Source organism: Hypomesus transpacificus, chromosome 19, assembly GCF_021917145.1.
Source record: "Hypomesus transpacificus isolate Combined female chromosome 19, fHypTra1, whole genome shotgun sequence".
Lineage (NCBI taxonomy): Eukaryota > Metazoa > Chordata > Actinopteri > Osmeriformes > Osmeridae > Hypomesus > Hypomesus transpacificus.
The window spans coordinates 8,840,476-8,963,218 of record NC_061078.1 but is presented as its reverse complement, the minus strand read 5'-3'; the positions used below and the strand labels follow the sequence as shown (position 1 = coordinate 8,963,218).

Sequence of the window (122,743 nt, the reverse complement as noted above, 5' to 3'; positions counted from 1 at the left end):
AGCAAATGTGAGGTGACATGGAAGAATCATGCCATATGCTATAAGAGTTTTGAGATGCGGTGTGTAGGCAACATGCAAGATGTATTTGCACGCTCGTTATTTCAACAATCATCTAGAAACGACCATGTTTATGCAGAAGAGCAATTAGGTTTGGAAATGTTCTGAGATAATCCCTGTACATTTGAAGGGCTAAATTGTGTATTGATACTATGTATGGCAAAATCAATGCATTGTTACATTAAATTTACAAGATGGGCTTTTTTTCTATATGCCTTATACTTACATATCTTGAGTCATATCAGAGCCATGCATGTTCTCTGGGGAATCTTATGAGTCACTACTACAGTACCACTACCACTTTTTTTCAAGTTGTTGTGCTCATACAAGATATGCACAGCCTCTGGAAGAACATCAGGTCTCTTACAGACATAATAATGATGTAAAGATACTGTGTGGCTTATACCATGGATCCATAAACCAAGCCAATGCATAGTTTATATTAATTGATCTTGACACACACTCTCCAGTATTTTACATGGATATTAGAATGGATTAAATAATTTTAATGTAATGTGGTATTGACTTCCCCATTGTGTTCACAAAGGTTGGGAGAGAGAAAAGCATCTTGCCAGCTCAGTATGAATGTGTACCAAGCATGTAAAAGGGTTATTATTCAATGTTTCACCAGTAGTTAGTGACACAGTTAAGTAATGGGAGAATCATTTCATGCTATAAAGTCACATTCTCTCTACAATGTATTTTATGGAACTCTACAAACTATCTTCAGAGTTTGAACTTATCAGTTCTCACGTTTTGCTAAATTGCAGTTGCTTGGGTGCACAACTTTCCTAGGCCAGGCATGCATGAGCAACTAACTGTATCCTCCAATTAACCAATTTTCTCAAATAATCTTCAGAGTAGGAGACTGCATTGCTTGTAACATAAATCCAAGTTACTCTTATTTGCTTTAACCACATTTTATTTCCAAATAAGTAGTTTAGTAGTTTAGTATAAGGTGAATTCCGACAGGGGATCGGCAAGTAGCGGGGGGAGGGGGAATGGACATGCATAAGAATATCGGCAACCTCGAAGCCAGCCACAGTAAACACTGGAATTAAACATGGCACACATACGTGTTATCCTGAATGAAAGTCCACAACTAGTCTGTGTTTTAGCCACATTTATGGTGAGGGTGGCAAAAACTGCCTGTTTTGCTTGAGAGAGAGCTGCAGACAAACACCCTTTGGTAGAGAGATCACACATCGAAACTAAAAGCAAATTAACAGTAATGTCTACTACAGGGTGAATTGAAAGCACATCTTCTGTGGAAAATACCTGTGTGGCCAGTCTCTCGGGGATTAGAACTGAGTGCAGAGGAAGTTGTTGAATACACAAAGCAGAGGAGGCAGATGGCAAGAATCCTACTTGTATAGACCTTACCAAACCAAATTTTCCCTGTGGTAGGCAGTTTCAATTGACAAACACTACTGTTTGTTTATTAATTTGTTTGTTTTGTTTTTGACTGGGTGGGTAACCTTGATCTGTATAGAACTACACATATAACCTCACTCACCACCTAGTCAGAAACAGCATGAACACATGCTAGTGCATTGTAAACCACATACAATGATCCTAAGCATAAACATGTATTTTTTGTTCTTACAACCCTCTGAAAAGCACAAAGCTATTATTGAGGTACCCATGGGTGTTGTGGTGTCGCACACCACAATCGAAGCTCCGACTTCAGTGACACGTTCCAGTGTCAGTAATTGATGTCCTGCATTATTAGCTCTGTTCCTGTGCCATTAAGAGATCTTCAGTGTTAGTAACTGGCTGCTCCCAGATCCCTGAGCCTCAATGGTGTGTGTCGTGCCACGGCCAAGGAAGGGAGCTGATTAAAATCTGCCACAACTGAGTGCACAGAGGACACTCAGAGCTGTTTGGAGCCCGCAATGCAGAGGATGATACTCTTTTCAGATGGCACCCTGTCATCTTACCAATTTTACCAGCCGTTGTGCTATTTTATACATTCATGCCCCACAATGGTATACAAAAGCTGAGTTTTCCAGTGACAAACAAAATGTAATATCTGGCAGTATTATACACTCGCCCTTTTTGTACGGCCTCTTTTATACCCATTGAGTCAATAGACCTTGCTTATGCACATACCATACAGTAAAAAGTAATTTTACATTAATAGTTAATAGTTAATTAATAGTTATGGGTTTTCTTTCAATTTAAATTAAGCTTATTGATTGTATTTCTACTTTCAACAAGTCTGCTTCTTGTGGTGTGCACTTGCTTCATCCATGTACGATAGTATACGTATACAACCCTGAAAGAAACTGAATTACATTTCATGTACTGTAATTTGAATTGATGCGGAATAACCTCGTAGAGAAACTTGGTATTTAGGAAAATAATATATTAGAGAGTGATAAAGAGATGTTTTCCCATTCAAAGTCTATCCAAATAACTGGTTTTACATTTTGGTGGATGTACTGTAACAGCAGAGGACCTAGGCAGTGTTCAGGTTTGATCAAATATGATAAATGCTTTTTTAAATATGCCAATGTTATTAGTTCATCCCATAGAGGGCAATTTGATAAATGCATCTGTTGATGCTTTAGAACACATCATATGGGATTTGAGCTCAATAAGATGGTGTTTCAACATTGTACAGTCTCAACCAGGCAACCCAGTCAGAAGTTAACCGTAGCTTGTGTCCCAGTGGCACTGAGCTAGTTGCCATGGATCTCCTGTACTCCAGCCACCTGACTTATTTAAAGATAAACTATACTATGTTCATCTTTTTGTAAGATAAACTTCAAAGATAAGATGTATTTGAGGAGGATAATTGAGGACAAATCTAATGCATATAATGATCCAACATTTCATGACCCACTTCCTAATATGAGATGATAAAAAAAAAATGTGGGGATGATTAATTCAAAAATTGTATGAAAGTTTAAAAAGTAATGATCTTTTCCACAGCTCAACATTAAACCCTTTACCTCAGATGGCTCTACCCCACCCTATAATTACTGCTTACACACATACCTTTTTTTATTTCCCATTTGTCTGCACATAACATAAATGTTCTTCCTATAGGAATCAATTTGGATGATGAAATCGAGCCTTATCTGCTTCTCAGTAAACCGTGTTTGTACCTCTGTGAATAAAAACTGCAACCCTGAAGACGTTTCTTGAGAAGAGGATGGATTTTTGAAAAGTATCCGGGTTCAATATTCTAATCATCTCACATACGTGCTGCCATGCCAAGCCAAGCCTGAAGTTAACGAAAAGCAGAATACGCTGAAACCTTCTGTGGGATTAAAAGCGAGATTTGCATAGCTAAACAATGAGATCCCTTGAAGCTGACAGCCGTTAGTGTGCCAGCTTTATAAATCAATAGGAACATCAAATGTGACAACTATAGATTTAACAACTTCTTCACAAACTCAAAGACAAAAAGTTCTCTTCACTAGTTGCCTCACTTTTTCTCTAGTATGAAGCCGCAATAAGGTGCTATTGACTGTGACGAGGCACTGCGATCTGGCATTTCAATTCTCCTCTAATCCCCCCTCTGCTGCTTTTTGAAATCATCAGCATTTCTGGCAACTGCAGCTTCTTTTCTGGGAATACATGTCTCTTAGTTAATATTATAAACACGTAATCTACTGGAAATCTCTCCACGCTCTCTCTCCAAGCCTGAATAATCCTGTAATAAACATGGTGCAAGAAAACAGAGTCCAATGGGAGGAGTAGAGGAGATCACAGGAGCTGCAGTAGAATTTTAAAGATCCATTATCTCAAACTGGCCAAATTTAATAAGCACTAGGGGACACAGTAGTATTAAATCTATCCTTTATCTAATGAGAACTCCACCAAAACGATGACGTTTTTAACAGAAAACCTTCTTCTTCCGGTTGAGAATTGATCTGCAGAAGGTAAATCTGGCTAAGGGATGCAAAGTCAGATGTCAGAAGAATTGCAGAGGAATTTAGCTGATAATGTATATTTTCTGCAGGAGTTGTCTCATAATTATATATTTTTCTATATATATGTCAATGAGAATGGATGGAATAAAGAAAGTATTTGATGCTTCAAGTCTTGCATGAGGTACCTCTAATTGATTACATTAGTGATGAATTGCATGTCATTGCCTACTTGAGCATATGTGTAAATCAGATGGTTTATAAGCATCTCCTTAAGGTTTTGTAGGGGGTTTACATTGACCAAACAACCAAAACAATGTCCCTTGATGTAATGGAAGAGGGGGGAACAGGACATTGTATATTAATATTAGCCAAATATGCTGGAACTGCAGTTACTGTATTTGACTATGTGTTCAATTAGAGTAAAGAATGGTATAAGTAAAGTTAAATGAAAATGATATTAAATAACATTACATATGAATTGCATCAATTACAAGTCAAATGTAACAAAAACAAGTTTTTACATCTAATCTAAATTAGTTCTTCTGTATGTAGATACCACAGCAACTTCTGGAGAACCCCATACATCCCACAAATATATATATTTCTGGCAATTACTGTGTTCAATTCTTCTAATTCTTAAACTTAAGCCCCACTGTGATGCATTGCAAGCCCTAATGTGATCTGTGAGCTGTACTTTGATTACTGGTTTACTTAAATCTCGTATTGTGTTTTGTGTGTATTATTGTATGTTGTGGGTGTGTGTCCTGTGTTGTGTGTTTTGATGTGTTCTTGTAATGTTTTAATTTACACTCTCGGAACCTGGTGAAGCCGAAGAAGAAACAAATAAATAATGGATTATAAAGTTGATCTTTCTATACATGTATCTTACCTACTCTGCCATGATCATTATACATTTGATACAGAGAAAGAGAAAGAAGAGAGCAAGGAAAAGAAGGATTTAAAGAGGGAGATGAATATACAGTTTGACTACCAATACAAAAAAAACGTTACACAATGAGGTGTGAGAACCAAAGCAAAGATTTCATCCAGCAACTCAAGTGTTTAGCATATAACCCCCAATCCACAGTTTCAAAATCAAAGATCTATAATTGAAGAGAAGCCTCACTGGTGAAGCACTTTAAACCTGAGTTGAAGGGTATAATTTCAAGAACAGCGGTAGCCGTTACTAAAGTGTAGCTATTCAACAAAATGTTTCAGAGAATGCTTTTAGTGTCCCACTAACTTTCCTCTGTCCTTCATCCACTGACTGAAATACAAATGACCCAAGAACAAGCATATTTCCAGTCTTTAATGGTCACATTTCTCACGGCAAAATTTCCTCTAATCCATCCAGTAAATGACTAATCAATCACAGCACAAATGGCATTCCTCTGAAATCTGGAGGGTCGTCATAAACGCAATCAGTTGAATTGCTTGGAGTGCAAAACTTGGACTCATATTAAATCTGAGAATATTATTGCCTTTACAAAACAAAAACCAGATACTCCACACAAGTCTCATTACACTACTGCACATCATGTCAAGTTTGATACAACAGTTTAGATTTTTTTTAAAACATAATAAACAATCTCATAGGATGGAAGTGAAGAATTTGTCATCATAAATGTCAATCATAAACACAAATGTCATTTGATTTTACAAATTACACTGTGGTTGGAATTTGTCTTCTTTTCTTATCCTTTATGTAGCATAAATAATATGTTTTTTTACATGTGCAATCATCTATTATCTCCTGTGTCTTTACCATCCTCTCCTTAAATTTTCCAACTCATCTGTTTGCAGTCTTTGCAAAGCGGCCAGTTAAGCGGCCTCACAGATTGCTGAAGACCCATTTGTCTCTAATAATTGGGTTGGAAGACTTCCTGACAGAAGAGCTGGAATGAGGGGCTAACTGTTTGCAGGAGGGTGAAACACCTGTGACATTTAATATAAAACATTCAAGAACTACGGACATCTTTAACCCCACATTCTTGGCAGGGTGAATTGTGCCACAAGAGTTACTCACACTACAAGTCCATCTTCTGATTTCAAAATGTGATAACATCTCCCAAGTAATCGCCACAACATTCTCCAAGGAGACATCGTTCAATGATTAACCTAAGAGTCATACCTACTGCCATTTCCCAACTAACCCCCTCCCAAATAGCTAGCATGCAGGCCACGGATTCTCCCTGCCAGCAGAATACTGATACTTTGCACCTGAAATAGGGCTTTTGGAAAGTGGCACGTCAAGGTACTTCACTATAGCTTATTACTTTAATTTTTATCACGTTCCAGAACTCCTGTTTCTAAATTATGTATAATAATTTACCTTGAAAGTACTCAATTGACAATAAGTTGTAACAGTTGTGGCGATAACATATGCAAAGCACTCTAGTGCAGCTCGTCAAGAGATATATACATCTAAATTTATTGAGGTAATTTGTCTTTAGCTATTTCTTGCTGTTTTTGTAGCAGCTGTTAAGCTTGCAAATTAATGTTACATGCAGGCAAGTGAGGTAAACACCCTCACACTTTTGAACTGAGGTTATTAGGAGCATGTTAGTCTTTGGCATTCTCCATGGTTAGTCGATTTTAATATAGTTTCCAGATGTCCTGCACGCTTTATTAACAATCAAGAACCTACCTGTCTTAGCATACACAATTTAGCATAGCAGTGCTATTATGACTAGATAACCTTTTTTGCTTCAAAGATGTCTTCACCAGCCTGAAGCTACAGCATAATAAATCCACACTAGCATTATGACCCACACAGCTGCCTGGAGGAAGGAATAACACCTAATGTGCTGCAGGCCGTGATTTGTAATTCTTTACTGTTCTATACCAGTGAATTCTGAATGCACTTTATAAAAAAAAGAAAATAAGAACCACATTTCTTATAAGAAATTATTTGCTCATGTGGTGAAGCCTTGGTGACCCTTAACAAGTAGTAACCCTACACTTCTTGTCTCAATACCTCTCCTGCGACTTTAAGAGAATTGCAGTTTAGGGATTCCCGAAAATAAAAACATACCATTTTACCTAAAGTATAATTCTTTTTTACTTATGGCCATTTTCAAGAAGGCCTTTACAAAATATATTCTATCTGTGACTCTTGTTAATTAACATGCACCATAAAGAAGATTTAGTTGACTGGGGTGGGGGTTTTCGTCTCATTGCAAGTAATCCTTGCATCTCCATAAACTGTACATCTATCAAATGAATTTGGAGCCTCTATTCTTCTGATCAAAGCCTTTGATCCCCTATTAAGCTTCCTCTGTGAAATGGTTGTGGTGCTGGCCAAAGGACGGAACTAATAAATATAGGGATCTATACCTGAGCCACTGGGCCATTGTCCTTCCAAAGAAAAGTTTGGCAGATGATGTCAAACTTATTTATGATAAGTTGGTCTGTGCTGTGTGAAAGCATCTATTTGGAGGGTAAGGACTCTTTGAAACAGTATTTCTAGATGTATATAAAATGCCATAGTTATGGCATTTTACTAGAGCAATGCCATAACTATTACAAGTTCAATTCAAAGCGTTTTTCAATAAGAAATCTTTATAAATCTTTACAAAGGTTCACTTCAGTGTAAATACATTGATCGGGTAACCATTGTATGCACCTTTCATTTATTCCTACAAGAAAGAGTTCTGCTGTTCTACCCCACCTTCAAGTCCATTTGTGATGTAAATTCATACTTGCAATATACATAGATGCATTGAGGCAAGGACCATTCATTCACTTACCTGACCAATAAATGATGACTTCGAACAAAGGCAGACTTAGTCTAATCAAAAATGCATTCCAAACCAATGTGTGGGCATGCCCCTTGGGAATGCAGTCCTCGCAGTCAAGGTTTTGTGAGCAATCAATAAGTTCCCTATTTCGCACCACCTCTTTGACTGTTGGATCAATTTATGACTGATGTGTTTTCAACAGCCTTGTGCCATCAATTAATTAATGGTCACATACCATCTGCAATCGAATTTTTGTGTCTTAACCGATTATGCTAACAAAAGGGCTTTTGAACTACAAGTAAAGTAGACAAAATGAAGTCACACATATACCCACCCTACAGCAATCTTATACAGTATATATTGGCATTGATGTGAACTAGTGCACAGTGCCCATGATGCAGTTGGTGATTAAGATGTCAGTGAAACACACAATTCCTGGATTCCTAGTGCACAGTGCCCGTAATGAAGTAGGCAACACACACACACACACAGATCCTGTTATCCATTAAACTGTCTTACCCCAACAAACCTCTAGACATTTACTCCATTACATAAGTCATTTGATGCATAACAGTTGAGCCAGTTGTCCTAACTGTAGGCCTGATTCACCATACAGTGCTGCATGTCCAGTTCTGCCAAAGGGGTGTTTGCTATGTTCACATTAACATTTGTATTTTTTTCCATCGTGCTATGTAAATAGTCTTGTATTTTCTGTACATAAGACACTGTCAATCAATCTAGGAGGCTACATTTGTAAGAAGTGTTCCTGCCCTATGTGGCTCACTATATCCATGCCTCAAAAAACCGAACAATGAGGCTAAAGTGGTAGGGAAAGTAGTTGTTGGCTCGTTTCGACACCAACGACTGACCGAGGTGCAGGCTTAAATCATCAAGTTACAGACCCTATGTAGTGCCCATGATGCGACGGCAGATTAAGATGTCGCTTAGTTGATTGGTGGCCCAGACACACACAGTTTCCTGGAATTATCAATAGTGCATGCCCATGATGCAGCTGGTGATTATAATGTCCTGGTTGATTTGACGTTAGTTTAATTGGAGTTTGTGCATATTTGCAATGTGTAGGTAGAGTTTTTGCATCAGTAAACACATGAATTCATGTAACAAATGAATCCACTTGATCCACTTGATATTGTTGTTCTGTTAGCTAGCTAACCCTAACACTTTTGAGAGTTTTGGAGATATACTCCTTTAGATTTGGGCATGCCTTTTCGGGGGCAGGACTTAAGAAAAAGGCCTAGGGATGAAGAGGTTAAGACCAAGCTGCTTTGCCAGTTGGAATTGGTCTGCAACATTTTTTGAACACTGGCTTTCATTTATCGGCAATATCATGTTGCCTCTGCAAGGGCTGTCATCAATCATGTCCTCAAATGTTTTAGATAAGATCAACAAGAAACACAATTTTTATGGTTGATTGTTGGTGGATGAACCTAAATAATGAACATGACTTCTCAATGAGCTTGTAATGACCATCAGACTGAGCAGAATGCATCTTTTGTGTTGATAGGCACACATGATGTCACAATGAGCCCCCCCTGCCTTCTTCTTTGCTTCTCCCTCCTATTCTTCCTCCTACCCCTCTGACCGTCATCAAACATACTCTTTCTCAGCCATCTTTTCTTCTTTGTGTTCACTGTCAAGCTGGCATCACACTGTCTTGCACAATGCATTTTAAATATGTATAGCGTCTGCATCAAAGGGGGTTCAAAGACCTTCTGTGGCTAAAAGTGATGACAGTGAATAGAGTGCTTGAAAGGGGTCCTATATCTGTGTGAGCAACTAAAAGCTGCCCCACACCCAATGCTTTTCCCTGGAAAGTCACTGCAGAAGAAATTGGCTGTACGTCTCTGTCTCTGCTTCCCAAAGGACCTTGGGTTCAATTTATACTGCCTTTTGGAGATCAACTAGTCAACGGGTCTCCTTTTTTGGACTGCAGATAGTGACCTTAGTATTTCTCATCAGTGGCTGGTTTTTAAGATATCTCAGTGTGATCCACAGCACTTCACTAGTTTTGAATAGTAATGGTACAGGTCTGGATGACATGTTTGACGCCACATTGACTCAGCTTGCCTCGGAAATCTATTCAGCCCTTTGTGTTTGACATGTAATAAGCCTGGACTTATTGTAAAAGCCTTTTAATGCCACTTAATCAGCCTTCCCTTTGCTCTGATCAGCCCCACATCCCCACATATTCACCTAAAATCTATTTTATTAATGTCAAGCAATTAAACTTGTCTTTGACCATATCATCATTCTCCAGCACTTTTGCACATCTTGGTGGAAGTTGTTTGTCTTTGACGTGGTATTTTTCAGTCTTGTTTCATAAAGCTTTGAGAGTAACTAATAAAAATGAAAAAGTCAAATTTCAGGCAACACTTTGCAACTTCAACAAATGTACCTTGTAGTACATTGCATGTTCACAACATGGCTTCATCTGTATGTCCAACCATAGGTAGAGTTCCAGCAACTATTTGGATTCTACTAATCACAACCCTGTGAGTTGCATGCCACACTATATCCTGAATTCATGAACCTGATCGATAATTGGAACCAGGGGTAAAATCTATGAAGGCATAGCCTGACGTTGTCATACTCATAATTCTAGTCAGAATATGAGTCTGAAACCGCACTGTTGGGCTGTGAGTATGGAGCGTGTTTCAAACAAACTCGTGAAAAAAATGCCTCTTTGCTCAATTGGATATACCTAAAACCAATCAGAGCAACGCAGTATGTTGTTTGTTGAAAACAAATTCAACCCAAGCGCTCTTTGGTGACGTGGTTGATTATGTTACTGTTGATCATCTGTCCATCATCGTATAAAGCCCGCCTTGACAATTTGATTGGTCCGAACAGCTCCTGTTCTGTTCAGACATACTTTTTCCCCAACCGAGCGATCCCAGACCCAATTTCCCAACCAATTTCTTTCGTGGGCGGGGCTAAGTTGGGCTGGCAGCAAGGCTAATGAAGGCATGCATATGCATACAAATGTGAAGGCCTGCTATTTACGCAGTTTCTGCTTTGATAAGTCATAATTCAAGACAGCCCCCACCACCAATTTATTAATTCTAATCCAACCCTTTTACAACAGCCCCACCATTGCACCCAATTACCTCCACCTCCACGTCCTGGTGAAGATAACAAATACTGCATACTGTGTATTAATAGAATTATTGCAAAAAACTGGTTTGTTGAACTGTATAATGTACTTATTTATAAACGTATTTATAAACACAATTTAACTGCTTATAACAGAAACTTGCTAGTCTATCAGTTGGAGATGACCTGCCTAGTGTGAACTGTTCGAAGCACAGAGTGAATGAACTAAAGTTTCACATGGGTTGTGGATTGCAATAAACCTAAAACCCCTGTCTGTGCTTTTGCGGAACTATTTTAAACCCCATGGTGCTTCACTCTAAGCATAGTTTACTGCATGGAAAGAGCTTTATAAGCTTAATTACACTCTTTCAAGGTCTCAACTGCCACCCTCCACACTCATGAATTAATGATGTGCATCTTGAGTTATTTGGTTAGTCACATCAGGGGACGTGCTGGTCTAAGTCAATTTGAAATTCCACTCTTAAAATGCTGGGATGTGTTACTATCTAAAAATCACATAGCCTTGCATGAGGAAATAACTTAATTCTTGATAAACAATTTTTTACAAGGTATGCTGGCAATGAATTTGACATAATTAACGAGGAAACTTCATCTTAACTTCATCTGTCTTTCAAAACCTTATTGTATTAACAGAGTAATTTATGATGTGTAAAATCAAACGAGAGTTTATCAATTAACTTGACCTTTTTCCAATATAATCTTTCAGGTATGTGCACTGTTACTGAGGACAAAATTATCATCCATGTGAAGTGTAGGCAAAATTAAATTAAAACCAAATGTCAGTGCTAATATCCTCAATGCATATTTTAAGGCGTTCAATTGCTTTTTGTCAAAATAAATTCCATCCAAGTTGATTCCCCTCAGTTTAACATCTAAGTGAAAATGCTATTGAATGCAAGAGTTGGGGGATTCTCCCAAGCACTTTCACAGCACATTTCACAGCATCAGCACTGCCTCAGGGCATGATATTGAAAATGGCAGCCTGGTAAAGCTCTCATGGAGCTGAGAGGGGAACCTGAGTCTGGTGAAGTGCATATAATGACTTTGCTTTTGACACACTGTGAATACCAGAGTGCATCAGAGCTCAGCAACCACTTCCTGACCGCTTTGATCCCTTGTCATATACTATTGATCAGATGTTAGAGACCCCATGTTTTTTTGCAGTTCAGCTATATGTGGTCTAAGGTGTGACAGAATGTTAGCATTGCAGCTGTCTTGCAACATTGTATAGAAGGATGGTTAAAGACCCATTAATGACTAGGGATCTCATCAATCAATAAATGTAACAAGCATTTATTGAACATTTACAAACCTGTCAAGATTAACGAGAGACTGCAATGCCTCTGAGTTTGGCATTTACTGTCAAATGACCCGCCCACTGTTAGACAACAAATATGTCATAATATGAAATTCACATCTTCAAAAAAGCTGACTGTCAAGCTTGGATGGGTTCTTTGCAATCATTATTACACCTCAAAATCATGTCGTACAGTTCTTTTGTTTCAAACTTAAAAGTAGCCTTTCTGTATTTGTGCAATAATATATTATTGTGGAATACACACATCGCCTATTATTTAAATGACTACAATTAAAATGTATTAATATTGAGAAACCTAACTATTTGCAATGCAAAAACTCAAAAACTGTTAGATCTTCATTATTTGCTGATGTAGGAAGGACATTTACATTTAGTCATTTGGCAGACACTCTTATCCAGAGCGACTTACAGTAGGTAAAGGGACATTCCCCCGGGGCGAGTAGGGTGAAGTGCCTTGCCCAAGGACACAACGTCATTTTGCATGGCCGGGAATCTAACTGTAAACCTTCAGATTACTAGCCCGATTCCCTAACCGCTCAGCCATTTGACTCCATTGTTTAACAATACAATATAGTTTACAATATATAGACCATAGCAACAACAAAAAATCCAAAAAGCACAACTTTTGAGTGATCTTTCAAAAGTTTGGTAGGTTACTGCGTTAAATGTTTGAGAATCACTTTTACTGTTTGCATCCACAGAAGCCTGATTGTGTGACACAACTTTCCTTGAGTCAACTCTGCTGATGCCTTAAGTTTTCTATGGTATCACAAATAAATGGGGCCTGTAATAACTTTAAGGAAGAAAACATTCTCATATCAGAAGATGCCAAACATTAATGAATGAACACTGCAAAAGACAATTATCACCCAATAAAAAGCCCATATATTCACCCTTGTACCTGCACAAACAAAATGTGAGGCTTTTGGAGTTCAAGTGTGAAAACACACTGTAATACAATAACATGTTGTAGGGTTTGAAAGTTAATATTAATTTTAAAATCAATTAAGGGGAATTGGGTTGGAACATTTGAATTCAAAGTAGTTCTACAGAGTAAAACCACCGATCTGTGGCATTTGTCTTCTTGAAATACTTTAATGGACCATGTTCTACATGAAGGTAGAAGAAGGGCCAGCGCTTTGAGATAAAACAAAATAAAAATATTCAGAAAGTTTTATTTAAATGACTTCCGAAATACAGAAATGCAACTGGTTGACTGGGGAGCTAAACATTTTAAGGTTATATACATGGTCATGCAAGCATACTAGAAGTCTGTGTTTGTTCTGGAGTCAGGTTACAGATGTTGAATACAGTACAACACTTCTCATATTCAACATAGACACTTACAAATATACAATGTAGCCTAGTACTCAATTGTTTACTTGGCACAGTAGTCAATAGATTTCAGACTAGCCTCATTGGCAAACCAGAAAATTAGCACAATGGATTCACAATCAAACATACCATTTGGATCACAGTAACTATGTTTTTTTCTGCCTGCCATACAGTAACTGGATTTGTGCAGTTATGGTTTTTGGCTTGTCTACCAAATATGACCTCATCTAATGGCAGAAGAGTAGTTTTTTGAAAAGGGGGAAATTCACTCGATTTAAGACGAAATGCATGCAAATAAGTGGTCTTCAGGCTAGAGCACTGACAGGTTACTGGTCTTTACTGTATGCCAGAGAAAGATCAGTTACTTCATTTTCCATCTGAATTCCCCCTAATAGATTTTTTAATACTTCTATTACGGAGGAGCATTTCCCACAAGGTTAATTTCATTTCACAATTAAAGCATCAATCATCATTAACAGACTGCATTGAAAAGATGAACCTGCACATCTCTCACTCAATATCGTCTCTTACATTGTGTTTCAGCCATGCCCTGCCCCCACCCATTGGCCAACACACAATGCCAGAGGGGGGGGGGGGGGGGCTTGATTATATCATTTTATCTGTGTCTGCCTGTTTACAAAACATTTATAGAATGTAGAGCTTGAAAGAATACTACATGGCAAGATGAGGAGCTTCCTCATTTGATTTAAAAGTCTGTGCTGTAGATAACATCAGTTTCTGCAAAGCTACAGTATGTCAGTCAATCTTGGCATCCAAAACACTAACATAACTATGCACTTTAAAACCAAATGTTTGTGGACATGCGCAGAATAGGGACATCTGCTTGTCAAACCTCTCATGCAAAAATCATGCAGCACTCACAAAGCATTATTATGGAATTTGTGTCATTTTTGGGGGGGTTGGGCACTGATGTCGGTTGATCTGGTTTTTGCTAGCGGGTGGTGTTGTAAACCATCCTGTGTTGTGCATGTGGCATTATCACACTGAAACTGAAAAAGACCACTATACTGTTCCTACAAAGTCTGAAGCACAGCAGATATAAAATGTAATCATTTAAGCATCAAGATGTCAGTGTAACGTTTTGGGCCTAGCCCGAACCATGATAGGGGGCATATTATTTCATGTTAGACAACACCTCTCAGTATGCCCCCTATTTCATAAACAACACCCTTTTATCCATAGTTATATTGCCACACCTCAATACAATAATTAAGGACACACATCCAAAGACAATGACTATACTTTGGATTATGGTTTGGAAGTTTAGATGAACCACTCATTTCCATATAAGAGGGTCACACACTCAATGTAATTTAGCCTTCTATCTATAATTTTAGTATAGTATTTAACTATCTCGTTCCCCAAATGTCTCCCCAAAGCACACTTACCATCCAGCTGAATGGCATTACCCTGTGTCTGAGTTCATGCACTGCCACTAGTGGACACGTGGATGAATGTTATGTTCTACCTTCTTTTCTGCATCCTGGCCCTGTGTCTCCATTAAGGGATGTTGAGGGGATAGTCATCTGTGCCTGTTAAAGATGGCACTCTGCTCAACAACTCTTGATGCTGACAAAGAAAGGCGGAGGAGAGGGCAGATCACATTCCTTCAAGTCAACTGGTGGCAGTGTGCTGAATGAAGGCAGAGTGCAATGCATTTTAAGTGACTATGTGACAGAGTGAGTATGAGAGAAAGTGTGAGAATGTGAGGGAGGAAGACAGAGAGGTCCTCAAAAGGTTGCAGTTCCTGATACGACTTTATATTTCACAATCTTATAGTTTGTTAGACCAACCTGCCTTATGAAAGTGTCACATTTTGTTGCTTTCCATGACCAGGAACCTTCAGTATCACTATTACACTACAAGATAAATGCCTTACTCAAGTCTCCAAGACACACAGTCGTGGACTGTGCTACAGAGACTAAGGCATTTGCAAACAAATACTAAAATAAAAAGAATGTGAAACATTTGCATCTTAATGCAAACATTTTAGATGTACACTACCTGCCCTTTTGATATCCATGAGGTTACATCATCTTAGAGATTCAAATATGTTTGTTATCTGCAGTTATCGTCTTGAACAAGGCCTAGTTGAATAGGCTATACTGTACATAACACACGTGGAAGTCATCACACTCTCAACTCGACTGTGTTAAGTTGTCATTTGGATTGTACACTCTAGTTTACTAACTAAGTCAGTTCTGACAGCCAAATAAACCTCTGGTTCATACATTATTATTTTTAGCCACAAAGACACACGACACAAGAAACACATGAAATATTTACATTCATTCACTATCTCACAAGAAACAGCTTGTCTGTAATCAATTCTTCATAACATGCCCATACTCAACTCTGCTGTTCATCATCATAAGTTGGGGATTCTATAGCTTTATTTCCACTAGGTACTAGATCATGGCAAATCTATCTGGGTCACATACCACCCAGGATCAGCAAGGGATGTATTCAATGATACACAATATAGTGAGGCGGATCCATTTGTTAGGACATCCATTAGAACTGGCGTTATCTTACACAGAAGCTCCAATCCATTCTCCAAAAATTGTCAAATGATCACACCCTGCCAAATTTCTCTCATGTAGCATATTCCGCCAGGCATTCCTTAATTTGTCACTTGGCTTTTCAAATAATTGTTCGTGGGGACAACAAAGAGAGCAAATCATTTGATTAGAGCAAGGCATTGCAGAGGGTGAGGGAATCAATCTGACAGGAAAATATCCCAGATGTTACATTCTGGACCATGTATATGCAGAGGGATCTTTCAGAGCTCTGGCACTTGGCAAAGGTCTGATCCATGTTTAGATAGCTTCATTCACTGCAGGACTAAGTTAAAAGTAGCTCCTTGCAAATGTCTAGCTATTTGTCAACTAAAAATAATGCCACCAAGATGTTGGGCTGGGATTTTTTCTTCACATTAGGTTCACAAAAAGTCAGATTAGCAGGTTCATTGGCATGCCCCCCCCCCCACCCCCCCCCCCCAAACACATTTCAGGATTACAAGCTTTTCTAGCATTGAAACAATTTATCAAGAGTCATGTGAAGGATTGGCTAGGAAAAGGTTTGCCCATCACAGCATTTGCACAGCTGTAAAGAAGATCAAATACATATTTATGGAGATAAACAAACAAATGGCCTGGGGTACAATAGGCAATGTTGTGCCAATATTATGATTAATATGAATTTGGTATGTATTGTAGTAACCAGGGACTGGTTAAGCCCAGGTAGAGACTTTGTTAAACAGAAAAAACACAACAGTAATCAAATCAAGGTTCTTCCTCAGTGGAAGGAAAGGTCCACAGCCAGCTCATGTGGTACCAGTGGCCCTCTAAGTTAACAAAAAATAAACCAAGGTGCGCACGTTCCCATGTGGCTCTTACACCAGTTGCTCTCCCCTGATCGCCTACACTGGCCAGCTTTTATGCTGTGCCTCACCCTAATGGGCTGGGGAGGCGCAGCTGTGGTCCTTGTTAGCCAGCCAGGGAGTGGGAATCTGTGGTACCTCCCCTGGATCACTTGAACACAAGCTCCAGGTTTGCCACAGCATGTACACATGGCAAAAAGTTCACCAATATTCCGTTTTTTCATGAATTTGATCCTTTTTCATCTAATGTGTTGCAAGAGTTTCACCATCAGGCTTAGTGATCTACATACAGTGTGGGCTTCATTCCAAAACTCTTACATTATTGAACATGCCCTTGACTCTTCTCGCTTATGATGACCACCATATAGGGCAGTGTCAGTGTGGAGACCTAACCTGATACTCTCTGTACAGAACAATATATTTTATTCGAATTATTCAAAACTTAAGATCTTACATAGCTACAATACAGGTTTATTGTTGTATGCTGCACTCTTAACAGCATATAGTACCACACATTTATCAACATGCATCAAAAAAGAAAAACTGAAGCTTTTTCAAACTTACAAGCAACTATTGAGATAATATTAATCATACATTATCTGCTGATAAGCAACAACTAGAGGTAGGATGAGAGTCAAACTGATATCTGTTGATAGTTATTCAAGCTTCTCATCTAATGTGGATCGATATACTGTAATTCATTAATTAAACTAAACATTCTAGAGATGGACATCCAAATGAGGTATTAACTGAATATCAATTCAGTTGGGCTGAAATGTCAGGCTGAGTCTGTTCCTCACACCTTATGTCTCCATCAATGAAAGAAATAAAAGAAATAAAAGAAGAGATTGACTCTGTATTAGGTATTTCATCATATGAATACAGCTGCCATTTAGTATTCATCCTGAATACTGTAGAGCAGTACAGCAGTCTTATAATAAAACTCATACTCAAGTATTTTATGGCCTGTACTTTACTGTAAGACTGTTTAAGAAGAAGATGAAAAGAACCAAGATCATATGGCTTCCTCAGACACACACACAAACATACAAACCCCACTGACAAACACATCAGGGTTATATCCTGCATCCAACCACTCCTGTCATCCAATGCTCCTATCAACACACACTTCTTGCAAGAAACCGGGAAAAAAACATAAACATGGGAAATGATGCAATGTTACTGACACATCCTTCGATAGATGTTTAAGATTGGAGGAGACAAGCACTCCCCTTTTCTGCTTAACTGCACCTTGCCTCCTCTCCTTTTTCCTGGTTGACGTTGGTGTTGCAAGCATTAAAGGGAGTTCGTTGATTAAAAAAAGAAATAAATATGAAAAAGAATTGTATATGAGAAGCTGTGAAAAAATCCCAGAATCGGAGAGCACCCCCTGAAGGTGTCATATCATTAGATAAAGGTATGTTGCACAGCAAGTCTAACCCACTGAGAATTATCTGTGACCTGAAGGTTAGCCTGAAGACATAACAGTGGGGGGGGATATTTCTACCGTTATGTCTAGGTGACATCACCTTAATTTAAAACTATTGCCTAAAAAAAACAACTCTAAAATCTCACAGAGTAGGCTAATTGTCTCCTAAATCACAATGAAATATGTTGTACACAGTATCTATACAGTGCAATATTGTTAAAACACACCTTTCCACATGCTGACTCTCAACTAATGTCCCAATGGCAGTCATTCCTGTTAGCTTAAAACCATGTTGAGAATACCAGGGTATATGTTAACTATCATGGCTAGGGAAACACACTCTTTCATCTGGTGCTTTTATGAATACATTTAGAATGTAGAGCATACGAGCAACACTTGAAGCTAATGACATGAATTATGAATTATGTCTGACTGTTCATCCTGGTAGATTTGTGGTCTAACATCTGGTTCGTTGACAGAGTATTAGGACTGAGTTAGAATTCAAATGATTTGACATGCATTTCAAATATCACAGGCAATTTGTTTCTTATGCATGGATCATAATCAGCAATGATTTTGAAATGGCATTGCTTTAAGTAACATCAAAGCTAACCTACATACATCAAGAGTAAAGAAAGTGCACAGGAATTTTATATTATGTTGGTAAATACAGTACATATTGTATTTGACCTTCAACAGCATGCAATCTCAGACACACACCTGCACACCAGAAAGAACAGATTGATTTGTTCAAGGATTATATTTTCTGTATATAATACCTTTGTATCATTCCTGACTCATCTCAGGTACACAAAGAAATAATAATAGTATTTTTAATGGATTGCGCCAGCTGTTCATATGGCAGACTATAAATCTGATATATTGTTTTTGCTCATAATGTATGCAATATGATTGCAGTAACTGTTTCAACTTAAATTGACTTGTCAGAAGTACTTTAAGACACTTCAAAGAACAATACACAATAGGTATCACATGGTACCAAATGCTACTGGAAATAATTACATAATCGACATTTTAACATGTTTTAATACATGAGTAATATTTTGCCTATAGGTTTAAAATGGATATTCAGTTTTTGATGTTGCAGTCGTATCGCATTAGACAATGCAGTATTCTGGAACCTTGTTACAAGGACAGGTTTTGTCTACAAAGGGGTGGCAGAACTTTGTGGGAAAAGCTAGCACTCAAGGTCCTTGTTTCCATGGTAACTGTGTGAGTGAGAACAAGTGAGAGACTGCCGTTGAGAGGATGCCGGAGGTGAGTTCAGGATGCAGAACGATTTGAGCCATGCAATATTTTCCATTAAATAATCCCCTCTGTTTAGGGCCATCTTAGATGTACTGTGCCAAATCGCAATGGTGTCTTAACCAGAGGATCTATGCTTCCTATATGACTCTGAACTGTAAGTTAAATTCTCTCAATTTTGTTAAGGCTACGAGTGGCAAGAGACTGACTTTACTTAGATGGATACACTGGATATTTACTTTTGAATGCTTCTTTATATTGGTTACCATAACACCTTTTAATGTAACTGGCCAGTAAAACAATAATATAATAATATTAATAGTAAGCTAGATCAAATTCTTACATGTAATAGTAAGCTAGATGATAAACTTACAAAAACCAACTATAAGGAAAATTTCCTGGACATAGTGTAATGTATTCATGGTATAGTACAACTTCTCTAATGAAACACCCCAAAAAATCTATGGGTCGACCAGTACAGAAATGTCACACATAAACGTTCCACCTCTTTTAAATCCCATACCCAGAAATACCTTAAATTACACAACAATTCTCTTATTTGCAAAGGCTAAGCTAAAGGTTATCACTCAATCAAATGATTTCAAGATGTGAGAATTACATGCTTGTTTTCTTGATTCTTTAGTGAGCATGGTTTACTGGATGTAAGATGGTAACACAACACATGGGAACTTTCACACTCCAGTAACAGTGAATGTGACTTAAAAAATGTATGAAGGATTGATTGCCTGAGAAACTGTAGTTGTCCAACTGTAGTCCAACACCTTCCACCTGTAACTTGTTCAACACAATGAGCCTTCAGATAGAAACAACTCAACCTTGTCTTGTTAATGTGTTACTGAATAACCCAAATGATTCTGGTGCTGTGATTTCACCTCTGTACAAAGCTTTATTGAAAACATTAATGGTACTTTCAACCATTAGTGGTTGAATAACCTAAATTCTAAAACGGGTTGTTCCCATCCTTGATTGTGATTGGCTATATCGCATTCCATGCCTTTGAAAAATCCAGCATAACCTCACAGGTTGTCCTCATGACATTCTTTAACATTCCACATTACTGCTTATCGAATATTTCAAATTGAAATAGACGGCAAAGATGTCCATCTGGCTGTTGCGTGGCAACGATTTATGTAGGAACTATACTTTGTAGTAGCGGAAGAATGACGGTTTATTATTAAACTATTTTGTTTTTTATTGTTTTTATTGATGAAACCATATCAAATATTTGTAGTAACAGTTTTAGAAAAGCAATAAGCCCCGCGAGTCCGTGGTTTACGCTGATTTTAGAACAGGTAAGGGGGTTTTCGGCAGTCCGCTTCGTGTCGTGCCTAACAACTCCCCTTACCTGTTTTAAAATCAGCGTAAACCACGGCCTCATGGGGTTTATTGCTTAAATGTGCTTGTATGGTTCTGTATTGGCGTACATCGTTTTCATAATGCATACAGCAAACAAACTACGTTGCACAACTCCATCATGAAGAGGCAAGGAGGGCACACATTGTCTCAAACTTGAGGGAAAAGGTGAACATGGTCACCACACTTGGCTTAACCTCTTCTATTATTGAGACAAATATATGCTGCAAAAACTTCATCCGAAATGAACTAGCTTAAGCCAGCATAGTCCTTTCGAACGAGTTTCACTTCTCTAGTGGTCATAATAACCCACAATATACTTTGGATTGGTGCTGAAAACAAATAATTTCTATAGTACTCCTTCTAGGCCTCATTATGAACCAACCTCCATCTTTCTGGAACCATAATGACCCATGTCAGACAATACCTTATGTTGAGGAGATGCCGAAGACATACAGTGTTACATATACAGTGTTACATCCAGTGAATTAATTCTCACAATTATCTGCTTTACTAATACAAAATGGACTGTACCATCGCTCCAATCTTTACAGTTTTCACCCATTTTTGTCCTTGCTGAATTTCTGAGAGACCTATATTCACTAGATTCCTATCTGATTGGCCTGCCAGTCTGCATCTGACAGCATCTTTAAGGAGTAGGCTGAGAACTTGGCTTATACTGTTGAAATGGATTGTCACTCACACCGCTCAGTGTACGACTCTTTCGAGTCATCCCAAATCAGTATGCAGAGGACTGGCTTTCTGTGAAGCAAGTTCAGTAAAGGACTTTCTTTTCACCAGGCCTATTGGGGAGGTAGAGTGTTTGACATTCATTTTTGCCTGGAGCCTCGACAGAGAGTGACTTGCAATTACTGAACGAAATTGAGAGTTCAAGGAACACATGTGCTCAGTTAATAGTTTTCATCAGGATTTTTGCTAGCTACAACCCAAAATGCCATGTGAAATGTATACAAGTCTGCCTAATGCAATTGTGAAACCTTAGTCAGTATTCAGATGTCGAAAATATTTTGCCAAAATCAACAATAATGTCCCTTTACCAAATAGGGTAAGCAGCAATGGTGAAATTGACTGTTGTTAACAGGTTGAATGTTGATTTTGTTACCTATACAAAGTAAACATTGTCAAGAGAACATGGACAAAAACAACAACATTATTGTATCTTAAATTAATGTTTACATCAAACTCTTACCATCTTGACTCTCTAACCATGCCATGATACACAAAATATTTAGACATATGCATAATATTTCTAATTTAAAGGTAAGTTGGGACCGGTAACCATTTGAGATGGTCATCTCCTGACTTATTATCCTGACTTGGATGGAGACAGAAGACACTTGCAGCTTTGGTGTTTTATTACCTGGGAAGACTGAAGTTTTGGGACAGTTGATCTAGATGTAATTATTGTTGATTAGGCTGATTGTATTGAAGGATTGTATTCTTTTGATTTAATGAGCCGATGACGTAAGGGCCATGGAACAGCTACATTTCTGTATTGTGATTGTGGATGGACCAATGACTCTTGAGAATTGTGTACTATAAAATTATGTGTTGAATGATGTTCTTGGGAGCTCAGGGTCATCAGCTGTTAAATGTTGGTGTCTACTGGATTCTCTGATTCCTCTAGGAAACTAGATGGAGCTGTTTGGAAATTGTCTTTGTGATACAGTGTTAAACTCTCAATACTTAAACTCCAAATGATTGATAAACTGTCAATTTTCAATAAATAATCATGATTTGAAAAATGGGTGTTAACATTGATCTTGTTTTTGTTTTAAATGCTGTGCCTTTTTACACTTTAATAACCAACACATTTAACAGATAAACTACAGTTAATTGTACACTACTGTTTATATAGTGTGACAATTGTAATATGTATTATATCTTAAGGTTGCCATGTATTCAGATCGCCGGCGTTACAACTGTACATGCTGAACCACAAATGACCTAGACTAAAATATCTCCCCTAACTGAATGATCTCTCTTCTCTAGTATGAAGCATTGGTGAAAATGATTTTCACTCACTCATCTGTGGCAGGAAGTATAGGCAATATAGCAGGTGGTAAACTGCTGAGGTTTTCACAAAAGTGAGGAAGAAATCACTGAAAGTATCTGTTGCCTCTGAGGCATATTCCCAACAAATGTGTTCAGTCTGTTTGCAAAGAAACTTTGACCTTGAAATTGTAGGATATTTGGACTATGTAAAAAAAACGAATCTGAGAATATATTGGTTTACTTGAGCTGGTACATTCTATCAAAGCTAAGCAGAAGCAAACTGTTGCTAAGCAGCACACAGTACACAAGAGGATTTCTCTGGTGCTATCCATGCCATTCAGCTCAACATTTTGTTCCTTCTTTAAACTACTTGATTTGGTTGCCTATTTATTGTAGTGCTATGAAATTCACAGTATCAGCATGGAATTTTAACAAGCTTGAGGGTGACCTGGTGTTAGTGTATGTTTAGCCTTACATTGAACCATATGGCCTTTCAGTGTATTAAGCAGGGCAGTGGAAAAGGACTGGATGAAGTGGGCAATCTCGACACACTCGTTCGCACACTCAGTCTAAAGATTCTGCAATCGTTCGGTGCGCCTCATTTGAGTATCCCCCTAAAACAGCTCAGGTACTAAATAAATAAATAAACTAAGAAGCCAGTGTCTGTGTAATTAGTGTAAGTGTTTAATTAGGTTTAGTAGGTTTATGTGCTCAGTGTAGTGGGCTATTCACTCAGATAAAGCTGACCTTCACTATCTTGGAACTTAGCTCAACAACCATTCCCCTATTCTCTTTTGTGTAAGTGAACGTTTTACTAGCTGTATTCACTTTCCCAGTGGGCTTGTTTGAGGATGCTAGTGAGAACTGTTACAGACAATTTATGTGGTTGAAACAGTAGAAGACATGTAACCTTGTGAAACCATACTGATCTCACAAGCTGACATTCTGTTTAGCTAGAACTTTCTGTCCATGAACATTCAAGCTTCATATGAAGTGAGGTACCATTTATAAAGCCCTTCATGTACTGCTTTGCAAAATACCCTTTATTCACAGAACTCATACATGAAGTATTTTACATGTTTTAATGCCTTCATTTACATCCTACTTCCTATGGCCTAATATGAAATTGTGTTGAAACGTAGTCTGTGTAAATTAAATGCATGGCTACTATTTGAGAAGATTGAGTGACATTCATCATAATTATAATATTATTACTATTATTATCTACATCATTATATGCTGAGGTGTCCTCATTTGGTCGACCGTGAATCCTGAACATATCTATCATGGGCTCTTTGACCCCAATCTCTGATCAGCTGCTCCCATATTGGTAGCTTTGTAGACATTCACATCCTTTCTTCAACCCTCACATGAAGTCTGTTCATGTTTCTTAGAAGTATACACTGCTAAGATCAATAAATCTGTATTTGTAATTGATTGATTTACTTGACACAGACACGATTACATACTACTAGGCTACATGTTAGTGATAGTTACAAAACCAGGCCAATGCTAAGAAGACAACACCTCTTGGGCCGGTGTTTGAGAGGAAATCAATTACCATTTTTCATCACATGGGCCATGAACAATACGCTTCAAGATGTAAAAATCTAACCTAAAAATAAGTTTCATTTCATTCAATATACTTTGCTTGCCACTTGTTACTGGATGCTTGGCAAACCTTTACATTAGGGTAAAATCAACGACCATGTAACTTCAATTCAAAAATAGTTATGATTACACCAACCTGCTTAAAACAACATTTGGAGCAAGTTGAAATCTTATATTTGGTGCTTATCCATGATATAACCACAATATATCACCTTTATATGGAAGCAAGTTCATTGCAGTATGATGTTCTTAAGGTATTTTTCATCAGGACTGAGACTTCTATGTGCACAAACGAAACCATTGATGCAGCAAGAATGTGTAAGGAAAACCTTCCACCCTTTTCATGAAAACTCCTGTATAGCATTCCCAAGTATTCGGTTACCCTTATGCTTTAAAGTGTCAGACCTAATTGCTACAGCAGACTATTATTTTTCAATGGTACCTTTTGCTCTGAAAACTAGAACCAATAACTCATTTATTCTCCACAAATATCCATTTATTTGTCACATTTACTGAAAATCACAGTTTATTGAAAGGACACAGAAAGGTCAAATAACAGATAAATGTAGCTAGGAGTAACTACTCAGTGCATGGCACATTCTCAGGGAGACGACCCATTGTGAGTCTTTGGCTCTTCACCTCTGGCATGTTAAAGGCAGAAAGAGCTCTGAAATATTAAATGTTGAAAAGTTGGCCAGCCAACTTGAGCCTCTATGGTTCAAAATATGGAGAGTAAATTAACCTTGCTACAATGAGTGGCAAAACATTATTGTAAGTTTGGTGTTACAGCATTTCTTTTTATCGATTTGAGTACTTTTTACAATATCTGATTTCACCAGTGCAAAGGGATTTATTTAGAAAGTTCCCACATTTAGAAAGAAGTGTTCTCACTGAAAAAATCTAGGAAGTAAACAACAAAATGATTGATCAGATAACAAGTTACCAGTGCCATTGCTACCTTTAAAATAAGTCTAGAAGTCTAGAATGCATGCCATTTCACTATGCAGGATTTCAATTGAGAAACGTTTGAAATTTGAGATTATTTTCATTTGAAAATGCCACTGTCTATCTTCTGCAAATGTTTCTTTGTGTGTGTGTGTGCATGTTTGTGAATGAGTGTGTGTTGTGTTTGTGAGACCACATGTGGGCACGCAAGTGTGTGTTCTGAGAAATATCCTCCAGGCTATACAGGTCTTCTGCATCTCAGTAGATATCCCATTCATTCAGTTGTGTCGTTTTGATGTTTTGCTGCCTTCCTCTGCCACCCTGCTGTCATCTGAGGACTTTTCCATGTATTTTTCAATCTGTGCTTGGCTCCTTTGCTGTTAGATTCCAAAAACAAGAATTCATTATGAGCAAGAGTGACAGGATACCAGTGAAATAGAGTTCTGCATACAGAAAGACTTCTTACTGACTGACAGCGGTTTTACATAAAAATACATAGAAACAAAGCTTTTCATAACTTTCATATCATACAATATGATTTTGACAAAAAAATGATATTTACAATAACTGTCTATAGTCGGTTAATTAGGCTACACAACTGCTTTTCAACTCAGCATCTTGAGAAAAGAAACACGCTGAAGAAAAAACATACATTAGGCAATTATCCCATATTTTCAGACAACAATTTCAGAGGGGAATAAAAAACAAATCCTGCCTTAATTGGATTGGTAAATTGATTTGTGATGTTATAAGGTATTTTATTTATTTTTGACAGTACATTTGAAAGATGGGCACCAGTTCAGCAAACCAATGTTTTCAGCTGCAAGCCAAGTCAGCAAGCATCTGTTAAATGTTTCCCAGTGTCATTCTGGTAAAGGCCTATGGGCTGGCTGCAAAAAAACTGAGCTTCATCTTCACACTGCCTAGCAGTGGTCGACAATTTTTGCCTGGAGAGAAGCAACACAAATACAGTTGTGCAGATGGATTTATACTGTCACCTTCAGTCATACATGAAATAAAATCTTTGTTTCGCAATCATAGCAACATGCTCCTTTGAGATACTACAGTATAAGGCCTGTGTCTAGACATATTAAAATAATATTTCAGGGTTCTGAGAGCTTACAACTCAATTAGCCAAATAGTAAGTGCGTCCACTTCAAACGCATAGTCATACTGGAAGTACAGCACCCTACCAATGCTCATGCATTTATCTGATTCCAAGTTCAGTAGCTAATATATAGTAGTTATAGAAGGTATAGAAGTTAACTTAATTCTGAAATCCCCTAAGCTTAACCAGCAGTAGAAAAGCTCATTAACCTCTCAAACAGGTTGAGTAAGTGCTGAGGGGTTTGTTCAGCAGTAATATGAAATGTATGATTTGTATTCAAATACTTACTACCGCCTCTTACTACACACTATTGCAAATTACAGAATCTTGTCAAAGTGCAGTGCAATCTGTGGATTCCATTTAATTGGAAGAGAAAGTATGTTTGTCATTCAGCCAACATAATTATACATGGCTAAATGGGTAAATGCACCCTATAGAGTCCATGAATGTTGAGTTCACGAACAGTGCTTTCCTGGATAGACACCACTCAAGTTGAGGGCTTTCTCCAGTACCCATAACCTACGTGACAGAGGCTTGACTTTTCCCATTTCTTTTAACTACATTGTGCAAAACCACAAATACAACAAATACAAAGGCACTGCAAATTCTAAGAGAATTATTGACCAAATCCCACATTTTCTAGCAGTATTTTAGCATTCACTGGATAAGTTAAAAAAGATAAGAAGAAAAAAACCCACCTAGCAATAACTGTATTGGATACTTGTGTTCCAAGTTAAAATCACTGAATCCTTTTTGCAATTAGAAGAAGAAAATAAGACAAGAAAATAAAGCCGTGCCACCCCCCACCCACCAGACCTCTGCATAACTAAACTTAAGCTCTACTAGCAAGGTGTCTTAGTATGTAAAATATGGTACTAGTAGCTGGTGAAAACCTGGTCCTACCAGCAAGCGATCGACACCTTTGCAAATTCTCTCTCTCATAATCTGTCAATTTGACAGTGACCACAGGAGGGAGAAAGCACTAGGTTTTTGGTTCTAAAAAGATGCCTAACATATAATATTCAAAAGACTACTGAGAGCCGGAAGCATAGAAGACAAAAACAGTGAATGTTACTTGCTCATTTAAATGCCATGCATCCACATGCTCCATTGCCTAAATTAACTTTGACAGGGCACTTTTTGAATGTATAATTTCTGATGTACTGTAATCTATGGAAGTATACTGTTAAAATGGAGTAAAGATTCAGCACCATCACTATGAGTGCGGCAGCTGCATCGTTACACAATGTTGTGCCGAATTGATATGGAAGGCATTGTGTCGCTGCACCATCTGGCACTTCCAAACAGGTGTGACTCTATTCCACATGATTGAGGTAGCCAATATGCATTGTTTTGGCAGAGCGTAATACGAGGAATATCACAGTTAAGTAGATTGTGGTGGCATTTTCTCAAGTGTTATTCATATGTATTAATCATATTCCACACACAACCACATAGTTTGAAAAATAAGAACATTTGCATGAGAGCCACGATGTTATTTTCCACAGAGACCAGGTCCATATGTAATTAAATATTACTTGGGAAGGAATATAATGTAAGAATAAATGGTAAGCCAACTTTTTTTTTAAGGTTCTTCTAAATGGTTCCCCCCCACACACACATTATTTTTGCACTAAGAAAACAATACACAACAATGTACAATCTGTTACATAACATATTCTACAACACAATTTCATTATACATGTACATGTTTTGTACCCACCTGGTGTTCTGTATGCTTTTTACTTTCAGGAGGTGACTCCTCAGTCTGATTTTGGAAGCAATCGACACCAATCTGAAGGAAGACAGGAACATAAACATATCTAGCAACAACATTTGTTTCTGGAAATGCTTTTCTTGAAAGGATTCAATGAATTAATTGTTATTCTCAGTTAAAGGAGACATTTTTGAACGTCTTGCTTCTACGTGGCATTTTGTACCGAGCAAAGCTGAACTGCTTGAGCTTCCTGTTCACACCCTAAGTTGAACCACCTTTTGTTACCTGTACTGTGTAAACGGATGGGGAAATAACAGTATGGCCCAGTTTCCCAGACATGGATTAAGCCTAGTCGTAGAGTAGGAGAACATTTCAATGAAGGTCTCCATTGAAAACGTTTTTAATCTAGGACTAGGTTAAATCCATGTCTGGGAAACTGGGCCTAAAAGTACAGCAGACAAGTAGAATATACCTACAGTATAGGACTGTAAAACAACAAGTTTTGAGATAGGGTTGTGAGGTGGTCATTAGACGTCTTTCATTTGAGGCTTTTCACAAGTGTTGTTGCTAAAGCCTATAACCTAATTTTTGCTCTTCGTCAAGGCATGCCATCTACCACTGCAATTTCGAAAATGAAACCGCATTAGTGGAAGGTAATAGGGTACAGCCTTTCTCCAACACTACCAGCCAGCTTCATGAAACATTTACAGAGAAGTAGTTAGGTTGATAAGAGGAGTAGTTATCTGGGGACCTTTGTGCCTTCTCTAAGCAAAAACACATTAAATACTACTTACGACACCCATTCACTTTGATGGGGTAATTGTAGCACCTTGCATGGTAACAATGCACAGATTCACAAAGGCAGAGCATTGTATTTGTTTGAACCGTGTTTAAGATTGACTACTTTTGTATTTTTTTACTTAATCGACAACAGTTTGTTCTCCTATGTTCTTGGACTTTGTAGGTGAATCATTAAAGAAATTGAATTAATCAAGTCAGGGCTTTCTTATAATTCTCAGTCTTTTTGCTCATTCATTGTGAATGAAGAACTATTGCACAGTTTCAAAATACTGCAGAAAAACTATCATAGACTATAAAATACTTTTTGAAAGAGCGTAGAAATAATTGCTCTCCTCATTGCCTGTGGGGGATGAACAACACAGAACAGAGTCTTCACGTGTATGTATCCCTTCTCATTGGTATTCGTAACCAGTATTCTTGATACAGGATTCCCCTCTTACAACCCCTGCCAAAATGATATCATCAATAATGCGAAAAGAACGAACATTGTTTTTGGCACAATTTCATTACAGGACATTGTCTTTGACATGTTTCCATGGTGGGTAATTTTCTTGGTAGATCCTATCCCCCCTAACCGTGCTCTTTCTCTCTCTCCAGTGGCCTATTGCCTCATTTAGCTTATAGTTATTGATAACCACATGTCAAAAACACCCATTCCCTATGGGATTGCACCCTCTCGCCCCTGCCCTCATAGTATTTTTCTGGTTTTGACACATCATTAAAATGGGGTTGTCATGCCTGGATTTCTTGTCAAGAGAACACCGTCATAAAAAAGGCATGGTCATGAGACAACATGCAGTATACCTGTACATTTGATAAAGAGTTAGGGATGTTTCATATGTCACAGAGTTTTGAGCAGGACTGTAGTCCTTCATTTTCAAACTATTGATATTCAAAGTCAGGTAATGCAAGTGCAAACATGCGTTACTATTGCTAATCCTTGACCCAAAGTTTAAGTGCAAATTGTAGGAGTTCATCAATACCTATCGGTTTATACGGTGACATGTTTTTTTTTACAAATGATAACTTGAGTAAAAGTGGATCAGGTAACTAATGAACAGCAATTCAATGAACAGATGAACCTGTTGAATTTGGGCCCGAGGGTCACAAATAGCCTATTACAGTTTAATTACTCCAAAGGCTCACCTTTTCCATCTGGCAGTCCTTGAGTACACCGCTCTCTCTCCTCATTACCCCGATGTTCACAGGCGATTTGCTGGCTGTGATGATTCTCTGAACTTTTGGGATATCCTGAGCGAAGAAAGAAGGATTTACAGTTCAGAACCCCATTTAAAGTGATATGCGGCATTGTAGAACAGCTGTTATGTGGGATTTGTGCATTCATTTTAGGCACTAGATCTCTTTATATAGTGAATGGCACTCTTTGTCCTTTTGTTGTAGTTTACTTGTAAGAAAGCAGAAATACCATCTGCTTCTATCTTTAAGTTAAACAGTTGTAATTATGTTCAGTAGCAGGTACATTTAATAGGTGTGTTGTAGATCACTTTTTGATCACATCAACACCAACCAATGCCTGTATTTACTGTGATATGCACAAAACTGTGCCATGCCAAATGTTGGTGTAAGAAAATGCAGTGAGTATCATGAAATAAGAACATTATCTGGGAGTGGGAAAGGGTGCAAGTCCTGAGGTTAAACCAAGTTCCTGTAGTTTTGTGTCGCTTGTGATCTTTCTAAACTTAACCCTAAACTGGAATGCCTAAACCCAACATTGACTCTAATCTAACCATTGCAAGGACATGCAAAGCTTAAAATATATCAACATCATGCTTTCTTCATGCTTGGCAATGCATTTATTAGTGCTTAATCGTTAATGGATAAAGGATAAAAGGTGCAGTCCTTTATACAATGTGCAGATTTTATTCAATAAATGTTATGCATCACATGCAGATACAAACAACCACGGTCCCATCTAAGTGCCAGTCTGATGTGTTTTTTAGTAAGTAACTGTAAATGTAAACTAAAAATGATTCAAAATGTTACATAGAAACACTTTTAGCTTCACAGTGTCATCATCTATTCATTTTTAGTCATATAATGCTATACCCTTCTGCACAAGGTTAGCTTTTAGCTTGGCATATACATCAGTATATCATGGATTATTTTTTAGTTGTAAATGTGCTGTTTTGTCTTTTGAAATTCATACTTAGTAGTAAAAGACTCAATCATATCGTAGTTTTGGAACAGATCACAAAGCCTCCAAAATGTGTGAAAAGCCACAATGTTTCTTCTTTGTAACATGCAGGACAAAAATCTATAGTGCAGATCCAGATAATTAAATCCTAATTGAAGTTGAATTCAACATCGATTTGTACAGTATGTGTGATGGATTTATAACAACAAAACAATTCATTTTAAATGTTACAATGTTTTCAATAATATTTCTTTAGATTGCTGTGACCTCAACTACAACACAAAGGTTTTCTTTCTGTATTTATTTAAACCTGGAAACTGTAGAAAAGCCTACAGTAACAGCTGAGAGGAGGCCAAAGAAATATGTGTAATTTCCTCAGGCGCAGTGCCCCAAGCATTTGAGACATCATCTCCCATTACTTGGATAAAAATTGCATGGTATCAGACTACAAAACTTGGCTTCTTCCCTCTGCCTGTTAAATATGAAGCAACTTCCACTCCAATTTTGCTGATCCCTGCAACCTCGTACTAATGAATCTTTCACCAGCCGGGATGTGGTGTGTGTCTTTATGCCAGGCTGGAAGCCTTATCTATGGTGTCTACTGAAGCTTAAGGCCCATTATGTTAACTCAGACTGTGTGCATGAAGCTAAGAGGACTTGCTGCACATACTTGAACAAACATTTCAGCACTGATCCACTTTGGAATCCAAAGACACAAAGCGGATTTCAACAAGAGTGTGCCAACAAAATACTCTATATTTTATCATCCAGCCAGAGGATAATGGCCCCTGCAAGTTATGTTTTGCGAAAGCCGTTTGTAGGAATTGTAAAAACCTTGTAACCTTTTATTTCATTGCTTTTCCATTATTACTTGCATTGTGCCCAATAATTGCCTTTTGATCAATTACAATAATAGGCCTCATATTAGTCATGCAGGCTGACAAATAGAAGCTTGTCCAACAGAATGCATTCAGCAGCTTTAATTTTCTATTTAATCAATAATAGATACAAAAATCCACAGCCGAAAGCAGATCATGGATAGGCATATGGAATAATTTGAGTGCGGTATTGAGGGTCCTGGTTCATAGAAATGTTTTGGAGGAAGAGTAGGTGTATACAGAATCACCAATCAAAAACAGCTGACATACTCCTTTCTCTCTGAAAAAATGTAGGTCCATCTGCAGACATAAAGGAGAGGGGGGGGGGGTCTGTATTTTGACCATCCTTGACAGATCAAAATGAGACATGGCCCATTCCTTGTAAATGTGTGTACTTCAACAGATGGAGCGGCACATTAATCTGTACAGTGAAAACTCTGATTCGTCCAACAGACAGTAGAGACAGTAGAGACAGGAGAGGATAGCGGCAATCAAAGGGCAACGGATTGGAACTATTTGTATGCTAATCTAAAAGTGTAAAAACTTGATTAGCATAAGGAGATTTTAGCTCAACCCTAGTTTATTTTAGTTGACTTGTCTGTGTCAGGCAGCCTCTCTACCCTCATTCACTGCCACACACTAATGAAAAGGAACACCAGCAAATTCTCATCTGCTATAATGGAGTCATCTTCCGCAGCTGTGAACACTGAGTATAGTTTATATATTTGGATGTAAAGTGGCTTTTACAATACATTGCTTTACATGACAGCACCACTGCATGGTGGAGGGGTATTAAGTGTGATCAAGAAAAGCTGTGAAAAAAATAGAAAGGAGAGAAAAAAGTCCTTTGGGTGGCACATAGCTGGAGCGTCAAAGCTCTTAGACATCCAAGACATAGAAGCAGAATGAATTCCGACTGCATTGGGGAGGAAAGCCTCTTAAGAGACAAAATTGCTCACCAGGATCATGGCAGATAAAATGCCCCAGCAGCAGCATTGTGCCCGGCTTGATGATTTCAGTGTGACTGCAGCTATGGCAGTTGTAGTGCAGAAATCAGAACTAACACAATCTGTGATTAAGTCTGACATGGCGCCCCATGCTGAGGAGAGAAGGTGTGCTCCATTCTCACAGAGACAAGTGTATTGAAAGCATTCAGCACCGTTTCAGTTCCAAACAAAGATCCATAGAGTCTCCGAATAGAGGGAGGTAAAGTCTATTTAAATCAATGTCTTGAAACAATGGATTCTGGTCACTGTAAATAAGTAAAAATCACAGTTTTATGTGTCACGAGGTAGGCTAGTTCATGAGACTGTCAAATTCTGAAAATGATTAATTACTAAATCCATCACTAATTACTTTTTACTTTCTGAAAGTACTGGAGTCGGAGTGCGGGAGAGTTCCTGGTCTTAAAAAGAGCGCCCTGGCTGTAAAGTAGGAGTGTCAAGACTTCATGACGGTGGTGCTGACTGACAGCGATAAATTCTCGGAGAGCCACATGAACCAGCTTTGCCAGATTTTTTGCTGTTACCCTCTAAATATTGTATTATTAACAATATATGGGATTCATAAGATCAAATGTAGTAAAACCAGAAAGTGAGAGATTTAAATGATATAAGACTGACCCTGTCCAAAAAGAATATTTAACTGTCAATCCTTTCTCATATCCATTAATTGCCCGTATTAAACTCTTACGCTACTGTGTAGAAATCCTTTTGGAATGTATTAATATTGTGGCTGGTGCAGAAATGAAGGTCCGACAATGATGAAAAAAAAACAGTTTCCATACTTGAGGTATAGGCGAATCCTGTTCTACATTTACATTTATTCATTTAGCAGACGCCTTTATCCAAAGCGACTTCCAAGAGAGAGCTTTACAAAAGTGCATAGGTCTTTAGTGCATAGATCATAAACAACGAGATAACAAAACATTGTGGGTAGCCAAAACATGAAGCATACATTGTGAAAAGCAAATAAGAAAGAAACATAAGAGTTTTCAGACCCCATAAATGTCTGCAACTGTCATCCTTGGTTTGCTTTCAAGTGATGCAGTAAAACCGATTTTGTGCTCACTGACAAGACTCTGAAGAGTCTCTTTTGAAGACCCAGAATAAAGAGTCTGTCATTTTACATTTTATTTTAATTAAGAGTATATGTTTAAATAGAAGAGCCTGCATAAGTTGCTGGGCCGTGTTTCCAACACTATCTGATCTAAATTATTTTTGAACAGTGCTTCAGGAGTCATATTTTTCAGTCAGTGGTCTTACTGTAATTGTAAATGTGTTCCTAGACACTTCTCAGAAAAGTGTCATTTACTGAATAACATAAATACACACTTCACAGCCTAGAGCTGTGGCAATTAAAAGAGGTACCTTACCTTGGCATGTGGCTGTTGGAAAGTGAGTCTGGAGTTGTTCACCACAAGTGAAGAGTATCTAAACAAGTGGGTAGAAGTGGCAGGGAATCTGTGGCCGCCAGTGGGCTGGTTCTGCAGGACAGCTGAAAAGCAGATGTGCACTGTGTCTTTCAATGCCTTCAGCTGAGATTCCTGTCCCAAAACAATAAGGTAAACATGAGAGTTGACACTCAATCAAATATTTGGTGGCTTCCTTGCCTATCCCGCACACAACACAAACTGATTAAACAGATGGCATGTCACAACAACAGTCTAAATATACTAGTGTGCTTTAATCCATTAATCTTACTGTACTGTAATAGTGCAACAAACCCATCGAAGCATCTTTTTATAAAAAAGTCGAATATGTATTGTACACAGTACTTTACCAGATCGCTAACTTGCACATTGCAGTTGAGAAATATCGCATGGCATGATTGGCGTGATAAAGAACATCGTAGCCAGCCAATATAATAATATATCATTTGAACAAACATTTGCTAACATTTACCTTGTCGAGGGCAGCCTTCTCCAGCTCATCCTTGGCCACTGTTAACTTGTGCTCTAAATCCATTAGTTGTTGCCCCTGTTGAAAGACAGGACTATTAAAACATTTGAATGCTTGAATTCTGAAAATTCTGCATTTACATTTCACACCTTGTCTTGCTTAGCCATGTCTGCCTCCTGATTACTCTGCTAACTTTGTCATCACTTTTACCTGATGGTTCATTTTTTTCTTAAGCCCAGGCTTGTAAAAGAAAGAAAGAAATATATTGAGAAATTACATAAAGTTAATGGGTAACACTTTAGATGAGCTCACCAAATTCATAATTTAATAATAATTTCTTACCTATTAGTTAACGGTTTGTACAGCATTAGTTATTTATTGTTCATACAAAATGTATCATTGGTAAAGCATTAGTAAAGCATAACCCTAAACCTTAACCCTAAACGTTAACCAAAACTTAAACCCTAACCCTAACCCTAACCCTAACCCTAACCCTAAACCCTAAACCCAAACCCAAACCCAAACCCAAACCCAAACCCAAACCCTAACCCTAACTGTGTGAACAAATGCTTTACTAATGATACATTTTATATAAACAATTAATAACTAATGGTGAACAAACTGTTAACTAATAGGTAACAAATTGGTTAATACATTATGAATTTGGTGAGCTCATCTAAAGTGTTACCAGTTAATGATTTAATTATTTTATAAATGATCATGCTTATTTGGTGAAGTTTGATATTTTCAATACAAAAAAGTGGTTGCTAAAATCACAAGATTCCTTGGAGAGCATTGTTGGGGTCAACTCCATTTGCACTCTAGAATTCCATCCATAAATTGTCAATAAGGCTTTTTCAATCATTCCACAAATTAAATTCCCATTCGCAAATCGACATAAGAAATTAATTGACCCACCAACTCTACTCATTCCAATATTGAGAAATTCATCAGGTAAGGCAGAAGACTCTTAATAGGAGAAGAGGATTTACAGATGGCTTCAATAAAAGGGATCTGGTTGATGGACTTCGCGTTGTGAAAGTTTATGGTGCGCCTTTCACTGGGCTCCCGGAATGATATACTATACAGGCGTGCATTCAGAAATACTTTACAGGTGTGCATTCAGAAATACCAAGGTCAATCTCTTTGGCATGAGAAATATCAATAACTTGCGGAAAAAGGTATTTATGTTCTGTAGTGGAAAATATGTATCCATTTGGTGTTAACAGCTAAGGCTAAGGGTAGTAGTTTTCTAAATGATGAAGTTCATGAAAGGTCTTATCTCACATTTATCTTCCTGAGTTTTCGGCACCAAGCTGTCTGGTCTTTATTGCATGTTGCCTTGAATTCTACTTCTTATCTTTTAGAGAAGCCTACCTTCAGATGCTGTTTTATTATTAACTGCTTTCTCGTTAGTCTTCCTTCTTAATCACTTTCATCAGGCTCTCTCTTGACTAACTACAGTATTTCATTTGAAGGTAATATAGACCCACATATTTTTTTGAAAGAACAACAAAAAACAATTTGTTTACACAGTTTGTCTTATTTTGAGGACCATGAACAGGGGGGTATTCCAGAAAGCAGGTTATGCAACATACCCAGGTAAGTTAACTCCTTATATGACAGCCAGCGTTGTAGCAACATTGCCAGTAAGTTGCTGCAGCAGAGTTACCACGTTATGTCGCATAACCAGCTTTCTGGAATACCCCCCCAGATTCCAGAGCAGACAGACTTTGTAAACACATGTAGTTTCCAGGGAAGGTTGCTCGCTCACTCAAGTTGTTGTCGGATTTCATTGAGTGAGTAAAGACATTAACAGCTATGCCATTGATCGAAGATTGGAGCTTAACATTTACAAGTAAGCATCACATAGATTTAGTTTTATTGTTAGACAGCCACAGCATTTACATCCAGAATAAAGGCCAGAATTAGATTTAATACAGTTTTCAAAGAACAAGTCAGATCTTTCTTCCCCTCAAGGCCTTTTTTAACTGGAAGCTAAAGTAATAAACTTAGAGAAGTCGTTCTTTAATCATGAGCTAAAAGGAGAGTATATAATCTCTCCATAGCAAATGCCGATTGAAAGGCAGAGGTACTCATTGCTCTGTGGACTGAATTACAGTAATAAGATAGGGGGCAGAGAATGTCTACTGAAGAGTGAACAAAAAAGCAGGATTTTTAGATATAATTTGAAAAGAAAAAATTATAGTAAGGAATTTCAAAAAGTCTTAATTCCAACCGTCACATTAATAGGAATTGGCACTTAATAATCAACAAATCTGAACACATTGGTTCAAATAATTACATTCGAAGAACTACAAATAGGATTCAGTTTTTAACCAAAAAGAGCTTTGATCATTCTTTTGCTTTTATGAGAAAACTGCAACTCAGGAACTTTAATTGTAAGGGTCAACAAAGGTTTGGCCTAAGTGATAACTAGTCTTTATAATTTATAAATACAACTTTAAAATCCACAGACCTTTATTCCACTGGACAGAAAATCATGTCTATAGGCATTGTATAACAAATAATGCTATATAACAGATATATTATAAGGAACTCTATTACAATGGTAAGATTTAGCATACCTGTGGTACATAGTTCCTACTTGGTACAGTAACTTGCTGTGGTCAAGAGGTCATGCAGTGAGCCTCTGACAATACACAGATTGGAGAATGTGCTATTTTCACCTTTGGAAAGAGCAACATGCAGAAAATAGTACAAACAATGAGTGATGAACGAACCACCTGTGTGTTGTTTTCCCTGAGCATTAAGTCGTCGAATGAGTACCGTTTAAGGACATGTTTTGGTGGTTACTATATTTGTACAGTCCGATGTATATAATGTCCATCTGAGAGACATGTTTCTCACTCATGCTAGCCACTCTGTTGTGGATTGGTGGCATGATCCGATGTCGTTGCTAATAAAACCTGAGTCAATCCTTTTCTAATCGTCGTGCCTCTGTCCGGTCTACCTGTTAAGAGATTTCATCCTTACAATAACCTAACACATAACTATTATATATTAAACAGTGTATGATTGTGTATGAGTATCCACAAACATACATGGCCAAGGGCCATTTCCAGTAGTATGTCCATTGTCCACCCTTCAATTTTTCCAAATTAATTCCATCTCCAGGTTCCATCTCCTGGAGATGAATTCCATCTCCAGGTTGCTGCAATGAACATTGAACTTTTCCATTTTCATATTGTCTACAGTTTGTAAATAAAAGAAGTGTATTAAATAGTGTACTGTTTAAATGGGGTTTAAGAACATTAAAGAATAAGGCTGTTTTGGGGATAGTGGCCATCTGTGATTTGTGGTTTGGTGACAATGATTTACCATCTGTGACACTGACAGAAATACTTTCCTATCATTCATCCTTGGGCCAGAATAGAACCACAAGAGCAGACACAGTGGACAATATATTCAGGGTGTGTAGAACCATAAAGCTCAGCAGAGAAGAATGAGGCCTTTCTCTATCCTCTTCTGTCATTATTCCATCTGACAGAGCTTAAAATGATGGGTCAGAGGGATCATATCTTACATTTATGAAATGGTATTACAGGGCACTGTGGCAGAAATGTCAACTGACATTTCCCGACTTAGCACTGCAAACAAGAACCGAAAGGTCAGGCAATGTGCCCAGTAAATGCCAATGATTATTATACAAATCCTAAAATACAAAAGTCCTGAAAAAGGTCAATTTTTGCAATTAGAATAGGCCTGTACTGTGTGTGTCAGTGTGTGGCCAAAGCGTTTGAACTATTTCCAATTATGTAGCTTAAGATACATTTGGCAATTATTCATGGTATGTTTACAAATGGAGACTAAATAGCAAGTTATTAAACCAGTAGCAATCAGTAATCCTAATAACCACCCAGTGTAGCCCCAATGCTGTAAAAACATCCCATAAAAAATATGATCAATCATATAATTGTTTTATTCCCGACTGAATTAAACACGGTAAGGAACAAAGATAATATATAAGGACAATGTTGAAAAAAAGAACGACACTGGATTTAGGTCATTTAGTAGTCATTGGATAAACCTCTAAATCTTGAGAAGATTGGTTTTGATCACACTGTTAGTGTTGAGACTAGAATAAAAAAAGAAAACTTTAATGTGTCATTACCTAGAGGGTTTGACAACATGGTACTGGTGCTTCAGTCTTTTACGATTAACAGTCTATAGTTGTGTGAATCTGAGTGCTGAGGCTCTCTGTAGACAGGTCACCACTATAAGAGAATCTTGTCAACTGCGGTCTAAATCAAGAAAAATTGCCCCTCCCCCCATCCCAATGGGATTATCCATCCCAGGTGGACTCAAGCACCTGTTTACCTATGGTCTGGAACAGCAATAAAGCTGCCCCTTCAGTTTGCGCTTACCTTGAAAATTAAATCCTTTTTCCCGTACCGCAGCTCTTTCAGTTGAGCCTGGATTTTTTTGGACTGCAAGTAGAAGATAAGAAAATAAGTGTTAGCTTATTCAAATAGGGAAATTGGTTTTAGATCACGTAGCAGGATTTTACCGGCTGCAGCGGAACACTCCTTTGTGAGTGTTCCCTGGGCAAAGCTCTGACTCAAAGGAGGGACCTACAGAGAGCAAGAAAATATCAAATCTCCTCTTCAGTGAACTGCAAAGCCCACACAATGATGCAGTCACACACTGGCTTCTTGCCCACTGTCTAAAGCTGTATTCCTGCTCCCACTCCACTAGGTACACAACCACCACCACACATGCAGGCCCCTAGTTACTTCTCCTCCTATTTCATATTCTAAGCCACAAACAAGAAACACACAAGTGGTTGTACAAATACGTACACACAAGCTCTCACTCATTCAGCACAATCACACTTGACAGAATACTAAATGCATGACTTTGCCCAGCCTTCCACCTCACCTGTAACATAGTAGTAAACAAACACACGTTATCATACAGATTAACATTACTTTAGCTCCTTATCAGTAATAGATGAAGGATTGGGAGGGTAGCTGTATAAACCACTAGTTTACTGAGGTCGCTCACACAAAGACAAGTTTTAAGAGAGAAGGAAAAGGTTATCTGAGGAGGAATTACAAAAAACAAAAGATGCATAAATCAAAGAGGAAATAAAGTTAAAAAGGATACTTAAAAATCTGTGAAATGGAGATATGCTTTAGACTTGTTTGAACTGTTTCAATAAATCAGGAATTGTGTTTTAGAAATGGGCCTTGAAATTAAATAATAAAATTCCCTTTAAAAGGGAAAGAGTGTCACGTCTGTGTGTGCGTGAGCCGTGACAAAGAGGTTCCCTTCAACATGATTGTACACAACAAATGTAATTTTTATGTTATACAGTGAAAAAGTTATGTTTTAATTACATTACTGTGTGGCTCTTTCAAAAGGTCAGTCATTCAGAACAAGATCACTATTATGATAACTTAATGTACTTTGTGAAATAATAATGGCAATGGCAATACAAGCTACCACTGTTTCCTTTACGAGAACCATTAACTTCTTTATCTTGTTCTCTTTATTCACAAAGTACTTTTCCCTCCCAGGACAGCCATCCTGACCCCAGGTACTATAACTAAATAGAATGCTTGTATTCTTGGGCTAGTCATAAAATGTCAGAGGCTAAATAAATATATGAGAAATGTCAAATCCACAGAAGCAAGCCAGCCAGTGTTAGATCAGGGGTCATTAAGTTTGTTTTGGTGGGAGCTGGTCATAAAGTTAAATGTGTCAGAAAGGAAGGGATATGCATTTTGGAGTTTAATACAGGCCAACAACACTGAGTTGTAATAGTTGTAATGATCATGCAATAAAACAGAATGATGACATGCAGTCATACAGAAATATGGGGCTTTACTCAAATAAATGGAACAAAATACTTTAATCCACTGCTTATTCAAGATGAGATTCACATGGATTAACTCACTTATAGAACAATTATACTGTCAATGCCTTTTCACCTTGCCACAAAAATTGGTTGGAGAGAAAGTTTTAAGCTTTTTTGTGGGTCATGCCTCTATGGATGGTCCTAACCACTATCATGACAGGTCACACATGAGAACAATCTAAACTGGTTATTGACCCGTAGAATCAAAATTGGGAAGTGTACTGGACAGGATTTGGAGAGTTGTTGTGTCTGTTGCGTGAACATGTCAATTTGCAAGAGAGAAAACGAGAATATTTGCTTCAAAAATCATCTGGAAGCATATAGTCTATTGCAGCATTGTCGAAGACCAGCTTTCCAAATAGTATGTATACAGGATGAAAATGCAGAAGCACAAATAAGTATCTTTGTAGTTAATGAAAAACAGAGTTTTGTGTTTACAAAATGTAGTATTTCTAGTTCTTCAAAGAGAGTTGTCATCCCAATTGAGGATCATTTTTGTTCTTAGAACTAGCTTCAGTCTTCATTTCATCCCAGTGGTTCAATGATACAGAGAAAATGGAAACCAAAACGGTTATTTTGCAGCAAAAGTTTAAAAAAAACGTACAGAACGAATTACATTTAATGGGCCAAGAATGGTTGTCACTAACTTTAATCAAACATAATTAGAATAGCAAAGCACACTACACTAAAAGTTAAACATCAGTTGAAATTCCCATAATTTGTTCTGTTTACGTACGTACATGAACGGACGCTCTAATGAATGCCACTCTTTAACAGAAATACCATTCCACAGCAGTATTTTAGTACGACAGCGTTGTAATTCCACGGAATGCTGATCGGAACTGATTTACAAACTAAAATAACCACACGCAAATTACAGTTCACTTACAGTAAAGGTGAGATCTGTGGTTTCATTAACAGTGTTAGACTGAGTTGAACATAGGGCAAGTATAGTGAAAAATAGTGTGCATGGAACATACTATTTCTTTGGAGAAAATAAAATATTTAGCTTTTGAATTTTAATTACCTTACCTAACCCATGTTCACTACAGTATGACTTTAGCAAAGACACACGGTACATAAAGAATCCCATTGTATTAAATGACTGACCTCTTCAGCATGAACATCACAAAGTTTGTTGCCAGATAGAAGTTTGCTTTTCAAGCTCTTGTTCTGTAAGAAATCAGACAGAAATTAAATGAGATATTTTTGATGATTTGAGAAGATATTTGGTAGTGTGGGTATAATGAAGATATTGTGTTTACATCTGGACGGACAAATCAATTTTGATTAATCAGATCTACCTACTCAGCAGCACAATTGTAAATGAGTTAATCTATGCCATAATTACCTTTGATCAAGTGCATTGTCTAACACGCTCAATTTTACACTTAAAACAAAGCAGAAGAAAATAGCCAATTACCACTCATCTGTTGAATCAATCAATGGAATATGATCATGGAAATCTGATCACATATGTGCTGTTTATTCAGTAATTGCTGGAACTATTGTTACAACTATTGTTAAAACTCAACTGCTGTACTGTATGTTGACACAACACAAGCAGAGAACAGAAAGCCACAATAATAAGGCAGCAAACAAAATTAGGTTAAAAAGGGATTCTCACACCCATAGTGGTTTCCAGTGGTAGTCACTTGCAACTTTAAGTGGTTCCCAAAAGACACACATGGCGCCCACTAAATATTCAAAAACAGCAACAGCAGATACCAAGAGCAACAAAGGACAAGAAGTAACAAACGTTTAGGGCATGCGGGAACCACTCAAACTAAGCCTTTTGACTGTCTGAATAGTATATTTAACAATATTAATTTGTTGGTTTTTCATGGCATAAATGTTTAAATAGCCAAAATCATTTAGGATATTCAAAATCTCATATATTAGTACTATAAAATGTGAAAAATATAAGGAGCAGATCAGGTGCAACTTGGCAGGGAGCATTAGTTATAAGTATTAGTACAATTATCTGCTGGTATTTTTTTCTATTGTGTAAAGGAAATGAGCTTTCCACAGTCTTTCTCTCACAAACAGACACACGCTCACTTTTTCTATCTTTCATTCCTCTTTTCTACAAACTCCCTCCCTCCCTCCCTCCCTCCCTCCCAACCTCCCTCCCTCACACACACACACACACACACACACATACACACACACACACACACACACACACACACACACACACACACACACACACACACACACACACACACACACAGACACACACTCAACCCACAAGAGTTAATGAGGTGGAATGGCAGTGCTATGTGATTCAATGGGGCAGAATTGGCCGGGCATCAAGACCAAACACTTGCACCTCCTCTCCTCTCTAAAGAAAGGCCACCCTCTGAGACTCAGAGAAATGGCAGCTGTCATAAAATGTGACATGTGGTTGCCCCAGAACAGACCTAAAGTGAAAACGGATCCAGTGCAGCTCATATGTCATGTAACATTATGCAAAATGAGTTCCAGAGTCACATACTGTATGTCAAAGTGTGTCATTTGCCAAGTGTTGCCATATTGTTGGCAATATGTGGGGCTCAAAATACCGATTTTTTATCATGGTCATTATCTTTTGTTTATATTTAGGAAGCAGCTAATGTAGAGCATGGGAATATGCAATGTGATAGTTATACACAATACTTCTTCCATCTGTGAGGGAGACATTTGACCAGTGTTCTTCTTTCACTGACCCAGACAGTCCTTTTTATATTTCTACACAATGTTTATACACTCATAACTGTGATACCTGCTGGCACCTACTGTGCAGTCATACTTCACTCTAAGTTGAGAAAAATGATTGGCTGAGACACAGATCACCCTCATCTCAATGGTGACTCATGACACGTTTGGCTGAGTTACATTAACATTATGTTTAACCTCTGAATCTGTCACATCTGTCTCCACATATCACAATGATGCCCTCCAATCTCAAAAGCTAAGCAACTGTAATGGCAGAGCTGTCTACTGTGCTGCTGCACTACAAAGCTGGCACATTGCAGCAAGAATCAAGTCTAACTCGAAATCATTCTATAGCCTTGTCTCACAATGCACACATCAAGTCCCCAGAGCCAATCATAGATTATGAGTTTACAGTGAATGGCACTCATAAAGTTTCTTCCGTGACATGGATCAGCACTATTTTCTCACAGAAGTAACATAAACTATAGCTTCAAGTCAATAAATCAAAGAATAAACACAGATGCAGGTTTTTAATTATTAGAACTGGGACATCTTTAATGTACATTAATTACCATGTAAATACGTAATAATACCTTTAGTAACAACACTGTAGTCACAGGTACCCTGTCACTACATTATCTACATTATGATAGTATCAGTATTGTATCAGGTGTGATTAAATGTAAAAAATATTGTGAATGGCATCAAATATACAGACGCGTCTGATACCTGACAACCATTCATGTGAAAATTGGTTATCAACAATGTACCAATAATGTACCATTTAAATGCAAAAATGTATATTTAAATGTGACAAGCTTTTAGGCACTCCTTTTAGAAAACATTGATCAGTCAATGCAACTGTACTTTTGCTTTCATCAGTCAATCTGTGTCAGCCTTTCATCATATTGTACTCCCCTGCTTCCAGGTGTCCCCTACTTCCCTGATACTGAAGGAACATATGGATCACCATTTGAACACTTTCAGGTTTCCTGGTCAGTTTTTGTCAAAAATATTAATGTGGACACTAATAACTGGTGGAGAGCACATAACGCAATTGTGCTTTATCTAGTGATTGTTCGAAAATACTATTTTAAAGCCATGATAATGACTCCTAAAGAAAATATTATACAAAATGTTTTCTAAAAAGGCTCTTATAACTGTATATCACTGGACAACACAGAAAGTAGATAATTTATTGCTCATTGTCACTAGGCTGTGCGGTGACTTGACTGTCAAATGGACTCTCAAGTTATCAATCGTTCAAGTCCTAGAGCTGTTTACAAATGAGTCCTGCTACCTTCCTGTAGTTTGGACAGTGGTGTAAGGCAGGGTGGGCTGCTATCTCCACTATTATTTGCATATTTATCTTGAACTCCTTGCTGAGTCAATTAGTAAGGATGATAGTAAGAGAATAAAAAATAGGCGCCACCGTCCCCTTATCTATGCAGATGACATTTCATTAATTATGCCAGGACTGCATTTTACTCTATTTTACATTTTTCCTAGTTTTCCAGAGTTTGAGTATATTGTAATACACAGTAATGTATTGTCTCTGATATTAAACTTTTATGTGTACAGTACATGCCAATGCCACTTTGTCTGAGCAAACCACTTCAGTCTAACCTTAGCCCTTTTGGGAGGAGAGTAAAAGTGATGAGATAACTTTTCCCCAGACCTCAGTAACTATGATAGATAAACTTTATTTATCTTGCAGGGAAGAAACTCAACATTCTTTGACTGGTTTTCATGATCTGGTACAGGATACAGCCATAACTTAAAATGTCAAAGCTGCACAGCTTTCAAAGTATGAGCCAACGTCCTCTGTTGAATGGAGTTGACCCCATTGAGTAAAGCAACAAAGACACTCAGATCTTGAGAGGCCTTTTCAAGATGGACCTTGCACAGGATTTCTTTTAAACTTTAAGGTCAATGCTACAATGACCAAATGATTAAGGAACACTAGCCCAATATAATGTACCTTCAATGTGGTTTGGGGCCTTTTCGAGTACTTCTGCATTTTAACTGTTTAAATCTTTTCAGATGGCAATTCCAATAAAGAATGAAGTATATTTTAACCAGTTTACGTTGCCACTAAAGACAGTCACAGTATTGGAGGAATGTGTGCTTCCTTATATACAGTATCTATCTCTTACTTTCCTTACAATTTAATGTACACAAGATTAAAAGAACGTAAGAAAAAAAAAATCCCCCTCAGTTTATATCTCAAACAAGAATTCTGTGTACATCCACATCAAATTTTCTAGCGTGCTCTGATCTTAATAAGGTTGATGTTAGATGGTGGAAAACTCTTTAATTGGTTATTACAAAGTCAAATTATGGCCTTGTTAATAGGTCATTTAGTGATTTAGGATAACCTTCTGTATAATACTGTCAACACATGCAACATTACCTCCCCTACTGTGGAAACAACCGGCTTGATTTGAGTCACTGGTAGTATTGCCTCTCCCGCTGCTGTTTGTCCCTAATAGAGTTTGCTGTGTCCGAACAAGGCCCACTGGCTATATTCTCCACATAGTTTTTTTGTCCCTTGTTGGCTGAGTTAATAATGTCACAGAATGTTTTCTGACCTCCCTCCGGCAGTGTGAATTCCCTAGCACTCACCTGGCTTTTGCTTTGAATGTTTCTGTAGACTTCCCTTACATGGAATTCATGTTCCACCTGTGAAGTTATCCAAAGCTATAATATGTGCATCTACCAAGCACTGCAGTTCAGCTTCTGATTGATTACGTTATTCTCTGATAACCTGGGGTATTTGGCTGTTGACTATCACTTTAAACAAGACCTCTGCAGCCACTAACCACAAGTCACACTGGGTTATCCAATTAGAAGGTCACTTAAGGCCCAGAGGCTCAAAATAATGCTATTTAGTTGCTAATAGTTCTCAACCAATCTTCAACTCCCTCCCTCAGCACTGTCAATAAATTAACCCCCCTGACAATGACTGGAAAACCTGGTCCGTATACAGTGTATGGCATTTGTATAACATACACAAACTGTTCATGAATGATCAACCTATCAAATTATCAACAAGAGACATTGACTAGTACTCGCACATTAATTTTACTTTGATCTTATATGTATGTTTAATTTGAGTTTCAGACTCACCTCTTGCTGTAGGTCCTTGATGATCTTGTTTTTTTTCTCCATCTCCATTTTAAGAAACTTGATCTGTTGACAAAAAACTGTAACTTTTACCTCTTCAGTTATTTAATTCATACTGATAATGTTCAAACTAGTTACTAAACACACAATCCAAGGTCAAACAAAATAAACTGTTTTATAGGGCTCCAAGTACCCCATATGGTTCTATTTCACATCTTATGCTGGTGTTTTAGTCAGTCTTAAAAGATTTACTACACATAAATCAATCCTCTAATTACTCTCGCTCTGCTGTCTCACACATTTGCTTTAGACAATATGACTTTTCAGCATCTCGCTCAACTGACTTTCAAAGAGGGCAGGGTGTCAGTCTGAGAGGAGTTTATGGCCTCAAATGGTGGCTGACAACTTTCCACTGTGTGCTTAATTTTATAGCCCATATGTTCATTGTCTGAGTGAGATCTTTGCAAAACTTTTATCACAAGCTAGGCTTGTCTCAGTCGTGCAGCCCTCCCTTGTGTTGTGTATTTAACAGGCAGTAAGGTCTGGATTACTCTTTGCAGATGGCAACCCACTGAGCAGGACTACATCTTAAAGAATGGATTCCGAAGGAAAATTGGTTTTCAGATTTTTTTGTCACACCTATTTAGGAACGGGTCTGAGGGAGTGTACGTCCTTGTGTAAGGTCATCTAGATTGTCCTCGGGATGAAGAGGCAGGATTCATGGTCCAGGTGACCTCATCTTGGGAGGGAACCGGGGGACTGTAAACTTGGTCTCTGTGGTTGACACACAGCCCCTGAGCAGGGCCAGATAGCATCACAGTTCATGTTTGAGCCTTTCAGTTTGTGTCTGCCCATGGGGATGTCAAGAAAACATTGTAGTCCCATTCTGCCTCATTGGAGTCGAGGCACAGGAGGGTAAAACAATGGCAGTTTTGTGCACTAGTCCTGAAATGTAATTACAATTGGTTCTGTCTGTTAACTGTACTATGCTAGTTTTTTCTGTTTCTGAATTAATATGAATATTACATTTAATTAATATTTTACTGTAATACTGTAATAACAGTATGATCAATTGCAAAACAAAAAACTCTTTAGGTGATCACACATAAGAAGTCACATAATTGGAACAATAACATCGTAATACTACTACTATTTCAACTTCTAACCATACTAGTTATTAAATATATATATATATATATATATATATATTTATATATATATATATGTGTGTATTTATCATGGAACTTTTAAACATATTTGTTGAGTGCAGAGTAATTATGAATGTATGTGTATGCTTGTGAACAGTATGGTGGTCTTTTTATTTTCAGTTGAGACCCAGATATAGCTGGAGGCAGAGAAATGTAAGTTGGGCTTGTTTGACATCTCAGTGGCGAGGTGAGATTTGATGTATGAGGCAATGGGTAAAAAATATTTTTTTTACAAACCCAAGTTTGTTCATTTTCACTGAGCACCAAAGGGAGTTGTTCAACCAAAGTCCAACATATTTAGCTGCAACTAAAATACTGAAACCTTTGTATCAGGTTGCCAATATTTTTTTATTCAAGGCAAATTATTAGCTGTTTTAATTTAAAACGTTTCATCGTCCCAAAGGAACAGGTAAGCCTCATCTGAAATCCATGAAATTAGTTTTCCATATTTAACATGGTGTAAAATTAATTATGGGAATAAATTATGAACATCATCTGTACCGTACTTCTCTCTGTAGGCTAACGTGTTGGTTAGCATACATGCTACCGCTCAAGTTATCATTTTTTGTTTTCCAAATTATTCATAAACATACATTAATCACATTTTTAAGGAGTTTATAAACTCGGATGCACAAAAAAGCTTCAAAAGATATTTAGGAAATTGCTTACTTATTACTTATTTAGATTATGTAAAAGTATTTGTCAACCCCTACCTTATTACTACTGACCTTTTTTAACCTCTTACAGAATTACGGGGCACTTTTAGCACCATAAAATATCTTAAGGCTAGCATGGGCAAGGCCCAATTAATTGGTTGAGTATAGTGATGTGCATGTTCACTCATTTTCACCAAAAGAGCTTTCTCTCAATTGTTTTATGTATTGTACTTCATACAATTCCAAAGCTGAAACTGAAATCTCATCAACAATTTTTACACACACACAGGGTTGTCAAAAAGTCACAAAAATATAAATGTTTCAATACGAAAGATTCAATAGTGGCATGATGAAAACCTGTCTTAATTTGCTTTTCTGAAATCACCTGCTAAATCTGCAGTAGATCATTCATATTTGTCATCCAGTAGTCTGCCCCATTCTCGCAATAGCTAGTTCTTCCATTGTATACATTTCCCAGACTGCCAGCACATTGGTAAATCAGAAGTTTATGAATTGTCTGGCCTTTGCAATGCAAGTGCAATGCATTTCATGCATTTTGTATTTCAATACAGTTTAGAATATTACAAAACTTTCCAAACGACTATCAAAATCCAGGAAATAGTTTTCATAATTATAAGTACCGTTGTCTGGGATTAGTCCTCTTATTATTATAAAAATAACAAAGATACACACATATGTCATTCTTATTCTAAACATGATTTGCACAGATGTCACAGTCAACATCAAGCCTTGAGAGTTCCAGAATGTTGAAAAAATAACATATTTAAGCAATAAGCCCCAAGAGGCCGTGGTTTACGCTGATTTTAGAACAGGTAAGGGGAGTTGTTAGGCACGACGCGAAGCGGAGTAGACTGTAGACTGGATCTAATACATCCTGAACTGATTTTAACATTGGCTGTCAAGAATGTCCAGCTATGACAGATGATGGAAAAGTCAAGGCAATGAGTGACAATTAAATGATTGTTGCGATTGTTGAGTTAAAATTGCTAAGTCAAATTGAGGAAAAAAAACAACATAAAAACAAAAAATTTGAAATTCAGCTGAAGAACTGAGAAGGCATTAAAAGATGGAAACATAATAACAATAATAATACTTGTGCATGCACCCCTAACAAAAACTTTCAATCATTAAGAGAACAAACCTTAATCTCTTTGTTCCTTTCTCACTATTTTCAGGGGTGTAACAAAGGTGGATATTAACTTGTGGAATATAGTGAACCAGAAGAGTTGTCTCATGGGTAATGAGCAGATAAGGCCTGCATGTTTGGGCGCCAGGTGACTGGGGTGGTTATAAGAGGAAGGTGTTGACAAGTCCACTTTCTCACCGTGGCCTGCTGCTTCTCCGCTCTCTCAGTTGCCTCCTCCAGCTGCTTCTGCAAGGCTGCCTGAAGGGACTTCATCTCCTCCCTGCAATGGAGAGGAGGTGAGAAATACTCTTTTAGCACATACCGCACTGCTTCACTTAGTCTCCTGCAGTGCCAAGGTACCAAGGCACCAATCTCCTGGACTGTCTGGATTTTGACAAAACAAAATAATTGTCAAAGTTTTTTTTTTTTTTTTTTTACAGAATTGTGTTCTAAACCTACCACATTGTGGTCTTAATTGTTTTCTTTTGTCAGACAAAGAACTTGACATTCAGGCCAATTTGTTGAATTCTGTCTTTTCAAGTCAAATAATATTTGTCCTCACGCTCACCAATTCCTATAACAGCTATTTAACAAACTCTGTCTTTGTCTGGCAATAGGGGCTGTCTATGCCCTTAACTCATAAGTTCCATTTTACCATAAAGGCCTGAGGGATGGAGAACTGCAGAGGAGGCTGACCTTCTGGCAGGTTCCGTTATCTCTGCATAAAAACACTGAAGCTCTGGCCTTTATAAGATGCTTATTTCTAGTCACTTAGACAACCAACTATAGGGAGTGTCTTGGTGGTTTCCTACTGTAGACAAGTTTGTGAATCTCTCAGCTATGTACTTATCACAAGGATTATAAAAGGAAACACGATGTAGCTAACCTCAATTTTGAATATCATAGAAAAGGCTCTGAGTAGTGATGTATTCATTCAACAGTTGCCTTCATCCAAAGCAAAATATAGGTGTATATTTGAACTGTTAACCTCTTGATTTGCAGGCAAATGCTTTACCACCGAGACATATCTGTAAACAGTACTTTCAGATTCATGGCAAAACTTAAATGTAATCTATAGAGCAAGAGTGAATAAGTTTCCCAATATCTGCACTAGTGCCTAAATTGAATAGTGTTCCCAACACCCAATTAACCTTTTGTAGTGTATTTAATTACAACTACTGTGGTACAAAAGCTGTGTAAAGACTTCAGATGCATCTGCAAGTCTCAAACAGATGGTACGGTATGTTACAAAATACGCTACATTATAAACATTCCTAATAGCCAAAGGCTCTTTATGGTCAATTGAGAGTGCTTTATAAATGCAAGCATTTGAAACTGTAATGTACAATATATGTAATCCTAAAATAACAGGTGGCTTGTTGAAAGGGCAACCTTGGTAAACCAAATCATTTGTGACAGAGTGCTTAACAAAACAACAAGGCTTAAATCCCATAACATACTAAGCTAAAAGATTACAGCAACAAGGAATTATTCATTTTTGTTGGGCAAACTGAGTTAGAAATGTAACAGCATGTGACATAGTCATGGTCTATCAATTGTGCAGTCAGGGAACAATATCTTGGAGTCAATATAGCAACACTTTCTGTGGGAAATGTTGTGAATTTGGAAGAGCATTTTTCTGCACTACAGTGATGCGCTGCATTATTTCACATGCCAGTGGTCGTGTCTGTTTCCATCAGCTCAGCCAACCAAACATTTTATTTCCTTACCACTGTGGTTGGCATAACATTTGCTTGTGATTTTACCATAAGAATTGCAACAGGGCAGTAACAAAAGCCAGGATGTCATGTGAACTAAATTTGGAACACATTTCAGGGCCACATTTCAACCTTTTTACTAAGAGCACTGTATCCCCTAACTGAACATTTTAGGGGAACAGGCTGAAAATGTGCACACCTTAAATCGACATGCAACACAATTTTTCACATTTCCCAAATTTTTACTGTATCACTGATAAATGCTTTGGTAATTAAGAAACCGCAATGTAGTTGTTTTATTTTAGTTCACCTGTAGTTGTTTGAAGGAAGTTTTCTTCAAAGTATAATTTAGCTGCATAAATAATAATAATAGCTGGTTAGATTTTCTATTGTCCATGGGTTACTTTTGCCACTAGCTGATAATTCATGTGCAAGTTCTTTAGTCAATGTGTTCATTAAGCATGGAAGAGAAAGAGAGGGGAATTAAGAGGCTTTGATTTACCTCTGCTTGTGGCTGAGCTCCAGGATTCTCTGGACATCCTTCTTGGCCACCGAGTCATCATTTTTCAGGGACTAGAAGAAAAGAGAGATTTTTATTCTTGGAAAAGGAACTGGTTATAACATGACTATTCACAGTCTCACTCTGTTCTGAAGGAATCATTTCAAAGCACTCACATGGGGATAGAATGGCAAATAAAAATACAAATTCAATGCCCTCAGGTATTTACTGTATAGAGAAAAGTCTGAGAAGTCAGGCATATTGCAAAAGTGGGTGGCTTTTATCACAACTATGTGTATACTGTGCAAGGAATACAACATTGTTATAGAAAAATATACAGTATATCAAATTAAATGTTTTTCATATGTCACAATAAACAGTAAATGACAAGGGTTGATTCCAAGTGCTTAGTGCTGGGACATGTTTTATAATACAAAGAGTCTGTCTAATGACTTTATTTTGAAAATGTGTAAGTTCACATTCTTATAAATTATTTTGTAATTCAAATTGTAATTAAAAAAAGCTTTGGGAAACCATTTTCAGATACATACTTTTGTTAGATGATCAATTCAAGTGGCATTCCAAGGATACTCTGTATTCATAATTCATAAAAACTGGTCAACTAATGTTTGCTTTCCATACATACACTATTTGGAGTTCCATAATTGCTTTCTTACCAGAACATAGACCAGATTAAAACATCAAGATAGAGTTTGAGCATTTAACAAATCCATTGAATAAAGTCTACATCACAAAAAAGTGTCATGTAATTCTAGGCTAATCAGTGTTACCAAGGATGTTGCACACTCCCATCATAAATCAACACATCCAGAAGAAGTAACACATTTATTTTATTACTTTTGTCTTAAAAATTTCATTTCTTTGAGAATACCCATAAGGCAAAGATCATATGATCCTCACATCTCAGCCTTTGAAACTGTTGCAATATGTGTGGCCAGTATGTGATGTTGATACTCTGGGCAAGTCTTTTCAATATTGCATACCAAATATGAGGGTATTACAGTGATATTGAAAATGGACCCAAAATTGTTGTCATGTCCCATTGGGAGGTTAAGAATCGCTTTAACTCCTATACTATTAATCTCAGAACAAGTTTACCCAGGAGCCACAGCCAAGAATCATGGCTCCATCAAGCAATATTTTGAGGGGGCTCAACTAAACCTCAGGGACTGCTCATTAAAGAAATAAACACCACAGACAGTAAATCTCCAAAAGGTTAATCTGTTCCACATGCATAATTTATCACATAAAATAAAATCTCAGTCAACATTTTTGTTAACCCCCTACCCCTTCCCCCATTTTGTTGTCAAGTATGTCATCCCAGTCCACAAGTCCCTTGCCCTGCCCAGTGCATTGGCACTGTGCCTTGGGGGACGCATGCCATCCAAGTGGTCAGTGAGCAAACATCCAAGCCTGTCCTGAGGATAATAGTAGCCAGACTATATACCACGGATGACTGTGCCAGCTAGACCAGCTGCAGGGACTTTGCTACTGAAAGCAGTCATTAAGTAAATGCTATGCACGCACAACAACTCCAAATGCATAGAGTACAACTCCAACTAGTCATGGTGTGGAATTGGGGAGTCATCATTCTGAATGATACTATAGATCCAGCATGAGAGCAACCATAGTGTAAGAATGGTGGGGATATATGCCACCCAGACTAGCCCAAGGGGTTCTGCCACTGAAATTGGGTGGAGTGTGTAATTCCATTCTTTTTTGTCTTGGGGGACATACCAAGGCAGATATGGGTTCACTAGTGCATTCTGGGAGACTGGGAGGACATACTGCTTTTTAAGGCAGAAACTACTGAACAGAGTTCTGTTTTATGTTTCAGAAAACCATTTCTATATAATCTCTTTCTATTACCTAATTTGTCAAGAACTGAAATAAGATTGACCTTAACCCTTACCAGGCAGATGGAATAATTGGACTTTCTACAAGGTCGAAGATTAGCTAGAGCAGTGCATTTCAGCAAGTCAAGAGCTATCTAATTCTCATTAATACAGATAGTCCCCATCTTGAATCTATTCCTAATCCTTATAGACAATCCTAATCTCTATTGCTATTCACTTTCTGCTACCTGATGAACTGCATTTTTTCACAAGAAAGCGTAGCATAATCCACATTTTCTACCCTCATAGAAAATGTGCTCTACCAAAAAGCCTTATCGTCACATCAAAAGAAAGGATCCTCTTATTGCAGAACATTTGCACATCCACATTTGATAAATGAGGCCTTTAGTATTGTATGTAGTGGATCATTATACAATGAGGCAGCAGACTGAATCATAGGATAAGTCAAATTTCCTAGCCATTTTTGGAGACATAACATAGAGCAGCAAAAATTACCTCAGGGTTCCAATGTCCCTGCATTGAAAGCCAACTACTCCCTTTAACATCTTCATAATCTGGCAGAGAGAGACAATAGGACTCTAACCTGAAGGTTGCCTTTCATACTGTCCAGCTCCTTTGAAGTTTTTGAGAGTTGACGAAGGATGCCGGTCCTTTCAGTGAAGACCTCCTTTAGTTTCTGTTCCAGCCCCTCATAGCTTTGTCTATCATACAAGAGAGGGAAAGAAAAGGGGTGAGATTTAACATTTTAATGTGAAATGGCACCACTACCTGAATAAAAAAACATCTTTGTTAATATACTGAGGAATTAAATCTGAATCAAAGCCTTTGAGCTAAAATAGTAAAGCAAGAGGACCAAAAACATTTGAAAACACATTTGACTTAGTAGGTTTTTCCATGCATTTGACCATGAGATAACTCTCAGAATTTCTCAGGCAAACATATACAAGCAGTTTCCCAATCACTGGAAAAAGACAGAGCAATCTACAAGGCCCAGTTGTCAAATGCACTTTCATTCATTATAAATCTAGCCTGTATTGAATTGTCATTGAGAAACCATTTTTCTCATTTAGTTATGACCTTGCCGGGAGACAAAAATAACTTTTTGCACATTTGCATGTAAATGTGGTCATTATAAAGAAATAAGTATCCCAGTTGACTGTGTTACGTACACTATGTATTAATTTTACAGAGATTTTAGAAAGCATACTTCTCTAGGAGGAGAGACAAGTGTAGAGAATGTAGTTCGGGGACCAAGTGTTTTGAGGGAGGCGGATTGAGAGAAAGCAGAGGCAAGTGGCAGATTGAGAGCTGAAGACGAAACTGACAGCATTGGCCTTTTGGGGCTGAATCAGCCAGCCATATATGCTCCTTCTTCCTCTCTTCACTACAATATGAAAAAAAGATATAGCAGCTAGCCCACCTCTTCTTTTTTAACGGGCTAATGTCAGATTGAAAAAATCTATTTTATCGAATGTGACACCCCTTTTTTATAAACACAAGAAGGAAAATACATCTTTAGGGGGTTTCTTCAAACTAAACCGATCTGTCTGTGCTTGTCCTTCGAACTGCTTGTCAATATTACTTCTAAAATGCAAATCTTTATAGATTTGTTTTCCTGTATGGAAACCCCCACACAGAAAAAAACACTTATTTGTAAAACATGGTAGGCAAAAGCTAGCAATGATTTCACATTTCACACAAGTCATTTGCTGAATTTGACACATCAATTGAAATTCTCACATTACAATCAATGCCACAATGAGATCCAAGAACCAAAACTCAGTCAGAACTAGTCAACAGAATGGATAAAAAACAACAACCCTCCTGCACTGTTAGGGAAGCCTGTTAGAGTGAAAAAATATTTTGCTTCAGAAAGTAAACATTGCTTTATTTATCAAACAAATTCAACAATTGTATTTGCTCTTCGGGTTTTTCCCAACACAAGGAACTCTAATTGGTTTCTCAAAAACCGATTAAACTAATACATTTAAAAACACTTGAATAGTAAGTTATGCCAGCATGTTTCCAAGGCCTTCAATTAATGAAACATAAAAAACATTATTAAAAACATTTGTTTGAGACATTTCTTGCAACAATTGGTACATCTACAATAGGCATTCAGAAGAGACACATTTGTTTCCAGCCTTATGTAGGAAAACATAATTCTGCCATTCAACTTTTCATCTGTGGACCATCTTTAACCGGGGCCCCGAAAAACCTCCATGTTACAGATCCCCTCAGCAGGTCAAGCACAATAAGACATAAATCACCAATACAAAATCAGCACCTGGGAAATAAATAAATAACATGCTGTATTGCATCCAGCGCATGGCTTGCTGCCATATGGCATTGAGGGAAATTTATTGCTGTCTCATGCAACAGAGAGAGGGGCAAAATCACTCCCTGTCTGCCATCTTATTCATTACCCAATGGAATAGGCCCATCCGTGGCTGTGAAATGAATAAGATTGTAATTTGAGGCCCACTGACACAGAAACAGCTACATCATAAGAGCTGAGGAGATAAAGACAGAAAAAAATCTTAAATTTCATTTTTGCACGTGGTCAGAAATAAATAGGTTGTTACTGCCAAAAACGACACTAGTTATGTAATTACACTGTGACCTCCTCTGAGTCCAGTGTTCTAGCAACGTTTCCCTACATAGACTCGCTTTGGATGACAGAAAAGTGTTCTAATGATATACTGCTTGTCTAACAAACAAGCCTGCTGTATTATCTGATCACAAGCCGATGTCCATAAAGCTCTGTTGCCAGCAATCACATAATGCAATCTTTAAATACATCTTGAAAGGCCATATGAGTCGACAGTTGGAAAACAAGTGATTTGGAATAATCAAGTCAAACAACAACTGTGGAACAAGGGCAGGCTTAGCTTTTTTCAAATGTTGTGGAGGCCTCATAATATGAGGCATATTGTTTGGTGAGGATGAAATGATGTAAACCTCATAAGGACAAACATTTCTCTAGCCTTGGAGTCACAGGAAGTTTCTGAGTTATATGAGCTTTACCTTGCCATGTAATAGAGAAGTGCTGAGCTGTGGTCTTGGAAAAGGGGAAATGTGCTGAGACCCACAGACAACAGAGAAGCAACAGCTCAATACAGGAAGGCAAGGCCCTGGCATTTTTACTCAGAGGACTGTGGGAAATAGACTGGCCCTCACTTGACAGGCCTGGCCTGTAAATGCTTTGATCGATGCACAGTTATCAGACTGTATTGACCCATGGTGTTTTAATCATGACTAATAGCTGAGATCATTCCACAATTGTCCCTCTCAGTGGTGTGTAAGATTGGTCAGAGTAGATGCTGTAAAATACACATTTGTCCTCAACAGAAGTGTACTGTGAAGAGATATACTTTAAAAGTTCCATCATAAACAGAGATGATGCACAGGTAAGAAAAAATACAATGAACAACATTGTACATTTCTTTTAACCCTAATCCAGAGCGAAATATGCTGTAGCAGCATTCAAGCAGATGGTATGTGCATAGGTATGTGCACAGGTGCAAACAACAGGTGTGTGCACCACACCCATTATCAAGGGGAAACTAAACTATGAAAGAGGGATATCTTTCATGGGACACCAGCTACAAAAACCAAAAGTTATTTTTAAGTGGCAAAGGAGCTTATTTGCTGTCATGCTGATTATGAGCTGACAGCGGTTTATGTGGTACTTCCAATTTCAGGCTGGATTAATTATGTCATTAAGGGGGTGCAAATAAATAGTTTTAATAAGAAGGACTGCCCAAGGCTTGTCAGGATATTAATATATTCCTCTAGCAGAGCATGACCACCACCCAACACCTGCAACAAAATCAATCAGTCATGTTTACTGACTCTTGTCTTGTATAAACATCGCAGACAGCGGGGAATATTAATTGCATAGCTGTCGGGGATATCTGACACTAAATCTTCTTTAATTGTTTAGCAGAGGAACATGGTAAAACAATAGGTTTCAAGGAAGCCAATTTTGCAATGACAACAATTAAATAAGATTACCAAGTCTGATGAGAAGTGCAACATGTCTTGAAAGCAATGAAGAATGAAGTACTCACTAACTTTGATGACTAGTTTAACTTTTCTTTAACATTACCAATGATGTAAATTGTCACTAAGTTGTTCAGAAAATCTAATTTCCTGATTTATCTGATTCATGCTCTCTGTTTTTCTATAGATTTCTTTTCAATTAAGTATTTATTGCAAGAAAATTGGTAGTCAAATCATATCTAGGAATCATACACTTTTAAGTCCCTAAACTTTATTACTAGCAATATGTTGTATAGTATATTGTGCAGAATCTGTTACAAAAGTTGGCTAAACAAAAGCTGTAGTAATGCAGTTTGGAATATCTGTAATAATCACCTAAATGCAATCAGAAGTGTTGACTTAAGCAATTAAATTTACCATTGACAGGGAAGTAATGTTAATTGGAAAGCCATCATAACTGTGAAGCTGTCCCTGCAGCATATAGGCCTATTATAACATGATGCCCACTGGATGCAGTAAAACTATTTTAAGTCAGAGTCTCTTCAAAATAAGGACAAAACTCGCTACCCTGGGTAACCTTCTCCCACTGGGTCTGGTATCTTTCCTTGACTGAATTCTGTGGGCAGGTAAGCTGCATTTCAAGATTCTTCCGACCAAATATCACACTTTGGGCCAAACATGGCCTCTGCTTATCCATGAAATAGGGCAAACATATTCAAAGATACAGTACAAAGAACAGGGTTCATTTTTATCTGTCAAAATGACACAGCAACTGACCTCGATATGAGTTCTGCAAACTGAGCGTGAAAAACAGGGAGCACGGTATTATCAGTGGTGCACTGGAATCTTCCCCCATATACTCCCGTTTCCACACAGCAAAGGCTAATTTGTTCATCACTTAAATTGCGTAATTTTCAACAGAGTTCGAATTTCAAGGCATTGAAATAGAAATACTTACCATAATGAATGAATAATTCAATAGTTACTTGCAGGCAGTTTTCACGCATAAGTAGATGCCAATTACTTTCCTCAGCATTTAACACTCTGTCATATTGTTATTTATTTTTTAAATATAGAGTATTTTCTTACTGCATAGCCTACCATATATCCAACTACTGTAAGTCTAATTCAAGAGCTAAAAGTGGCAACAGGGGGAATTTCAGGTGAACATTTTGACTTTTCTAATAATCTGATTTAAACATCTCTCTATTTGCTTTGCTTTCCCTGCACTGTCATGTTATGTACAAATAAACCATCTACCTGTTTAATACTTTTTTTCTGGAGTTAAAGTGACACAAAACCATCGGTTTCCTCTGTCATTCACATTTCAAATCAGACAGCGGCTATGTGACATAAAGTTCTCTTGGAGGCATTCATGATTTATTGAATAAAATTGCGACCCAGGCTGTCTAGACTGGCTGCGTTAAACTTGATATGGATGGAATCCCTTTTTCAGACTAATTTAATATCCTGTCTGTGTTTGTCCTCACAATATCACTTTGGCTCCTTATTAAATATGGTCGGAATACACAAAGACAATACTAGACATACTAGATTTTATCTTGACTGATCTACACTTCAGTCGTGACTCATTCCTTTTCCTGTAGCAGCAGCCCTCATATCTGACAAAGATGGCTTTAGAAAGAGATCCCTGTGTTCTTGCAAGGTTGTCAGCTCCAATTATATTGTTGATTTCACTGTATCTAATGCAATTCCACAATTGTGGAGAGTTTTAGAGATGGGCTGTGTTCTTAACAGTAGTGATTGTTGTGCTGTGCAATCAAGCCGGATAGCGTATGGACATTTTTCTTTAATAGGCACACATGCCAGACATCAATAGCTACCTCCTTTGCTGTGACAGATAAAGCAATCCCTGCTGTGTGTGAAAAACCACCACCATAATTTAGTTCTGAGAGATTTTATGACAACCACAAATCCAGTTTGGTTGCTGTAGCTACTGCATTTGAATACTGGCAGAAGCATTCAGTGTAAACAACACAGTTTTTAAGAAACAGATTCTAAGCAGTACTTGTGCACTTTTTTCAGTATGGCTTGGAATTAATCTAAGAGGTGTACGACTGCAAAATCAAATATGTTAAGTAATCTCACATTGAACACTCACCAGTTGTATACCTGGATGTTTTCAAAGTATGTGTTAGGGGCGGGATTCCCTCTTCTCCAGGTGAAACTATATTTTTTGTCTGCCATTCATAAACTTGGAGAAGAAAATGACCTTAAGTAACTATAAGCTACTCAAAAACTAGCAAATCTAGGTGTCCATTATATTAAATAATTTTAACTGTAATTATCCTTTTAACTTTTTAAGAATGTTGTACAGTACACATATAGTAGGGCTCACTACAGAAGGTTGAGATACAATTTGAGAGTCATTTGTCTTAAAGCCTTTGTGGCCTGTTCTGTACCAGCTCTTTACAGTGGCTGAACCCAATATTTAAATTCACATGATTTATATAATCCTTTGACATCTTTAAATTTAAGTAATTGTCTGTCTAGATTGTGAGGATATATAATTTTTTTGTATGTTCAAAGTAGGAGCCATTTTATTAAAACATTTAAGACCAGACTACAAAAACACTATAGTATTACTTTGAGTTGAGCAAGTCAGAGTATGCCCCTAATAAGTTAATGTGCTTTCTTAGTCTTCATGCTCATGCTACACATAAAAAATGTCTTCTGCAATTATGACTACCATACTTGACAATGTGTACCTGCAACTACATAAGTTTATGAACACTACATTTTGACCTTGCTAAAAGGTAGCTTAACATAATTGTACATATGTTTGTCTAAAGGTTGCATTATAAACTTATTTTAATCAAGAATGTTTTTCTAATTAAATTGCTTTGTGCATTAGATCACATGAACAATGGGAACCTATATCACAATACCCATTACTAAACGGTAACAGCCAGCGTGCCAAACTATAATGTGATTCAATACGCCGAGTTTAAGGCACGGAGGAATATGCTTCTGTGTAAAAAATTGGATTCGTAAGACTAAGGATAAAAGAGAGATGAAATGAATACCAGCTCCTTGGTCCCTCCTCCGCCTCGAATTTCACAAAAGTATGTAAATAAGAAAATGCAGCGTAATCGCCTTAGTGATGTACACTACAGTGCAATGAGCCATGGTGTTCGGGAGTGGCAGAGAAGAGGAAAATCTCTTAATGTGATTTTAGTTCCAGACTATGACTCAAGGATACTGTTGTGTTTTTGATTTCTTCCTCTTAAAATCCGACAAGTGTTCAGAAACAATTGATCCAAATGGGCTACTATGGAGCTGCATTGAGGTGTCCATAGACGCTCTGATGTTCTCCCACCTGACTCATAACGAAGGAGTTGGGATTGGGCATTAGGGACACAGATGCACCTGATTCACATCAAAGACCATCAGTGAAGCCTCTGTCCCACTTCCAAGAGTCACTCAGGGAGAGCGTGTCGAGGCGGAGGGGGGGGGGGGGGGGGACACTAGGGGATTTGGGGGGTAGGGAGTGAGGAGGAGAATTTAAAATTGGATGACGGTTGTGACTTGATTACTGGTTAACTACCCGAGTGGTGCACCACTCCGATTTGGATGAGGAATCCTCTGGCAGGTAGTAAGATCAATTTGGAGCAGGCAAGAACCGATTTAGTTCTATTGTTTTGGTACAGGTAAGGCCAGGCTGCCAGTCAGATCCCTGTGTTGACTTGGACAGCAGCATCAGAGTTCGTTTTCCGTCTGTTATTTGCAGTGGTGATTTGCCATTTCACCAACTCCTCAATAAAACCCCCCAATCAGAATTTTCATAAGATTTGTAGTTTTAAAGGATTTTTAAGCACTACACTGCCACAAGGTTAAAAGTCTCTCAAACAATCTTTGGCAGCATATCAGATTGACATGATGAAATGCAAAGCGAAGTCAAGCATACAATATGAGTCTTATTTGCAAATATTTTTCAGCTTGACTAAAAGGAAGGCTGAGATGAATAGGATGATTGACAATCAGCAATGAGATCTGTCAGATTTAAATTTGACAGGTCTGTACAAAAGTATAAACTATCTGGGAGAAATTGGCTAGGATGTACCACCATACATTACTATAATGAAGAATTTGTTTACCATTTCTATTTTTTGTCAATACCGGCCTGTAGTTTTCAAACTGTTCAAAAGGATCCTTCAACAATCCCTGAATAAAAAGTCAATGACTCATCACAAATGTTGTTTATCTTTTATGTACTGTATAAGGACATAATCCAGGCACTAGACCTATCTCCGCAGTTTTGTTTTTGTTGTAGATGACATACTGTAGAGGAAATCCAACTTGCATCAGAGGCTGTCAATTGAACCCACATCGCTGAATCTCTAATGTGTCACAGAGTTTCTAAAGAATAAAGTCAAGCAATTTTTTTTGCAAAAAAGCCTTCTTGGATTAATAAACTAAAAATACGAAGAAATCTCAAATGAGAATATCACATTTGTTTTTTCACGGGTGACTAAATGTAAATGTTTAACAGCTGTTGAGCCCGATTTTAGAAAACATGCACTAATACACAAACACACACACATAAACACTAACAACACACAATGATGCTCATCCATTCTCTAACATAAGTAGGCTTCACAAGGAACTTGCAAATCTCTTGTCACTGTGAAACAAACCTGTACTGTGTAAACAAGTCATAAAAATCAGGCCTACGGCATGTTTTCATTAAACAGCAGCCTGAAAACATGGCTAAATTGAGTCAGCGTATACAGACGTGGTTGAATAAATCACTTAGCCTAACCTTCACCCATAGCCAACGTTACAAGGTAATAGAAATGCAATGAGGTTCTATTTGACTTACAGTGAAGCCAATTCCTTAAATAATGAACAGTGTTTATGAACAGTGATAAGCCAAGCATGAAGTTGCAAAAGCTTTGTCTCTGAAAAACCTTTACATATCTGTAATCTTCCTTAGTCTTTCATTATCACAATAAAAATACCCACCCAGCTGGGAAGTTTACATTAGGGGAAATGTTTGTATTTGAGTGACTCACATAGTGCTGCTTTTTCCTTTCTGTATGGAAAGCTATTTCCCTTGATAGTAGGCTCTATGGTACACCACACACATTTTAATTACGCTGGATAGATTACCAATAAAGAGAGGGGAGTCTCTTTTTTCATTTCAAATCACATCAAAACCTTCCAAATCAATCTGATTTCATTACACATGGGTACCTGCATTGGCAACTTGCCTGGAACATGACGAAGGACAGCAATCTGACAGACATATCCAAGTCAAAAGAATGACATTCTCGGTTTATCTGATGCAGTCAGGGTATAATTTTGCCATGGGTCACCTCAAGGCTGCCCCATCCCCCAAAAGCGATTTTCAAAGGACCAGATCCACGCATGCCCTGTCAAGTGTGCATGAAAATGGGCTAATGCTATGTTACTTTTAGTCAACCTGATCTAACCTGCTTTTTGAGGAAAACCGTTGGATTTTCACATAGGATGAGAGAAATAGAAATACTTTTGGAGCGTGTTAGACATTGATATTGAATCGATTCGTATTCCTATCAGTTATTATTAACACCTCAAGCATTAGATTACAGTAAAACAATTCACTCAGGTTAGGCTAGTTTATTGTGTTGAATTATGTTAAAAAAATTAAGACTAAAAAGTAAATGTTTAACTCAGGCACAAGTATCTCCCATTCCTTATAAGTATCTTTCACAAAACAAATGTTAAAGTAGCAGGGGTCCTCAACTCCAGGTACATTAGACCTACTGGAGACATGCTGATTATGCAAGTTCTTGTTACAGACCAGCAGCAATATACCTTACAGTAATCAGGGAAGTTGGTGAATTTGATTACATGTTTTTAAAGTTGTCAACTTATAGGTATAATGAGTTTACACTCTTAGTTTGTGTCTTGAGAAGTTGTGTGGTCTTGGCATGAACATGTTGAGTTTTTAAGCTACATTTTTCTGCAATGAAAACAACCTCAAGATACCATACAGTATGTCATTCTGTGTAAATCTTTATTGGTTCACTTCAAATAATGTCAAAATATGTGTTTTTGAGATCCATCCCAAAAGAAGTGTTGCTAATTTTGTCTGAAAATACTGGGTATATTGAGTATATTCAATTATATTTCCCCTTTGTAAATGTTGCATAGTTTACACTATTAGAGAATATCTGACTGAGTGCCTTCTCTTTACAATGCTCAGTATTTCTCATCTCCAGAGAATTTTCAGGCTTGATTTCAAATCCCATTTGAATAAAATGTTTTCTCACTCTCTCAAGTGTATGATGATTCAACGTTTTTTGGTGCAGTTTGTAAAAGCACACTCTTTCTTCACTGTGTTTGTTGTTGGAGTTAGGTTCCTACAGTTTATTGTGCACTCTGTGTTGTTCTTTCCAGGTTGGCTTTGCATCAGTCCTTTTGATCACATCCCAAGTAATTGTTGTGCATACAACTACACAAAAAGTGTGAATTGTGAATACAATTCATTTAAACCCCTGCAAAAATAACAAACTATTAACAGACAGAAGGAACTCATTCACAAATGCATTCTGTTCAGTTTGTGCCCTCTGGCATTTGCCCAAGTCTTGCTAGCATGGTCAGAAAGACAATATTTATCACCAGTTTACAAACTTTGTGATGTCATAATGAAACATCTCACAATTCCCCCTTCACTCATCATCTTGTTTGTCTCTGTGTACCGGCCATATACATAGTTCTCTTCATAGACATATATACACATGTCTATGGTTCTCTTACCCTAAATGGCATGTCTGATGAATAAACCACCACTTCATTGTGATTGAAAGACCCATTACCTTATTTAATGACTCAGCCTTAAAACCCTGTAAGATTTTAAAAAGGTATCTCATTCATTTCACAGTATCAGTATCAGTACCAAACATTGGTGAAAATGCTTAAAAAACTGATATTTTAGTTGTAGTCGATGTGTTATACTGTATACAATATTTAATTAGGTTTGAAACAGGATTATGCACATTCATTTTAAACATATGCATTGTGGTCATGGTCATTTGTGTGGTACTATTTGAGAGTTTGAACCTATATTTATATCATTCCTGAAGGAGCTTATTTCTGTTCTTATTCCTCCCTCCAAAGTTTACATTCAGTGAGTTCACATCATATCCGTGTGATGAAGCTTGACAGGTTTAAGGCAAAAAACAAAGTTTCCACTACTGCCATCGTAAAGCAGTTCAACAATAATGCGATCACAGCACACTCCAAGGAGGATCTCCATTATATCATATACACCTTCACAAAGGAATACAAGCTCCTGGGTCTAACCTTCAATATAAAAAGACACAAAGGACTTCCAGTCATTGGATGAGGCTCCTACTCAGCTCACAGTTTAAGCTCACAAAAACCCGATTGAAATTGTGAATCTCCTTTACCTTAACATCGTTCTGAGGTCTAAAGACCCCAAACACACTGAGACACATCAACAACAGTATAGAACCTACCTGAGACTTGAAGAGGACAAACTAGATTACGTAAGAATGTCAAAGGCATAACCAACAACCACATTCAGTACTCACACGTTTAAACACTGAAACAATTTGAATTGATTATAGACACATCTGAAGACCAACAAACAGAAGTCTTTGGTAGAAATTCATACTCTAAAATGAGGGATTGACAATAATGATGATATTTCATAATTGAGTTTACGACAAGATGCAGCTGGATGAGTGACCGGCTAAATTATTATCATTATTATCAGAAAAAAGAGCATTTGTGCAGTGCCTGAAAGTTGCCAAATTACTTAAATGTAGTTACCTATTTTTCCTTTGAAACAATATACCACTGGGGTATGTACTGAATCCAAATGTGAAGTTCCTCTGTAGTAGGATGCTGACTTATCAATTAGAGCTTTTTAAAATCACTTTGACACTAATTTCTGAACCTTAATGTCCTTTTTCAAAACTCTAGATACAAAACTCGAAACATTACTTGTAACACACTGTCACATGTTCAAAGCATAGCAATGTATGTTCATATATATTTAAAGACACTTTGCACATGCAGAATTATTTGTTAAAATAACGAATTTATCATGAAATACCATAACATTCACCTAGATCATCCATAAACAAGATTCCCATAGTTTCAAAATGTAGTTGTTTGTACAATCATTACAGTTTTTTACAATCACTTTGACACAAATTTCAGAACCTTGATGTCCTTTTACAAAACTGTAGACACAAAACTCAAAACTGATGATCAAAATGCACACTTTTCAAAACGCTGACACAATTTTCAATTGCTTGGATACAAAACACATTCACCTTAGATCATTTGTTCATTGAACTATAATCATCTGTTCAAAATGACATAACTAAAAATCAAAGTATCACCATTTTAAAATGAAACTCACACATAACACCTGAAATGTCTGTAATTTCCTTACATTACAGTTTTTTACAATCACTTTGACAAACATTTCAGAACCTTGATGTCCTTTTTCAAAACTTTAGATATAAATCTCGAAACAGTCATTACTTGTAACACACACAGCCACATGTTCAAAGCATAGCATTGTATGTTCATATCTTTAAAGACACCTTGTGCATGCAGAATCATTAATTCAAAAAATACATTGATCATGAAATACTATAGAAACATTCACTTACATCATCCACACACAATATACCCATAGTTTCACCATGTAGTTGTTTGTACAATCATTACATTTTTTTAGAATCACTTTGACACAAATTTCAGAACCTTGATGTCCTTTTACAAAACTGTAGACACAAAACTCACAACTGATGATCAAAATGCACACTTTTCAAAACGCTAACGCAATTTTCAATTGCTTGGATACAAAACACATTCACCTTAGATCATTTGTTCATTGAACTATAATCATCTGTTCAAAATGACATAAGTAAAAATCAAAGTATCACCATTTCAAAATGCAAATTCACGTTCTACATCTGAAATGTCTGTAATTTCCTTACATTACAATGATCTAACGGTCAATTGATACTACTGCTCAAAATGATAAGGAACTGTTGCATTACTCTTAATGTAATGCATAGTTTTATAGGAACTAACAAACAATATTCCAAGTTTAGAACATGAAAGTTTCAGTATAACGAGATCCATTGACTCCAATTACTATGAAACATTAACAAATTGGACTATACCAACATGTTTTCAGATTTGAAAGCCAGCAGCACCTGTAGGTATGCGGGCCTTGTACTGTAATTGCTTTGTCAATTTATAGCCTTGTACTTGACCCCATACTCTCCCTTCCTCAACACCATTGAGGAATTGTTCTACACATGGAGGTGTACAATAGGGACCCTCATGAACAAGTTACTCTCCTCCAGGCCATGGATGAGGGATACAATTACATGATGGCAGACTAGTATCAGGCCTGGATTTGCTATGCCTGGAGATTCCTTCAGAGATGTTTGTCAATTGAAAACATCTATTGCGATGTGAATGAAAACTTGTGGACAAATCCACAAGACAGGGGTGATGGAAATGTAGGAGAGTAATCCATCCTTTATTTTGCTTTGTTTGTTTGTTTTTTGAGCCAGGTGAGGAACACTGCAGTACATGTTCACATACTGTAGCATCGTTTTCTTTTGTAGCTAATTAAGATTGCTTTGATATAAAAAAAACTGTAATTGCTGTAATTTGATTGTATTTCATCAATACATTTCAGATGTATGTAATGTAAGGAAATTACATTTCAGATGTTGTGTGAATTTCATTAATGGTGATACTTTGATGTTAAGTTGTGTCATATTGAACAGATGACTATAGTTCAATGAACAAATGATCTAATCTAAGGTATATTGTATTCAAGCAATTTAAAATTGTGTTTGCAATTTGAAAAATGTGCATTTTGATCATCAGTTGCGAGTTTAGTGTCTAGAGTTTTGAAACAAGACATCAAGGTTCTGAAATAAGTGTCAAAATGATTGTAAAAAACTGTAATGTTTGAATAGGATTGAGAAAGCGCGATGAGTGATATCATTCAGACGTACTAGTATACTCTGAGATATAACTACTCACTTAAACTGGGCTTACAGTAATGGTTCTAGTCCTTCTGTGTTCATTGTGCTTTTATTGAATGCTGATCAAGCACCACTTTGATCACTTAGGACTTATTTCAAATGGAGAGCTCTTACTGTAAAAACTGTCATATGTTGAACCTTCTGGCCACAAATAATGAAATATTTCTTGCCACTAGTCATCAGGGATCATTGAATGGAGCATATCAATGCACTGAATCCTGAAAGCAGGAGACTTCTTTTCCAAATCTTACATCTGAGCAGCCTATGCTATTACAACTGCTAAGCACTGATTTAGCATTGTACTCCCATTGGTTTCAGACAAACTCTGGGGTAAAGTCAAGAAATTTGGCATCATAGTCAGAACGCTATCAACATTTATCAGCCGGTAAGCACATGTATCTGCATGCCTGTGCAAATAAGATCCTGTACCAGGCATTTCATGTAGGCTCACATGTTAATTTTGTGAAAGCGCATGCATAGAACATTAGCAATGCCCAGTAGATGAGCTTGGAACTGAATTTTAATTTGCAAACTGTCTGCCATGTCATTTTTGAGTTAGATGCACCATGCATCATGTGTATGGGTTTGCCTATATTTGAATACAAACAAGGTTGAACAGAAGGTGGTACTGTGTACTATTATGTCCATACCTCAGGGAAAGAAAAAATTTGCAAGCGTATTCATTAGCTAAACATTTCCTTGTTTTGTAGTAAAGCTACGAATACAGTTCAGTCAAGACACACATGATTGATTTCACCATTTATTCATATACATGAGAATAGGTTTAATTTTGTTGAAATGGATGTACATAGGGAAACGCTCCCTGCCTTCACTGCAACATGCATTACATGAGACGGGGAGCAACGAGTGAAATCCCCCAACTGGGAGTACAGACAGACAACATGGGGTGGAAGGAGATGGTTTTGGGTGGCAGCAGCGCAGAACACTAAGGTAATCGAGGATGCATGTGTGTGCATTTGTGCAACTTTATAGCTCCGCCTATCGAGCTAAGCCTATGGGCTAAGAACACGGCGATGGGTGATATGACTTGTGCTCCCTGAGTGCCATGCCTGAATTAGTTTTGCTCATATCATGTGTCTTTTACTCGATTAATCATTTCCATGGTTTCCAGTTTTCAGATTGAAATGATTTTGGTCATCCAAAACTACACCTTCACCTTTCAAGTTTATTTAAGGAACTGATTATTTTGTACTTTATTCAGCTCTGCGGCATATGACATATTGTAACTTTTTGCTTATTAGCGGATCTAGGGATTATTCCTCCTTGGAAGACAGGTCCCTACTTTAAGCCTGGCACCTTAATAGACATGAAGTTTTGTAGAACAGAACCTTTATTCTATTGAAATTGAACAAATGGAAAAAGACATGTAAGCTGCCCATGAGAGACAATTTACAGTAATTAAATCTTAAATTATGTTTCAATTTCAATTTCAGCTATACCAAAAATAGATCAATGGGCATCTAGTTGATATGAGTCATGTTATAGGAATGAAAGTGATGATAAATTATTTGGGGCTTGCTCCCTTTTTAGATTTGATTTTGTGTTTGAGAAAAATCTAAATGTCTTGTCTTTCTAAATATGTTAAAAGTAGGCTCTATAACCTGTGGTCCTTAGAACTCTGGAGACTTGAGATGAAGTGTTTTGTTTAGAATGGGGAGATTATTTGTTGTGTCTGGAAGGCAAGAGCATGCAAAGAGGAAACTAAACATGGCACTCAGTTTTTGAAGAATCTGTTTACTGTGTATTTTTTTAATACTTTGAAGGGTATTTTTCAAAGCAGCCTAATGCAAGGCATTCAAGATTTTCCATATTAATTTATTTTTAAGTACAACAAGCTTTTACATTTGTAAGAGTGAATAGCTAAATTGCTAAAATTCAAAGCCAGACAGTGAAGTACACCAAGAATGAAATAGTATTTAAAGACGGCAAAATAATTACAAATGTAATTCAGATTGACCATATCCTGGAGATTTACAGTACTGTCTTAGTGAGTTTTCATATATATTTCAATAGCCTGACGTTGTCATACTCATAATTCTAGTCAGAATATGAGTCTGAAACCGCTCCGTTGGGCTGTGAGTATGGGGCGTGTCTCAACCGAACCCGGAAAATAATGCATCTTCGCTAAATTGGATAGACCTACAACCAATCAGAGCAGCGTAATATGTTATTTGTTGAATACCCAAGAGCTCTTTGGTGACGTGGTTGATTACGTTACTGTTGATCATCTGTCCCTCATCGTATAAAGCCCGCCCTGACAATTTGATTTGTCAGGGCAGTTTTTCCCCAACCGAGATACCCCAGACCCAACTTCCCGACCAATTTTTTTTGTGGGCGGGGCTAAGTTGGGCTGGCAGCCAGGCTAATATTTCAAGATTTTGTTATGGAAACAAGCTATACACGCACTATACACAGTACTGTGTAACAGCTATAGTACCACATCAGTCTAGGCCACAGTGGCTTGTCATAAGCAAATGTTCTTTTGGTCTCAGATTACAAGTACTGTGGTGGCAGAGAGGCTGACAACACAGATGCTTTATTGTCACTAGCTATCCCAGCAGCAAGGCTTGGGTGAACTATGCCTTCCTTAGGACTGTAGCCTTCACTAGTGCAAAATGAAGTCTCTGATAAAATGAGACAGAAACTGGTTTAAAATCACGCTAGCTAAGGTACAGCCGTGTAACATTTGTCTCTCTGTATTAGGTGCTTGTAGGCAGCATGCTGAAAGCACAACTTCCTAAAGTCTCGACCCGTTGTCCACAATGACAATGTGGTGCTGAAGCTTTTCTCCTCCACCACTTTCTCTTGTTTGCCCGTCTCGTTGTATGATCGTCAAAGTCAGGAGGATCTCTTATTCCTGGTGCTCTAGGCCCTCGGTTCATTCATGACCTTTTAGATTAAAGATGAGACAAAAGTTGTTATCTTCAGCTCACATTTTTTGTGGTCTTTTGATTAACTATTCACAATGACATTTGAAGGCACTTTACAGTCTGCAAATGAACAATGATATTCTGATTAGTAAGGTAGACTGGGGTAGTGTACAAAAAAGGGGTCACAGAATGATTTTTATAGGGTATTTCACACTGTTCCTTAAGGTCTTCGAGTAGGGTATGTAACATTGGTTGGGCTGAAAATGGCCTGAGTGCTGTTCTATACGCCCAAATGCAACACTGTGAAATAGCCCTAGAATGAAACGAGAGGGTTTCTCCCTTTTATGGTATGCTCATGAATATTTAGATGAGCTGTGTGCTGATTGGTTGGTTTAAAACGAGCAAAACTGCGGAGTAAAGACGCAAAATGGCTGAAAATGCATCATGAATTGTAGATTTACATGACAACACAGGTTATTTATTCGAATGAAACACAGTCAGGAAAATAAAATAACGTTAGCCCCATTACCAGTAAACTAAATCATCACACATTCTACCTATGCTAGATACAGGCAGGATACGTTAGCATTGCTAATAACTGTTAGCTTTTTGGAAACCACCCGTTTTACAGCGGAAGTTTAAAATAGTGAGATTTGCATAGGACAGAAGTGTCAATGGGACTTAAGGTTCTCTGTATGTCCATTTTACCCACCGAACTGTCATTATTGAACTATAACAAGGTAAAATATGTCTTGCATTTAACTCAGAGCTAAATGCAAGACATATTTAAATTTTTTACTACAAAATGTTTTCTGATATTGAGCTCATTCATTATCAGTGGAAAAAAATATATAACCTAGATGAATGAGATGGTGGAATTCATTAAATCGTTATAGCAACAAATTCACTTTAAGATACAGTGCAATAGTTTTGAATGTTAAATCTGGAAACATTCTACTACTAGTTGGGATATGATAATCACTATGTTCCTTCCAGGCAAAATTATCATTGTTTATTAATACATTCAGTTATCATTAACCTATAGTAGGTTTTCTCTGAATGGCCTGAAGTCTGGCATGTGACACAAACAATGTTCTTATGAATTCAGCCTCCTCTGTTGGTTGACTGTGTCTTATTTATGTGAATGCAATGTAAACATACCAAACTTTTCTTAGGCAGAACTGCATATTAATTTAGCTCTGTATGGTCAATTTTACAGAGCCAATAATACATTTTAATCACCATGACATGGCAATTGATAATGAAAGAAACAGCAGACAACTGTAGGCTACATAATCATTTGTATTGAGGTAGCAGCATTGGAAATTTGTTTTAAAGAATGAGAAATTGCTTTCATAATATGCATAAATGCTTAGATGATAAAATAAGATAAGACATACCTTTATTCGTCCCACAATGGGGAAATTTGGGCATTGCAGCAGCAAAGTGGACAGCAGTATATATAAACATGTACAGTTAGTACAAGATATAATAAAACAATATATATCAGAATCAGAATCAGAAAGGGATTTACTCGCCATGAAAGTTTGCACAGACAAAGGAATTTGCTTTGGCAGGAAGGTGCATACAAATAAGCATATAGGAATCTTAAATTTAGATATATGGTCTATCTCTAAAAGATAACTCCAGTTGCATATGGAGACCAAATATAAATAAACTAATATTAATATTGCACAGTAAGTTATTGGACTTTAAGTGTGTCCGTGAATTATCTGGGGTGGTTGAGTCCTGTGTGTGTTTGTGTGTGTTCTATTTAGAGTAGTGTTAGTTGTATAGTCTCAAAGCAGCAGGAAGGAAGGACCTGCGGTAGCGTTCTTTCACGCACTTGAGGTGATGTGGAGACTGAACCATTACTTTTGAGAATTATAATTGTGTACTGAGAAATAGAGATACTAAAGTCACTGAGAAAAACTGTCATCACCAGCATCACGGGCACTGTGCCATATCCATAATTCCAGGATTCTGTGTGTCACCTACTTCATCACGGGCACTGTGCATTATCTATCTATAGTTCCAGGAATCTGTGTTTGTTTATCTCACCGGCATCTTATTCACCTACTGCATCACTGTGCACTAGTTAAAACAAATGCATGATGTTGAACTAGAGGTCTAATAGTGGGCCTCAATGCAGTGTCTCGTCTGGTGAAAATACCTACCATCATAGAGTAATTACCCTTGAAAAGTTTGAACTTGAAGTTCCACTACAATGTGCCTATTCCAATTACTGTAATTGCATACCAACATTGACAATAATATACCAACCAGAGCATGAAACATTTCCTCTGCAGTTCAAATCAACAAGACCTAATGGTATCCATTCTACACTTATTGAAGTGTAAATGTATGACCTCATTCAAGCCAACTATCAACATTTGTGAAGAAGTCGATCAATTACCACACTTGCTATAGTACATACACCCTCAACCCCTTTGTTGTTGACCTTGACTGTATCTTTCTGCTTAACCATGTTGATCCAGCTTTACTTTATCTCCTAGTCTAATAGAGCATTTCATTTCCACTTTAATACATTTCTTAAAGGCCATTTGCAGAAATATGCTAATATTCTTATCACTTGAGGAAACATCTGTATTATGTATTCTGTATAAGCACCAAGTATTCTATAAAAAAGATCCTAATGAGAGACAATTGCCATTGGAAAATTGAGACATTTGAGACAATCCATTTTGAATTCTAATTGCAAGAGTCCTGGATATGATTGATGCAATGTGAGAAAGCTTGAAACTGTAGTGTTGAATGGTAAAGTAGTAAAGTAAATCTAATTAAGCAACGGGTTTCTCTTAACAGCAAGAAGGATAAACGGGTAAGGCGAACCTGCTTGAGGATATAATTTGTCTTAATGAAATAATATAAAAAGGCTGTAATGAGGATTTCCCATGCTGTCACAAGTGACAGGAACTATGGATATAAAGTATAGGTTGCAGCTGGGTGTTTTGTCAAAGTTGCTGTGCTCATTGGTATGCAGAAAGTGATAAACAACATGCGAGGTGCAGGGTGCATTTATTAAATTAATGGCCTGCAGAAAAATGGAAACTGTGGGTCTGCTCCATATATTTGAGCTAATTTGTAACTCAAAGGGAACAAGATGCAAGGGTCCACTGTCGGTATACTGTACTTGGAAGGCAATTTGTCATTTGAATTAGATAACAAACTGCATGTTAAATTAGGGTTTCTGAACAGACATACTGTAGGTGCATTGATTTTATGTTGTTGAAGGATAAGACAAAAATTATGAAATGGGCAGGATAAATTATATATGGACAACATACATTAAGTACAATCTGCCAATCCTGTCCTCGAGACTGAAGTGGTTGTCATAGTGCTGCAGCAAGGATCATGGGATCGGCTGCTACAAAGGAAGAGTGACATAGACAAAGGACACATTCATTACGGCCTCTCCTCAGTACTCTTCGATGTTGACATTGAGGATTTACTGAATGCTTCTGAAGTAAAAATAAATAAATAAATAAAAGAACAAAAAAAAGAATATGTTGGGGAGGATTGTCCCAGGGACCCAAAACATGAGCACACACACACACATGCCCGCCACCCAAACACACACACTATCTCTTTCCAGCAATCCCTAAGCTGTAAGCATATTATGTGGGGAAAAAACTGCACAGCATGTGAGCCAAGATCCTTTGCCCAAACCCGCATTGAGGATGCTCTTCATGCTTAGAAAACCCTATTTTAAGCTCAGTGTGTTAGGCTTTTTTCCTTTGAGAACAAGCTCCGGGAACAAAATCTCTCCTGACACTGAGTCACTCTCTCAAAATGCCATGTCTCATAACATAGCACAGGTAGGTCTCTAACTGGTTCCTCTGGGGGAAAATGTAAAAAAGATGGAGAGAAGGAGGAATAAATTGTACAATGAAAACAGTGAATACATTACACTTGTTGCTAAAATTAAAACTGGAATAATGAGTACAGTGGGATAAAACTATGGGGGTGGTTGCAATTGCAGTCAGAACTTAAGTATCTCTGTGAGAATAATTCCTGGTGCCATGATATGAACGCATAGTCAGATCTGCTGTCTGCAATAATACTATTTTTTTTAAATCCCGGTATGATTGTACCACAAATCATTAAACACAGGTCTAATAGCATCCCTCAGTAACTTAACAGAAGTAACTGTTGTTTTGTATCTCACTGCACCAATATGAATTGCTCAATATTTAAAAAGACTGGGAAAGTAAAGGGTGGTGTCCACTGGCACTTGTGAGCCATTCATTTTCAATGGGAATCCCATGCCCCTTTTTTGTTGATGACCCCATTTATGTGTCAAAAAGATGTCTGTGGATTTTCAGGGATTTTACTTATGCAGAAGCTATGGCAGAAGTACCAGTCATGCATTAGCATTTGAAACCCACTCACACAGTCTCTAATATGTGAATACAGAGAAAAGTGCAGAAAGCTTGGCTACTGGGTTTAAAGGGCTCACATTGATGACACCTTGCCAGAACCTTTTACTAAATGAAGCCTGGGACCAGTTTGATCTTTCAAAAAGCTCCCTGGATTTGACACTGATGCCCCTGTCAGGCGCTCGTGAATCGGGTGTTTGCTGAAACCTGGGCCATTAATGACTGTTGTCTCTAGATAGTAATCCTCCATAGCAGCTGGTGTGACAACGCATGAATCCCTTGCTCCTCACCAAAATCCCTCAAAGTGATTTGCCATTAACCTTGTGATGGTGACAGACTTTCCTCAGCTCACAGTGCAAAGCTGGAGCAATTTCTCCTGCTCAGTCTTTGATGGGAAAGTAATGGTCAGGATTTCTATGTAATCTGTCACTGTACAAGAACAATTGCAAGATCCTAAGAATCTATAACTTTGAAATTGGTTGAGGACATTTGAGACCCCTGCAACCTGTGCCAGTAGCTCATGGAAAGTTGGATATGGTTCACAATGTTATTATGATGGTATATAGGTTTATAACTTTTTTGTGACCTTAAGGATAAAGGTTTGTTGGCTGAGAGACAGGCAAGGGACACAAAGATATTGCAGTTACTTAAACTAAAACCAAGGGATCCGAATTTAGAATTAGGAACAGAAAATAAATGCTAAAAGAAAAATGGTATACCAGGAATTCAAGTAAAATAACAATAACACAGCTAAATCAATGAGCAATTGGCTGTTAGAGAGTTCCTCTGAAGGTCAACCTAACTAAGTCAAGTGATATGAATAGTCTGACCTTTGCAGCTCCAGGGGAATCAATAGGAAATTCAATTGGTAGAGTCTGAGCTCCAAATCAAATTATGTCAAAAGCAAGTAGCTAAAGATTCCTAATCAACCTGTTGAATGGAGGCTAACTGCTAGGCGTTACTGTTTACTACTTTGGAAGCATATCTTACAATATTAAACAAAAATGCATATTATTGTAGTGTTGGCTAAGCTTCAGGTACCTCTTTAATAAATGTTTTAAAGCAAACTGATGGATGTTATTTGCTTATTTATTTATGTATTGCTAAACTGCAAGTTCTAGTCTTCAAGCACATGCCATAAAAATAATTAAAGTCTGAGAAGTTTATTTTCAGTCCAAAAAGGATGAACGGAAATAAAGCAACTGTGAAATGTTTCTCAACTAAAGATATATAGTTAGAAAATTAGTAGCTAAATGTTAGCTAACTCAGCTAAGACTTTTTTTTGCTTCTTTAAAACAACCGTATACTACAATCGTTAGCTAACATATTGTGGCAACATTTTTGCCAGAAGCCAGTTTTAGGGGAAAGAGGGGTTTTCCTACCTATTTTTATATTTTACAATCCATGAGACTACACCAAAGTGTGTCATTTTTAGAGGAGTAGTGAGGTTGACAGTGCAAAGGAAAAATTGCAGGGACTCTTGTACTGTAGGTTTATTGAGAATCTTGAAAATGTACAAGAAGTCAAAGCCTAAAAGACATCAATGACTACACCATCAATACGTGGTTAAGGTCGCTTGGAGGTCAACTTTATTACAACTGCATCAATAGATCACATTAACTGTATCAATTATATTTTGTCATTTTTTGTGACAGCACCTGCTCTTTTTGTGTTTTTTCATTGTGATGATTTATTTGAAACATTTTTACAATAAATATCTCTAAGTTAACATGTGCATGTTCTCCATGTTGCGGGAAGGATCATTTTAGCATCAAAGTAATTCCAGCTCCCTATCACCTACTCTTGTTGTATTGATGGAATGAATTAGGAATTTGAGAGAGAATAACAAACAAAAAATCAGGTATTCCTGAGAACTTATAGATTTGGTCACAAGTCCAATCCCTGTTTGCCTTCTATTTTCTCCTGACGAGACACTTGAAAGTGCTAAAGAAGAGATGTACTTTATGTCTTGCCACACCAGAGAAAGGAATTCAAGCAAAAACCTTCAAAATACCACAATCGCACAAGATAGCCCACTGGAATTCATTGCTGTACTTACAGTGAGATTACAAACAGGACTTCTTGCAAGGTTACACAAACTTTTACAACAGGGTTTCCCACAGCACTTTGCAGCTAAGCCACCTAAGCAACACACACCTGCCGCCTTAACTACGTCAAATTCCAAGCCGTGACCATTGCCAGTCTTCCTTCTATTGCACAAACTGCCCCCCCCCCCAATACAAGATTGTATTTGTTTAACAATTTACAATAAATTGTTACAAGATAAACAATGAAAGCCAAAAACAAACAAATGACTTTTTTGTGGAAGGTGGAAAGGCAAAAAAAACATCCCTTAAAGGAAAGCCATTGACATTGTGAAATCTCTACAAATACTGTCAGTTAACAATGATAACTGAGTCACCTTGATATTCAGTACGCAATCCATATTAACCAATTGTGTGGCATTGTCCCTTTTCAAACACCCTGTATATCCCATTTCTTCACCCCTCAATGACTCTTTCAGGAATATGAGCCAGACCTGACAGCCTCTGGGGAGGGGTAGATGATGTGCCAAGTACAGGCAAGGGGATAATTAACTCGGATTTCCAATTAGGACAAAGCAATCCATTGAGAATACATTGAGAGACTGGATAAATACTCAACCATCAGGAACAGGGGCCGGAGACAGGACAGGAAAATAGCTTTATAACTGTAAAGAATATAAAAAGGCAATGATACCTTTGGTACCTAGTGGGATATTTTTAAAGCATTTTGCTGGCAATTCGGAGGCCATGGATCATAATGTGCATCGGTGAATTTATTAAAATGTTACTGTATCTGTTCAAATTGTCATCAATATCACAACATGATAACAACATTTATTCTACATTCTACAGTCCCACTGCCCGACAATAACATTTTCCTTTTGTGCTGGCACAAGGGTGTTCTGCTTATTAGCAAGCTATTTGTAACTGTAATAATAATGTCCTAGCTTTTTTTTATACAATTTGTATATGTGCACCACCAAAGGAGCTGTTCTTTCCTTTACTAATCAGCGTGCATTCTTTGAAAGTGAGGACTCAAGGCCTCCATTTCCATGGTCACATAGGCACCTCAGTGTTGTCTTGTTAAGAAGTTGTGCTAGCTACAGACTGTCCATAATAAGCAGATGACTGGGGTTGTGCATTGATTTATTGTTGCAAAGTATGTTTTAATGCTTCCTTATGCATAGCAATGCATGTTAGGACATATGACATGGATGTCTTTCTTATGCAATCAATTGTAAGAGTTGACAGATGGGGTAAAAGACCAATACATTTGTGTTCAACAAAAACATGAAGCTTCCTGTGGTTTGGACTATTTATTTTTCTTTGGCAGTGAGATCAAAAGGAATATCACATTTATTTATTTTTATTTCATTTGAGACTATTTTATTATTTTGTCATTGTAACAAGGTGATTGTGGAAAAGGAACCAAACAAGGTTATAACAGCACAGGAGGAGGAGGTACTAAGTAGGACCCAACCCCCTATTGAGTGACATGTGTGCTTGACATACAGTGAGTGTTTTATCCCTTATGTCTTTCTAAAGACAATGCACATTACATTTGCATAACTAGTTAGAACAATAACGTTTTTGTATACCATGTTTAATATAAATATAATAACCAACATTACTTTCCATGTTACATGAAACAACTGGACGACTGAGTCTATTTTTAAATAGTGTAATATCATTGAAGTCAGTTGCCCTTGTCCCACTGCGGATCTGATTTTCCTCACATTAATACTCAACCTCCAGGCTCAAGTAAGAGCGCTCAACTGTGGTAAATCTCTAGATATCATCCAGTACTTTAAAAAGTAACACAAATGTGTTATAGGCTTACTGTACATTAAAAGCTCCACTAATATGACTTATCTCAGCATTTAGACAAGTGAAGCTTCACGTTCTGGATATAAAGCTTGATGTATACTTCAATATCAAACACGTCTGTGTAGGGTCTTCGGACACCGCAGAGCCAGGCTGCATTGTCTACGTGCACCAGGGATGGGGATGGGTGTCTACCCCACCCATCCCTTCAATGCCACTCACTCCAGAACACATAAACACTAGGTAGACACGAGGTAGGTAGACAGACAGACAGACAAGTAGCCCATTCAATCATTGAATTCGGTCCGAAATCCGAATGCCGTCCAGTCATTAGTGGCGGTCCGACCTTAATGATTGGTTGTGTTTATTACAGTCTTGCAACACCCACAGATATCTAATTGATTTAATTTAACTGACAAACATTTAGATTTTGTTGTTGCTATTAGGATGTGAATTTTATTTCAGCAATTATGACAAAAAGTGTTTCTCACCAACATTGCCTACTCTGCCTCTAAGAACGCAGACCAGCAGAAGTATAAACCAAGCTTTATACATCAGTACTAAATCCCCCATGTTACATGTCTATGTAGCTGTAAAATGTAGGCCTAGTAGGCAACTATTTTTCTTTAGAAATTAATCTTTTCACCAGCCTTAACTTAAGATAAATCGATACCAACACATTGTGACGCAAAGAGAGATGGTCATACTACAAAATAACGTCAACTTGTGACAGCAGTGTGAAATTAGGTTTAGTTACAACTGTTGGTGGGCGGTGAATGTTAGGGCAGGTACAGTGGCTGTTGGCGGCTCGCGAGATCCATATCTCCATTGCTTTTCTGCTGGACAAGGTTATATTTATTGCTAATGAGATACATGGCTCCAGCTCTTAGTGAAGCAAAGGTTTTTATTTTTTTTACATTTATGTCTTGCAAAGCTCATCCAAACAACTTCACACGTGACACTGCATACATGTAGTCAAATTTTTAATTTTAACAATGTCCACATTTTTTTTAATTTAAACAATTATTGAACAAAATTTGTATGTATGATATGAGTCTAAATAAAACTATTACCTACAATTCAACATTAATCGCTGAATCTCCAGTAAGCTCATTAATGAGAGTACATCGTATTTTTGTGAATTTCAGTGAGGCAGGAAGTCAATATGTTCATGTTCATGAACATGTATATGTTCATACATTTTAGTCTGTTCATCAACTAGTTTCCTGTTAATTGGTCATATATTATGACTTGACACAATAAACATAATTTTATGGTAAAGTGTGAGCTCTTAGGAAAAATGCTACATGTCTTCTCCTTAAGTCCACTAAGAAGCGCTCCATGCTTTTCACACTTATTGTCCATCTCAAGGAGCCACTCATGAGAAGTGACATGTTCCTATCCGCACTTAATCAAGTGACCATGGTTTTCCATTCTCCCGTTGACAGCTATTTATCTTCACTTCCATTGCTTGCCAGCCAACATTTATGGCTGCCATTTTTTACGTGACTAGGTCAGAATATTGCATCCACCTTCCAACCTGTATGGTGACTTCAAGCCCGTCTTCAGTTTCCTTTCATCAAGATTCCACGAGTAAAATCATGCTATGGCAAACCATACTGAAGCAAGCTCTTTACCAGCTTGTCACCATCGCAAATGGCTGTGGACATCTACTGTATATAGGTCAGTGAGTGACTGTAGGAGTTCCCATGGCGATGAAGTGATGTAAATCTAGTCACTGCCCAGTTTGTGACTATTGAACTGCCAACCCGCACAGTCCCCAGTGGCTGTAGCCCTGAAAGGCATCTAGTCCCTACATAAATTCCTTTAACTAAGCTATCTTTAGCAATTAATGCAAATACTAATATGCATTGTCATACTAATACTAATGTATATTAATGGACATGGATACAATATTCATAATAACCATCATTTATTAACTTTCCAGATTTTATAAACCTTACAAAATGTTGGATTTGAAAGCTTCTACTTTAGTCACTTAATCAATGGTCAAAAGTCTGATTGTTTGCATCTTGCTTAGTTGGCAAGTCTGTTATGTTAGAGCTCTGAGACATCTGCATTGTCTGGGAGCAGCACAATTGGTGTTTATTGCCATCATGCCAAACAACTCAGTGGGGTTTTGACACTTCCTAGCAATACTTAATAATACAAGTCTAGCCCACACACATACTACTGTCATGCTTGTCTGTGTGTAAAAATGCCAAACAAAGCTTATAAAATGGATGACGGACCTTATAGCCATATACCTTATAACGCAACCCAACTAATAAAGCATGAAGAAATTAAAGATATGGTACTTTAACAATGAAAGATTAGATCAATATATTACAGAAACATGTATACCTAAGATCACACCTGAAAGCCAACCTAAATCATAATAAAGGAACCAACATTTGCTTTTGCAATTGTATTTTTTTTTAACTACTCCCACTCTGAGCTTGTGTTACTTACAGTGAAATAGGTGTGACATTTTCTTCAAAGCCCTGTGGAATAATGTTGAGTTGAAGAAGTGGTGATTTAAAAGTCTGATTAATTTATATGATATGACATATCCCTAGTAAAGGCAGGGGTAAAATCACAAGTTGAACCATGTCTAATTAGTGGTGAACATCTCAGTATGACACTTCTGGTGTTTACATTTGACTGTGACTGGGAGACATCAAGTTGGCCAACTTTTAGTGGAAACCACATTCCCTTCTCTAACATAGTGCACTCCAAACCCCCACCAGGGCATTCTAATGAAGATATTTTTGGAAAGCGTTTGACGCTGTAAATCTTATTATGCAAATATAATTGATTGGGGGGACATTTAAATCACCGGGGGGTATCTGAGGTCAAGCACACAGACTAATTCAATGTGAATATACATGATGGTGATGATGTGGGCACTTTTTAGCCTCCTGCGGGGGTGCTAGTCATTGTCAGATCTTCGTCTTTGGGACAACATGACAGTATTCTTAAGGACAGCTGCCCACGGCAAAACAAATATGTACCCCTGCTCCCATAAGGGTCAATGCAATCAATGCTCCTCTGTGAATTGGCTGTCGCATAAAATATAGGGGTGAAACACTTACTCAAATGAATAGAGTGGAGTAGCTCAGATCAGGCTCAAAAGGATTTCTCCCTCTAGAGGGACTAGAGGATCAGTAAACATGGCCTCTTCGCAGCCCCAACCCTTGGGAATTTCACAAACTAGGTGTGCTTCCTCCTCCAAGCTACTTTGAGTGACACTGACACTGACCCAATAAGAACCCAACTCGGTGGTGATGATCGCATGAACTTGTGTACACTACCAAAATAGACACTCAGCTAGAGCACAGGGTTTGGGCCACCATATGTGCATGCTGAGATTAAACGGAAGGAGTAAAGGTACCCCTGTAGATAAAAGTGCATTGGAGCTGAGTATCAGCCGCTGTGCATGCCAGATTTATCCATTATTGGTCGGACATTCTCCCAGTGTGTCTGATTCCTGTGATGAGTTTGAACTGGGTTGAAGAGGAAACTGGCTCAAAGAAATCTTTCCAAATCCCTGGAAGCAGTGACATATGTCTACCTGTTTAGTGTGGTGCCACAACACCTGCGAACATAGTTTTAGCTTCTGTGTCCTGCTAGTTTACTCGTCTGTTTCAATGATGAGTAAGCATTCCTTAAAGCTAATCATGCAACCCTCAAACACAATGAGCAGCATTGACATAGCCTCATACATATCTTCTGCACTCATTGACCACTGATTTAAAGTACTGCTCTCAAGCCATTGTTTTTTTATTACTCTGTGATCATACTACTATAATATCAACCTACTTTGCTGTTGTCTGGTGACAAATTAAACAAGACACTATTGTAGGATAGCTGAGGGGAAAATCAGTATTCTAGAAATATCTGAGCAAGTAAGATGTCAATCCTATGGTGTCAATAGGAAAGAAAGTCCTCTTTACTTTGAGGTCAGTGTTGTGTGAGGTGGTGGGGCTTAATAATAACCTTGACTTTTTGCATTTGTCACACAGCCAGCAGTTGTTTGTGCTTCTCCTGAAGTCCTTTGATGCACCATTCTCCTTGTCTCAAAGACACCACAATGGCACTTTGAGCTGAGCCCCCGGCTGAAATGTTGATATTACTCCTTTTTATGTAGGAAATTGTATCTAATGTAGCTGCTTGTTAGCAGCAATTTTGGTGTGGCCCTGCTGTAGGTGATGAATGATGAGTCGAAAAATGGTGGTGACTGTCAATCATTGTCTTGACAACAAGTGATAGCTTGACTCTTGCATTTCAGTCAGCTCTGTAGTTTATCTATAAAACAGTTATGGGCAACTGACAATTTATGAAGATAATGAAATTGTAAGCATTTAACTGATTGCTTTACACTAACCTGCTGAGAGAGTGAAAAAGAGAGGGGGGAGAAAAATTGTACTGTGTGACTAAGCTGCTGCTATTTTGGTCTTGTGTCCCTTTCATATACTATTTAACTAACACCCCATTTCCTGTTGATCAATACATTTTAAAGATCCATTCTAAAATGTCAAATGAACACTTGGTAGTTGTGCAGTGAAGGTTGTAGGTCACGCAAAATGTGGGCTCTACGTGACAGTGAAAGTTCACTTCAAGTTGGTTGCTGGCAAGGTCATGGGCATGACCCACATTTAAGATCCAGTTTTAGTGTTTTGTCCAATAGCTCAATTAAATAAGATGTGGTAGCCATGGGGAGTCTTGGGAAATAGATGGTCTACTTTAGGGGGTGTGCATTGTACTCATGATGTATACATTTATTTATTTTTTTATAAATGGTATCTATTTACATTTACATTTATGCATTTAACAGACACTTTTATCCAAAGCGACTTCCAAGAGAGAGCTTTACAAAAGAGCATAGGTCACTGATCATAACAACGAGGAAGTCCCAAACATTGCAACCAGCCATAACATGAAGCATACATTGTGAAAAAACTAAACAAGTACCAAAGGGAAGACCCATAAGAGCATGCAGTTATACAAGTTACAAATTAAAACAACATGAACCACAAAAAGTGCAGGACTGTACCTGTAGAAGAACAATCAACAGTAAAATATTTCACAGCGAGTACAAGACTTAACTTTGTTATAACTAACCTACAAGAGCAACAAGTCACTCAATAAGAGTCATTGTGATCCTGGAGGAAACTAACATCAGGTCCAGCCAATCATTCCTAAGTGCCGTTGTACTCCCGGAACAAGTGCGTCTTGAGTCTTTTCTTGAAGGTGGGGAGACCGTCAGTGTCCCTGATGAAGGTGGGGAGTTGATTCCACCATTAGGGGGCCAGACAGGAGAAGAGCTTGTGTTGGGACCGGGCACTCTTGAGCGGTGGGACCACCAGACAGTTGTCAGAAGAAGACCATAGGGCGGGTGGGGGTGTAAGGCTGGAGGAGCGACTTGATGTAGTCGGGTGCAGTCCCGTTCACCGCTCGGAAGGTCAGTACCAGAGTCTTGAATCTGATACGGGCCGTGATGGGAAGCCAGTGGAGGGAGATGAGGAGCGGGGTAACATGGGAGCTTCTGGGTAGACTGAAGACCAGACGGGCTGCCGCCTTCTGAATCCTCTGGAGAGGGCGGGTTATGCATGCTGGGAGACTGGCGAGCAGCAAGTTGCAGTAGTCCAACTTTGAGAGGACAAGTGCTTGGACTAGCAGCTGGGTGGAATGCTCAGACAGGTATCTCCTGATCTTTCGGATGTTGTAGAGGGTGAATCTACACGACCGGGAGACCGCAGCAATGTGGGCTATGAGGGAGAGCTCGTCATCCATGGTCACCCCGAAGTTCCTGGCAGAGGATGAAGGGGTCACCGTCGCTGATCCCAGGGTGATTGAGAGATCGTGGGAGATGGAGGGTTTGGCCGGGATGAGGAGTTCTGTTTTCCATTGTCTGCCATTGATGACCTTGTTGTTACTTTGATGTGTTTTAATGTGTGTCTACATGTTCTTTGCTGCACAACAAATGGCCTCTCAGTGGACATTCAAGTTTTCTACTACTACTAATTGAACTGGAATTGTCACATTGTAATTTGTTAACTGACATGGTTCTATGTATATTCATACTTCCTACCAGGTATACTCTATAGTCCAAAAACTAAAAATCCTAAAAAGTAAAATAAATAAAAACACTTGTCTAGACTTTTATCAATAGGAATCCCTGTTGTTTTCAGAACATAGCAACATGACTGATAAGTTCTTATCCAAGCGACATTATCAAAAGTAAGTACTCTGTTTTCCAAGCACCTCTGGTGATAGCTTATTGTAGCCAACTGTTACAAATAGAAATCACCCACAGTGCACAATTCTCATTTGCAGCAATCCACAGGAAGAGTTTGTATCTTCAGGGTATTCCTTCCCTAATAGCAAAGGCTCATGTATAGCTGGAACACAGGCATAGATTGTTTCCAGTGGTGTGTTTGGAGCAGGCTTGTAACTCAGCCTCAAGGACCGAAGTTCAAGAATTAAGGGGTTGTTGTTCATAATCATGAAAAAAAGAATCCCAGGGAAACATGCAGTCTTACCCCCTATCTAGACTCTTGGCTTGATGGAAATCGTTGAGTTGTTGGCTTACTGTGTTTTGTACTAAAATAAATATAGCTATAGGTCGATTAGATCTTTGAGGGCCTCTATTCAACAATAAACATACCTTTTGCTGTCACAAGGTTGCAGTGCTATAGCAATTAATTATACCTGTTTATATCCCATGTCTTGTAAGATGCTGAGGGTAAGCAAATGGAGAGTTTTGTTTAGCCTCTGTGAAGTCTTGCTTCACCTTATCGGTCCAGCAGTGCATTATTCCCCCTCATTCCCAAATGCAACATGACAGAAGTGAAACAAAGTTGCTTAAAGGCTTTGTACATACGTAAAAGGCATTTACGTAGAAAGGCAGCTCAACACAGTCCCAAGAGCACACAATCATCGCTAATCCGTTTGGGTTGAAAGTAATGTTTTATTATTAGTCTTATCCATTTAGGTAATGGGATTCACTTGCTACAGTATGCTACCAAGCTCTACAGTATTCAGAATCTCATGTCAGCTCAAGTTGGGGTTGTAGGATTAATGGAAGTTGTATAAGACATTACACAACCTTTTAGTCACTTAGAGAAATTAACCATTTGGAATCTGGGACACCACTTATATGACTCTAGGATTTTGATAAACAACCTGCAATAAAAATAATTTTAAATGATGACAAAATTAATAGCTATTTTTCAAATAATGTATTAAGCAGTTTAGTGTCACTATAACATAATTTTATTTCAATTTAGTCAAGATCAACTTTTTTAGTAAGTACAGACCACACGACATTGCTAATTTGATAATCATCTAAAGTAATTGTGTTTTGTTTACAGTCGCAATAACATTTTATGTTAAGTTTTGGGTTCAGTCGATTAATACATTCAATACTAATATTTCTTAATAGCATTTAATATTTGATTAAGATTGATCCAGTCTTTTGCAGCATAGTGGACATTCACATAGTGCCTGACACTGTCCCTTTAAGGATCTGCTCATCGTCAAGGACAGGCGGAAGATAAGGACTGACTGCAGAGTAGTAGTCAATGCCCAGGACAGGTGACACAGAAGACCCTTCGTCTAAATCTCGGCTGATAAGAAAGGATTGACAAGGTCATGAACACCGGAGACATTCACTAACTCCCAAAAGTGACCAGATGTGGGACAGCTTGTATCTTTACCATGTCAAGTTCCAAGTTAACACATTTCTTACAGTTGAATGATTTTGTTTTTTTTCATTGGCTGCCTAAAAAATCTTCTGTAGCCGTGTCAGTTTACATAGCAGAAATCCAGTTGTTGTTTTGTGATGAGCACAAAACCTAAGTGTGAATAACATATTGGTCAACCACTAAAAGTAAATCAACTTCAGCATGCTGGGAAGATTTTATTCAAAATCGAATTTGCCATTAGTAAGAAAAATGTATGATGCAAAATGTTCCTATCCTCATTAAGCTGTAAATAAAATCATGTCTGAATACATTTTCTTATTTGTATTAAACACAGTTTGAATTGTCTGCTAATAATAGTATTCAGACAAACCAAAAGAATGGCATCATTTTAGCATTTAAGAAAAATAAATGCAGTTCTACTTCTGTGCTTTACAGTTACGCAACAGGCATACTTAAAATTAAGTCATGCAAGTCACACACGCAGGGTCAAGAGAATGAATTACAATCACTGCAGGTGAGGATATGCCGCAATCCAAGATTGTGGATGCTGATAGGAAGACAGTGGTTAACCAGGATACTGTGCATGCAGGTAAGGAGATGTACAGCCCTTTTGATGTCATTAGAGCTCTATCATGAGGTCCCCAGGTGACCTTCAGAGCTAAAAAATAATTAACATCTTATCAAAAGACAAACTGTGTTGAATGTATTTCATGTTGGATTTTAATTAAACAAAATGATACTTTAGCTCACGCTGCAGATAATCAATTTGTCATGGAAAGCATCTTTAGGTTTTCAATAGTAACTAATGTAGACTTCTGCAAACACATTTGTGGGCATTTATGGGAACAGATGAAAAACTAAGGTCTTATGAAGCTGTAAAATATTGTAGACAGTTTCATACTGACTTTGGTTAACTTCTAAGCAATTTCTACATTCCATAGACATTGCTCTAACTAACTTATCCTTTCTGGTTCCTTAACAAATCGAGCTAATTAAGAGTTAAATCCACTGCCGTTAAACTGTACAAAGACCAAACAATCTGTGTGTGAAATCTGTGAAATCTAACACTTGGGGATGCACATCACAAGAGCAACTCCAACCAAATAACGTTATTGGAAAAAGGATTAAGGTCTGTATGTTCGGATCCAGTTGTCTGTTGATCTAGTTCTGCACAAAATCATCCCCAGTAACCTCAATAGTCTCCGGAACAAATTCAGTTCAACATAAAAGGATTTCACATTTGTAATTGTACCCCTATTGCAAAGATTATACGATTACCGGCACATTAGAATGCATCACTAATCCAGTGAGTCAAATCGGGACATTAGACTATATCTACAAAAAAAAATCATCGAGAGCTTGAGTTATACAATCAAATGACATTGCCTAATGCACAAACTACTGTGTTTTATTAATAGCATGGACCTTTTCAAAGTGTGAGTATGTGTAATTGCTTAATCTGGTAACACAAATTTCATTTACCTTTAAATGTAGGACGTGCATGTTTGTGTGCCACAGTGGCAGTCTGCTGCAGTCTACATAGCTCTATACACTGCAGCTCTCTGAGATTCTCTGTGCTCCCAGGGAAACAGTGCTTGCCTGCCAAATTGACATTCACTGGAGTATGCCCCATCCTGTCATTTTGTCAACACCGTCACTGTGTGGAGCTCAGCCAAGCAAGTCCTCTGACAGACAGGCAAATGGGGAGGTGGACTTCAGCAACATAACACCCTCTCACCATCCTCTCTCTGCCCAGTGGAGGGGTCCAGTGCACACACATAAGCACTTGTGCATGCATGCGCACAGACACCCAGGGTGAAGGCCATGTTCTCTTGCTGTGGGCCTCTTGTTGCCTTCGACATCAATAACCTTATGGCATGACGAAGACTATGCACAAGATGCCATCACCAAAGGATGAATCGCCTGAATGAACTATCAGTACAGATTTTTTATAATTGGTTCTATGGTATCAAGGATCATGTATCAAGGCTCACAAATGTAAATGACTAAATGTAAATGTAAATCAAGGTCATGTATCAAATCACTCCATTTGCTTTAAATAAATACTGAACAACCCTAAAGGTATTCAAAAGGTCACCATGGATACATTGTCCCCTCACTGGTGGACCAGACCCTTGCATAATCATGCACCAGTAATTCTGCCATTTGCGTTTTCCTCCCATAATGCAACCCCTCAGTTTGCGTTGATGATAAAAAAAGCAATGGTCTCTGACGTACCAGTGAACACAGGCTGTCCCCGGGCACACGAGTGTAATCAAATAGACAACATGAGCGCTTATGAGATAAACTCCCTGCATGGCATCATAGAACAGTTTATCCATTTCATTTGCCAGGTAGTGCTGGCAAAACACTCCCCTCTCCAAACACACAGGAGGATGCACTTATCAGAGTCAGGTGTCATGGCAAAACACTGTGAGAAGAGGGCGATAGGGGACTCAAATGGAACCAGCACTTGTCAGCCAAGATGGATCCTGACACCAGAATATGCTCAGGAAGAGATTAGATAAAAATAACTGGATCCATCCCGGCATTGTAGTGAGGTGTGCAGGTGGCTGATAAAGGATTCAGATTTATGTATCTTGAGCAGAGAAAAGAGCAGATATTGCATTTTTTGGGGGGGAGGGGTGAAAAAAACTGGCGTAGGTGTGTGTGGGAATGGGGTAAAAATGGACGGGGTTAATAAACGTCAAGAAAAGACAGATGAGCTATTGGTCTTGCAAATTCAACTCCACAATTATTGGGGGGTGGAGTTTTTACTGTGTTAAATGTATTAGTCCTTCAAGACTATGAGTTTGTTACCCACTCATGGTAAACCATCCTTTGTTTACTATCCATTGTGCCAGACATAAATTCATGATGAAGGACCTCTTCTTCCATTAGGTTCTGGGCAGGGGACACTTTCTCCAATATTTTGGAAGAATACCAGCTATGTTTCAATGGGAACATAGAGAGCTGACCAGATAACCAAGTATGATTAAAAACATACAGTGGCTTTATGGCCAAATGGATAAGACAGACAGTACACATCAAAGATACATAGATTATTGATTTGTGTGAAATGAACTGACATTCCGGTAAAAACAATCCAATTCCAACATTCCGATTAAGCGGACAAATGTATATTGGCAAAAAAAGTTAACTGTGTAAAATAACTGTAAGTCAAATTAAGTCCAGTTTACTCATGCAAACTGAAAACGTTTTCTTGTGCAACTGTTCTCGGATGGAATGAGCCAAACCCTAACACAACCTAACACCTAATCTTAACCCAACAAGTGTAATACCTAATCTTATCTCTGACCCTAGCCACCGTGGTGTAATGCCTAATTATTACTAATGCCAACTGACTTGATTGGATTTGCTTTTATACTTGTAGGCCTGTATTATTTATGATCTTGCTCTTTGCTCATGCCCAAGCCAATCTCGCTACACCCTCTGATCTCACTAATCAGTTGTGAATAATGCCTCTGAGCACTTTGGTTTCTTCCATAGGGTCCCAATTATGAGCCATTAGTCAACCAAAAGAGAAAGATGGAGCAGAAAAACAGATGCAATGGAGAGTATGTACACAGCATGATATAGTACTAGATAACAGGAAAGAATAACACTGGATAGTATATTATACTTAGCTAGGTGTGTTGCATGACATTTAAACCTTACATATAATAATCATACAATGGCAATTCTATCTAACTGTGTAACATAATGTAACTGATACAATACTGATATAAAGTGTGCAACTTGCATTCCGATACTGCCTTGCCCTTCAATTGTAGATTCACTCGAATGACATTTGGTGTCACTTTGGCTGTCGAAAAGTGCATGTGCACCCCCTGGGCCTTGAAGTGACACTGATAGGTTGATTGATGTGAGAATAAAAACAACTAATGACCTGCCTATGTAGTCGAACACCCCCCTAGTCTTTCCATGCAATCGAGATGTACCATGCTGTATTCTGACTGACAAAGCCATGTAGTGCACTCCTGAGAGAGTCAAGGTTGTTTGAAGTCTTCCACAAAGCACAAAAGGTGATGGATCGTTATCCAAGTCTCCTAGTCATCAGCTGAGACAGCAATGTCATGAGACTCAAATTTCTAAGACAAAAACAATGCAAAGAAGGTCTTTCATTTTCTTGTAGGTCCTGTGGAAATTGTGTCGCTTTACATTCCACAAGAAAGTTAATGTAATGTTAACTTGGAACCAATGCAATTGTTGGGATAACCTACAAATAGTAAATAATAGCAGCTTTATTCTTTATAGCCTGCCTGCTCCATCTGCTGATTATATACTATATCATGGGTTGTTTGTTATGTGCTATCATATTGTACTTTACTTTACATAAGATTTACTTTCTCACAATAAGAAACCTATTGTGATGTATTTAGTAGGTCTACGATTAAGTACCATTTAGTTTGAGTCTACACAGCCATTCAAATTCATCACCACTAATTTCTTTGTTCTTGCACTCATAGTTGGCATTGGAAAAACAATTTATCGGGTTTTATTATCGTAATATATCCAGTCACATCGGAGTAAAACAATAACCCGGCTATTCCTTTATTGAGCCCGTCATTGAAAACCCATCAGTGTCTTGTTAACATACATAACTATTAGACTTATAACGATCAAGTTAGCAACAACTGAAACTAAATGTACACTCTGACAATCAAGAAGCATGTTCAGAAGTACTAAACAGAGGTTTGTGGGTTGGGTAAGATATAATGGTTGCCTAGTCAAATATTTTGGGGGAAATGATGCAGTTAGGATACAAATGTAAGGTATTAGACAGACGTTTTGGCAGGTTGAGTTTATTTAAGTTGGGTCACTTAAAGTCAGGCAAATTGATATTGGAAATAAAATTCCAGTGAAAATGCCTAATATTAAATTCTACAAACGTTTGGTACTGATAGTCTGTACTGATATTCTAATTGAAATCTGCTGTATTTTCTTCAAGAGGGGTCTCAAAATATGCATGCACTATTGCTATGACTTAAAGGAAAACCTCACTGCATATAGACTGCTCTTTTTTCCTTCATTTTCGCAATTGCTTTCTTATCACCCAAATACAAACTCTGCAACTTCATTTATTTTACCCGCCCCCATTACAACGTTACTACACTTTGCAGCAGAGAGACAATCCAAACTTATAATGTGTATTGATCTTTGTTTGTCCCTTCAGCCAAAATATCTGCTCAGCAGTTCAGCGTAGTTCTCATCCATATTTCAACTATAAGTGAAGCAAGAAAGCCTTGGCAAGGGTTTGCTCACATTAAGGAAATGTATTTGACACATAAACTTTGTGTTTTCAAGAAGTGGGTGAAAAGGAACCTGTCGTTTAAATCACGTTTGATCAAAAATAATTTAGAGCTTTCAAATGTTTTAGAGGTGAAGTTCTGCAAATGTGAATCCAATATGGCCTTGAATACAAAAATACATCTATTGTTTCCCCTGTACAGATTATGGTGGCCGTTTAATTACTTTCTCATTTGTAGGAGCGCTACCCAATGTTCTGTTTATTGCACCCCAATTCATTACCTTCATAGGGCCAATGTGTTTGCGGTGACATGGCAAATACAGTGTGTCCTTCATTTCAAATTAAAATGGACTCAAATTACGAATTATATAGAAACTGTCACTGTTTAACTTGTCAAAACCAACATTTGTAAACTGTTTCCTTTCAATGCAAAGCATATGGTTGTTTAAGCAACAACATCAATCCAAAGTGATTCACAGAATAGCTCACATTATAAATCAACTGGCATTTAATTAAGATAATGATAGACCCTTCACTCTGTAATCACGAAGAGCCAACTGAACTACCTGGCATGGCAGCCAAGTAGGTTCTTCAGAGAGACAAAGCAAAAGTAACAACAGCATTCAACACTTCAGTAAGCAATATCCGAAATGGCTGCCTTTTATCACAAAGGTGATAAACATTCGTCTAGGATTGGTTTCTGTGGTCAATAACCCTGCCAACCATGTACAGTCCTTCAGTGTGTGTGAATATATATTTATATATATATAACCATCAACCCAATGTCAGTAGTTAGGCCTAATTTCCTGTCGCCCCACACTTGACCCTCTAGTCAATCTGAAGTTTCTCCCTCTGTCGAACATTGTTTGAACTACAAGGATTTGACCGCAGACTCTTTTCGATTAACGCTCGTCCAGAGATTTCAACTGGAATGCAAAACAACATTCTATCATGTTCTGCTTGAAGGGCACATTCAATTCAAAATCCTCCTGAGTTTTAACCATTTTCCTGCTAGTCTTGATGTATTGATTTAATTAATCAAGAGGCCCTTGAAACAAAGAATTGATCGGAAGTAAGTGATTATCTTTAGCAGGTTTTCGTAGAAGCGAGAGTAAGCACTTTGTGGCAGATAAGACAACAGATTGGTTGAACTGGACAACGGTTGTCATGAATGTGCTTGCAGGCTAATTAAAATAATGTGATCCAGGAAGCAAACACACACTGCAGGCAATACATACCTGATTAGTTTTTAACAATGTCCTACAGTATTTCATGTTTATCTTCCATTTAAATGTGTTTTCAATAAAAAAAAGTAATGTCTAACTATTAAGAGTTGAGGCTTGTTCTAGTAAAGCCAAATGAGAATCCTATTTGATCACTTTAATTAGAGGTTTTGACTCCTTCAGCTGAAGATATTGTTATGCATAGCTACAAGGTCATCATGCACTCATTACAAAAGCCTATTCAATTCTCCATTTTACAGTATTTATACAGATAATCTAGCTGGATAACACTATATTTTGAGCTAATATAGCTAGTGGTCTAGCTTGCTGTTAATTACCAGTCATAAACTGCTTTCCTATTACAGTCTGATCATATGCAAAGTTCAAAGACACATTTCATATTATGTGCAATATGTTAGTATTTACAGGCAGATGTGCATGTAATGAGCAATGCACCCTTCTGTCAGCATAATATTTATCATCCAAGGAACTTCCGTTTTCAATTGTAGTCCACCACGTGAATTTTTGATGTTGTTCTGGACATTCCCCTGCACATCATCATTTACTAGGACACAGTAGTTGCCAAGGTAGGAGGCATCAAAAAGTCAGTGTAGAAAATGCAAGAAATGCAATTACAGAGAATGTTATTGGAGTAGACCTGACTAAAAAGTCTACAGTAGTTGTATAAAGCCACACGGTATACAATTGACACCAACCTAACCCAGAACTTGATAAAGAGACTCACACTGTGTAATATCATACAAAAGAGCTGTGCAAGGTCATTGTTTGGGGTTGGCGGAGATCATAAATATATTTGGTTTGTAATCAATGGGTTCTAAGCTTGACACCAGCCGGGTGCAACCCTTTTTTGTAGTACCATAAATATAACCTGAACCATAACCACAGGAGTAGAATGTCTAAGCTTTGCCATCTTTGGAAATTGGGCACATTTGTTAGCCGGAAGTGTGGCTTAAGAGACTTTGATTTTCCAATAGATCAGAGTACAGTACGCACTTATAGTTTCAGAATAGCCATGGGTTTTTCCTAACTTGTGTGATAGTTTTGAAATCCAGCACATCAATTTAGTCATTGAAAGTAATTAAATATAATTATCTACCCTAACATTCCCAAACACATATTAGAATACAAATAATAATAATGTACACCTTGATTTTTAAGCAGAAAATCTTTACAATGTGAGTTGTAATTAAGCTCAAATCAAAGCTATAACCAGAATAATGAGCCAGTGATCATAATGTAAACTTTGTATTTACATTAACTGTTTTATCTTACAGCAACAGTCCATGCCAAGTGGATCTGGATTGAAATACATTTGCAAATTGGCTTCTTTCATGCAGCACTTGTGGACTAATTTCACTAAACCTTAAACAAATGAGTTTGGTTGGAGCAATCCGGCTCACTATAGCCTCCCTCAAAAACAATGCTGTATTTCTGTTCATATTTGCATAATAAAAGTTGGTAAATCAGCATTCACACCTACATTAACACTAAAAGTTAAAATACAAATACAAAAAATGTATTTATAAATAGAAACTCCCGGATACTCCCTTGTCACCATGCACTGAATTGCATAATGGTGATCACTGCAGGGATTGTTCAGATGTTTTATTTGAGTCTACACGTTTCAAAGCACAACAGTATTTTAATTGATCATTCAAATATCGAGTTTGGAGGTCCCCACGAAACCAAGCCAAAATTATCCATAAGGTTTAAATGAGAGATGAATTAACAGAGTAAATCTAGTATTGCATGGTAGGTGGGATATTTGTATGTTACAGTCACCACCCTGCATTTCCTCTCACAAAAACTCGTATTATGGCAGTAGTGACAGACACTGGTGGAGAAGGAGCTTGATTTCATGAATGGTTTCATTAATCATCAAAAACTCCATCCCTCTCCATGTTCCATCCTCTCTGTATTCTTCAAGATATTCCACAATATCTGTTTATCCTCTACTATCTTCTCTGCATTATTCAGCACACACTTTCTCTCTAAAAACGTGGCAAACACAAAAATCATAGGTCCTTAAACCAGTTCTCCTGACTTCAACTTGCTTGCTTCCAGTAGGATGCAAGACCTGCTACCAACTCCCTGCAAGCAACGTCTCCACAATTCAGGCGTTTCGAGCAGTGAAATACACAACAAAAACGAGTATTTCAAGGCACGGCAGGAGAGTATAGTTCAACAGATAAGTATTACTGTACCCGTCACTCTACAGACTCTTTTCGGCATGCTTATATAGCTCATAAACACCTCATGCCAGAAACAAAGCTAGTAAACCTATTTGGCAGGACTGACCGGAGCTCAAGTAGCATCTAAGATTAGCCATTGTGCGTATTCATCCCTCTTCTTTTCAGAACCACAAAGGATAAAGTAAAATAAAAGCCATGATTCCCGACTTACCTAGTGTTGAGACTCAAGGCTGGACATAGAAGCAGGAGGTAAATCGCTTGGATGAATTTCATAGCTTTGTCTGGCACTCACACTCCGTTTCTCTCTCCCCTTCAATTTGCTTTCTTTTCACCCTTTCGTTGTCTCGCTCCCTCTATCTCTCTCGCTGCTCGTTCACTGGCTGGCTGGTAGGATTGGTAGCACAGTCAGTGCGCATACACGCAGACATACAAACGTAGAGATGCAGACAGATGCAACACTGTGGTTTCTGTGCGAGGGAGGATCTCTAGCTTTAAATAACACACAGGGATACAGACAGACTTATTAATTGGAAAGACCGGGAGGGGCAAAATCAGAGGGAGACAGGAGAGGGATTTGGAGATGGCACTGTGATGTCAGCATCCAATTCAGCCACTGGTGGTGAGAGGCTTTCTTTCCCATTATCCTGTGACGAATTCCCTCGGCGACGCACCTCCACAATCATATCAATCAGAACCTATTATTATCAGTACCCCAAGGGACAATAGGAACAATTATTGGAGCATGTGGACTAAAGACAAACAAATACTGAGTCCATTATCAGGAACTGTGATTCAGCTCTAATTGGGATGCTCATAATGTCCAGTTTACTTAAACCCAACAGGTGAATGGCTGATAAAGAGACAAACTAATTACATGGCCAGGTATGTGAAGATATAATTACACTCCCCCTGCCTCCCACCCTCCTGTTGACAGACTTATAATAATAATAATAATAATAACGTACACCTTCAATACTAAGCAGAAAATCTTTACAATGTGAGTCTTTTTGTAATTACGTAAGCTCAAATCAAAGCTATAAGCAGAAAAATGAGCCAGTGATCATAATGTAATCTTTGTATTTTTCCTGTTGACAGACTTGAATACTTTAACCAACATCTTACTTTTGAATGTTCAATATGAGTAAAGTTCAGCTATTGGTAGAACAAGGATGAAAATGTCCAATAATAAGGATATCTTCCTCTCCAATTTCACACACTTATTTTTTCACTCCATTCCATTTTGGTATTTCTGTTTTACCTAATAAAAGATTTAGAGAGACTGGTGCTCTTCACCACTATGTAGTGGATTTCGAGCATGTTCTGAGTGAGGCTCCAAGCTATGAAACACAGACGGAATATTAAACAGTCCTTACAAATGTGGAGGTCACACACCATAAGCATGATGAATTATTTTTATTATGGATGTAATAGATTTTGGAGTCCATTGTCCCTCAGTTGTAGCCCGATGCCTAATTTTGAACGACTTCCACTCATTTATTTGGTCTAATTAGACGACCGTGCATGGAAACCCTCAGTGACCACATGTAATGAGTGCTGTAGACCACAACTTGCTTGGCTACCAGGGATAGTGTCCACACTAGGCCACCGTAATCTGTCTTAATCATGTAGCACATTAGCCTGAAAGCATTAGCTTGTAGCATTTCAAGCAATAATGAAGAATTATTGTCAAATGGCAAAATTAGGCTGTTTGTACACTGTGTTAGAGATGTTGGCTGAGGTAATTCCCTGAAAATGTTTATCAAGTCAAGACTCTTGCATAGTGAAGTTACACAGTATGGGTTATGTTTTTGCTTGAAAAACATATGTTTAAGGTTAGGTTTCCTCTAGGATTAGAGTGCAGAATACTGAAAGTGAGAAGTGGAATTTAGAGTGGGACTCTCAAGTGCTCACTGGGAAGCTACATTTGTTTCAGAACTTCTCCACAAGAAGGCTTACGGTTTCTAGACTAATGGTTTTGCTATCTGTCAGGGAGAATGATGATTACTCAACTCTCCAGCATTATTGTTGATGTTGATGTTAAAAGCCTTTGCAGTCTCAGGCAAAACGTTTTTTGAAGAAGAAACATGACACAAAAATGATATCACAAAATTACATTGTTCTTAAAATGAAATTCAGATGTCTTCACATGGTAACAATTCCTGTTAACATTCAGTTTCTCTGCAATAATACATCTACTGTTTCTCCTGACTTACTGTATTTAAACTGATACCCTAAACACGTCTCACAAGTAAGGAATCTTATGGAGTTTTTTTTACTGTATTCATAGACTTAGAAGTTAAAGATGGCAAGACTGTTTACATTAACATTTAGCAAGTAAGTAGCAGGTAAGTAGGGTGAAGTGCCTTGCCCAAGGACACAATGTCATGTGCACCGGCGGGGAATCGAACTGGCAACCTTCAGATTACTAGCCCGTAGCTCTAACCGCGCAGCCAACTGACTCCCCTATTGATACATCTAACGTTCTGAAATAGTAACATTAAAATTACAACTTATAAAAACCAGTCCACAGTCCACAGCAAGATGCCTGACTGTAGGCACTATAAAGACTGAGTTTGAATTCATAAAAAAATTAGATCCCTACTATACACTTTACTTACCAAGTCAAAAATAAAGTGATACATAAAAAAAACATGGACAGAAGGGGACACCAGTATGAGAACAGTATCAGAAAAGCTTTAGACATTAGACTTGCCATCATTTATATTTCATTGAGCTATCATGACTGTTTTGAGGATTTTCATTCTACATTCAGCAAAATTATTTTCTGGAACAGTACATTAGTTCTCAATTCCTCATTAGTCTACACACAATACGAAGCAAAAACTTATATGCACAACAAGAAAAAATCAATGCCACATTCAGATCCTTTATTCAGTACTTTGTTGAAGCTCTTTTGACAGCGAATACAGCCTTGAATTCAGCCTTGAACATCTCACAACATCTCAGAACTTCTCCACAAGAAGGCTTACGGTTTCTACACTAATGGTTTTGCTATCTGTCAGGGAGAATGATGATTACTCAACTCTCCAGCATTATTGTTGATGTTGATGTTAAAAGCCTTTGCAGTCTCAGGCAAAACGTTTTTTGAAGAAGAAACATGACACAAAAATGATATCACAAAATTACATTGTTCTTAAAATGAAATTCAGATGTCTTCACATGGTAACAATTCCTGTTAACATTCAGTTTCTCTGCAATAATACATCTACTGTTTCTCCTGACTTACTGTATTTAAACTGATACCCTAAACACGTCTCACAAGTAAGGAATCTTATGGAGTTTTTTTTACTGTATTCATAGACTTAGAAGTTAAAGATGGCAAGACTGTTTACATTAACATTTAGCAAGTAAGTAGCAGGTAAGTAGGGTGAAGTGCCTTGCCCAAGGACACAATGTCATGTGCACCGGCGGGGAATCGAACTGGCAACCTTCAGATTACTAGCCCGTAGCTCTAACCGCGCAGCCAACTGACTCCCCTATTGATACATCTAACGTTCTGAAATAGTAACATTAAAATTACAACTTATAAAAACCAGTCCACAGTCCACAGCAAGATGCCTGACTGTAGGCACTATAAAGACTGAGTTTGAATTCATAAAAAAATTAGATCCCTACTATACACTTTACTTACCAAGTCAAAAATAAAGTGATACATAAAAAAAACATGGACAGAAGGGGACACCAGTATGAGAACAGTATCAGAAAAGCTTTAGACATTAGACTTGCCATCATTTATATTTCATTGAGCTATCATGACTGTTTTGAGGATTTTCATTCTACATTCAGCAAAATTATTTTCTGGAACAGTACATTAGTTCTCAATTCCTCATTAGTCTACACACAATACGAAGCAAAAACTTATATGCACAACAAGAAAAAATCAATGCCACATTCAGATCCTTTATTCAGTACTTTGTTGAAGCTCTTTTGACAGCGAATACAGCCTTGAATTCAGCCTTGAACATCTCACATTTTCATGTGTCATGCACCTGTTCAAATGACTAATGTCAGGTGTTGTGTGGTCCACCACTATGTTGCAGAAACTGCCCAGAATGTTTCTGTCAAACATTGCTAAACTTTCTTATAAAGGCATCCCTTTATGCTCTGTTCGCCTACACATAAAGCGCTCAGACCAATAGAAGACTTCCTAAACTATCTACAGTTTACCTTTCATTATATGGCCCCCAAAAAAACTGTAATTAGTCTTTACAGTGCTGCTAAGTTTGGTGTTGTAGAGGGATTTTACTCTGCAATCTGGTTATTAGGTCTACTTTTCACAAGGTTTGTATAGCTCTATAAAAACCACAGATGGAAGCTGATAGGATAGGGACAGTTTGGAGAACTTCCTTTTTACATTTTAGTGCTTATTGCCAGGAAAGAAACGACAATCCTATTGAATCTGCATTAAAGCTCTACACAATAAGAGCTCTCTGTAGTGGTGTAATATAATTTGTATGAGATAAGATATGGTGAAAAGACATACACATAAGTTCTCTGTTTAACACTTTTTATTGGTGTTTTTTGGGTAATCAATACAATTATACAATTTACACATCACAAATCTAATGGTAATACCCCTACCCACAATAAGACCCACCCACCCCCAACCAGCCTGCCCCATGCAGCAGAAGTAAATACAGTAAGAGAGAATTTAGAATGTATATATATAGAGAAATATTAGAGTATTACATTACAATTACATACAACAATGCTGCAAAACAAAAAAGAGAAGTAAGAAAAATATAAAAGGGAGAAAGAGGGCAGGGAGTTGCCATCTAATCTTTCTCTTGTAGTGGGCTTTGTATGCTCTCATAGTACGACAAAAAAGGGGTCCAGGTTCTCTCAAAGCTCTGTGTGGAACATTTCAGAATATATCTGATTTTCTCCAGTTTCAAGAAAGACATGGTGTCTCTAATCCATCTACTGAATGTGGGTGGTTTTCGTTCCTTCCATAAGAGTAGTATCAAACGTCTGGCAAGCAGAGAGGTGTACACATAAGTTCTCGAAGAACCATAATACAAGGTCAAAGTCAGCCAGTGTTTTTGTAAACATCTGTCAGCATCTTAACTGCTGACAGATGGACGGCTTAGTACATCCCTTCTGAACCTGGCTAATATCAGAAGTCTCAGTTAAATTCTGGTCAAGGAAAGTGTACCTTCACATAATAGCACATTCCACATGTTTTTCAAAAGCAAGGCAGTTAATGTTAACTAGGGAGGAAGGTAAGGGGAGCAAGGTTAGTGTGAATTTATACTTTATCAATTTTTATAAGGCCAATTCCCCCTAACCCCTTTTCAAATAGCTATACCTGTCAGTGTGTTATGCATCAGCTTGCAGAGTGAGCTGTTGCTGGTTTTAGACAACCGGCTAAAAGAATATCTGTCACAGAATCTTTGCAAAGTAAAGAGCAAGGTATGTTCCCAATAGACTGGTCCTAACCAGACCCTCTTACATTTCATTTGTACAGAAGCCAAATCGAAATTGAGCGGAAGTACGTAGGAGGGCAGAGCCAGGCTATCTATGTTCCCAAGGGATAGCGGACCAAAAATACATATGAACATAATTTTACACTTCATTTGCCAGTTTCATTTAGACAATTTTAGCTATAGAACCAGGTTTGTAATTAGTATTGTTTGATTAGTTTTCATGAATCCATTAATACTCAATGCTTAATATGGCAGAAAATAATCGTAATAGGAGGTAAGCGAAGGCAAATTCCAATTCCTATGAAAATTAGATCATGGCACTACTGGCAGTACTCCTATGTGACCCACAGCAGATTATAAATCACTGATAGAGAGACGTCTCCCCTTATCTATTAGCACTGGCTTTAGGTCAGATATGCCTCCTTGTTTCTTCATTGCCTGTGTAACACAAATGTAAGGAAATCATGCTTCATCGGCCATAATATTAAATGTATCCCTATAACAGACATTCAAAGTATTCCCTGTCCTGCATGTGTCATGCATTGTGTCTCTTGTTTTTCTCCAACAGTCAGTCACTAGCCAACCTTTGCTGCCATCTATGTGTATGGGAGTGCACCTTGTGGGTGGTACTGAGTGGAACACAGATCATTTTGAAATGCTACTTTAATTAATTATTTAAGTTAATCCTAGTGGAGCAGCCTGAGGCATTGAAAACATACTTTTTAATGATGAAATACACTATATTGCCAAAAGTATTCGCTCGTCTGCTTTCACACGCATATGAACGTGAGTGACATCCCATTCTTAAATCATAGGATTTAATATGATGTCGGCCCACCCTTTTTAGCTATAACAGCTTCAACTCTTTTAGGAAGGCTTTCCTCAAGGTTTAGGAGTGTGTTTATAGGAATTTTTGACCTATCTTCCAGAAGTGCATTTTTAAGGTCAGACAGATGTTGGACGAGAAGGCTTGCAGTCTCCACTGTAATTCATCCCAAAGGTGTTCTATCGGGTTGAGGTCAGGACTCTGTGCAGGCCAGTCAAGTTCTTCCACACCAAACTCGATCATCGATGTCTTTATGGCCCTTGCTTTGTGCACCTGAATTCACTGATTTGGATAGCCGAGTAAAAACTTTTGGTAATATAGTGTATGTCTTATTTACAGTAAGAAAGACTGCAGATAAATGTAAAATGTCTTGCCTCATAAAGATAGAACCTGTAGCTATGTGACAGGGGACGTACATCTGCTGAGATGGTGAAGTCAGGAGACTCATAGTAATGTGAATGGACAGACATTATCTTGACCGTATGTTCTGCCTCATGACAGCTCTCTGTCCTAGAAACCCTACTGAGTCATAGTAGTTTAGATAGTTTAAATATCCTTTCCTTGATAGATTGGCAAAATGTCAGGGGACCCCCTGGTCTTAGATAGACCACCCTGTTAACATTGGTGATTGGAGTTATCAGGAAGATAACTGGTTGAAGTGACATCAACTGGGGGTTGGATAAAGGTGTGAAACAGGATGCAGGCCCTGCACAGCAGTTCTTTCACGAGGTGGCCCTGAACTACAACTCAGGTCTGATGATAACTCCTAACACGTGTGCCAGGCCATGGGTTTCCAGTCGACGGACAAGACACCTGGGTCGGTGGGCAAGTGAGAGCTGGCACGGCGACTTGAACAAGGTCCAAACTCTGGCTGCAGCTGGCTGTCTGGTGTCTTCTGGACATAGTTGTGTGGGATGATCTCTCTCTGGCAGGGGAGGCCCATAGCTCAGCAGGCTCAACCAATTCCCCCATCTCCTGGGATGTGGCAGGAACTTGGGGAATTGGTCACGCAGTGTACCACTTGGCTATATATTAGGGACAACTACTAACAATTATTGCACTGTACAACTGGTTGTTTAGATCAGGAAATTAGTTTGTGTGGTCACATTTAATGATATACAATGGGATATTCGGTTTGAGAAAATTGTATTCCTTACGTTTACCAGTTGAAAGCAATCTAAGAGTGTTAATCGCTTGCTACAGTAGCTTATCTAGCCAATTTCAATTAGCTAAATTGTACATTTTCAGAGCCTTGCCACCAGAATATAGTTATAAGTGCTTTCATCCAGAAGATGGTGCCATAGGATAAGTCTACCATTTCCTTTTTGAAAGAGGCTAGGTTGACATTCCAATCCTGTCAAAGTTAGAGGCTACTTCACAAATTCCTGTTCTTAAAGAATTGTCTATAAATGAATCCTTAAAAATATTTTATACCAGCATAGTCAGATCATAGACTATTCTATCTTATTAAATTGTAGCCAACAGCTCATTTGAATACTGCTAAAAGAAACTCTTGATAATAATGTCATTGTAGGGCCTCTAGTACCAAATAATGATATGCAAAAAAAATAAAAGAAACATAAAATATGCAACATGTCTGACACATAATTGTTTTAAAGTTATGCTCTGGAGATGTTGCTGTGTATGTTTTTGGATGGATTCAAATTGTACGCTAAGCATGTTAATGTGTTGTGGCTGTTGTAAGTATATTGTTGTACAAGTGTACAAAACCTAGAGTCAATGGGAAAACAACAAATGTTTTAAAATGCAGCATTTGCAAATTTGGCTTGGGTGGAACGAGTACATGTCACCTGCTTTGTTTCTGTCCACTTGCAAGGGAAACATTTCACTTAATTGTATCCACAATTTATCATTGTTATGATTCACTGAGCATTACATTGGTACCTACTTACTGTCCCATCACTCTTTGCTTTGTTTGCTCTTGAATCAAAGCCATTCCTCAGAGAGGCCTGGGATGCTATATTTCAGAAATCGAATGAGCCAGCACCAAATCCCCGGTGTTGTTTGATATCTGCTGTACCTTAGCACCCGCAACATCCTGAGTGGGCTGTTCCCTGTGATTCAATTTGTAGTTCCACCTTGGCAATGAGACTGAGATTCCATCCATCCTGTAATGAGGTCATTCACTTTCCTTTGATGCAGTGAGAGGTTGACCAGTTTTGTAACTTGAGGTGGCAGCCATAGCCTGGAAGACTGAGTCACACACCAAACCCCAGGACAACAAGAGCAGTCTACGGGACTACTTTCAAGCTGTTGATAATATCTTAACCTCTGTCTCACTCGATATGTCCTTACGGAACTGTCTGTTTTGTGAGAAGATAATTGAATTCTTGATTGATGTAATTTCCTACCATTGGTGTTCAAGACAAACAGCACAGAAAAGCAAGGCATATGGTTCTAAAGAAAAAACACTGGTTCAGAATTTTGTTTTTTTACATTTATTATTTAAAGATGTACAGTACATGCATAATATAGAATGAAACATATTGTGTTTGACAAAAATAATTATACTGTACTGTACTGTCAATCAGACTTGATGCAGGGCATGACCAAAAGGCCAGGCTTCCCGAAGATCATCACAGTTTTCTGAACAAACTCTGGAAACATATGTTACCGAGGAGTTTGACCTCATATGGAAGCAACCGTCATGTTCTCCCACTGGGAAAATATGAATGTGCAGCAAATAAGATTATCATTTTCTAGTGAGTAGAAGAGGGAAGCTAAATAAAGCTGGAAAAAGCCTTGAGTCCTGAGTCTCCTGGGAAGTTGGACAAAAGATCAGGATTTGATGCAGGTGGCGTTCAATAATTCATGGCTTTGTAAGACTCACTTCAAGTTATGAAAGCTGTATGTGGCAGCCAATCTTTTTCACTTTTGCACTGCTAGTAGACATCTTGCCATATTTCTATTATTTCCGATATGATACACCTCTGTTTGGTACTTTTACATGAAACTAGATTTAGGTGACCCTTTGGTTGGTTAAAAGCTGCACTATAGTCCCTTCACACTTGTTTCAATATTTTCTAGTGTAGTTTTGTCTTTGTCACTGTTTATGTTCCCCCTTTGTGCTTCCCCTACCTCCAATGTAAATATGCATTACATACCATACTTCATTTGTTCTGTTTGTGCGTTGTTTGTGTTTACTATTGATCTATTTTATTTTGCAACATATATTCTGGGCAACTACAGTCATTAGATTGTCAATTTCTCTCCTCCCTCAGTTCATCCCAAACCTATATTAAGGTTACATATTTATTTAAAACGTGCAGGAAATACAGCCCCCAATTACAACACCTCCTTAAAACCTGGTACCCTGAGCACTAATCTCCCATGAACACACCGGAAACACTCCTGCCAAACACCACCAATCTGGTCGCCCACTCTTGCATTCCCACAGCCCGTGTCTCTGCCTTACACTCATACACCCTCAGTCATACATCCTTGCTTGTAACATGGCGGAGGTACATTTGTCTGATGATTACTACGCTCTGGATAATAGGATGCATTAATCATATGACAGCGACAGGAAATGATGTGGGAATCTTGGCAGCTAAAATACAGAAAGCGCTAATCTTCTCTCTCCTCTTTTCTCTTCTGCTAGTACAATGCCATGCTCAAATTCCTCCAATTAACAGAAATCTCTACCTTTCCCTTTGCAACTCTGAAATACTGAGACACATTAAATGTGGTTTTTAATTACTGACAGCACGTGATTCTAGCAACCTCCACCCCACCATCTATGCACACACACACACACACCACCTTTATTTTCTTTGCTGTGTCTCTCCCCCATGCTCCTTCCCACTCTCTTCATCTGTCTGCTGCTTCCTCATTCTGTATATTTTCCTCTTTGTCTTTCCTCAATCCCCTTCACTCTCCCCAGCTAATTTGAATCAAGTTGGAAATGGGGACATTCAAGTAAACAGCATTCATAAGATGCTGTCATTGCAATCAGAGAGCATTTCTTTATCTATTTCTTTCCTCTGTTACCTACCCCTCCCTTCTTGTCTCCCAATACACTGCAGCTCCTCCTTCTACCTTGCTCAGCAACGGCCCCTCCCTCCCTTCCTTTCTTTCTCTCTCTCTCTTTCTCTCTCTCCCTGTCTCCCTCACACTGGTGCCTCGCTCAGCTAGGTGCAGCATGTATGTAAGCGTGTGCAAGCCACCGGAGCCTCTGTTTACATGTGAGCCTATCAGTGTTGCCGGATTTAGCGCATCTGGAGGACAGAGAAATCTCTCGTGCCCCTCGCCCAGGGACCCTAATTGTTTTATCTTTCCTCAGGAATTCGCTTTTTCCATTTGAATCCCTCCCAATGGCCACTTCAATCCCTCTCTCCCCCCTCTCTGATGAATTTTGGATTTCCTCGGCAACATGGAGCAGCTTGAATTAGAATTCTCCGCATGACGATCCTGGTAAGGACTGTGTCTGTTCCTTTGGCTTTAAGCACTGATGCACTGAATCAGATTTATTATGGTGCAGTGCTGGGGTAGAATCACCGGAGAAGAAATTAACGACTGCAAAAATTTGAAAGGACAGAAAAAGAGGGCATGATTTATTCAATATTTAGCTCAAATTATTTTTGCTGTGTCATCCCAATGCAATGTTTTGTGGTCCTATGTGTAAATGCAGCTCACTGATTGCATGCATGTGGAAATGTATGTACTGTATGGGAGCGAGAAGGAATGTGTGTTTGTTCATGTGTATTTCTGTATGTGTGTGTTTGCACCTGTTTGTTTTTTATGTGTTACGATGCCCCTACATGTGTGTTTACCAGTGTATTGCTTCGATGTTCATCTGTATGAAAATCTGTGTGTGCACCTGTGTCTGTGTATTCCAACAGTATTTGCAGGGTGAGCAACGGAGTGTTCAAGCTTTTTGTTTCTGATTGAATGCTTTACCATACTGATTGTTGTTCCCTTCTAATCATCTCTTATTAGCGTTTTTTAGGGGACCATAAACGCGTCTGGCCTAACATCTTTTTGCTTTGGTTATGTAAATGCACCTATTTAATCTCAAAGCATTTGCTGTATTCATTCCCTGGGGTTAAATAATATCATAAAGGTATTTCAAGTGCCACAGGTTGCAAGGTGGGGGTGGGTGGAATCTTTGTTCCATTATGTATGTAGGTCAAACAATCCAGTCATTTCCTTTCATCTTGCAGCCTTTACTATTTGCATTCTTCATAATGGTGTCTGCAGTATGCTGGCATAGACTCCTATGCTCCCATGTTAAGCGTGCAGCACTACAGCTGCAAGCCATAGGTTGACACATCAGGTGAAGTGTTTGCTTATGCACAGAGGCGCCACAATGTTTGATGTTCTCTGAGACTCCCAGAAATAGGTTAGATTAAAAAAAGTGTGTTCAACCTTCAACTAATGTGCTGTAATCATTTAATATAAAACATTAATTATCACTGCTTGGACATGAGAAACCACATTTTACCCCCAAATCAATATTGTTTAGGGTTAAAGTACCCAACGTGCCAAGCCCAACATGAGTTTATCTTTTGCATGGCCCAATATTACAGTTGTCTGACCCATAAACATGCATCATCAGCTATGCTGATTCAATGAAATACATGCATTATGTAATTGTCAGTTCATGAATTGCCTTTTAAAACCATGTCCGTGCAACCCCATTCCAGATTGTTTCAATACACTTTCCGCTGGTGTATTTATGTAGATGTTTGCAGAATTGTGACACATCAGACAGGAAGTAGTCAACTCAAAACTGTTCTGACTCTGTAAGCCAACCAAAGCACAATTACTGTTACACTACAATTTTATCTATTGCTTTAATCTTCCAATTTGATTTTATGGCAGCCTTTGTAAAATTTCCCATTGGGTACATCTTTTTCCCCCAAATTATTTCAAACATGTATATAGACTCTTTGCAATTCCAAGACGGAGTACTATACTACAATTTGATTAATCAGGTTATGTGGTTTCAAATTGAAATCTGTACTGAAAAGTACAGATGTAAATGTACTTTAATGTATTGCATACAAGTGATCACATGCTTGGTCATATAATAATATAATACTATTTAAAATCAATATAATGGATGATATTAATGATGAGAAATTATCTTTCAAAGAGACCTCTTTGATTGTCGTCTACTGTAGATGATTAAATCCTGATGAGATCTATATTTTTTGTCATTGTATGGTTAGCCAACATGAAGGCATGATCTCATGTCTTATATATTACACAGTACATCCATATACTGTATCATGTTATACAGTTAATAAACTGCCTGTCCAAATGATATGATCGGCTGTAAACTCAAGCATTTAATGAATTGAAAATGTAACGCAGTGCAGTATACATCCCTGCATTATGCAGATTTAGTATACGACTGTCTTTCTTCATGTTCTAGGTAGGATAATTCTGCTTTTACCGAGTAACACAGGGATAAAATGGAAGGATCATATGGATAATGGTCTATTTTTGTCACCCCAAAGAGACAGGGCCGTCAAGATGGTTGGACTTTCTGTAAATAACGGCAGCAGGACTTATTGACAGAAGCCTCTGAAATCAGGACATGGCAGCACAATCGTCTATAAAATGGCAGCAACTGGTTATTGAGGGGGTCCAACTGACAAAAGGAACCTCTAGAATTAGGGCATTGCAACATAATAGTTATTTTCTGTCACTATTAAAAGGAGACACAATAAAGAAGGTCAGACAACATGTATGGTCCAGCCTGGTGACAGGAAGAGATGAGAAGACACCAGGCAGATCAGTCAGAGAGGACTCAATCTCATTTTCCATAAATGTATTCAGAAGGTCACAGTGCTGCTCCTCAGCAGCAGCCTCCCCCATTTAAATTTAATCATAACAGCTTTATGTAAAATATGAGACAGCCATAGAGGCAGATAGGGGGTTGAGTCTCCCTCTGACTCCTACACTTGACTGGTTTCATACTCAGGCATTTCTATGTATTAAAAAATGGATCCAGTGATTCTGTTCCCCCGATGTTACAATGCTGTTGTGAATATTTCAGTGAATCTAGTTGTGAGACTCTAGCGTGGAGATTTGCCTAAATTAATGTGAGGCTCACTGGTAATTATTATATGTGCGATTTCGTATGAAATCTAACAAAATCACTCATTGTACTGTCGATAAAGGGGTCTAAGAAGCTTGGCCAGTGAAGAATTGCCTCAGGGATTGCATTGAGCCCCATTTCTTTCCAATTCAACTCCAAACTAGTATCCCTGTTGGTTCAGAGGGGAAAAGGTTTGTGTAATTACCAGCTTAGGCTGAATATAGCGGTGAATTTCAAGCGGAATGGGTGTTAATGAGGAAAAGTTATTAGACATTGTCAGACAGCCGAAAGACAGATCCATGTGGAAATATTACCAATTAGACTCAGTGCAGACTTCAAACCACAAGCCATTTTATACAGAACAAAGCATCCAAATGAATTGAAACCAACTGACGGTACATGTTGACTTTCCCGTTGGTGCTTGCCGAGATGTGTCATAAACCATGGTTGTTTGCATATTGCATAAGTCTGATGTTCCCTGAATCATATATTGTATTTTGTATCTAATACTACATGTCCTGTACATCTTGTAAAGGTAATTCATGCTTTGATGATGCAGAGTGAAATGTTTCTACACTGAAGTATGCGTTTGGTTTCCTCAGTTGAAACCTTGATAATGTGATACAAGGGGTGATTACTGTACAATTTGTGGTACTGTACAAATAGTTACACTTTATAGCAACATCGACTATCCTCTTGATTTTAAGTGATGCAGTCCAGTGACTTTTTATAACATATAACTCAATCTGATTATGGTCACTGAAGAGAAGTAATAGGCATTGAACACATCAGGAATGATTGTTTTGGGTTTTTTACCTGCATGCACGGGGAACTACAGGGAGTAAAGCAAAAAATATTCCTGAAAATCAACCAAAAAGACTATTATACTGTTTTAGTATGTATTTCATAGCACCAAATTGTAATCTTATCTCAGCCCATCTTGCAATATTAACATGTACTACAGTGTAATGGGACAGTCATCTGGGATTTTGTGTTGCAGACACATGATTTGGAAGGTGAACAACATTCCCTGTTCAAATAGAGCAGTAAAAATGTATTTCCACATCATCTCAGATTCTCTCTAGAATCATCACTACCTTATGCTTGACATACATTTTTTCTGTTTACTTCAAATGTGTAAGCATTGGTCCTGGTAAAGACAGGAGCAAGACTTGAAACATCATTTGTTGAACACAGGGAAAAGATTAAACAGTTGTCAAAGTATTTCATTTTACATTCATTTGTTAAAATATTTCCCCTTGATAATTTACTGTTGAGTGGACATGGATCAAAATGTTGATCTTCTCGGTTTCTTTGCTGAAGCTGTTATGTACTTTAACTCCTGTGACTGACAAGCAAAGTGGGAACATTAGATTATTTTTTTCACAGTCTTTCTCAAGTACGGATGTAGATGTCATCATCAAGGTGTCCAGTATTTTTGCCTTAAGTCAATTTAACAGGTTCTTGTCTCTCAAAAATTCATGCTTTGATCTCAATCTTAGTGTTGTCAGCTAGCAGTCAAAGAGAGAGAAGTGAAAGAGAGAGGCTATATGTCCACTGTGATTCCTCCCAAGGTCATTGTCTAAAGAAGAGGGGGTGAATAGAGACAGGTGGAGAGAAATAGTTCCAGGGAGAGAGAGTTCTAGGATTTACATTTCAGTGGGGGGATTTTCTCCTCCGAAAGTGGAAATAAATATGATTGTGCTATAAATTCTAATTCAAACGTTTGTGATTTGAAAAGTAATTCAAAACAGAGCAATAAAACTATTGAGTCGTTTGACGTTCTTAGGATGTTTTGAATCACGTTTGAATCCTTTAATTAATCTAAATGCAATGTACTATTACACTGACTCTTACAAGTGATTTTTGAAGTGCTGGACACAATTCAGATCACTCTCATTGTGCATGTCACCACACTGCATAAAAAAAACATACAACAACTGATGCAGACTTTGAATTTGAAGCAAAATAAATAAACCATTTCAGTTAGAGAAGAAGTGGAATAGACACCTACTGGTTTGCTGTATATGTTCAAATAACAGTCCTTTGCATAGTAATGCTATAACTTTAATACAACCTGGCATTTGTAAAGTGTAATTTGAGTTTATACACCATGGGCAGAATCCTTTGACCCACCCTGTCAGTTGGATATTTTGTTCAACAAAAATGTGTCCCACACCTCACAAAACACAAGGCCGGATCAAGGACCACTGCTGGGCAACCAACACTCACTTCTATTGTTAACAATAATGATAACTTGCACCAACGTCATTATTGCTAATTCAATCAGTCTAAATAGCTGATTCAGCTATCACTTCTCAGGGACGACATTATGAATATTTGATTATACAGTAGATAACCGTTTTTCCACTTGATACTCTATTGATAATCCACTACAGTTTTATAGAGACATTACACTTCTCCTTTTACATATTTAGGAGTATATGCTAGCTTTATAGATACATTTCATTATCATAATTAAATATTTTTATAGGAGAAATGTTTGAATAAAATGAGAGTTAGTAGATTACAGTAAGTGTCATGTAGAAGATGAATAGAACAGGGCATAATATCCATTGGATATAAATCTTATTTATATTCTAATAATGTACAGTATCATTTGGTGTCCATTACATCCCATCTTGGAAACCAAACATGGTAGCAGAGGTAAATGTACTAACCGTCCAATATTTTGTAGTCATATATTTCCAAATAGCTTGAGGAAGTGATGGTAACAATTCACAAGTAAACCTCTGTTAGAAGTTTGTGTTGTGCACAAAATCTATTGTCTACCAGTCTTCATTACCAAGAGAGAAAGAAACGATTGCATCGTCTACTGATTTTCACTTGTCCCTTTAGCTTTGTTTTGGTTTTGGTCACGTAGAGTCCTCTCAATAAAAAGAGCCCAGAGCTATTATTCTGAGTTAGCATAAGACTTGTCAGAGAAGCTATCCCACATACAAGGCTGGGGCTCAAATTGTATGATCAATGTGGGAAGCAGAGCTTGAAGGCTTCTACAAGTTAAAGCACCCGAGTCGAAAGAAAATAGGGTTAAAAAAAGCTCAAAGAGTCTCTCTCTTCATTTATTGCTGCTTGGCAGCAATCTCAGTGGTGTATCACACCAAGGTCAACATCCAGACAGTTGGATAGAAATAATCTGTTTAGTTTCCAAGCAACATATTTGTGAAATCTAATGTATAGAATCCTTGAAACAATACCTAAGTCACTGTTTGTTCATTTATATGCTGCTGATTGCTAATGAGAGCTGCATGCTCCAAAGAAGAACAGAGACAATTAAACAAATTGAGTTTAAATGGGTTAATGTATTTACGCTATGAAGGGCAATGAAATTATATTTTAAAATAGGTCAAGAGCAGAGCAGTAATAGTTTTGGTGATACATTTACTTTCAACAGCTTTTTTCTCAGAAAAGCTCAAAAGAGGAAATGGACTAGCCACAAGATGCAACACAACATTTAAATATTTCAGAGACAACACTGTATACTGATTTAATTTGAGTTTTTAAAATTCAAGTTGCAAACTGATCAAATATATGAATGACAATGACACATGTAAGCATAGTTATATCCTTTATAAAATACTTGACATATATACACTACTTATACTTGGAAAACACAACTAACATATAACTTAACCCTCTTATTTCCTTGTGTTTACATAGGTAAACAGAAGGATGGTTTCTGGGGAGGCAGGTGGGCACAGCTACCTGGTGGCATGCTGGCAGCCCATCCTGGTGCTGATGCTGGGCACTGTGCTGTCTGGCTCAACCACAGGCTGTCCGTCCCGCTGTGAGTGCAATGCTCAGGAGCGCTCGGTAGTGTGCCACCGACGGAGACTGGCAACACTTCCTGAAGGCATACCCATTGAGACTAGACTACTAGATCTTAGCAAGAACCGCCTGAGAAGCCTGGGGCCCGAAGAGTTCATCAGCTACCCTCAGCTAGAGGAGTTGCAGTTGAATGAGAATACTATCTCGTCCATCGAGCCTGGGGCTTTTAGCAACCTTGTCGGTCTGCGGACTCTAGGACTGCGCACTAACCATCTCAAGCTCATTCAGCTGGGAGTCTTCACAGGTCTCAGCAACCTCACCCAACTAGATATTAGTGAGAACAACATTGTGATCCTGCTGGACTATATGTTCCAGGAGCTTTACAATCTGAAAACCCTGGAAGTGGGTGATAATGATCTGGTTTTCATTTCACCCAGAGCTTTCCATGGACTAAGCAATTTAGAAAGGTTCACCATGGAGAGATGCAACCTAACATCTGTGCCCACGGAGGCCCTGAGCCATCTGCAAAACCTGCTATCGCTTCGGCTACGCCATCTCAGTGTCAATGTCATCCGAGATTACTCCTTCAAGAGGCTGTACCGTCTCAGGGTCTTAGAGATTTCTCATTGGCCCTCCCTGGAAACAATGACGCCGAAATGCCTGTATGGACTAAACATAACATCTTTGACCATCACAAACTGCAATCTGACTGCAATCCCCTATCAAGCTATCCGACATCTTGGGCACCTTCGCTTTCTGAACCTGTCCTTTAATCCCATTCACAATGTGGAAGGAAACAAACTGCACAATCTAATCAAACTCCAAGCTATTTACTTGGTGGGAGGGAGATTAGCAACTATCGAGCCCTACTCTTTCCGTGGACTGAACCACCTCAGAATCCTCAACGTATCCAGCAATAGCCTGAGCACCCTTGAAGAGTCTGTCTTTCACTCAGTGGGGAATCTGGAGACCCTGGCTTTATATGATAACCCCCTATCCTGCGATTGTCGACTGCTGTGGGTCTTTCGCCGGCGTTGGAGGCTCAACTTCAACCGGCAGCAACCCACCTGCTTTTCACCGAGTGCTGTGCAGGGCAAAGAATTTAAAGACTTCCCCGATATTCTCCCTTCTGATTACTTCACCTGCCAAAAGTCTAAAATTCGAGACCACAAAGCCCTACAGAGGCATGTGGATGAGGGGACCACTGTGCATTTCACTTGCCAAGCAGATGGTGATCCAGCTCCTGTGATAATGTGGCTATCTCCCAGGAAGCAGTTCATCACAGCCAAATCCATTGGCCGACTTACAGTGTCAGCTGAAGGAACACTAGAGGTCCGCTATGCTCAAATCCAGGACAACGGTACCTACCTGTGCACTGCGATCAATGCAGCTGGAAATGATTCAAGACCAGCCCATCTGCATGTGCACAGTTACTCCCCCAACTGGCCCCATCAGCCCAACAAAACGTTTGCCTTTATTTCTAACCAGCCCAGCGACGATGGTGCCAACGGAACCCGGACCATGGTTCCTTTCCCGTTTGATGTGAAGACTCTGGTTATAGCCACTACCATGGGATTTATCTCTTTCCTTGGTGTTGTCCTCTTCTGTCTTGTTATCCTGTTTCTGTGGAGTAGGGGGAAAGGTAACGCAAAGCCAAACATAGAGATTGAGTATGTGCCACGAAAGGCAGACGCCGGTGAAGGCAGTCCTACTGATGCCCCACGTAAATTCAACATGAAAATGATGTGAGACTCAGATATTGGTAACCTCACTGACTTTAAAGGAGGTTGTATACAATATGATCTTGCAATACATGTTGAATTGATGGGAGTTTCAGAACATACACAGCTGAAAAGGTCTCTTGAGACGATATCCAAGACTGTTTTACCTTCAGGGACTGAATCTTAAGAAGCAAATGCTGAATTTCAAGTATTGGACTTTATGTCAGTTTTTATGGGCAATAGATACATAAGCCAGTCCTGTTGTTTGCTCCTTTGTGTCAGTAAAGGGAGATTGTCAACCTTATCTAGCCTTTTGACTAAATGTATTTTTCTTGTTCTTTCCATGTACATTAAGCAATGGACAGAGAAGCATTGGTAAAAAGAATAGTTGAAAGCACAAAACTTTTCAAAGGTCGCAGTTCATGGCAAGAGGCACAATATCATGATTGAGACAAGAGCGAGAGTAAATAATTAGTTCATTTATTTTTCCAAAGTATTATGCTTGACAATCCTAGAAAGTCAATGACTGAGATGATTGATAAGTATTGTAAGATGTACGGTATTCTGTTAATTTTTCCAGGTGCATGTGCAGCAGCACTGTGCTTTCCAAACCCTTGTTTTGTATAGTCACATATTCATACAAAAAACTTTCATACATCATCGTACAATACTTTTGGCGTTCATGATTTGATACCTTACGTTTTCTTTGTGTGTTTTCTTGTTTTGAATGAACTAGAACAGGCTGTTATAATGCACATGCTCATGTTAAATGTATTTTTTATTTGGTAGAATAAATACCCAGCCATAGTATTGAAGTTAATAATGTGTTATGGACAGATGAAAGGCCAATTAAAATAATAGCATTGTATACATTTGGGGTAATTATTTTATCATAACCTGTGTGTATGAAAGTGGTGTTCCCAAAACATGATGAGTTCATTCTTTATGACAGTATGTTTTAGGTGATTTTATTGTGACATCCACAAAATCACAAATTTACTGCATGGTAGTGTAGTTGCCATCCAAAACACATACTTTGACATTTCAAGATTGCAGGTTTAAAACCTTGCCAACGAAATCCAGCCTAACATAACCCTAATCATAAATGTAACCGTTCGTCAACATTATAGGTTTAAATCTTGCACTAAATCTAAGGAATCATAATAGTATTTTTTTTAATCTAAATCTAATCAGAATCAGAATTTGGTTTATTCGCCATGCAAGTTCACACAAACAGAGAATTTACAGTAGCAGGAAGGTGCATACAATAAACATATACGGATCTTAAATAAAAAATTAAACACTTACATTAAATATAACAATTAATCAATATGACTATACTGTGAAGCCAAACAAGACTTTTCAGTTGGATTCAAACTGAACTGGATTGAAATTATTCTGAAATACTGAATAATTTTATCAATAAACATACATACATATTATTTACCCAAACAAAATTGCAGAAGAGTGTAAACAGTAGTGGGTCCGATATTTTTACCATCTTACATGTTTCTGATACCCCTACATTAAGCCACTTAATCTGGAAGTGACACTGTCTACAATCCTTCTTGGCATAACATGGATTGCTGAATGCTTAGTGCAGCAACTAAAAGTAGTCAAGCATAATTATGCTCCAATTGCAATGTAAAAAACATCGCTAACAATCCCAAATACTCTTATGTGCAGGGACATAAATACATTTATGTGCAGGTAAGGAAACACACATGGTGCTTTAGTTATTTCCATTTTACTCATGCTCACTGAACTTGTTTGCGGTCGGTACGAGAAAATTAGCCTATGGGTGACAAGGCCCTGGAGCCTGTGTCCACTCAGGCGGTGCATCAACCATCTCATTTAACCTTTGAAAGGCCTTTGATAGGAAACAGGTTCATTTTGACCTCCTTTCAACCCTTCAAGATAGGGAAGGGGGTCTCATTAAATATCTCATTAAAGCAAATCGTATGGAATTTTTTTCCTTTGTAGTGTGGCATGACATTGTCCTTGGTCCTGTAAGGTGAATGTGATTACATTGCTCTCAAGAGTTTGAATGAACTGACCACATGAATCTATGTCCAAGGGCATTGAAATGTCATTGTTATGCCAATGTCTATAATTAGTGTGAAATTATTCCGAAATTTGATTCACATTGTCGATCATACTGTCAGTTAGCTTTATAGTATACCTAGTTCCCTACGTTTGCAGGTTTAGTCAACAGTGCACTCAATTATGTAGAAGCTTTTATGCCATTATCAACAGCAATGTCTAGCCATAAATTAAGTCATGTGCATTCATTAACAAAAGTGTGGTGCACTTGTTATTACAATTGCTCAGGGAAAATGTTGCTATTTAATGTATAGTATAAGTGTGCATCTGTTCAGACAGTGGAAGGCACAACAGGAATCGGCAATTCAGCCCCAGAGCTAGTTTTTGAGGATACCACTTCCTAGACAAAGCATAAAGTCTATGCAGTAGCTCTGGAAACGTGGGCTCAGTATCATTAAAATAATGATTGGGTTACAATGTTAATCAAAGCCACAGTAGAGACAATTAGACAATTTAGCAACGATACAATGATGTGTGGTTATGTTTAGTATCCATCAAGTCGATCAAAATGACAAAGACGTCATACAATACCTTACTAATTGTCAATGTTATCAAATGCAGATTAATATGAAGAATTTGAAAGGTTCCATTGATTGGAGATGATTTAGAAAGGGACACATCTATCTGTAACGACAGATACTAGACAAGAGGACTCAAAGGCGGAGACAGAGTTAATAAGATAGAGTTCAATAAATAAATAAAAACGTAGCAAAAGGTGTGGTATACTGGAAGGCAATCATTAGTACAAGCACATAATCCAACAAGAAGAAGAAAAGGCAAGGTCCAGGAACAGAGTAGAGTTTGGTAACAGTCCAAAGCAGACAAACATAACGGTAGGAAAAAAGCTGAGTCCTGGAAATAAAGCAGGGTTCAGTAAGTAGTGAGACACTAAGAATAGATGTTGGGACACTAGACACAAAGGTACTAACATCCACTTGCACAGAGGGGCAGAAAAACAGCCCTTCCCAGGCTAAATACCCTGGCAAGGGACAGGGGAAACTAATCAGGGCGGTAAAGACAATCACACAGGTGGAACCCACACACACAGGGAAGAAAGTGGAGAATGGTTCTACCAGGACCATTCATAGTGTACACAGGACCACCATCAATGACTCGGGGGGGTGGGGGCCGTGACTTCCGGTTCCAGGTCAGAGAACGGGGCGTCAAACACGCATAGACGCACTAAAAGGGGGGAGAGACCAGTGGCTGACCCAAGCAGTGTGTTGTGGGCATACTCTACCTTTTCAGGTTGGGGAGTCCACTGAAACTTCACATTAAAGGAGGGGAGTGCATGCAATGGAGCAGCAATAGTGCTTTAATTACAGATAACCCTTTCATATATATAATTTTTTTTATCACATTTTGGATTTGTTTATGATTCTTCGGCGTGTGCTACTCTGCCACAGCAGACTTATGCTTGATCCATCTGGAAGCCGGCTTCAGAAACAATCATTGGAAAGTGACAGTGGGAACATGAAACTCACCTTTGTCTGCTTTTACAAATAGCTTGTTGAGGAGAAGGTGCTGAAGCACTACACGGATGTGCTGAATATGAGTTTTTTCATTTGGGGAGTAAATTAGGATATAATCCAGGTAAACAAAGACAAACTGATTAAGACAATCTCCAAAGACTTTATTCACCAGATTGAAACACAGCTGGGAGATTTGTGAGACCAAAGGACTTTACGAGGTACTCATCCCACTGGGAGCATAGAATGCAGTCTTACACTCATCCCCCTCCCCTACCTTTCCTAGATTGTAAGCATTTCCAAGAATGAGTTTAGTGAAGATGTTAGCACCCTGCAGTTATTCAAACACAGAAGAGATGAGAGGTAATGGGTACCCGTTCTTGATGGTGATTTCATTTACCCCATGATGATTGCTACAGGCTGTAATATATTGTCTTTCTCCTCAAAAAAGAAACCAACCCAGCAGCAGAAGAAGATGGGTGAACACTACCAGTTGCTGGTGAGGAATTTCATTAAATTCCATTTCAAAGATGCATTCACTGGGGGAAAAGTTATAATGATGAAATATATTAGGTATATAAATGTCCCTAATTAAATAAAACTATATAGTAATAGTGTTTCAATAACTACAATAAAGTATGGGTCACATTCTTAAAAACATCTGCTGCTGCTTTCAAAATACATAAAAAAATACATCCTGATGGTCCCAAAGATCATACTGGGGATTGAAAGATCTTAAATGGACTAAAGTCACTGGGGAGGAAATGTGATTTCTGATGAACAGTGTGTGTGTGACTGAATGAGATGGGGATTATCTATCTTTCTGTGCAGACTGTGTAAGTGTATGCCTGTGTGTACGTACATGACCTTGGGTAGAGTGCTGAGTTTTTGTCCTGTCTGTGAAACACCAGGGAAATAAATACAATGGCCCTACTGTAGCTCAGAGCTTAGACAGACATTTAGAAGTAAGGAAGGGCTCAAGGACTACCATATAGTATTCCAAAAATTGTCAAACAATTCAAGGCATTGCAACAGCTATGCAACCAGCCTCAGTTAAAGCCCCTAACCATCCCATAGCCTGTAGGAATGTTTTCAAATACCTAGGAAATAAATATCTTATTAATTATTGATCCACAGTCCAGCAAAGCATTATTCATGCCTTGTTATCCGTGCATATTTTATTTGACTTCCCATGGAGGTAGGTGATTTGCAAATAACTATGTTTTATGTTTCGGTACAGCATTTTCTTTTAATCAGGGCACATTCTTCTCTTCACAATACATACACCTGAATGTTAACACATTTACTATTTTCCTATAGCTAACGTGTTTATCAACTATTCATGTGTAAGATGTAATTGTCAATTGAACAGTTTTACCTTTCACCAAAGTAATCTAAGACTTAAGTTATCATTACTCTTTAGCTTTTTTAGATAGTGACAGATATTTTTTTTTTGCTTTTCCCAGAAGTATTTTCCAAATCAAAGGGATTCTGTGAGAAAGGGTTCACGCTAAGTCGGCCTTCATACTAAACGTGGGACATTACAAATCAACTGTCAACCCCCTTCATATCTATGTACAGGGCTGGTTGACTGAGATGCACTTTTAAAGGTACAGTGCAAAAAGTGGACATCTGTTATTGATTTAGTACTATCCATAATTTAATTACTCCACTGGGCTCAAGCTTAATGCAGCAGGATCCATGACAACTGAGAAGTGTAACTTCATTGTTCAGGAGCACTAATGTTGGAATTCACTTTGAAGTTATACAACATAGCTCTGCAAATGAGGGAATTTAGCAGGTTTTTTCTTTATCCCTGGCACTCTTTGTGGCTGTTGCAAGCCTTTTCCTCTCCATGGATCTGTTTCAGTGATCTATTACTTTTCCAAGACATCCACCGCATCTCCTCAGTAGATGGCTTGGGAAGGGGGTGGAAATCGATCTGTAATTCAGTTACCACGCAGATCAAAGCTCACACTTACTGGGGAGGATGGGTCCCACCCATCAGGTCAGAGCATTTTTCATAGAGACTGATCAATAGATGGAGGAAGTGTTCGGGAAGGGAAATACAGAGCCCCATGACAGCCTCCTTCGACATGAAAAATCTCATGATATGAAAATCTTTTCTTGTCCAACCTTGCTATTTTTGCCCCTGGTACAATCACTGTCAAAGACAGGGATTTAAAGACTGCAATTGGAGATGTTCCAATAACAACATCCCAACAGAGGCATGATTTGAAAAGTCAGATAAATGAAGGAACATCTCTGTTAGAATGTTAGAACAATGTTGCGACCTTGATGTGTTGCAGAAAATACCAGATGTTAACAGCAACATTATTTGTCTTTATAACAACGCATCGCTAAATCATGAAAAGCTCACTGTGTGATATATTTTTCAGGTTTGTATAATCAAACATAGTTCAAACAGTTAGTACTGGCACAGTTAGTGTGCATTTCTCAACAACTACCATTAAGTACGTGTTCATGTATTTTTTACCATTATTTTGACTGTTAAAGCAAGCCACTCGTTTCCCTCCACAATAGAAGCCTTCAGCAAATTATCTAAATGCCCAGAAATAAGCCATTCTCTTAACCAGCTGGTAGGAGAGTTATTCCTTGTGAAAGCCAACCCGGAATGACAGTGATGGAATTCATTAATCATCATCAGCCTGCAGGCATGTGACGTGACCCACACCAATATGCTTGCTGTGAATTCTGCTTGACTGTGTGCCAAACACCCCTGCCTCCATGGCAACATTATGATTAGTGGCATGCTCAGAGAAAGATACAAACTACTTAATGATCAAATTCCTGCCTCCGATGTTTATTTTATATCTGATACAGTCATTTCCTGGGTTGTTTTAACTTTTGAGGCCTTCCTCAGAAACATGTTTTTGGCTGAAAAAGTAGAATATATACAGGGATCTGGTAAATGAGTCTGGTAATTGGTATTTTTAAATCAAGAAAAAAGCAGAAAACAACAGACCAAATCATAGAACATGAAGAAGAAACAGCTATTTCTACTCACCCAACTGGTATAGCTGCAGGAAGAAGGGTAAAGTAAAAGTTGGGTAAGGCATGCATGAGTTACCAAAGTTCTTATGATTCCCCCCTTATTACAGATTTACTTTATACTACAGTAGTACATTACAGAATTTCAAGATGTTGCATAGATGGGTAACTGAAAACAGGACACCTTACTTATCTGCCACTCAAACTATGTAAAAGCTCACATTATACAACATTTTTTACTATTAGTCTGTAATGAAGCATTATTGCAGAAGAGGGTTTAGGCAATTTGCAACTTCAAGTTGGCAAAATTCCCAAGGTATTGGATTACATTCATGCACAGCTGGTGTCGTATGACTTACCACCACTCTTCAGACTTCTGGACTGAATACTTCAGCCATGTTCAATCATCAAACATCGCCCAGAGCATAGTCAGAATGATTACATTTTCACATGTGTTTATTTTGTATCAGGGCTTAAAAGTGCTTTATGCATCCACTTATTTTTGTATTGACACTGAATTGACCGTGACCCAAGAAGGTGTTTTCAACAAAATGTGTTGACAGTTGTGCAAGGTAGGTTGGTCTAAAAATAGAGAGACTACAATAGCTCAAGTCCAGCAACAGTCCACCCTGCAGCCCTCTGGTGGGTACCGGTATTGATTGATACTACCAAGACCAGACAAGACAGTTTGAAAGACAAGAAGGTCATTATTGGAGGTGTTGTTGATTGGTCTGTAAGTTTACTACACATTCACACACACACCCACACAACATACATGCATGTGAGGTCCATATGTTAAACACTCAGTAGACTTCGACTTTGTAATGAGCTACTTCAATTAGCAATGGGCTTTTGCAGTCAAGTTAGTACCTAAGAGTTACAATCTAGGGTTTGCATTTAAGGTGGGTTAGATGGGGCTGGGATATCAATGCATGAAGTCATATTCATACCATGCCAATCAACCAACAAGAGTAACTTAATATCCCAGCAGCGCTTTGCCTGTTGTGTGTAGAAGGGTATTGGGGAGAATTACTTTGAATACAAAATTCAGAGGTAGGTGAAATATTTGTGACACAGTGACCTGTCCTAATTAAACTGTGTCTCAAATCTTTCTATGAGTTTTTTCCCCAGCTGCTGGAAGCATACATTCAAGAATGAAGTGATAAGTCTGTCACCCCATGCAAGTTGTGGAACTGAACAGTTGGAAATGTATGTATTGGGAAGTATAAAGCAGAAGTATAAATGTAAATGCCCCTCTGACCATCCATGGCTGTCTCCTCCACTCAATGTATGTATAAAATGTGACATTAAATAATTTAAATAATAAAGGATATTTTATTTTAGACTTTATGATTTAGCAACAATATCTGACACTGGCAGTGTAGGTATAGTTCTCATACAGGCATGTTGTTTGTTACATATTAAGGATCTATGCTTTGCAAAGAACCTTAATGAGCCTTTGCTGAAGCTAATATAAGGATGAGAAAATGTCATTTGAAAACATTGCTTTCCTGCTGTGAATCAAGTCTCCTGTATCTTGGGTTCATCGGGATCATCTTATGAATTCTGGATACAGTAACTGAAACAGTTCCATTATGTTATTGTAAATAATGTAATACTGACTGTCCAGGTATCTCTTTTACCATTCAGTGCATAGCTGCTGTCTGGCACTCGACCACAGCCTCTGGGGATGCGCATCATTTGATATCTTTCATCTATCTTGCATGATTAAGAATAACCACAGACCACTCAAACTCTGGCTTAGTATTCACATCCGCTCCAC

At 38.0% G+C, this 122,743-nt stretch overlaps 2 protein-coding genes across 3 annotated transcripts; one reads left to right on the top strand and one right to left on the bottom strand.

Annotated features, from left to right (window-relative positions):
* Positions 1–25,057: 25,057 nt before the first annotated feature.
* On the bottom strand, positions 25,058–95,943 carry luzp2 (leucine zipper protein 2). 2 transcript variants are annotated; one of them, XM_047042314.1, is made up of 13 exons: positions 95,736–95,943; positions 54,468–54,585; positions 52,011–52,081; positions 49,989–50,070; positions 46,783–46,845; positions 46,279–46,335; positions 42,067–42,129; positions 39,461–39,523; positions 35,076–35,150; positions 34,547–34,717; positions 30,286–30,390; positions 28,345–28,416; positions 25,058–25,890 (listed from the first exon to the last, which is right to left on the bottom strand). In XM_047042314.1, exons 1-13 carry the CDS (start codon positions 95,795–95,797, stop codon positions 25,792–25,794), a joined length of 1,101 nt encoding a protein of 366 aa, XP_046898270.1. In that variant the 5' UTR covers positions 95,798–95,943; the 3' UTR covers positions 25,058–25,791. The 2 variants fall into 2 exon arrangements, with proteins under 2 accessions (XP_046898270.1, XP_046898271.1); XM_047042315.1 differs by lacking the exon at positions 46,279–46,335 and having other exon boundaries at positions 25,059–25,890; positions 95,736–95,940.
* A 9,985-nt stretch (positions 95,944–105,928) lies between these two features.
* lingo1b (leucine rich repeat and Ig domain containing 1b) lies at positions 105,929–115,491 on the top strand. The gene is made up of 3 exons (XM_047042673.1): positions 105,929–106,002; positions 106,101–106,231; positions 112,548–115,491. The coding sequence occupies exons 2-3, from the start codon at positions 106,220–106,222 to the stop codon at positions 114,402–114,404; spliced, it is 1,869 nt and encodes a 622-aa protein (XP_046898629.1). The 5' UTR covers positions 105,929–106,002; positions 106,101–106,219; the 3' UTR covers positions 114,405–115,491.
* Positions 115,492–122,743: the final 7,252 nt, after the last annotated feature.

Bases quoted from the DNA above. Each gene is read 5' to 3' on its own strand.
- luzp2 (XM_047042314.1), bottom strand. From the start codon at position 95,797: ATGAAATTCATCCAAGCGATTTACCTCCTGCTTCTATGTCCAGCCTTG. The intron at 46,336-46,782 runs GTGAGTCTGAAA...ATAACTTCACAG, and splicing joins TCAAGGACCTACAGCAAGAG to GTGGAACATGAATTCCATGT. The intron at 28,417-30,285 runs GTGAGCCTTTGG...GTCTTCCTTCAG, and splicing joins AGGACTGCCAGATGGAAAAG to ATTGGTGTCGATTGCTTCCA.